Source organism: Oncorhynchus mykiss, chromosome Y, assembly GCF_013265735.2.
Source record: "Oncorhynchus mykiss isolate Arlee chromosome Y, USDA_OmykA_1.1, whole genome shotgun sequence".
NCBI classification, from domain to species: domain Eukaryota; kingdom Metazoa; phylum Chordata; class Actinopteri; order Salmoniformes; family Salmonidae; genus Oncorhynchus; species Oncorhynchus mykiss.
Window position 1 is genome coordinate 5,679,192 of NC_048593.1, and position 144,179 is coordinate 5,823,370.

The window sequence follows — 144,179 nt, forward strand, 5'->3', positions numbered from 1 at the left end:
TTGCGACCTGTACGCTCTCGTTGGCTGGCCCTCGCTTCATACTCGTCGCCAAACCCACTGGCTCCATGTCATCTACAAGACCCTGCTAGGTAAAGTCCCCCCTTATCTCAGCTCGCTGGTCGCCATAGCATCTCCCACCTGTAGCACACGCTCCAGCAGGTATATCTCTAGTCACCCCCAAAACCAATTATTTCTTTGGCCGCCTCTCCTTCCAGTTCTCTGCTGCCAATGACTGGAACGAACTACAAAAATCTCTGAAACTGGAAACACTTATCTCCCTCACTAGCTTTAAGCACCAACTGTCAGAGCAGCTCACAGATTACTGCATCCTGTACATAGCCCATCTATAATTTAGCCCAAACAACTACCTCTTTCCCAACTGTATTTAATTAATGAATTATGCTCATTTTTACCCCATTATTTTTATTTCTACTTTGCACATTCTTCCATTGCAAAACTACCATTCCAGTGTTTTACTTGCTATATTGTATTTACTTTGCCACCATGGCCTTTTTTGCCTTTACCTCCCTTCTCACCTCATTTGCTCACATTGTATATAGACTTGTTTATACTGTATTATTGACTGTATGTTTGTTTTACTCCATGTGTAACTCTGTGTCGTTGTATCTGTCGAACTGCTTTGCTTTATCTTGGCCAGGTCGCAATTGTAAATGAGAACTTGTTCTCAACTTGCCTACCTGGTTAAATAAAGGTAAAATAAAAAAATAAAATAACAATTGACTGTTTAAAATATTCTGATGGATACGCATTGTTTTCATGACTTCATTATGTCCATTTGTTTATGTTTTCTCACTTTTGAAAAGTCACTGTGCATTTGCAATATGGTTCAATGGGCAGGTACCATCACGAATTTGTCATGCTATAAAAATTCTGCAGGAATGTGAAATTGACTGGCCCGATGAACTCGGGATGGCTGGGCAGTGATTCTGGTTCATCTCAATCGCTCGTTAGGGTTGATTTCAGAATGTCACTTTGGTGATGGTACCTCACTGTTTAAACATATTGCAAATGGACAAGAGTCAAGTGGACAAGAGTCCATCAGTCAATTAGATATCATTCTGACACCAAACCCACTTTTTCCAACTCGTTTAGTAGCCAACTATTACATAATTCAGAGCTGGCCCAAAATTCACAACGCCTTCGGTTCAAACCATATAAAAACCATAAAACACGTAGTTACGTTCTAGCTGCGGGTCCATTTCTTATGTTATGTGTAGGCCTAGCTGAGGCGACCCCGAATCCCAAGTGTCGGCTCGATAGGTCATTTGGTGTCCGAGCAAAACCCTAATTGGTGCTGAATTGGTCCACTTTTTTCCATGACTTGCTACGGGGTCCTTGAATGAGCTATCGGACAGAAACGTTGGGGCCTGTCTATATGGGCCACCTAACTCACCACGCACTATCGACCTGAGGTCTAGAACAGGTTTCTGAACTCTAGGTCTGACGGTTCTTTAAAAGTTCCAACAAGGAATGCTTGTCTAGCGTTGGCTGTAACGCATATTTTGAAAATCTGAGATGACAGTGTTGTTAACAAAAGGCTAAGCTTCTGTTTGAATATATTTTATTCATTTCATTTGCGATTTTCATGAATAGGAAAAGTTTCTAGTGGTATTTATGTCCGCTGCGTTATGCTAATGCATTTGAGGCTATGATTACGCTCCCGGATACGGGTTTGCTAGTCGCAAAAGCTTAAACGATTCCATCAGATCAGGCCTCATCTGAGTGGAATGACCTCAGACACAGAACTCTTTTTTTTCACATCCCGCGGTCAACCGTACTGTAATCTCTGTGAGTATGTGGGCCAGATATTTGCAGATTTCGGCATTGGAAGTAAAGTGACTTCGGTACAATTCGACGAAGCGTTGCCACATTGAACTTTAACCAAGGGTCGGTTACAGACCGGGGAACTGTGGCTGACCATATGTGTCACTCTCTGGAAACGCAGGCACGGTACTACCGGTACCATAGTTTGCCTCATAACGCCAGCCGGGCGCAGTCACTAATTGAGGGACAAATCAATCCATGATTCACTGATAAATAAAGAACATTTATTTAAAATTCACCCTTGTCTTTGTGTGTCATTTGGTCACAGTTGAGAATGTATGGAGGCCTGGGGATCTGAATAACCAGGGTGTTATGGGTTACCAGGTGCACAGAGCTGAAGTGACAGGCCAATATAGAGGGCAGGCAGGCAGGGTAGAGAGAGTAAGCCCAGAGGCATGGATATATGGAGCTCCCTTGGTAACCAGTTCAATCACCAGGTACACATGCTGCACTTAGTGCAATGAGAGAGAAGTATGAATCTGTCATTGAATTACATTGGGTTACCAGGTGACCTTGGTGAGGGGTGTGGGGCCCCCCTATGGGGTCTCCCTAACCCGTGTATGGACACCCAGTCCAGCTCTGGTGGCACCAGGAGCCGCCGCCCCCCCCCCCCCCCCCCATCGTCAACTGGTAACCCGTTCAATCACCATTTGCACAGAAAACATAGTGCAATTTCTGAGATGTGGGAACTTTTTTTGAAACCTTCCATAAAACACTCAGGCCGGCCCCCATTGATAAACGGCCGTAGTGGGGTGCTCCCATAGCGGGCATGAAGATTAGGAACACCGGTAAATGCATTGAGAACCGTTTTTCAGTTTAGGTTACCAGTTGCCGAAATCCAATCACCCGGTGCTTATGTCAACAATTAGGCCTGTCCGGTGATGACACACTCAGTAGCAGGTGGACCAGACAGGTACCGGCGCAAAATCAGAAACCTGGTTTTTGACAACAGGAGTTCCATGTCCAAGAGAGACGGGAGCGGTGCCAAACTGCTCAGCCCGGATAGAAAATGAGAAACGGACACTTGAGGGATGTGAGCTCCTCTGAACCATGGTACTTTGGACCTTTTCCGCCGGTGACCGATTTGGTGGTTTAACAAGCCCCACGTCTAGACCAACGTCTAGCGCCATGGCGGATAAGATAACAAAAGCTCAGGTTGCCCAGCCCGGCGGTGATACAATCTTCGGAAAAATCATTCGCAATGAGATTCCTGCAAAAATATTATTTGAAAATCGGCGCCCGATTTGTCTTAACTTATGATCCATGTTTCCCAGCTTGGTGGTGGGAGGATATTGAGCCCCCGCTTGGTTCACGGTGCGTCTCCATGGTTCTCCTCTGTTGTCCAGACAGTTTAATTTCCTCTGACCGATTTGCATTTGTTTTCCACCTGGGAGGGCCCCTATCGGCTGGTGTTCTGATGGACGGTTCCTCCCGCCCCATGTGGATTGGCCTCTATCAGGGGAGCCCCTTTTGGAGACGGTTGACCCCTATTTCGAAACGCTCCAGCCGCGCACCGTTCGTGCGAGATCCAGCCGACCCAGTGGCCCTACATTGGTGTTCCGGTGCGGGGAGTGACACACCCAGGCTGCGATGCATGTGGTGGTCATCCCGTAATGCATCGGCGCCAGAGACACATATTCTCAAACCCTGTCTTTAAAGTGGACCTACCCGGCTGACCCAAGTGGTCTGGCCAAGGTTGTGGTTCTTGTTTCCCGGTTGATGGCGTTCCAAATGGACCCTCCAGCTAGACAAGAGACCTCTCGAGCGGCGCCCGGCACCTGTGGCTTTGGCCATGGGCAGTTCAGGGCCTCCCGCTGGGCGCACGGTGGATTGCACCAGGGCCTCCTCCCCTCACATTAGTTTGTAGCCCAAAGATTGTACAAACAGAAGTTGGCACAGACGTTCTGACGAGTCCCCTGACACTTGTGGAGGATGTAGAGAAAAATCGAGTATACCACCCTGTTCGTGAGGGTCTCCCCTTTCCAGAGAGTGGTCATACGAATTTGTAGGTCAAACTGTACAGAAGCTAGAGACGTTGTGAGAAGACCGATCATAGGTATGACTCATGGTTTGACAAACACCGCTCTAGGTCCACCATCTTCCACTGCAGATATGGAGGTGTAACATTAAACAACGCCAACTAGGTTGGACTGGGAGAGAGCAAAATGTGCCTAAGAAAATACCAAGAACAATTCAACTGTAAGTAAGGAGCCAGTACAAAATGGATGTCTTTGTATAATGGACTTCAGAAAGTTCTGCATAAAATGTGTTAATCTTTTGCCTAATTAAGCCCATTGTTTTACAAACCTCGGATTGGTCAAAGCAATTGATTAGTCATCATTGGGATTGAAAATCATCGTGACAGAACGCCAAGAGTGTGCAAAGGGTGGCTTCTTTGAAGAATATCAAAATATTTTGATTTGTTTAAGACATACGTGTTATTTCATACTCGATGTCATCACTATTATACACTGCAGAAAATATTTTTACTGACACCCTGGAATGAGTCGGTGTGTTCAAACTTTGCCTGGTACTGTAAATATAGTAGATCTAGCCTGTAGAAGCTGATGGGATCCTCTTTTAAAGTCAAGCCATCAGGCTGTTCTCCCGCAATTGCATAGGTTATAGAGCTCATTAAGCGATTTTGATTTTCAAATTACATTTGCATTGATGACAGAGTGATTAGAGGGACAATAGAGTGCTGAGTACCAGGCAGTTAGCAAGTGCGGTAGACTACTAATGACCATCACCAGCATCAGAGCTTGGAGAAGCCTAATTACTAAATGGTCACGTGGAATTTGACTACCTTCAATTCTTGTAACTGCCGGTAATAGTGTCCTACTCCTTCCTCCATTTCCCAGAAATGGACTGGTTCAGATATATTGTTCAGCATATCACACCAACAATAAAGTAAGTAAATCAACAGTTTAATCTCTGGATTTCTTCATGTATTTAAATGGGATGTGAATCAGTTCCTGTAGTACAGTAAAGACAAATGTCCATCTTTTCAACGACTCCATTCCAATGCCCTTCATCTAAAATTAGACAAAAAACATTAACATCCAGAATCAGCTGCAAAGAATGAACATTTAGTGAATGAGTATGTACAAACACACACCTTGGAACAGTTGCTAGCAGTTGATAGCAGTGCCTGGTGGAGTGTCCGTACCCTGGATCTTCTGTCCAGTAGTGGTCACACACCAACAGTAACCTACCAGAAATAGACATGTTACAGTAAAATGGGTAAATATTGTATGTGTAACATTCAACTGAATTAAATGTGTATGTGCGTCCGTGTTAACCTGTAGAGCCCGAACATTGCTTAGGGGTGTATCGTCCAGCGGCGTCGCACATGGGGATGTAGGCTCCAATTGGGCCATGTGTGGCAGCATATCTAGCACGCTCACAGGGGGTCATGGGTCGTATCGTAGCATCTGGACACAAGTAACATGCATTGTAATGTGGATATAACATTGCAGCACATGCATGCCGTAATCTTCTGTTGCGTCCCATATGTGCCCTGGTCAGAAGTAGTTTATATACGGAATAGGGTTCCATTTCAGATGTAACCTAGGTACTTCCTGGCTAAATATTGAAATTCTGCTCCTTGTTTAAAAGTCCTGTGCAGCCAAAATTCAGTTTCTGTCATTTGAAAACAGCTGATGAAACCAAGACTGAAAGTGGGGGTAAATTGTAGCAGTGTTATTTTCTGATAGTTGGTAGACAATCCAATCATACAGCCAGTTGAATTATCAAACCATTCATATCAGAATACCGCAGTCCAGCATCTAGACACCAATATACATTTCTGGAACTAGATTATTAGAGAATTTGGCCAGTAACACAAAAGGTTCCTAGTTTTAATCCCTGAGATGACAAGTTAAAATATCTGTCCATGTGCCCTTGAGCAAGACAAACCTCTCTCCAGTGTCAGTTGATAATGGCTGGCCAAGGGACAACTCGTTTTGAAACGAAACATTAATACATACGTGTGTGTAGAGGACAGATCAACACCCACTAATGTTTTTATTAACATTTTGGGAGTAAGTGTGAGGTACATCACTCTTACCTCCCAGAGCAAAAGCTGTGCTGACAAGCAGAATGATGGTTAATGTCACCATGGTGAGAGAGATTAGTTGAGCATTTTAAAACATTTGGAATGGCTGTGGGTACTAGAGGAGAGGTTAAGGAAACCCTGTGTTAAGTACAAAACTTATGCAACAATTGCTAAACCCAGTCCTGAGGACCTCAAGAACCGAGTATTGGCAACACGGCGCTACAATTCTTCCGCCAAAATTCAGGTATCTAATCTATTGTATGTGGTTGAAGAGCCTGGCACACAGGAAAATCTATCCTTCCCAAATGGCTCCTCATTCCTGTTGTAGTGAACCAGCTTTGACAAAGGCCCACAGTGCACTAGATAGGGAAGGGGGAGCATCCTAGAGCGAGTCATAGACTACCTCTTTACTGCAAAGGTAACTATTAGTCTATGCTCTTAAATTCAGGGGGTCACTCCACAAAATGGCACCCTATAATAGTGCACTACATTTGACCAGGGTCACATAAAATTAAGTTGCCATTTGAGATGCAGATAGTCTATTAAATAATGACACAATCTCACCTTCTGCACTCTTCCAAGGGATTGACTGGGTGTCTCTGTTGTCTGTGAGTTATGGTCTACTTTTTCCACCTCTCCTTTTAAAGGACCTGTCACAGGTGTGACTAGTTGCCTCATTAACCCAACGAGAGTTGCCGATGTCGGCCATTAGCCAGTGGTGTAAAGTACTAAAGTAAAAATATTTGAAAGTACTAATAAAGTAGTTTTATTGGGGGTGTCCTTACTATTTATATGTTTGACAACTTTCACTTAACTACATTCCCAAAGATTATATTTAATTTGAAATATAATTTAATTTTGATACTTCAAGATATTTGTTGAAACTTTCAGACCTTTTCTCAATAAATATTTTACTGGGTGACTTTCACTTTTACTTGAGTCATTTTCTCTGAAGAAATCTTCACAGGCAGGGAAGAGAGTAGTAGAGGAAGATGGGTCCAGTTTCGAGGGATCCTGATAGGCTCCCGTGAGTATGACGAGGCCAATAGAGAGTGACAGGAATACGATGTGTTTCAGCAAGGTTGGTTTCTTAGCATTCATAGCCATGTTTATCAACTGTACTGCAGAAATAGAACATAAATCACAGAAAATAGATGTTGTTGTTGTAGCTGCAGAGAACTCCTTGGGTTATGAGATTTTACTGCAAAAGAGTTACAAGGTGTGATGAACGATAGTGTCTCGTTCTCCCAGGCTGCCGGCCTGCTGCAGGACAAAGCCCACGCAGTAGGACTCAGCCAACCTCATAGTATGATTATTCATGTAATGCTTTTGTTATGAAATGATATTTTTATTTTGAAAATGATCTTCCCCAAACTTGAAACTCATGCGCTGCATGTTCATGCCAGTTAGGCTCTACACCCATTGTAAAAAGGTTATTTGGTCACTTCAGTTGTAATTCAAATGCAGCCAGGTGGTTAAACGGCATAGTTTTATTCATTTATATCCACTAGATGGCACTGTCCCTTTAAGAGATTCATGAATAAGGTGTGCAAGCAGTTATGGGATTGTGTGGAAGAGTAAGCAATTACACTGGAGAGCTACTGAAATACATCGTGGGTCCAACGTTCCTTTGGATTGACATGGGGATGTTAGCTTCTTGCTAGCTGAATACCAGTGCTCTCAGAGACATGTTGTGGAGTTAATCATTACATTATTTAAAGCTGCTGTGTGGGTGACGATCTACTGTTCCATGTGGGGTTAGGGTGTCACGTGGGCAGTGTGTTTAAAGCAGAGACACTACTCAGATTGATTTTATGCACTTTAATACAGATTCATTTAACTTGATTGTGATTTGGACTGAATTTAACTTCATGGTGACTTCCTCTTGTGGTGATTTCCCTCCGACATTATTCAATTTTAACTGTAAGCTTCGACAGTATGAACAACCCCAAATCATTTTTGGGTCCTGTGCTGGGTTGACTTTCGCCAGTCTACACAAACCTTATCAAAACATATAGGCCTATGGGCTAGGCTACATGAGGTGTCGCACTATAATTTGAAAAAGTTGCCAAAAAAAAGGTCTGCATTGTTTCTTGCCTTCGACTGGGCATCATTCACAAGTGATGGGCTAATATTGTCACCCATCAGACTATTCTTGATTTAATCTTGTCTTTACATGTACTAAATAATATGTGAAATTTGTTTTGATTTAGAATGGACAATTATCATGCACCTGACTTGAAACAGGCAGGGGTAAAAAAAGAATTTAATCTATGCACTTAAATAGCGAATGGAGGACGCTAATAATCGTGAATCACACTTACTCGTTAATTTTCATGACAGCCAGGCAGGCTGTACACCTTTTGTAAATATAAGCAATGTGCTTAATATTAGGAAAGTTGAGAAATACAGTACCAGTCAAAAGTTGACACATCTACTCATTCAAGAGTTTTTCTGCATTTTTACTATTTCCTACATTGTAGAATAAAACAACAAATCAAAACTATGAAATAGCTCCTATAAAATAGGAGAGAGACTCTTCAGAATCACACTCTCCAACAGAAGATGATAACTTCTCCATCACCTCAGTCTTATACAAGACAAGAACCTGGCTGGCAATCGCTTTTGTGGTGTCAAGGAGGACTTGGTCTTGCAAATACTTTTTGAGAGCCAAGAGAGGTTTTGGGGTCTCACTTTGTCCTTTGTGTTCATTCATAGATGAGGGGGTTATTAAAAGTGGTTTACAAGAAATGGAGTCCGATGTGTCAGCCTCACCATTACTGGAATGACCGACGTCCAGGCACAAAGTTGGAACCATTGTGAAAGAATCTTTTGTGCTCTCCACAAATGTACTTGTGAGATCCCCTTTTTCTGGACAGGTAAGAATCCTCTTCAGCGTATCGTAGTAAAAGCCAACAGTGTAAGACCAGATCTTACTCTGATGGTTTTCAAGAAGGATCTGCTCACCCTGTGCAGGAGAGCAGGATGCCCTGATAGACTGGGTAAGATTGTCCATGTCTGAAACAAAGGTACTTACCAACTCAGAGGCCTCAGGGTCAATCATAAGGTCTCTGATCTCACCTATCCTAGGAGTTGGACAAGATGATGTAGTGCCAGAACAACATGATGTACAACCCCTGAATCTTTTAACGATCTCCCGGATCGATTCAGTGGCCTTGGTCTGAAACTCCTCAGTGAGTAGTCTGTCCATACTTTGTGTTGACAGATGAAGACTAGATTTGGCACCTTTGATATTGAGGTTGCTCTCTCCTTGTTTTAGCATCTCCTCAGAACTTTTAGAAGATTCAAGCATCTTCATATGGTCAGCAACAACACAAAGCAGTTCCCTCTTGTCGGGGTCATTTTCCTCCTTATTGCTGAAGTTCAAAACAGTGCCACTGAGGGCTGTCATCACCTGTCCTGTTAAATGTGTCATATCCACCTCAACACCATCCTCTCTGAGAACAACATTCTGCTCAACACTCTTCCCGTTAATATACATCTGAAGTATGTTGGAAATGCCAGACACCATCTCCTTAACCACCTTGGTGCTGGAGACACCACCACTGGCAAAAATGACAGGGGACATTCTCCCAGAGATGGGAGTTCTGATGGCCACAGAGATTATGGAATTGACCTTCTTTAACACTTCTCCAACAATAACCCGGGATAGACTTTGAGTGTCTACCTGGCCCTCTCTTTGTATACAGAGGACATTGTTCAGCGACTCTTTGAAGGAATCCTGGACACCAGTGAGGAGACTGTCCTCAGTGATCCCAAAAAAGTCCCAGAGTGGCTCAGATGATTTAGACTCACCATCTCCCTGAGTATTTGGCAACACTGTCTGAGACCTTTGAGAATACAAAGCAAACAATACAGCATTCCATATTCGAAAGTCGATACTGTAGTCACATTAATACATAATTCAGTAATCAATTAAATTGGTCATTAAGGGTAAACTCTTACACAGATAACAAAACATATTTTCACAAAATGGGTTATGAATAGTTAGGTGAAACCAGTTTCTTTAGGAATGACTGAAGATACCCATTACGAGAGGAGCTTGATTTTGCCGTGCAAGACCTTGAGGATTTGCTGCTGCCTCTCTTGCGAACCTTCAGGTTTGTGCTAGAGGATCTCTCTGATTCTGTCAGAGACTTGCCGGATACTGGAGACACATGGCTGTATGTCCGTACAAAACGGAAAATTGCAGGGATGATGACCTTCAGGATGGCCTCAGATACAAACCGCACAATCTCCAGGCACATCTCTGCAAGCAGTGCCCTCATCACATGTAGGACCGAAACAGTGTAGGTAGATTACTCATAGCCGGGCTCTGAAACCAAGCTCCTCGAAGAGATACCAACCATCTTACATATGTTCATGAGAATCATGAAAGTGGCATACATTGGAAATCATGAAAAGCAGTAGGCTACTAAAAAGCTCTTTGAATGTAACTGTTTGTGATAGTGTGGATGATACTGTAGATAGATAAAAGGCTTGTATCTAATATACTTGAAACATCTATTCATATATTTATGAATCATTTTCAAGGTTAAGGGACTTACAGGGTAGTGGGATCGATGCCCGCATTCCCCAAAAACAACTTTTTCTGTGGATCCAAGAAAGCTCCAGTTCACACTTCATGCACCCTTGTCGTACGACAACCTACTGTCATGTAACAATGACAAGCAACTTTCCTGTAACACTGATGTCAAAATGTCAGATGAAAAAGCAAGACATTACTTACTTTCAGAGGAGCAGCGTAGCACACACCATTGAGGCCCACAAACAAAGCTGTGTATAGTTTCCTTGAAGCCAGAGCATAAAGAAAGAACAACCTTTAGATCTTCAGTCTAACGCAGTCCCAACTGAGCTATTTCGGCAATTCACTAAACTTAATTCTGTGGCACCCTTTACAATTCACAAGCATGTGACTCACAATTTTGACACTCAAAATGGACATCATAGCAATTACAGGGATTGAACCCATTACCTTGGAGTTATTAGCACCACACTCTAACCAACTAAGCATGCTATAGGTAGTGGGATCGATGCCCACATTCCCCAAAAATACATTTTTTTGTGGATACAAGAAAGCTCCAGTTCAAACTTCATGCACCCTTTTTGTACGACAACCTACTGTCATGTAACAATGACAAGCAACTTTCCTGTAACACTGATGTCAAAATGTCAAATGAAAGATTAAGACATTACTTACTTTCAGAGGAGCAGCGTAGCACAAACCATTGAGGCCCACAAACAAAGCTGTGTATAGTTTCCTTGAAGCCAGAGCATAAAGAAAGAACAACCTTTAGATCTTCAGTCTAACGCAGTCCCAACTGAGCTATTTCGGCAATTCACTAAACTTAATTCTGTGGCACCCTTTACAATTCACAAGCATGTGACTCACAATTTTGACACTCAAAATGGACATCATAGCCAGTACAGGGATCGAACCCATGACCTTGGCGTTATTAGCATCACACTCTAACAAACTGAGCTAACCGGCCGCTGGCTACAGAGCACAATTGTTGAGATACACCGAGCCTCTGCAAGTGCTGGAGCGCAAACTAACAAGTCCACCAACAGCATAGTCTGACAAGACTGGACACTCTTGATTGCTCCTTGTGGCAATTCCAAACAGCTGGGGAATTTGATCAATTGGTATTGTGTTTGCTTAGCATGCTATAGGTAGTGGGATCGATGCCCGCATTCCCCAAAAATACATTTTTTGTGGATACAAGAAAGCTCCAGTTCACACTTCATGCAGCCTTCTCGTACGACAACCTACTGTCATGTAACAATGAAAAGCAACTTTCCTGTAACACTGATGTCAAAATGTCAGATGAAAAAGCAAGACATTACTTACTTTCAGAGGAGCAGCGTAGCACACACCATTGAGGCCCACAAACAAAGCTGTGTATAGTTTCCTTGAAGCCAGAGCATAAAGAAAGAACAACCTTTAGATCTTCAGTCTAACGCAGTCCCAACTGAGCTATTTCGGCAATTCACTAAACTTAATTCTGTGGCACCCTTTACAATTCACAAGCATGTGACTCACAATTGACACTCAAAATGGACATCATAGCCAGTACGGGTTCGAACCCATGACCTTGGCGTTATTAGCACCACACTCTAACAAACTGAGCTAACCGGCCGCTGGCTACAGAGCACAATTGTTGAGATGCACCGAGCCTCTGCAAGTGCTGGAGCATAAACTAACAAGTCCACCAACAGCATAGCCTGACAAGACTGGACACTCTTGGTTGCTCCTTGTGGCAATTCCAAACAGCTGGGGCATTTGATCAATTGGTATTATGTTTGCTTAGCATGCTGTCAGTAGTGGGATCGATGCCCGCATTCCCCAAAAACAACTTTTTTTGTGGATCCAAGAAAGCTCCAGTTCACACTTCCAGTTCCTTGAAGACAGAGCATAAAGAAAGAACAACCTTTAGATCTTCAGTCTAACGCAGTCCCAACTGAGCTATTTCGGCAATTCACTAAACTTAATTCTGTGGCACCCTTTACAATTCACAAGCATGTGACTCACAATTTTGACACTCAAAATGGACATCATAGCCAGTACGGGGGTCGAACCCATGACCTTGGAGTTACTAGCACCACACTCTAACCAACTTAGCATGCTATAGGTAGTGGGGTCGATGCCCACATTCCCCAAAAATACATTTCTTTGTGGATCCAAGAAAGCTCCAGTTCACACTTCATGCAGCCTTGTCGTACGACAACCTACTGTCATGTAACAATGACAAGCAACTTTCCTGAAACACTGATGTCAAAATGTCAGATGAAAAAGCAAGACATTACTTACTTTCAGAGGAGCAACGAAGCGCACACGATTGAGGACCACAAACAAAGCTGTGGGCAGTTTCCTGGAAGCCAAAGCAAAGCATGAAGAAAGAACAACCAATGCCGAAACCTAGGATCGGAACACGGACCTTTAGATCTTCAGTCTAACGTTCTCCCAACTTAATCATTTCGGGAAGCCACTGAAATAAACTTAGTGGCACCCTTGACGATGCACACGCATGTGATTTTCAATATTGATACTCAAAATGTACCTCATGGCCAGTACGGGGATCGAAACTCACACCATTGGCGTAATTAGCACAACGCTCTAACCAACTGAGCTAACCATCCGCTGGCTGTGGAGTACAATTGTTGAGATGCACCGAGCCTCTGCAAGTGCTGGCGCGGAAACTAACAAGTCCACCAACAGCATAGCCTGACAAGAATGAACACTCTTGGTTGCTCCTTGTGGCTAATTCTATCGGCTGAGGAATTAGCTAAAATGGTAGAGTGCTTGCTTAGCATGCAAGAGGAAGTGGGATCGATCCCTGCATTCGCCATAAAAACACTTTGATTTTGTGGATCCAAGAAAGCTCCAGTTCACACTTCATGCAGCCGTGTCTTACGACAACCTACTGTCATGTAACAATGACAAGCAACTTTCATGTAACACTAATGTCACAATGTCAGATGAAAAAGGGAGACATTACTTAATTTCAGAGGAGCAGCGTAGCACACGTCATTGAGGCCCACAAACAAAGCTGTGGCAGTTTCTTTGAAGCCGAAGCAGTGCAAAAAGAAAGAACAACAACTAATGCCGACACCCGGGATCAAACCAGGGACATTAAGTCATTCCGTCTTACTCTGTCCCAACTGAGATATTTCTGCAAGAAGCTGAACTTATTTCTGTGGCACTCTTGACGAAACACATGCATGTGAGTCACAATTTGACACTTAAAATGTACCTCATAGCCAGTACAGGGATCAAACACATCACCTTGGAGTTATTAGCACCACTCTCTAACCAACTGAGCTAACCAGCCACTGGCTATGAAGCACAATTGTTGAGATGCACCGAGCCTCTGCAAGTGCTGGCGCGGAAACTAACAAGTCCACCAACAGCATAGCCTGACAAGACTGGACACTCTTGGATGCTCCTTGTAGCCATTCATACCGGCTGGGGAATTAGCTCAAGTGGTAGAGTGCTTGCTTAGCATGCGAGAGGTAGTGGGATCGATGCACGCGTTCTCCAAAAACACTTTGTTTTTGTGGATCCAAAAAAGCTCCAGTTCACTCTTCATGCAGCCTTGTCGTACGACAACCTACTGTCATGTAACAATGACAAGCAACTTTCATGTAACACTGATGTCACAATGTCAGATGAAAAAGAAAGACATTACTTACTTTCAGAGGAGCAGCGTAGCACACATCATTGATGCCCACAAACAAAGCTGTGGCAGTTTCCTTGAACGCCCCGCTAGACCGTAGCTTGCTCGGTCTGAGCACAGCGTGACAAAAGTACGCCCATAATGAAGCCTGGCGCTAAATTGCAGGTGCTGTTGGGTGACAATGGGAGAACAGTTAGGGTTAGAAACACAATTCGACCCCAGGAACATTCCTGAGGTCCTCCCGATCTGTGCAAGCCTAACCGTGACAAATTGTCAGGAGTGGGTTTCAAACCATGCCTATAGGGGAGTCTGTGACCTGAATGACCTAATGGTTATTTTCAATGCAATCAAGTTTTCTTTTTCTTTTAGGGTTTGACAAGGTTTCTTACATATGACCTGTGGCTTGACTTTAGATGTGGCCAGTTCGATTACCCTGCAGACTATAAGAGTGTCTTCAGAATATGGCCATTTTGACATGAATTTAAAAATGCCTCAGATAGGACCAAAAAAGTGTCTGGAGCTATCCGTCAGGGTAAGAGTGACAACAGGTTTCCACATGTCAAAATGGGGGAAATCTTAGCAAATGGCTTAATGGTTATTCATGAGAATCATGTTGTTGTATTGTTGAGTGTATCATGGGATCTCACCTGAAATCTGTGGCTTGACTACAAACCTGTAACCTATGCTACTGTGGCCTATAGAGCTAGAAGGCTGGATAACCAGGTGTGTAAAGGTGTGAAGTGGGATAGATGGCCTGCAGTCCTATCCCAAATGGACAACTAATCCCTATGTACTTGTGGAGATCTGAGAGGATGCGATTGGTATAAGAAACACGACTAAACTTCCACCTCCAGAGGGGTCAAAAAAATTAATTCCCGTTGTCGGCAGGATTCAAACCTGCACTGGAAGATCCTAATGGATTTCCAGTCCATCGCCTTAATCACTCAGCCACGACAACGTTGGCAGAAGAAAACATGCTTGTTAGGAGTGAATGGGCCACCAGGCAAAGCCTACAACTGAAATATAATGCAGTAACTGATTATAATGCAGTACCTCATTATAATGCAATAACATGAAATGTTCCCCTCATTCATTTGTTATTAACTAGAGCTTTTTTCTTATTTTCCTTGATCTTTGCTCAGCTCCAGAAGGTTTGCATTTGAGAGTGTTTATTATACATTTTATTTCACTGTGTGAAGTTGTTATTTCATCATCTTATTACTGCTAAGCAGCATGCGTCCTGAGACTGTCAGAAGTGGGATTTGAACACAAGCCTCCATGGGAGACTGCAACCTGAACGCAGCGCCTAATACCGCTCGGCCATCCTGACTAGGTATCAGGTTAAAGAGTATGGGGTAAAAGTAGAAATAGGCAATGCCTACTAAAATCACCACAGAGACCAGTAAATTTATGCACGATACTGACTTGCACTTTCAATAGTAATTTGTTTTTATCAATTAAAAACTCCAGTCATTGATTTAACCTCAATATGGCCTTCAATGGGAAAAGAGTAGAAAATCGTAATTGAATGAACGCTAAACTGGCCTCAGAATATGGCCGTTCTGATATAAATGATACAATTCCTCAGATAAGACCGAAAAAGTGTCTGTAAATATCAGCAACCATCAGGGTAAGAGTGACAACAGGTCCACATGGGGCAAATACTAACAAATGGCTTAATGGGTATTTTCAACGCAATCGTGTTATTATTTATTTTTAGGGATTAACAAGGCAGCTCACCTGTGGCTTGACATTAGATGCGGCGACTTCGATTACCCTATAGACGATATTTTTGTTCTTCCCGCCAATACAATCCACTGACAACGACCGACGAGTTGTGCGTTCCGAGATGCTTTTTGTTATTTGCCTGTTTGTGGCCCGCATGTGAAATTACGCGATTCTTGCAATTCTCTTTAAGCCTCTCATCAACTAGCTGTTTTCGCAGAATATTAAAAATACGATAGTTATTCTCTACTCATATTATCTAGGTGTCATTTACATACCTTAAGGGAACATTTTGACATTTCGTGTATGGTTAGTGAGAAAGTCCATATTGCAAATGTACTGTCCCTTACTAGACGTCCGAAAACGTTTGTAAAATTCGCGGTCGGAGTCGGGCCGTGCGGTAGGGCCGGACCTACCGGGAAGTCATCGAATGAACTTTGTCGGACATTCGGTTTCCGTTTTATAAAATAAACAAGTTTTGGACCATTTTTCCGCTATCCCGGAAATTCCCACAAGAGGGCATAAGGAATCATATGGCAATTTGGCAAAACATCACGAATCACGACGGGGCAACTTGGTGAGCGTAGGTTTGGCATAATGGGCAGTTGGCCCCGAACAAGATGGCGTCTAGGCCTCAACGGTTTTTGAGTTATGGCCATTTTTCTGGGATTAAAGGTCCAAAATGGAAATAGAGAAATTATTTTTCTACTTCAGGTCAAAGTCAAGGAGCCTCCGGTGTCAATAAAAAAAGAACCAGCCATTTATCTATCATCATTTAAGAGAAACGGAACAATGACAAATTGGTGATGTTCACAAATAGGCGTTTTTTTCCCCAACGGTTACAGATCCAGTTGCAGGGTGTTCATACAAATCTTTTTAAAGTGTGCTGCGGAGCTCTGCGAGATTTCTGTGATTTTCTATGATTTTCTGAAATAACACACACATACTAAACCCTCCGTAAATAACTCCCCAATCAGGATATGAGTTTATTTATAGCTTCCTGTGCCAACCAGAAGTGCCTTAAATGGTGTCATAGTGGCTGTTTCCAAGGGTTAAAAAGGTCAGATCTTTTCAAAACTTCATATGTGTGATTAGGCAACCCCCATAAACTGTAAGTCAGTCATTTCTCCCAACAGATGTCAAAGAAAAGCTCTCACACACACACACACAGAAAGGATGGAGTGACAAAGTGCAGTGCTTAAAGACACAGAGAGCAGGCAATGGCATTACCATAATCCCTAGGCCGTGCCGAGTTCAACGAGATATCCCGCTTGACCGTAGCTCGCTCGGTCTAGGCGCAGCGACCATTAGAATAGTAGGCCCAAAATGAAGCCTGCCCCACAATGTCATTTGCTTTTGGGTGACAGTGGGAGAACCGTTAGGGTGAGAATAAAAATTCCACCACAGGAATGTTCCTAAGGTCCTCCCGATCTGTGCAAGCCTAACCTTGACCATGTGACATTAACCCTTAACAGTAAAACAGGGTTTTTTGATCTCACAGATTACAGTGACATCTCTCCCCATAGGAATACATTGCCTGCACCCCTAAATTCAACCTGAGGCCTATGTGGGTTATGAATGCCGTATGAACCTGTCTTCGGTACCAGTCCATCAGGCCACTATGAGGTCTACCTGTGTTGATTCTAAGCTTCCTGGACCAACCGGAAGTGGTTCAAATCACCCTAAAAGTGTATATCCATACCCTGCCTGCAGTTTGATAGACATAGTGCATTCAACCCTGTGTAAATCAGTCAATTCTTAACGTAAAGACTTAAAACTCAGGATTCTGTAAAAGCATACCCCAATGAGGATATGTGTTGACTTATAGCTTCCTGTGCCAACCGGAAGTGCCATAATTGGTGTCTCAGGGGCTGTTTCGAAGGGTTAAAAAAGTCAGATCTGTCCAAAACTTCATATATGTGATTAGGCAACCCCTATGAACTGTAAATCAGTCATTTTTCCCCAAAAAATTCAAAGGAAAAATTAATCACACTAAAACACAACTTGGAAGGAGGGACGTATTGGGGTGCGTAGAGACAGACAGTGGCTACAATAGTTATTTTTGTTCGAGCTAAAAAAGAACCGTCAGACCTAGAGTTCCGAAACTTTAGAATCTTGTTCTAGACCTCATGTCGATGGTGCGTGGTGAGTTAGGTGGTTCTAGAAGGTTCTCGGACCGAGAAACAGCCTCGTACATTTGCAATACCTTCAATTCATTTTTGCATCACGAAAATGACGACATTTAGAAATGTCCCAGAGTCGCAAGACTAGGTGCATTGTGAACGTCTCGGCCCATATAGACAGACCCCAACGTTTCTGTCCGATAGCTCATTCAAGGACCCCATAGCAAGTCATGGAAAATAGTGGATTTTCATCTCCAATTAGGGTTTTTCTCGGACACCAAATGACCTATCGAGCCGAAACTTGGGATTCGGGGTCGCCTCAGCTAGGCCAACACATAACATAAGAAATGGACCCGCAGCTAGAACGTAACTACGTGTTTTATGTTTTTTTTATGGTTTGAACCGAAGGCGTTGTGAATTTTGGGCCAGCTCTGACGTATGTAATAGTTGGCTACTAAACGAGTTGGAAAAAGTGGGTTTGGTGTCAGTTTGTATCAGTTTGGTGTCATAATGATATCTAATTGACTGATGGACTCTTGTCCACTTGACTCTTGTCCATTTGCAATATGTTTAAACAGTGAGGTACCATCACCAAAAGCGACATTCTGAAATCTACCCTAACGAGCGATTGAGATGAACCAGAATAACTGCAAAGCCATCCCGAGTTCATCGGGCCAGTCAATTTCACATTCCTGCAGGATTTTTATAGCATGACAAATTCGTGATGGTACCTGCCCATTAAAACATATTGCAAATGCACAGTGACTTTGAAAAAGTAAGTAAACATAAACAAATGGACATAATGAAATCACCATTTTTTTATTTTTCGGTTACCAGTTGCACAACAATGCATGTGCATTTGCAATATGATTCTATAGTGAAAAACATCACCAAAGTGACATTCTGAAATCAACCCTAACGAACAATTTAGATGAACCAGAATCACTGCATTGCCATCCCGAGTTCATCGGGCCAGTCAATTTCACATTCCTGCAGGATTTTTATAGCATGACAAATTCGTGATGGTAAATGCCCATTGAAACATATTGCAAATGCACGTGCATTTGCAATATGATTCTATAGTGAAAAAACATCACCAAATGGACATGATGAAATCAACACAACGAGTGATGGAAATGAACAACTATCACTGCCCGGCCATCCCGAGTTCATCAGTTCAGTCAATTTTGGCCCCCCCAAAAATTGACTTTTGACTTTGACTTTTGACTTCCTATGAAATCATATTGCAAATGGACAAAACATATGCCTTATGCACAAGTAAAAAAAAAAATATGATAATACAAGTTGACAAAGGTATAGTTTGAGCAAAGTATAGTTTGAATTTTGAGCATGACAAATTCGTGATGGTACCTGCCCATTAAAACATATTGCAAATGCACAGTGACTTTGAAAAAGTAAGAAAACATAAACAAATGGACATGATGAAATCACAATTTTTTTATTTTTGGGTTACCAGTTGCACAACAATGCACGTGCATTTGCAATATGATTCTATAGTGAAAAAACATCACCAAATGGACATTCTGAAATCAACACTAACGAGCGATTGAGATGAACCAGAATCACTGCCCAGCCATCGCGAATTCATCTGGCCAGTCCATTTCACCTTCCTGCAGGATTTTTATAGCATGACAAATTCGTGATGGTAAATGCCCATTGAAACATATTGCAAATGCACGTGCATTTGCAATATGATTCTATAGTGAAAAAACATCACCAAATGGACATGATGAAATCAACACAACGAGTGATGGAAATGAACAACTATCACTGCCCGGCCATCCCGAGTTCATCAGTTCAGTCAATTTTGGCCCCCCAAAAAATTGACTTTTGACTTTGACTTTTGACTTCCTATGAAATCATTTTGCAAATGGACAAAACATGTGCCTTATGCACAAGTAAAAAAATAAAAATTATGATAATACAAGTTGACAAAAGTATAGTTTGAGCAAAGTATAGTTTGAATTTTGATCATGCCAAATTTGTGATGGTACATGCCCATTGAACCATATTGCAAATGCACAGTGACTTTGCAAAAGTAAGAAAACATAAACAAATCGACATAATGAAATCACCATATTTTTATTTTTGGGTTACCAGTTGCACAACAATGCACGCGCATTTGCAATATGATTCAATGGTGAAAAAAACATCACCAAATGGACATGATGAAATCAACACAACGAGTGATGGAAATGAACAACTATCACTGCCCGGCCATCCCGAGTTCATCAGTTCAGTCAATTTTGGCCCCCCAAAAAATTGACCTTTGACTTTGACTTTTGACTTCCTATGAAATCATATTGCAAATGGACAAATCATGTTCCTTATGTACAAGTAAAAAAATAAATTATGATAATAACATTTTACAAAAGTATATTCATACAGTTCTTACATTTGATTAATTGTCTTAAAATCGAAACAATTTCGGAAAACGGTCCAGAAAGCACTTTTTTTAGTTTTTAAAGTTTAAAAAAAAAAATCACATTTTCAAATGGACAAAACATATGCCTTATGCACAAGTAAAAAAAAATAAAAAAATAATGATAATAAAATACGAATAAAGTATGTTGATACAGTTCTTATACGTGTGTAATTGACACAAAATTCGAAAGAATTTTGAAAAACGGTCCAGAAAGCACTTTTTTAAGGGTGTGTGAAGTTTTTTATAAAATGTTGACATTTTTGACTTTTGACTTTTGACTTCCTATGAAATCATATTGCAAATGGACAAAACATATGCCTTATGTGCATGTAATTAAAAAAAAAATGTATGATAACAAAATTGGACAAAAGTATATTCATACAGTTCTTACACATGTGTCATTGACAAAAAAATCGAAAGAATTTCGAAAAACGGTCCAGAAAGCACTTTTTTAAGGGGTGATACGTTTTTGACAAAAAAATCATTTTTTCAAAATTTTGCTTTTGGATGTTGACTTGGGTTGCATTTCCAATATGAAAAACCCAGGTGGAGCGCACTCGCCCCCTGTTGGATTTTTGAAGTGTTACAACTGGCAATTGCCATATGGCATTTGCAATATACTTTGCATGAATCAACGCCACATCGGGTGGTATTGGACATCGTGTATATGGTTTGTCCAATGCCAATATGTTGCCATTCATTTTTGTCCATTTCAGGGGGGTATTCCCTGAAATCTGTGGCTTGACTACAAACCTATAACCTATGCTACTGTGGCCTATAGAGCTAGAAGGCTGGATAACCAGGTGTGTAAAGGTGTGAAGTGGGATAGATGGCCTGCAGTCCTATCCCAAATGGACAACTAATCCCTATGTACTTGTGGAGATCTGAGAGGATGCGATTGGTATAAGAAACACGACTAAACTTCCACCACCGGAGGGGTCAAAAAAATGCATTTTCGTTGTCGGCAGGATTCGAACCTGCGCAGGAAGATCCTAATTGATTTCTAGTCCATCGCCTTAACCACTCGGCCACGACAACGTTGACAGAAGAAAACAGGCTTGTTAGGAGTGAATGGGCCAAAAGGCATAGCCTACAGAAAGTGACAATTTAACAACTGAAAGATAATGCAGTAACTCATTATAATGCAATAACACAAAATGTTACCCTCATTCATTCGTTATTAAGTACAGCTGTTTTCTTATTTAACCTTGATCTTCGCTCACCTCCAGAAGGTCTGCATTTGAGAGTGTTTATTATGAATTGTTATTTCACTGTGTGAAGTTGTCATTTCATCATTCTTATTATTACTGCTAAGCAGCATGACTCCTGAGAGGCACTAAACAACTGTCAGAAGTGGGATTTGAACCCATGCCTCCATGGGAGACTGCGAACTGAACTTGCACTTTCAATAGTAATTTGTTTTTATCAATTAAAAAGTCCAGTCATTGATTCAACCTCAACATGGCCTTCAATGGGAAAGAGTAGTAAATCGTCATTGAATGAGCGCTAAACTGGCCTCAGAATATGGCCATTCTGATATAAATGATACAATTCCTCAGATAAGACCGAAAAAGTGTCTGGAAATATCAGCAACCATCAGGGTAAGAGTGACAACAGGTCCACATGGGGGAAATCTTAACAAATGGCTTAATGGGTCATTTCAATGCAATCGTGATATTATTTATTTTTAGGGTTTAACAAGGCAGCTCACCTGTGACTTGACATTAGATGCGGCGACTTCGATTACCCTATAGACAATATTTTTGTTCTTCCCGCCAATACAATCCACTGACAACGACCGACGAGTTGTGCGTTCCGAGATGCTTTTTGTTATTTGCCTGTTTGTGGCCCGCATGTGAAATTACGCGATTCTTGCAATTCTCTTTAAGCCTCTCATCAACTAGCTGTTTTCGCAGAATATAAAAAATACGATAGTTATTCTCTACTCATATTAACTAGGTGTCATTTACATTACCTTAAGTCATTTATTTTTCAACTGGATTTTACAAAGGTGCATGACATGCAGGCGCTAAAAAGTTGTCAGGAGTGGGTTTCAAACCATGCCTATAGGGGAGTCTGCGTTCTGAATGACTTAATGGTTATTTTCAATGCAATCATGTTTTTTATTTTTCTTTTAAAGTTTAACAAGGTTTCTCACCTGTTACCTGTGGCTTGACTTTAGATGTGGCCAGTTCGATTACCCTGCAGACTATAAGAGTGTCTTCAGAATATGGCCATTTTGACATGAATTTAAAAATGCCTCAGATAGGACCAAAAAAGTGTCTGGAGCTTCCCGTCAGGGTAAGAGTGACAACAGGTTTCCACATTTCAAAATGGGGGAAATCTTAGCAAATGGCTTAATGGTTATTCATGAGAATCATGTTGTTGTATTGTTGAGTGTATCATGGGATCTCACCTGAAATCTGTGGCTTGACTACAAACCTGTAACCTATGCTACTGTGGCCTATAGAGCTAGAAGGCTGGATAACCAGGTGTGTAAAGGTGTGAAGTGGGATAGATGGCCTGCACTCCTATCCCAAATGGACAACTAATCCCTATGTACTTGTGGAGATCTGAGAGGATGCGATTGGTATAAGAAACACGACTAAACTTCCACCTCCGGAGGGGTCAAGAAAATGGATTTTCGTTGTACGCAGGATTCGAACCAGCGCAGAAAGATCCTAATGGATTTCTAGTCCATCGCCTTAACCACTCGGCAACGACAACGTTGACAGAAGAAAACAGGCTTGTTAGGAGTGAATGGGCCAAAAGGCATAGCCTACAGAAAGTGATAATTTAACAACTGAAAGATAATGCAGTAACTCATTATAATACAATAACACAAAATGTTACCCTCATTCATTCGTTATTAAGTACAGCTGTTTTCTTATTTAACCTTGATCTTCGCTCACCTCCAGAAGGTCTGCATTTGAGAGTGTTCATTATGAATTGTTATTTCACTGTGTGAAGTTGTCATTTCATCATTCTTATTATTACTGCTAAGCAGCATGACTCCTGATAGGCACTAAACAACTGTCAGAAGTGGGATTTGAACCCACGCCTACATCGGCGACTGCGACCTGAACGCAGCGCCTTAGACCACTCGGCCATCCTGACTACAGCACAGCAACTGGGAATCGGGTTAAAGAGTATGCGGTAAAAGTAAAAATATGGACAACGCTCTAAAATCACCACAGAGACCAGTACAATTATGCACGATACTGACTTGCACTTTCAATAGTCATTTGTTTTTATCAATTAAAAAGTCCAGTCATTGATTTAACCTCAATATGGCCTTCAATGGGAAAGAGTAGTAAATCGTCATTGAATGAGCGCTAAACTGGCCTCAGAATATGGCCATTCTGATATAAATGATAAAATTCCTCAGATAAGACCGAAAAAGTGTCTGGAAATATCAGCAACAATCAGGGTAAGAGTGACAACATGTCCACATGGGGGAAATCTTAACAAATGGCTTAATGGGTCATTTCAACGCAATCGTGTTATTATTTATTTTTAGGGTTTAACAAGGCTGCTCACCTGTGACTTGACATTAGATGCGGCGACTTCGATTACCCTGCAGACGATATTTTTGTTCTTCCCGCCAATACAATCCACTGACAACGACCGACGAGTTGTGCGTTCCGAGATACTTTTTGTTATTTGCCTGTTTGTGGCCCGCATCTGATATTGCGCGATTCTTGCAATTCTCTTTAAGCCTCTCATCAACTAGCTGTTTTCGCAGAATATTAAAAATACGATAGTTATTCTCTACTCATATTAACTAGGTGTCATTTACAATCTAAATGGACCAAAAAGAGACAATAGAACAAACTTTCAATGGCAATGTGAGAAAATGATGGGAACTAGTCTGGCCCTAAATCAGATTAATTGTGTTTTTTTTAAGTAGGCCAGGGTGGGATCAGCCAGCGGCGGCTTCCCACATGCGGGATTGATTTGCAGTCTGGAAGCGGAGGGGTGAACATCTCCTGCTCTGACTGCAGCTGGAAGGGACTGCTGCGCGAGGACTAGGCCGCCTGTTAGTGCTTTGATAAGGCGGAGCTTTACCTAGCATAGACTTACAGATGACCTGGAGCCAGTGGTTCTGGCGACGAATATGTAGCGAGGGCCAGCCGACTAGAGCATACAGGTCGCAGTGGCCCTATCAAGACAATTTACCTTTTCTTTACACTGTTGTGATGAAAGTACATTTCCATAATATCAGCTATCTACCATAAACGTTGAACAGGGATTGAACCCATGTGCTCCAGTTAACAAAAACAGATGACTTTGCACATCTATTTCATTCTTAGAATGTCAACATTGTGGAAAGTGGGAGTTGTGCAAAAGCTAATTTAACAAGTGAATACTCCCCAAGTTGGGGAATACTGTAGGACAGCAAAAATGTGAAGTGGCTCTATCGAAGAGATACTTCCCCTTAATATAATAGTTGTGTTCAAATATTGATACAACATGACTTTTTTACAAAGTCCCCCAATGAATGAAAATTTCCAAGGAATGTGAAGTCTTTTCTATAGAGGCACGGATGGGATTTGAACCCATGATCTTCGGTTTACGAGACCGACGCCTTACCACTTGGCCACCATGCCACCCTATGCTATATATATACATCAACATTCTGGAAAGTAGTAGTTGTGCAAATGTGATTTTGACACACAAACTCAGTGGAGAAAGGACCTCATACATATATAGCATGCACTCCCCCTCTGAGCTTCCATCCCATTTCATTTGCAGATAAAACGCAATATCAATACAATGTACTTTATATATACACCACTCCATTGAAACTACAATGAAATGATAGCAGCAATTCTTAAAACAGGTACGGACAGGGATCGAAAACATGAACTTCAGTTTTTGAAAATTATGCCATAAAAGTTGGCAACCATGCCACTTCTGTTCTATAAATGTACTAACAGGGATTGAAAACATGTTCTTCAGATTACAAGACCAAATGATTTAGCACATCTCTGTTTCCTGCTTAGAATTTCAACATTCTGGAAAGTAGAAGTTGGGTCTTTGCAAAAAAAAACATGGAGAAGCTGAGGATTGAACCCAGGACCTCATACATGCAAAGCATGCGCTCTACCACTAAGCTACAACCCCTTTCTTAGGAAAAAAAAAATGGTTTCTTATTTTTTTAAATTTCTCCTTTATTATACCAGGTAAGCCAGTTAAGAACAAGTTCTCATACACAACTGCGACCTGGCCAAGATAAAGCAAAGCAGTGCAACACAAACAACAACACAGAGTTACACAAGGAACAAACAAGCGCACAGTCAATAACAAAATAGAAGGGGACATTTTTTAAAAAGGCAATTAATAGGCCATAGTAGCAAAGTAATCACAATTTAGCAAATGAACACTGGAGTGATAGATGAGCAGATGATGATGTGCAAGTAGAAATACTGGTGTGCAAAAGTGCAGAAAGTAAATAAAAACAATATGGCGATGAGGTAGGTAGATTGGGTGGGCTATTTACAGATGGGCAATGTACAGCTGCAGCGATCGGTTAGCTGCTCAGATAGCTGATGTTTAAAGTTAGCAGTGTTGCCAACTCCTCAGTAAGGAAAGTAGCTATTGGCTGTCCTAAAAGACGCTAGAAGTCGCTACATGACGTCATCACCTAATTTGCATAATTGGCCATGATCATGTAATTGTGATGGACGCTGTTGGAGAGAGGAATAACTCCGTGGGAGAGACAAGAAGTGAGTAAAAAACACCCTAAATATGTTTAGAACTACAAATTAACTTTCTTCTGTCGATTCTTCTTTTTTTTATGTCACAATTCCAACCCTCCTCCTTTATCCGGGCTTGGGACCAACAAAAGTGACCCAAAAGAGACACTCTGGCGGAGCAACTTAGTTTTTAATTGTATTTTTAATTGTATTTTTTTGTTTTTCAGTTTAGTTTTCTTAATTTGGTTTGGTTTTTAACCTTATGGTCCACTTAGGAGCCTACAACAAGTCACAGTAAAACATTAACATTTTAACCATAACATTTAAAATAAAAAAAAATCTATACAAGTCTACATTAACAATATAAATGGACCAAAAAGAGACAATAGAAAAAACTTTCAATGGCAATGTGAGAAAATGATGGGAACTAGTCTGGCCCTAATTCAGATTAATTGTGTTTTTTTTAAGTAGGCCAGGGCGGGATCAGCCAGCGGCGGCTTCCCACATGCGGGATTGATTTGCAGTCTGGAAGCGGAGGGGTGAACATCTCCTGCTCTGACTGCAGCTGGAAGGGACTGCTGCGCGTGGACTAGGCCGCCTGTTAGTGCTTTGATAAGGCGGAGCTTTACCTAGCATAGACTTACAGATGACCTGGAGCCAGTGGTTCTGGCGACGAATATGTAGCGAGGGCCAGCCGACTAGAGCATACAGGTCGCAGTGGCCCTATCAAGACAATTTACCTTTTCTTTACACTGTTGTGATGAAAGTAAATTTCCATAATATCAGCTATCTACCATAAACGTCGAACAGGGATTGAACCCATGTGCTCCAGTTAACAAAAACAGATGACTTTGCACATCTATTTCATTCTTAGAATGTCAACATTGTGGAAAGTGGGAGTTGTGCAAAAGCTAATTTAACAAGTGAATACTCTCACAAGACAAGTTGGGGAATACTGTAGGACAGCAAACATGTGAAGTGGCTCTATCGTAGAGATACTTCCCCTTAATATAATAGTTGTGTTCAAATATTGATACAACATGACTTTTCTACAAAGTCCCCCAATGAATGAAAATTTCCAGGGAAATTGAAGTCTTTTCTATAGAGGCGCGGATGGGATTTGAACCCATGATCTTCGGTTTACGAGACCGACGCCTTACCACTTGGCCACCATGCCACCCTATGCTATATATATACATCAACATTCTGGAAAGTAGTAGTTGTGCAAATGTGATTTTGACACACAAACTCAGTGGAGAAAGGACCTCATATATATATAGCATGCACTCCCCCTCTGAGCTTCCATCCCATTTCATTTGCAGATAAAACGCAATATCAATACAATGTACTTTATATATACACCACTCCATTGAAACTACAATGAAATGATAGCAGCAATTCTTAAAACAGGTACGGACAGGGATCGAAAACATGAACTTCAGTTTTTGAAAATGATGCCATAAAAGTTGGCAACCATGCCACTTCTGTTCTATAAATGTACTAACAGGGATTGAAAACATGTTCTTCAGATTACAAGACCAAATGATTTAGCACATCTCTGTTTCCTGCTTAGAATTTCAACATTCTGGAAAGTAGAAGTTGGGTCTTTGCAAAAAAAAACATGGAGAAGCTGAGGATTGAACCCAGGACCTCATACATGCAAAGCATGCGCTCTACCACTAAGCTACAACCCCTTTCTTAGGAAAAAAAAAAATGGTTTCTTATTTTTTTAAATTTCTCCTTTATTATATCAGGTAAGCCAGTTAAGAACAAGTTCTCATACACAACTGCGACCTGGCCAAGATAAAGCAAAGCAGTGCAACACAAACAACAACACAGAGTTACACAAGGAACAAACAAGCGCACAGTCAATAACAAAAAAGAAGGGGACATTTTTTAAAAAGGCAATAAATAGGCCTTAGTAGCGAAGTAATCACATTTTAGCAAATGAACACTGGAGTGATAGATGAGCAGATGATGATGTGCAAGTAGAAATACTGGTGTGCAAAAGTGCAGAAAGTAAATAAAAACAACATGGCGATGAGGTAGGTAGATTGGGTGGGCTATTTACAGATGGGCAATGTACAGCTGCAGCGATCGGTTAGCTGCTCAGATAGCTGATGTTTAAAGTTAGCAGTGTTGCCAACTCCTCAGTAAGGAAAGTAGCTATTGGCTGTCCTAAAAGACGCTAGAAGTCGCTACATGACGTCATCACCTAATTTGCATAATTGGCCATGATCATGTAATTGTGATGGACGCTGTTGGAGAGAGGAATAACTCCGTGGGAGAGACAAGAAGTGAGTAAAAAAACACCCTAAATATGTTTAGAACTACAAATTAACTTTCTTCTGTCGATTCTTCTTTTTTTTAATGTCACAATTCCAACCCTCCTCCTTTATCCGGGCTTGGGACCAACAAAAGTGACCCAAAAGAGACACTCTGGCGGAGCAACTTAGTTTTTAATTGTATTTTTAATTGTATTTTTTTGTTTTTCAGTTTAGTTTTCTTAATTTGGTTTGGTTTTTAACCTTATGGTCCACTTAGGAGCCTACAACAAGTCACAGTAAAACATTAACATTTTAACCATAACATTTAAAATAAAAAAAAATCTATACAAGTCTACATTAACAATATAAATGGACCAAAAAGAGACAATAGAAAAAACTTTCAATGGCAATGTGAGAAAATGATGGGAACTAGTCTGGCCCTAATTCAGATTAATTGTGTTTTTTTTAAGTAGGCCAGGGCGGGATCAGCCAGCGGCGGCTTCCCACATGCGGGATTGATTTGCAGTCTGGAAGCGGAGGGGTGAACATCTCCTGCTCTGACTGCAGCTGGAAGGGACTGCTGCGCGAGGACTAGGCCGCCTGTTAGTGCTTTGATAAGGCGGAGCTTTACCTAGCATAGACTTACAGATGACCTGGAGCCAGTGGTTCTGGCGACGAATATGTAGCGAGGGCCAGCCGACTAGAGCATACAGGTCGCAGTGGCCCTATCAAGACAATTGACCTTTTCTTTACACTGTTGTGATGAAAGTAAATTTCCATAATATCAGCTATCTACCATAAACGTCGAACAGGGATTGAACCCATGTGCTCCAGTTAACAAAAACAGATGACTTTGCACATCTATTTCATTCTTAGAATGTCAACATTGTGGAAAGTGGGAGTTGTGCAAAAGCTAATTTAACAAGTGAATACTCTCACAAGACAAGTTGGGGAATACTGTAGGACAGCAAATATGTAAAGTGGCTCTATCGTAGAGATACTTCCCCTTAATATAATAGTTGTGTTCAAATATTGATACAACATGACTTTTCTACAAAGTCCCCCAATGAATGAAAATTTCCAAGGAAATTGAAGTCTTTTCTATAGAGGCGCGGATGGGATTTGAACCCATGATCTTCGGTTTACAAGCCCGACGCCTTACCACTTGGCCACCATGCCACCCTATGCTATATATATACATCAACATTCTGGAAAGTAGTAGTTGTGCAAATGTGATTTTGACACACAAACTCAGAGGAGAAAGGACCTCATATATAGCATGCACTCCCATCTGAGCTTCCATCCCATTTCATTTGCAGATAAAACGCAATATCAATACAATGTACTTTATATATACACCACTCCATTGAAACTACAATGAAATGATAGCAGCAATTCTTAAAACAGGTACGGACAGGGATCGAAAACATGAACTTCAGTTTTTGAAAATGATGCCATAAAAGTTGGCAACCATGCCACTTCTGTTCTATAAATGTACTAACAGGGATTGAAAACATGTTCTTCAGATTACAAGACCAAATGATTTAGCACATCTCTGTTTCCTGCTTAGAATTTCAACATTCTGGAAAGTAGAAGTTGGGTCTTTGCAAAAAAAAACACGGAGAAGCTGAGGATTGAACCCAGGACCTCATACATGCAAAGCATGCGCTCTACCACTAAGCTACAACCCCTTTCTTAGGAAAAAAAAAAATGGTTTCTTATTTTTTTTAATTTCTCCTTTATTATACCAGGTAAGCCAGTTAAGAACAAGTTCTCATACACAACTGCGACCTGGCCAAGATAAAGCAAAGCAGTGCAACACAAACAACAACACAGAGTTACACAAGGAACAAACAAGCGCACAGTCAATAACAAAATAGAAGGGGACATTTTTTAAAAAGGCAATAAATAGGCCATAGTAGAGAAGTAATCACATTTTAGCAAATGAACACTGGAGTGATAGATGAGCAGATGATGATGTGCAAGTAGAAATACTGGTGTGCAAAAGTGCAGAAAGTAAATAAAAACAACATGGCGATGAGGTAGGTAGATTGGGTGGGCTATTTACAGATGGGCAATGTACAGCTGCAGCGATCGGTTAGCTGCTCAGATAGCTGATGTTTAAAGTTAGCAGTGTTGCCAACTCCTCAGTAAGGAAAGTAGCTATTGGCTGTCCTAAAAGACGCTAGAAGTCGCTACATGACGTCATCACCTAATTTGCATAATTGACCATGATCATGTAATTGTGATGGACGCTGTTGGAGAGAGGAATAACTCCGTGGGAGAGACAAGAAGTGAGTAAAAAACACCCTAAATATGTTTAGAACTACAAATTAACTTTCTTCTGTCGATTCTTCTTTTTTTTTATGTCACAATTCCAACCCTCCTCCTTCATCCGGGCTTGGGACCAACAAAAGTGACCCAAAAGAGACACTCTGGCGGAGCAACTTAGTTTTTAATTGTATTTTTAATTGTATTTTTTTGTTTTTCAGTTTAGTTTTCTTAATTTGGTTTGGTTTTTAACCTTATGGTCCACTTAGGAGCCTACAACAAGTCACAGTAAAACATTAACATTTTAACCATAACATTTAAAATAAAAAAAAATCTATACAAGTCTACATTAACAATCTAAATGGACCAAAAAGAGACAATAGAAAAAACTTTCAATGGCAATGTGAGAAAATGATGGGAACTAGTCTGGCCCTAATTCAGATTAATTGTGTTTTTTTTAAGTAGGCCAGGGCGGGATCAGCCAGCGGCGGCTTCTCACATGCGGGATTGATTTGCAGTCTGGAAGCGGAGGGGTGAACATCTCCTGCTCTGACTGCAGCTGGAAGGGACTGCTGCGCGTGGACTAGGCCGCCTGTTAGTGCTTTGATAAGGCGGAGCTTTACCTAGCATAGACTTACAGATGACCTGGAGCCAGTGGTTCTGGCGACGAATATGTAGCGAGGGCCAGCCGACTAGAGCATACAGGTCGCAGTGGCCCTATCAAGACAATTGACCTTTTCTTTACACTGTTGTGATGAAAGTAAATTTCCATAATATCAGCTATCTACCATAAACGTCGAACAGGGATTGAACCCATGTGCTCCAGTTAACAAAAACAGATGACTTTGCACATCTATTTCATTCTTAGAATGTCAACATTGTGGAAAGTGGGAGTTGTGCAAAAGCTAATTTAACAAGTGAATACTCTCACAAGACAAGTTGGGGAATACTGTAGGACAGCAAACATGTAAAGTGGCTCTATCCTAGAGATACTTCCCCTTAATATAATAGTTGTGTTCAAATTTTGATACAACATGACTTTTCTACAAAGTCCCCCAATGAATGAAAATTTCCAGGGAAATTGAAGTCTTTTCTATAGAGGCACGGATGGGATTTGAACCCATGATCTTCGGTTTACGAGACCGACGCCTTACCACTTGGCCACCATGCCACCCTATGCTTTATATATACATCAACATTCTGGAAAGTAGTAGTTGTGCAAATGTGAATTTGGCACACAAACTCAGAGGAGAAAGGACCTCATATATAGCATGCACTCCCCCTCTGAGCTTCCATCCCATTTCATTTGCAGATAAAACGCAATATCAATACAATGTACTTTATATATACACCACTCCATTGAAACTACAATGAAATGATAGCAGCAATTCTTAAAACAGGTACGGACAGGGATCGAAAACATGAACTTCAGTTTTTGAAAATGATGCCATAAAAGTTGGCAACCATGCCACTTCTGTTCTATAAATGTACTAACAGGGATTGAAAACATGTTCTTCAGATTACAAGACCAAATGATTTAGCACATCTCTGTTTCCTGCTTAGAATTTCAACATTCTGGAAAGTAGAAGTTGGGTCTTTGCAAAAAAAAACATGGAGAAGCTGAGGATTGAACCCAGGACCTCATACATGCAAAGCATGCGCTCCACCACTGAGCTACACCAACTTTCTTAGGAAAAAAAAAATGGTTTCTTATTTTTTTAAATTTCTCCTTTATTATACCAGGTAAGCCAGTTAAGAACAAGTTCTCATACACAACTGCAACCTGGCCAAGATAAAGCAAAGCAGTGCAACACAAACAACAACACAGAGTTACACATGGAACAAACAAGCGCACAGTCAATAACAAAAAAGAAGGGGAAATTTTTAAAAAAGGCAATAATAGGCCATAGTAGCGAAGTAATCACATTTTAGCAAATGAACACTGGAGTGATAGATGAGCAGATGATGATGTGCAAGTAGAAATACTGGTGTGCAAAAGTGCAGAAAGTAAATAAAAACAACATGGCGATGAGGTAGGTAGATTGGGTGGGCTATTTACAGATGGGCAATGTACAGCTGCAGCGATCGGTTAGCTGCTCAGATAGCTGATGTTTAAAGTTAGCAGTGTTGCCAACTCCTCAGTAAGGAAAGTAGCTATTGGCTGTCCTAAATGACGCTAGAAGTCGCTACATGACGTCATCACCTAATTTGCATAATTGACCATGATCATGTAATTGTGATGGACGCTGTTGGAGAGAGGAATAACTCCGTGGGAGAGACAAGAAGTGAGTAAAAAACACCCTAAATATGTTTAGAACTACAAATTAACTTTCTTCTGTCGATTCTTCTTTTTTTTTATGTCACAATTCCAACCCTCCTCCTTCATCCGGGCTTGGGACCAACAAAAGTGACCCAAAAGAGACACTCTGGCGGAGCAACTTAGTTTTTAATTGTATTTTTAATTGTATTTTTTTGTTTTTCAGTTTAGTTTTCTTAATTTGGTTTGGTTTTTAACCTTATGGTCCACTTAGGAGCCTACAACAAGTCACAGTAAAACATTAACATTTTAACCATAACATTTAAAATAAAAAAAAATCTATACAAGTCTACATTAACAATCTAAATGGACCAAAAAGAGACAATAGAAAAAACTTTCAATGGCAATGTGAGAAAATGATGGGAACTAGTCTGGCCCTAATTCAGATTAATTGTGTTTTTTTTAAGTAGGCCAGGGCGGGATCAGCCAGCGGCGGCTTCTCACATGCGGGATTGATTTGCAGTCTGGAAGCGGAGGGGTGAACATCTCCTGCTCTGACTGCAGCTGGAAGGGACTGCTGCGCGTGGACTAGGCCGCCTGTTAGTGCTTTGATAAGGCGGAGCTTTACCTAGCATAGACTTACAGATGACCTGGAGCCAGTGGTTCTGGCGACGAATATGTAGCGAGGGCCAGCCGACTAGAGCATACAGGTCGCAGTGGCCCTATCAAGACAATTGACCTTTTCTTTACACTGTTGTGATGAAAGTAAATTTCCATAATATCAGCTATCTACCATAAACGTCGAACAGGGATTGAACCCATGTGCTCCAGTTAACAAAAACAGATGACTTTGCACATCTATTTCATTCTTAGAATGTCAACATTGTGGAAAGTGGGAGTTGTGCAAAAGCTAATTTAACAAGTGAATACTCTCACAAGACAAGTTGGGGAATACTGTAGGACAGCAAACATGTAAAGTGGCTCTATCCTAGAGATACTTCCCCTTAATATAATAGTTGTGTTCAAATTTTGATACAACATGACTTTTCTACAAAGTCCCCCAATGAATGAAAATTTCCAGGGAAATTGAAGTCTTTTCTATAGAGGCACGGATGGGATTTGAACCCATGATCTTCGGTTTACGAGACCGACGCCTTACCACTTGGCCACCATGCCACCCTATGCTTTATATATACATCAACATTCTGGAAAGTAGTAGTTGTGCAAATGTGAATTTGGCACACAAACTCAGAGGAGAAAGGACCTCATATATAGCATGCACTCCCCCTCTGAGCTTCCATCCCATTTCATTTGCAGATAAAACGCAATATCAATACAATGTACTTTATATATACACCACTCCATTGAAACTACAATGAAATGATAGCAGCAATTCTTAAAACAGGTACGGACAGGGATCGAAAACATGAACTTCAGTTTTTGAAAATGATGCCATAAAAGTTGGCAACCATGCCACTTCTGTTCTATAAATGTACTAACAGGGATTGAAAACATGTTCTTCAGATTACAAGACCAAATGATTTAGCACATCTCTGTTTCCTGCTTAGAATTTCAACATTCTGGAAAGTAGAAGTTGGGTCTTTGCAAAAAAAAACATGGAGAAGCTGAGGATTGAACCCAGGACCTCATACATGCAAAGCATGCGCTCCACCACTGAGCTACACCAACTTTCTTAGGAAAAAAAAAATGGTTTCTTATTTTTTTAAATTTCTCCTTTATTATACCAGGTAAGCCAGTTAAGAACAAGTTCTCATACACAACTGCAACCTGGCCAAGATAAAGCAAAGCAGTGCAACACAAACAACAACACAGAGTTACACATGGAACAAACAAGCGCACAGTCAATAACAAAAAAGAAGGGGACATTTAAAAAAAAGGCAATAATAGGCCATAGTAGCGAAGTAATCACATTTTAGCAAATGAACACTGGAGTGATAGATGAGCAGATGATGATGTGCAAGTAGAAATACTGGTGTGCAAAAGTGCAGAAAGTAAATAAAAACAACATGGCGATGAGGTAGGTAGATTGGGTGGGCTATTTACAGATGGGCAATGTACAGCTGCAGCGATCGGTTAGCTGCTCAGATAGCTGATGTTTAAAGTTAGCAGTGTTGCCAACTCCTCAGTAAGGAAAGTAGCTATTGGCTGTCCTAAAATACGCTAGAAGTCGCTACATGACGTCATCACCTAATTTGCATAATTGGCCATGATCATGTAATTGTGATGGACGCTGTTGGAGAGAGGAATAACTCCGTGGGAGAGACAAGAAGTGAGTAAAAAACACCCTAAATATGTTTAGAACTACAAATTAACTTTCTTCTGTCGATTCTTCTTTTTTTTTATGTCACAATTCCAACCCTCCTCCTTTATCCGGGCTTGGGACCAACAAAAGTGACCCAAAAGAGACACTCTGGCGGAGCAACTTAGTTTTTAATTGTATTTTTAATTGTATTTTTTTGTTTTTCAGTTTAGTTTTCTTAATTTGGTTTGGTTTTTAACCTTATGGTCCACTTAGGAGCCTACAACAAGTCACAGTAAAACATTAACATTTTAACCATAACATTTAAAATTAAAAAAAATCTATACAAGTCTACATTAACAATCTAAATGGACCAAAAAGAGACAATAGAAAAAACTTTCAATGGCAATGTGAGAAAATGATGGGAACTAGTCTGGCCCTAATTCAGATTAATTGTGTTTTTTTTAAGTAGGCCAGGGCGGGATCAGCCAGCGGCGGCTTCTCACATGCGGGATTGATTTGCAGTCTGGAAGCGGAGGGGTGAACATTTCCTGCTCTGACTGCAGCTGGAAGGGACTGCTGCGCGTGGACTAGGCCGCCTGTTAGTGCTTTGATAAGGCGGAGCTTTACCTAGCATAGACTTACAGATGACCTGGAGCCAGTGGTTCTGGCGACGAATATGTAGCGAGGGCCAGCCGACTAGAGCATACAGGTCGCAGTGGCCCTATCAAGACAATTGACCTTTTCTTTACACTGTTGTGATGAAAGTAAATTTCCATAATATCAGCTATCTACCATAAACGTCGAACAGGGATTGAACCCATGTGCTCCAGTTAACAAAAACAGATGACTTTGCACATCTATTTCATTCTTAGAATGTCAACATTGTGGAAAGTGGGAGTTGTGCAAAAGCTAATTTAACAAGTGAATACTCTCACAAGACAAGTTGGGGAATACTGTAGGACAGCAAACATGTAAAGTGGCTCTATCCTAGAGATACTTCCCCTTAATATAATAGTTGTGTTCAAATATTGATACAACATGACTTTTCTACAAAGTCCCCCAATGAATGAAAATTTCCAGGGAAATTGAAGTCTTTTCTATAGAGGCACGGATGGGATTTGAACCCATGATCTTCGGTTTACGAGACCGACGCCTTACCACTTGGCCACCATGCCACCCTATGCTTTATATATACATCAACATTCTGGAAAGTAGTAGTTGTGCAAATGTGAATTTGGCACACAAACTCAGAGGAGAAAGGACCTCATATATAGCATGCACTCCCCCTCTGAGCTTCCTTCCCATTTCATTTGCAGATAAAACGCAATATCAATACAATGTACTTTATATATACACCACTCCATTGAAACTACAATGAAATGATAGCAGCAATTCTTAAAACAGGTACGGACAGGGATCGAAAACATGAACTTCAGTTTTTGAAAATGATGCCATAAAAGTTGGCAACCATGCCACTTCTGTTCTATAAATGTACTAACAGGGATTGAAAAAATGTTCTTCAGATTACAAGACCAAATGATTTAGCACATCTCTGTTTCCTGCTTAGAATTTCAACATTCTGGAAAGTAGAAGTTGGGTCTTTGCAAAAAAAAACATGGAGAAGCTGAGGATTGAACCCAGGACCTCATACATGCAAAGCATGCGCTCCACCACTGAGCTACACCAACTTTCTTAGGAAAAAAAAAATGGTTTCTTATTTTTTTAAATTTCTCCTTTATTATACCAGGTAAGCCAGTTAAGAACAAGTTCTCATACACAACTGCGACCTGGCCAAGATAAAGCAAAGCAGTGCAACACAAACAACAACACAGAGTTACACATGGAACAAACAAGCGCACAGTCAATAACAAAATAGAAGGGGACATTTTTAAAAAAGGCAATAATAGGCCATAGTAGCGAAGTAATCACATTTTAGCAAATGAACACTGGAGTGATAGATGAGCAGATGATGATGTGCAAGTAGAAATACTGGTGTGCAAAAGTGCAGAAAGTAAATAAAAACAACATGGTGATGAGGTAGGTAGATTGGGTGGGCTATTTACAGATGGGCAATGTACAGCTGCAGCGATCGGTTAGCTGCTCAGATAGCTGATGTTTAAAGTTAGCAGTGTTGCCAACTCCTCAGTAAGGAAAGTAGCTATTGGCTGTCCTAAAATACGCTAGAAGTCGCTACATGACGTCATCACCTAATTTGCATAATTGGCCATGATCATGTAATTGTGATGGACGCTGTTGGAGAGAGGAATAACTCCGTGGGAGAGACAAGAAGTGAGTAAAAAACACCCTAAATATGTTTAGAACTACAAATTAACTTTCTTCTGTCGATTCTTCTTTTTTTTTATGTCACAATTCCAACCCTCCTCCTTTATCCGGGCTTGGGACCAACAAAAGTGACCCAAAAGAGACACTCTGGCGGAGCAACTTAGTTTTTAATTGTATTTTTAATTGTATTTTTTTGTTTTTCAGTTTAGTTTTCTTAATTTGGTTTGGTTTTTAACCTTATGGTCCACTTAGGAGCCTACAACAAGTCACAGTAAAACATTAACATTTTAACCATAACATTTAAAATTAAAAAAAATCTATACAAGTCTACATTAACAATCTAAATGGACCAAAAAGAGACAATAGAAAAAACTTTCAATGGCAATGTGAGAAAATGATGGGAACTAGTCTGGCCCTAATTCAGATTAATTGTGTTTTTTTTAAGTAGGCCAGGGCGGGATCAGCCAGCGGCGGCTTCTCACATGCGGGATTGATTTGCAGTCTGGAAGCGGAGGGGTGAACATCTCCTGCTCTGACTGCAGCTGGAAAGGACTGCTGCGCGTGGACTAGGCCGCCTGTTAGTGCTTTGATAAGGCGGAGCTTTACCTAGCATAGACTTACAGATGACCTGGAGCCAGTGGTTCTGGCGACGAATATGTAGCGAGGGCCAGCCGACTAGAGCATACAGGTCGCAGTGGCCCTATCAAGACAATTGACCTTTTCTTTACACTGTTGTGATGAAAGTAAATTTCCATAATATCAGCTATCTACCATAAATGTCGAACAGGGATTGAACCCATGTGCTCCAGTTAACAAAAACAGATGACTTTGCACATCTATTTCATTCTTAGAATGTCAACATTGTGGAAAGTGGGAGTTGTGCAAAAGCTAATTTAACAAGTGAATACTCTCACAAGACAAGTTGGGGAATACTGTAGGACAGCAAACATGTAAAGTGGCTCTATCGTAGAGATACTTCCCCTTAATATAATAGTTGTGTTCAAATATTGATACAACATGACTTTTCTACAAAGTCCCCCAATGAATGAAAATTTCCAGGGAAATTGAAGTCTTTTCTATAGAGGCACGGATGGGATTTGAACCCATGATCTTCGGTTTACGAGACCGACGCCTTACCACTTGGCCACCATGCCACCCTATGCTTTATATATACATCAACATTCTGGAAAGTAGTAGTTGTGCAAATGTGAATTTGGCACACAAACTCAGAGGAGAAAGGACCTCATATATAGCATGCACTCCCCCTCTGAGCTTCCATCCCATTTCATTTGCAGATAAAACGCAATATCAATACAATGTACTTTATATATACACCACTCCATTGAAACTACAATGAAATGATAGCAGCAATTCTTAAAACAGGTACGGACAGGGATCGAAAACATGAACTTCAGTTTTTGAAAATGATGCCATAAAAGTTGGCAACCATGCCACTTCTGTTCTATAAATGTACTAACAGGGATTGAAAACATGTTCTTCAGATTACAAGACCAAATGATTTAGCACATCTCTGTTTCCTGCTTAGAATTTCAACATTCTGGAAAGTAGAAGTTGGGTCTTTGCAAAAAAAAACATGGAGAAGCTGAGGATTGAACCCAGGACCTCATACATGCAAAGCATGCGCTCCACCACTGAGCTACACCAACTTTCTTAGGAAAAAAAAAATGGTTTCTTATTTTTTTTAATTTCTCCTTTATTATACCAGGTAAGCCAGTTAAGAACAAGTTCTCATACACAACTGCGACCTGGCCAAGATAAAGCAAAGCAGTGCAACACAAACAACAACACAGAGTTACACATGGAACAAACAAGCGCACAGTCAATAACAAAATAGAAGGGGACATTTAAAAAAAAGGCAATAATAGGCCATAGTAGCGAAGTAATCACATTTTAGCAAATGAACACTGGAGTGATAGATGAGCAGATGATGATGTGCAAGTAGAAATACTGGTGTGCAAAAGTGCAGAAAGTAAATAAAAACAACATGGCGATGAGGTAGGTAGATTGGGTGGGCTATTTACAGATGGGCAATGTACAGCTGCAGCGATCGGTTAGCTGCTCAGATAGCTGATGTTTAAAGTTAGCAGTGTTGCCAACTCCTCAGTAAGGAAAGTAGCTATTGGCTGTCCTAAAAGACGCTAGAAGTCGCTACATGACGTCATCACCTAATTTGCATAATTGGCCATGATCATGTAATTGTGATGGACGCTGTTGGAGAGAGGAATAACTCCGTGGGAGAGACAAGAAGTGAGTAAAAAACACCCTAAATATGTTTAGAACTACAAATTAACTTTCTTCTGTCGATTCTTCTTTTTTTTTATGTCACAATTCCAACCCTCCTCCTTTATCCGGGCTTGGGACCAACAAAAGTGACCCAAAAGAGACACTCTGGCGGAGCAACTTAGTTTTTAATTGTATTTTTAATTGTATTTTTTTGTTTTTCAGTTTAGTTTTCTTAATTTGGTTTGGTTTTTAACCTTATGGTCCACTTAGGAGCCTACAACAAGTCACAGTAAAACATTAACATTTTAACCATAACATTTAAAATTAAAAAAAATCTATACAAGTCTACATTAACAATCTAAATGGACCAAAAAGAGACAATAGAAAAAACTTTCAATGGCAATGTGAGAAAATGATGGGAACTAGTCTGGCCCTAATTCAGATTAATTGTGTTTTTTTTAAGTAGGCCAGGGCGGGATCAGCCAGCGGCGGCTTCTCACATGCGGGATTGATTTGCAGTCTGGAAGCGGAGGGGTGAACATCTCCTAATCTGACTGCAGCTGGAAAGGACTGCTGCGCGTGGACTAGGCCGCCTGTTAGTGCTTTGATAAGGCGGAGCTTTACCTAGCATAGACTTACAGATGACCTGGAGCCAGTGGTTCTGGCGACGAATATGTAGCGAGGGCCAGCCGACTAGAGCATACAGGTCGCAGTGGCCCTATCAAGACAATTGACCTTTTCTTTACACTGTTGTGATGAAAGTAAATTTCCATAATATCAGCTATCTACCATAAACGTCGAACAGGGATTGAACCCATGTGCTCCAGTTAACAAAAACAGATGACTTTGCACATCTATTTCATTCTTAGAATGTCAACATTGTGGAAAGTGGGAGTTGTGCAAAAGCTAATTTAACAAGTGAATACTCTCACAAGACAAGTTGGGGAATACTGTAGGACAGCAAACATGTAAAGTGGCTCTATCCTAGAGATACTTCCCCTTAATATAATAGTTGTGTTCAAATATTGATACAACATGACTTTTCTACAAAGTCCCCCAATGAATGAAAATTTCCAAGGAAATTGAAGTCTTTTCTATAGAGGCACGGATGGGATTTGAACCCATGATCTTCGGTTTACGAGACCGACGCCTTACCACTTGGCCACCATGCCACCCTATGCTTTATATATACATCAACATTCTGGAAAGTAGTAGTTGTGCAAATGTGAATTTGGCACACAAACTCAGAGGAGAAAGGACCTCATATATAGCATGCACTCCCCCTCTGAGCTTCCATCCCATTTCATTTGCAGATAAAACGCAATATCAATACAATGTACTTTATATATACACCACTCCATTGAAACTACAATGAAATGATAGCAGCAATTCTTAAAACAGGTACGGACAGGGATCGAAAACATGAACTTCAGTTTTTGAAAATGATGCCATAAAAGTTGGCAACCATGCCACTTCTGTTCTATAAATGTACTAACAGGGATTGAAAACATGTTCTTCAGATTACAAGACCAAATGATTTAGCACATCTCTGTTTCCTGCTTAGAATTTCAACATTCTGGAAAGTAGAAGTTGGGTCTTTGCAAAAAAAAACATGGAGAAGCTGAGGATTGAACCCAGGACCTCATACATGCAAAGCATGCGCTCCACCACTGAGCTACACCAACTTTCTTAGGAAAAAAAAAATGGTTTCTTATTTTTTTAAATTTCTCCTTTATTATACCAGGTAAGCCAGTTAAGAACAAGTTCTCATACACAACTGCGACCTGGCCAAGATAAAGCAAAGCAGTGCAACACAAACAACAACACAGAGTTACACATGGAACAAACAAGCGCACAGTCAATAACAAAATAGAAGGGGACATTTAAAAAAAAGGCAATAATAGGCCATAGTAGCGAAGTAATCACATTTTAGCAAATGAACACTGGAGTGATAGATGAGCAGATGATGATGTGCAAGTAGAAATACTGGTGTGCAAAAGTGCAGAAAGTAAATAAAAACAACATGGCGATGAGGTAGGTAGATTGGGTGGGCTATTTACAGATGGGCAATGTACAGCTGCAGCGATCGGTTAGCTGCTCAGATAGCTGATGTTTAAAGTTAGCAGTGTTGCCAACTCCTCAGTAAGGAAAGTAGCTATTGGCTGTCCTAAAATACGCTAGAAGTCGCTACATGACGTCATCACCTAATTTGCATAATTGGCCATGATCATGTAATTGTGATGGACGCTGTTGGAGAGAGGAATAACTCCGTGGGAGAGACAAGAAGTGAGTAAAAAACACCCTAAATATGTTTAGAACTACAAATTAACTTTCTTCTGTCGATTCTTCTTTTTTTTTATGTCACAATTCCAACCCTCCTCCTTTATCCGGGCTTGGGACCAACAAAAGTGACCCAAAAGAGACACTCTGGCGGAGCAACTTAGTTTTTAATTGTATTTTTAATTGTATTTTTTTGTTTTTCAGTTTAGTTTTCTTAATTTGGTTTGGTTTTTAACCTTATGGTCCACTTAGGAGCCTACAACAAGTCACAGTAAAACATTAACATTTTAACCATAACATTTAAAATAAAAAAAAATCTATACAAGTCTACATTAACAATCTAAATGGACCAAAAAGAGACAATAGAAAAAACTTTCAATGGCAATGTGAGAAAATGATGGGAACTAGTCTGGCCCTAATTCAGATTAATTGTGTTTTTTTTAAGTAGGCCAGGGCGGGATCAGCCAGCGGCGGCTTCTCACATGCGGGATTGATTTGCAGTCTGGAAGCGGAGGGGTGAACATCTCCTAATCTGACTGCAGCTGGAAAGGACTGCTGCGCGTGGACTAGGCCGCCTGTTAGTGCTTTGATAAGGCGGAGCTTTACCTAGCATAGACTTACAGATGACCTGGAGCCAGTGGTTCTGGCGACGAATATGTAGCGAGGGCCAGCCGACTAGAGCATACAGGTCGCAGTGGCCCTATCAAGACAATTGACCTTTTCTTTACACTGTTGTGATGAAAGTAAATTTCCATAATATCAGCTATCTACCATAAACGTCGAACAGGGATTGAACCCATGTGCTCCAGTTAACAAAAACAGATGACTTTGCACATCTATTTCATTCTTAGAATGTCAACATTGTGGAAAGTGGGAGTTGTGCAAAAGCTAATTTAACAAGTGAATACTCTCACAAGACAAGTTGGGGAATACTGTAGGACAGCAAACATGTAAAGTGGCTCTATCCTAGAGATACTTCCCCTTAATATAATAGTTGTGTTCAAATATTGATACAACATGACTTTTCTACAAAGTCCCCCAATGAATGAAAATTTCCAGGGAAATTGAAGTCTTTTCTATAGAGGCACGGATGGGATTTGAACCCATGATCTTCGGTTTACGAGACCGACGCCTTACCACTTGGCCACCATGCCACCCTATGCTTTATATATACATCAACATTCTGGAAAGTAGTAGTTGTGCAAATGTGAATTTGGCACACAAACTCAGAGGAGAAAGGACCTCATATATAGCATGCACTCCCCCTCTGAGCTTCCATCCCATTTCATTTGCAGATAAAACGCAATATCAATACAATGTACTTTATATATACACCACTCCATTGAAACTACAATGAAATGATAGCAGCAATTCTTAAAACAGGTACGGACAGGGATCGAAAACATGAACTTCAGTTTTTGAAAATGATGCCATAAAAGTTGGCAACCATGCCACTTCTGTTCTATAAATGTACTAACAGGGATTGAAAACATGTTCTTCAGATTACAAGACCAAATGATTTAGCACATCTCTGTTTCCTGCTTAGAATTTCAACATTCTGGAAAGTAGAAGTTGGGTCTTTGCAAAAAAAAACATGGAGAAGCTGAGGATTGAACCCAGGACCTCATACATGCAAAGCATGCGCTCCACCACTGAGCTACACCAACTTTCTTAGGAAAAAAAAAATGGTTTCATATTTTTTTAAATTTCTCCTTTATTATACCAGGTAAGCCAGTTAAGAACAAGTTCTCATACACAACTGCGACCTGGCCAAGATAAAGCAAAGCAGTGCAACACAAACAACAACACAGAGTTACACATGGAACAAACAAGCGCACAGTCAATAACAAAATAGAAGGGGACATTTAAAAAAAAGGCAATAATAGGCCATAGTAGCGAAGTAATCACATTTTAGCAAATGAACACTGGAGTGATAGATGAGCAGATGATGATGTGCAAGTAGAAATACTGGTGTGCAAAAGTGCAGAAAGTAAATAAAAACAACATGGCGATGAGGTAGGTAGATTGGGTGGGCTATTTACAGATGGGCAATGTACAGCTGCAGCGATCGGTTAGCTGCTCAGATAGCTGATGTTTAAAGTTAGCAGTGTTGCCAACTCCTCAGTAAGGAAAGTAGCTATTGGCTGTCCTAAAATACGCTAGAAGTCGCTACATGACGTCATCACCTAATTTGCATAATTGGCCATGATCATGTAATTGTGATGGACGCTGTTGGAGAGAGGAATAACTCCGTGGGAGAGACAAGAAGTGAGTAAAAAACACCCTAAATATGTTTAGAACTACAAATTAACTTTCTTCTGTCGATTCTTCTTTTTTTTTATGTCACAATTCCAACCCTCCTCCTTTATCCGGGCTTGGGACCAACAAAAGTGACCCAAAAGAGACACTCTGGCGGAGCAACTTAGTTTTTAATTGTATTTTTAATTGTATTTTTTTGTTTTTCAGTTTAGTTTTCTTAATTTGGTTTGGTTTTTAACCTTATGGTCCACTTAGGAGCCTACAACAAGTCACAGTAAAACATTAACATTTTAACCATAACATTTAAAATTAAAAAAAATCTATACAAGTCTACATTAACAATCTAAATGGACCAAAAAGAGACAATAGAAAAAACTTTCAATGGCAATGTGAGAAAATGATGGGAACTAGTCTGGCCCTAATTCAGATTAATTGTGTTTTTTTTAAGTAGGCCAGGGCGGGATCAGCCAGCGGCGGCTTCTCACATGCGGGATTGATTTGCAGTCTGGAAGCGGAGGGGTGAACATCTCCTAATCTGACTGCAGCTGGAAAGGACTGCTGCGCGTGGACTAGGCCGCCTGTTAGTGCTTTGATAAGGCGGAGCTTTACCTAGCATAGACTTACAGATGACCTGGAGCCAGTGGTTCTGGCGACGAATATGTAGCGAGGGCCAGCCGACTAGAGCATACAGGTCGCAGTGGCCCTATCAAGACAATTGACCTTTTCTTTACACTGTTGTGATGAAAGTAAATTTCCATAATATCAGCTATCTACCATAAACGTCGAACAGGGATTGAACCCATGTGCTCCAGTTAACAAAAACAGATGACTTTGCACATCTATTTCATTCTTAGAATGTCAACATTGTGGAAAGTGGGAGTTGTGCAAAAGCTAATTTAACAAGTTAACAACAACTTTAACAAGACAAGTTGGGGAATACTGTAGGACAGCAAACATGTAAAGTGGCTCTATCCTAGAGATACTTCCCCTTAATATAATGACTTTTCTACAAAGTCCCCCAATGAATGAACATTTCCAGGGAAATTGAAGTATTTTCTATAGAGGCACGGATGGGATTTGAACCCATGATCTTCGGTTTACGAGACCGACGCCTTACCACTTGGCCACCATGCCACCCTATGCTTTATATATACATCAACATTCTGGAAAGTAGTAGTTGTGCAAATGTGAATTTGGCACACAAACTCAGAGGAGAAAGGACCTCATATATAGCATGCACTCCCCCTCTGAGCTTCCTTCCCATTTCATTTGCAGATAAAACGCAATATCAATACAATGTACTTTATATATACACCACTCCATTGAAACTACAATGAAATGATAGCAGCAATTCTTAAAACAGGTACGGACAGGGATCGAAAACATGAACTTCAGTTTTTGAAAATGATGCCATAAAAGTTGGCAAACATGCCACTTCTGTTGTATAAATGTACTAACAGGGATTGAAAACATGTTCTTCAGATTACAAGACCAAATGATTTAGCACATCTCTGTTTCCTGCTTAGAATTTCAACATTCTGGAAAGTAGAAGTTGGGTCTTTGCAAAAAAAAACATGGAGAAGCTGAGGATTGAACCCAGGACCTCATACATGCAAAGCATGCGCTCTACCACTGAGCTACACCCCCTTTCTTAGGAAAAAAAAAAATGGTTTCTTATTTTTTTAAATTTCTCCTTTATTATACCAGGTAAGCCAGTTAAGAACAAGTTCTCATACACAACTGCGACCTGGCCAAGATAAAGCAAAGCAGTGCAACACAAACAACAACACAGAGTTACACATGGAACAAACAAGCGCACAGTCAATAACAAAATAGAAGGGGACATTTTTAAAAAAGGCAATAATAGGCCATAGTAGCGAAGTAATCACATTTTAGCAAATGAACACTGGAGTGATAGATGAGCAGATGATGATGTGCAAGTAGAAATACTGGTGTGCAAAAGTGCAGAAAGTAAATAAAAACAACATGGCGATGAGGTAGGTAGATTAGGTGGGCTATTTACAGATGGGCAATGTACAGCTGCAGCGATCGGTTAGCTGCTCAGATAGCTGATGTTTAAAGTTAGCAGTGTTGCCAACTCCTCAGTAAGGAAAGTAGCTATTGGCTGTCCTAAAAGACGCTAGAAGTCGCTACATGACGTCATCACCTAATTTGCATAATTGGCCATGATCATGTAATTGTGATGGACGCTGTTGGAGAGAGGAATAACTCCGTGGGAGAGACAAGAAGTGAGTAAAAAACACCCTAAATATGTTTAGAACTACAAATTAACTTTCTTCTGTCGATTCTTCTTTTTTTTAATGTCACAATTCCAACCCTCCTCCTTTATCCGGGCTTGGGACCAACAAAAGTGACCCAAAAGAGACACTCTGGCGGAGCAACTTAGTTTTTAATTGTATTTTTTTGTTTTTCAGTTTAGTTTTCTTAATTTGGTTTGGTTTTTAACCTTATGGTCCACTTAGGAGCCTACAACAAGTCACAGTAAAACATTAACATTTTAACCATAACATTTAAAATTAAAAAAAATCTATACAAGTCTACATTAACAATCTAAATGGACCAAAACGAGACAATAGAAAAAACTTTCAATGGCAATGTGAGAAAATGATGGGAACTAGTCTGGCCCTAATTCAGATTAATTGTGTTTTTTTTAAGTAGGCCAGGGCGGGATCAGCCAGCGGCGGCTTCCCACATGCGGGATTGATTTGCAGTCTGGAAGCGGAGGGGTGAACATCTCCTGCTCTGACTGCAGCTGGAAGGGACTGCTGCGCGAGGACTAGGCCGCCTGTTAGTGCTTTGATAAGGCGGAGCTTTACCTAGCATAGACTTACAGATGACCTGGAGCCAGTGGTTCTGGCGACGAATATGTAGCGAGGGCCAGCCGACTAGAGCATACAGGTCGCAGTGGCCCTATCAAGACAATTGACCTTTTCTTTACACTGTTGTGATGAAAGTAAATTTCCATAATATCAGCTATCTACCATAAACGTCGAACAGGGATTGAACCCATGTGCTCCAGTTAACAAAAACAGATGACTTTGCACATCTATTTCATTCTTAGAATGTCAACATTGTGGAAAGTGGGAGTTGTGCAAAAGCCAGTAAAGCCAGTTAAGAACAAGTTCTCATACACAACTGCGACCTGGCCAAGATAAAGCAAAGCAGTGCAACACAAACAACAACACAGAGTTACACATGGAACAAACAAGCGCACAGTCAAAAACAAAATAGAAGGGGACATTTTTTAAAAAGGCAATAATAGGCCATAGTAGCGAAGTAATCACATTTTAGCAAATGAACACTGGAGTGATAGATGAGCAGATGATGATGTGCAAGTAGAAATACTGGTGTGCAAAAGTGCAGAAAGTAAATAAAAACAACATGGCGATGAGGTAGGTAGATTGGGTGGGCTATTTACAGATGGGCAATGTACAGCTGCAGCGATCGGTTAGCTGCTCAGATAGCTGATGTTTAAAGTTAGCAGTGTTGCCAACTCCTCAGTAAGGAACAAAGGCGGAGGTAGCGGTCCTGCTGCTGGGTTGTTGCCCTCCTACGGCCTCCACGTCTCCTGATGTACTGGCCTGTCTCCTGGTAGCGCCTCCATGCTCTGGACACTACGCTGACAGACACAGCAAACCTTCTTGCCACATCTCGCATTGATGTGCCATCCTGGATGAGCTGCACTACCTGAGCCACTTGTGTGGGTTGTAGACTCCGTCTCATGCTACCACTAGAGTGAAAGCACCGCCAGTATTCGAAAGTGACCAAAACATCAGCCAGGAAGGATAAGAACTGAGAAGTCCCCACCTGCAGAACCACTACTTTGTTGGGGGTGTCTTGCTAAATGCCTATAATTTCCACCTGTTGTCTATTCCATTTGCACAACAGCATGTGAAAATTGTCAATCAGTGTTGCTTCCTAAGTGGACAGTTTGATTTCACAGAAGTGGGATTGACTTGGAGTTACATTGTGTTGTTTAAGTGTTCCCTTTATTTTTTTGAGCAGTGTATTATACACATATATTTTATTTTAGACTTTACAAAAACATATTTTTGTGCGTTTTGGATTTCCAACATTTACTTACTGTACAGACAAGTATATTTTATACATATTTTTTTTTAACAATTAAAAAAAAAGTTTTTCATAGACAGAACAAACTATATTTAGATGCATTTTGATTTCCTAAATGTCAATATTTTTATTTTCTGTGTCACGTGTTTATGCCCATTTATGTACATCCTGTATATGTTACCCTTCCAATGAGCTTATCATATAAACTACAATACGAAAAGTATGGTTTACTTTACTTTAAATCATGTTAGCACAGGTAACAGCCGTTTACAGTCTTTCTTTAGTTTTTCATTCTTACTCTTCCCAATTCACTTCAACTATATTTCTTTATTTCCCATGGGCTTCACCAGAGTACCCCCTAGTGGCTGGAATACAACTGTATTAAGCCCCTTACATATTCACCCCCCTGTAAAACAAAATGTTGTCCCAGTTGCAGCCTAGTATCCAAACTGATATGCCATTTATAGTTTTAAAAAAACCCAGCGTTTATAATTTGAGATTCCTGGCTACTGTAGTGTTGTGGTTTCTTGCAGGTAACCTGCTGTTCCTGGCTGTGGTCAGCCATTTTGGGGCAAAGCTGCACCGGCCCAGGCTCACAGGCCTGCCACACTTCAACAACTGAAATACTGGTTAAACTTGTACTTTTAGAGGTACTCCAATGCGGAGGATAGTTTCACTTTAGAAATTAAGAAATTTATCCAGTTGTTGATTATTATCAGTTAACTTAGAACTAAAGTCTTGCGTAATTGGTCAGCTGCTTGATTATGTTTTGGGGCCATACATGTTAAGAGAAGGGATTAATTAAGAGATGCTATAACTTTGACATGGTAAGGTTGGACCCAGGTGCAGTGAAGAGACCAGATGATGAAGCAGTGGTTCCAACCAGTGTCTCCATCCCTCAAGGGCCCATTTAACAGCCAAGAGCTCCCGGTTGCCTACATCGTAGTTGCAGTCCGCTGGTGAGAACCGTTTGGAGAGAAAGACGCATGGGTGCAGTTCCTTGTCCTCCTCCTTCCACTGCGAAAGTACCGCACCAGCTCCGGTGTCCGAGGCATCCACCTCTACCACAAAGGGGCTAGTAGAATCAGGATGAACGAGGATGGGTCCGGAGGTGAAACGTCCCTTGAGCTCTATGAATGCCCTGTCAGTCTCGGGATTCCCGCAAAAACCTGCTTGAGTGAGGTGGGACAGGGAAGGGTTTTTGGAGAAGATCAGGATGTCGTCCAGGTAAACAAAGACGAACCGATCCAACAAATCCCTAAGAGTGTCATTGATCAATGCTTGATATGCATAAGTTATTTTCAACCATTAACTGGGGCCTTGTTGAGGCCTTATCTAAGTTAGTAATTGCTGATTGACAAAGTATTATTTTGATGTATGGAAAATATATGGTATGCAATTCCTATGTAGAGAAGGTTCTCTCTGGTAGTTGTTCAATATGACTTCAACTTTTACAGGGTACTCTTGTAAAATAAATGTTTCATCTCAGTGTGACTCTTAAACCCTGTTTAAAGATAAGTTCAATAAAAAAAAAACATCAACACAAACACAGGATATGGGGTACACATGGTATCACATCATGACATACTTGGCCCTACTGCACCTGCATTCCAGCACCATTCCAGCATCTGGAATTGACTCAACATGTTTGAGGTGGGTGATCAATACATGTGGGGGAAGAGGTGTCTGTCGAATGTATGATTCTGATATGTACAGGTAAGTTCATTGTGTGTGGGGGGCATCCATGTTTGTGTTCATACTCTGAGGTGCGTTTGAATATGAATGAGCAGCAGTGTTGTGATGTGTCCTATCCCGTCCTTGCAGAGGGATCTTCCTTGGCCTCATCACATGTCTCAGTGGCTCCTCCTTAGGAGGGAGGGGGACACCACCACGGGACAGCCCCCACACTCATCGCTAGAGATCGAACTTCAGACTCCCTCCAAAACCACTGAACCCCTCAACACACCGAAAGAGATTACGGTGCACACCCTTAGAGGGAGCCGGAACAGGATAACTCTCTCCAAACTCACAAAGACACAGAGGAGGAGGAACTATCCAACATCCAGGGAGAGAGAACGAGTAACCTCAGTCGAACACGGTCAGAAAGAGGAGGTGGAAGAGACATTAGATAGAGGAGGAGGATACCCCAGAGGCCATTCCTCCTGTTCATGTGAGCAAGAAAGAGCAGAAGGCTTCTGATCAGCCGAATGGCAGGCAGAGGGAGAGGTCATAGTGATTCACACCCACAGAGAGAAAGACAACCCACAACCTCTTGGTTGAGATGAACCACACAGAGGTAGAGGCAGAGGGCCTTCAGGGCTAGCCAGTCAGCCTGCCTGCTCTGATCCTCAAGTCAATTGTATTTAAATTCATGTTCATTAAAGATTTTTATTCAAGAATTGAAAAGTCCCATTTACTTAATGATCATATTTCACTGTCTTCAACCCTCAAGAACCAGGGTGAGTGTGGGTCACCCTTTTACTGGGTAAACACAACTTGCATATCGTCAAAAACTAGGCCGAAACGTTAATCTTTTAACCTTGCCTGAATAAAACAATGCATTTTTTTTATAGTGAGCAAGAGTTGGGCTTTTTCCTTTTCTATGATGATTAAAATGTTTGGTTGCACCTCAACTCAACGTTAGTTGAGCGCCCTCTGTTTTTTTTGTTGTCAAATAATACATATTTTTTTTAAATATACAAAGTAAATTATTAAAAGCATTAAAATAGGGATGTTTCCCACTTATTTACACAACCTACTCCACACTTGCAAAGTGAAAGTTTATAGAAAAGTTCTGAAATTAAGTAGTAAACAGAAGAAAAGCAGAATTGAGTCCAATTATAATGCGAATAATTTAATGGTCTATGGTTCAACCCATTTCTGAAGGTCTGATGAATAATTCATATTGTTCGTCCTATTCATTGTGGCAGGCGCAGCAGCACACTGCCCTCCAAAGCCTGCAAAAGAATCACCGGACTGCCCCTTTCCTAGCTCTGCATGGAACATCCAGTGTCACGTCCTTGGTGACGTGTGGGGTGACATCCGGGATGACCACAGCAACATCCTCTGGAAAGGGAAAAAAGAGGACCAGAATGTAAACAAATGCAAACCGTAGCTTCTAAACACTGGCCAGTTGAAAGGTTCTACTAAGATGTCATGACAAATGGCACCTGTCAGAGTGCTCTCTAAGTGTTACTCACCTGCTTGGATGTCAGCTGGCAGAGTGGCGAAGACGGCCAACGTGAGAGTCCTTTCTTCAGGTGTGACGTCCACAACCTCCAAGAGGGAAGAGATGGGCTCTGCCTCTGTATTAGGGGTGATGTCCACAACATTCAGGTGGGAAGAAGCCGGATCTGCCTCTGTGTTAGGGGTGATGTCTTGAACCTCCAGGTGGGAAGAAGCCAGGTCTGCCTCTGTGTTAGAGGTGATGTCCACAACTGTCAGGTGGGAAGAACCTGGGTCTGCCTCCGTGTTACTGGTGATGTCTACAACATTCAGTTGGAAAGAAGCCGGATCTGCCTCTGTGTTAGGGGTGATGTCTACAACCTTCAGTTGGGAAGAAGCCGGATCTGCCTCTGTCTTACGGGTGATGTCCACAACCTCCAGGTGGGAAGAATCCTGATCTGCCTCTCTGTTAAGGGTGATGTCCACAACCTCCAGGTGGGAAGAAGCCGGGTCTGTGTTATGGGTGACAACAACAATCCTGATGAGCTCTACTACTACAAGGCAGCAAGATGTCATCAGAACAGGCGTCTGTCAGAGTGCTCTCTATCATTGCCACTCACTTGCTTGGATGTCAGCTGGTAGTGTGGTGGAAACGGCCACCGCGAGAACAGGGGGAACTGGTAGGGTGGCTGCAGGGGGCTGGAAGCAGCTCTGCACCTCGTCCACCACAAAGGCACAGACAGAGCTCATATAAAAAGGGCTCTGCAGGTCATCGGTGGAGAAGGACTGACTGATTCTCCCAAGGATCGACTGCACAGAGTCAAAAGCAGCAGCCCGGGAGAAAGGGATGTGAGGGGAAGGGTCCATTAACATGCAGGATAGCTTCTCCACTACGGCCGCCACCATGCCCACGGCAATCCCGCTTATTAGGATTGGGTGCTCTGAATGGCCTTCCTCTGGCTGAAGCCACAGGGCCAGGAGGAGCCTGGGCACCACCTCCACCACCACCTGAGATGGGCTGAGCAGGTTGCTATGGGGCTCATTGGACTGCTCGCCCAGAATGCTCCTCACAGCTCTTTCCACGACGCTGTGGACCTTAGGATCGCTGAAATCAACAAAAAGGAGAAGACAAAGCTAAACGATGTGCAATGTGCTCACAGAGAACACTGTCTTCTGCTGTGCTAACTCGTTGTTGAAAGGCTAGTAAAGAGCTCACTAACTTGTAGTATGTCTCTAACTCTCATTCTATTACCAGCCGAGCGAGGTTGTTTCCTTCCTCCAGGGTTTCCTTCCACACCCTTCAAATAAAACACAGAGTAATTCAACTTTCCTGGCTTCTGATTTTGCTGTTGTTTATTTTACCCACACCTCCTGGAGTGCTGCTGTTGGCAGGGAATGGCAGTGAAGGTGAGTGCTGACGTGGTACTCACCTCTCCCTAAGGGATTTTTTGCCCTGAGACACCAGCCAGTTGCTCATGTGCTCCGTTGTGACATGGGGCGGGACCTTGCCTTGACTCTGGAGCAGCAGATCGTGGACCATGAGCTTCTTCTGCAAGATGAGGTAAGGTGTGAGACCGTGCCACGAAATACCATATCATGTGCTTTCAGAAGGGCCTCACGCAATATTTCACAACTGCTCATGCCTCACAATTTGCAAGTGATATTAAGAACTCTTATGATCACCTTCTCTAAACTGTCTTGAAATACAACTCTCTTTCTGTTGTTTATGTTTTTGTGGGATGAATCTTACCTGTTTATTGTAATATTTTCCTTCCAGCAGGCCTGCAGAGTCTGAAAATTAAGGCTGCTCCTACAGAATTCCTTTGAAGATAATGAAAATAATGATGCTTTGTTATGCACATTATGCACAGGCATTTACAGTATGCTAAAATTAATTTCTCCTAAGATTACCTTTGTGGGACCATAAGTGAACTCCGGAATGCACCAAACCCTATCCATGGTAAGATGAGGAAGAAATGCAGCGCTATAGATACACGGGATGCTCTAGAGATAACAGGAATTACTTAAAGTCGCGAATGATCAATGACTGTGGAGTCGTCCAATATGCTGCACTTAGAATTGAGTTGTAGGCGATGTTTGGCGCAAAATAGAATGTTTACATTCTATTGCCATGGAGAAATGGAATGTGTAAAACCTGTATGAATGGGTATGCTTCTATGTCTTTTATTCGTGAAAGATTAAACTCTTTATTATGTCATAATGTGTTTTTGAGGACGTGGGAGCCCGTCCCGATTCATAACGCGATTATCCAGGTGCATGTTGGTTAGACCTACTAATCCAACCTTGGTTTACAAGTTAAATACATTGTTTATATATGCCTATACAAATCTATCGACCACATCCATTTAAAGCAATGATTGTCAATTGAAAATGTAGTTGTTGTGTTCTCCTGTTGTGCGCCTTGAATGTCAGTCCCCTTAAACACATTATTCCAATATTTCCGAGCTCTGAATTGACACAATGAACACTTTTGCAAAGATAGTCGGTTAAAAATAAGAGTATGAATGACAATAAACGTATGACTTGGATTGTATGCATAATAGTGTAGTAACCAATATCGCTCAGCGTGGGAACTTTTGGTGTTGGAAAGTGTCCGTTATAAGTCTCCATGACACGTCTTCGTTGTCTTGTTGGTAATAGTAAAACTGCACGACAGTCCGCATTGTAATGGTCTAACAGGTGTTTTTCATTTTGTTTCTCACATTAAACAGACATTTGAGAACGGAATTGCTTACAGTTGTACCTACGACCTCAACACCCAATCTACTCACGCACAAATACTCACATTCAGACTCATCAGCTGTCCTTCTCTCCCCTTACCTTCTTTGGACTCTATTTTTTACATTTGTCAGAGGAAATCACAACTTTCGTGGGATTGCTTTGTGCACTGACTTTACTGAACTCTGGAGAAAACGAACATTGCCGCTGGGTGAGGACATCTGACAATGTGCTCTCCCGTCCATTAGACATTTTGTCTGCAGGAACTCGCTCTTTTTCACTCGGTCCACTCGTCCAAGTGGCAATGTATTTGTGGCATGATGTGAACAGTACGAATTTGTGTCACTACCAAGGTCTAATGGTTTTAAATGACTGTTTTGTATTGTCTGGAAACTCACTTGTAGAATTCGCTTGCGGTAGGTCTCTTAAAAAAAAGAAGCCGTACAATGTTATTAAACCGAGGTGCCTAGTTATTCTTCTTTTGTTGATATCAGGTAACGTGCAACCTAACCCTGGCCCTGATATACAATGTCTCCAAACCCCCTATGATTTTAAATCAAGATCTGGTTTTGGTATTGTTGATAATTTACTTACAGGAGAGTGAGACCAAATCATGGACGCTGGACAGAGTGGATTTCAGTTGTAACAAAAAGGCAGTTTATTGAGTCAAAATATATCTTGTCCTGCAGTTTTAATGTGCACGGACCTGATTCATATAACTCAAAATGGAGTTAGCTGAAAAAGGTCTTAGACAAAGGTTACAACAGTTTTTATACATAGAATAATGTAGGTGGAGTCTTGTCGTGGTGGTCTTCTGACTGGTCCCGAAGGGTTGGAGGCGGACCTGCTCCAGCCAGAGCAGGAGCCCCTATGGTGCACAGCAGAGCCTTCTGCTCTGGGCACCCGACCAGTAGAGGGGGGATGGAGTGTGTGTGTTTATGCAAGAAGGTATTTGTGTGTCAGGGGATCGTGAGGTAGGGACTGAAACTGGCAGTTTATGGCTGGGGGTAGGGTGCTTCCTGTTCGAACAGGGGTGCGTGCAATGACTTGAGTCAAGCGGATAAGTATTTTTCATTTAAATGTACGCAGCCTGTTGTCAAACATTGAAGGGGTTAGGATTTGGGCTAAATCAACTGATGCTGATGTAATTGTGCTTTCTGAAACCTGGCTCAGCAAGTCTGTTTTTGATAAATGTATAAGTGGTTACAATGTTTATCGCACTGATCAGGTTAAGAAATGTGGGGGTGTGGCTATTTATGTAAAAACCACATTCCCTGTAAGCGTGGCAAAGTCTGAAACTATATGTTAACAGTTGGAATTTCTTGCTTTGAATATTGAGGTTTCAAAGGGTCTCTCTATAACTGTGATTGGCTGTTATAGACCCCCCTGTGCTCTTGGTGATGCATTTTCTTCTTTGACTCACCTTATGTCTAAACTTCTTTACAGTGAAATTATCTTGATTGGTGATCTCAACTGGTGTTTGTTAAAGCCTGTGTCTGATGATTTAAAAATGTTTTGTAATTCTATGAATCTTACCCAATTGATTAACTCACCCACTCGCCCAAATCTTAAATGCCCAGATCAATCTTCCCTGATTGATTTGATATTGACAAATGTTCCACATAAATATTCTGCGGTTGGTGTTTTTTGTAATGATGTAAGTGACCATTGTGCTGTTGTTGTTGTTAGAAATACTAAGGTTCCTAAAACAAACCCACGTTTTATTCGTAAGAGAAATTTGAAGTGTTTTAATGAGCAGGCTTTCTGTCATGATTTGTTTTATTTTGACTGGAGCAGATTGAGTTTATCCCTGATGTGGAAACTGCTGGGAAATTCTTTCATGGTGGTTTTTTCCAAATAGTAAACAAACATGCCCCATTCCGCAGGTTCAGGGTTAAAGGGCGGGTTAATCCATGGTTTTCTTCTGAGCTGTCTTGTATTATTCACAACCGTAATCTAGCCTGGGCTAAAGTAAGGAAATCATGTTCTGATGCTGATTGGCTTATTTTTAGGCAGTTATGAAACAAGTGTTATTTTCTTCTCAGGAAGGCTAAATCTGAATATTTGATGTCTGTTACCACTGATAACCTGAATGACCCTGTCACGTCCTGACCTTAGTTCCTTTTTTTATGTCTCTATTTTAGTTTGGTCAGGGCATGAGTTGGGGTGGGCATTCTATGTTTTGTTCTGTGTGTTAGATTTCTATGTGTTTGGCCTGGTATGGTTCCCAATCAGAGGCAGCTGTCAATCGTTGTCTCTGATTGAGAACCATACTTAGGCAGCCTGTTTTCCCACTATGGGTTGTGGGTAGTTGTTTTCTGTTTTGTGTGTATTGCACCTTGCAGAACTGTTCGTTTGTTGTGTTGTTGTTTTTGTTCAAGTATTCGTATTTACTAAAAGTATTATGAATACTTACCACGCTGCACCTTGGTCCTCTTCTCCTTCTCCCGACGACAATCGTTACAGAACCTAGAATGTTTTGGGAGGTTATTAAGTCTATGTCTGGTAACAGTAATGTTAATTAATTACCGTCATGTTTTTTGAAGGACTCTGTTGCTGTATATGACAAAACTAAATAGTTTCAATGACTTACTTTGTATCATCTGGTGGGCTGTTTGATTCAGTGTCCTCTGTCTCTCTACAACCCTGTGTGGAAGAACCAGTGAGAGCGGGTCAAACTTTTAGCTTTTTGCCATTCTCAGTGCAGGTGGTACTTTAAGCCCTGAAATCCTTAAATCAGAGAAAGCCTGCAGGTCCTGATCTTTTGGATCCCTTCTTTTTAAATCTGGCAGCTGATTTCATAGCTGAACCACTTACATATCTGTTCAATCTAACCCTGGAATGTAATGAAATTCCAAAGATCTTGAAATCAGCATTTGTCCTACCACTTTTAAAAGGGAGAGATCCAACTATTTTAAATAATTATAGGCCAATCTCAAAGCTGTCACCCCTGGTGAAAATACTTGAAACCCTTGTGAGTGAACAGCTAAATTAGTTTTTATTTTCTAACTCTATTGTATTAATGTACCAATCGGGCTTCAGGAAGAAGCATAGCACAATTACAGCAGCCATGAAGGTTGTAAATTATACCACTGAAGCCCTTGACAAAAAACAGCACTGTGTCTGTCTCACTTTTTATTTATTTCTCTAAGGCTTTTGATACAGTTGATCATGCTATACTAAGGCAGAGATTGTCGAGTGTAGGTCTTTCAGAGCATGCAGTTGCATGGTTTGCTAACTATCTGTCTGATAGAACTCAGTGCTCTCAATTTGATGGGCTTATGTCTGTTAAATTGTCTGTCTTTAATGGTGTGCCCCAAGGCTCTTTTCCTGGTCCTCTCTTATTCACTATTTATATAAATGATTTAGACAAAAATGTCCAAAATGCACAACTTCATTTTTATGCTGATGATACTGTTATTTACTGTTGTGCCTCATCTCTTTCAAAAGCTTCCCAGAACTTGCAAACTGCTTTTTATACTGTTCAACATACCTTGTGTCAATTGAAGCTTATCCTCAATACTGACTAAACTAATGGTGTTTTCTAAAGCAAGAAATAGACCTCTGAACCTTTCAACTATTACTACCTGTCAGGGCAAGGAGATTGAAGTTGTAACCTCATACAAATAACTTGGAATTTTAATTGATGATGGCCTCTCTTTTAAATTGTTATTCAACAACTTGAAGCTGAAATTGGGATTTTATTTTAGGAATAAGGCCTGTTTTTCTGTTGAAGCCAGGAGGAGGCTAGTAATAAGCTACATTTATGCCTTTACTAGACTATGGGGATATTTTATATATGAATGCTTCCGCTCAGTGTTTGAGATCAATTGACACCCTTTACCATGGCACTGTGAGATTTATTTTAAACTGCAAAACCCTTACCCACCACTGCACTTTGTATAACAGGGTTGGCCGGCCTTCTCTAGTCACTCGTAGGCTCAGTCACTGGTATACTTTTATTTACATAGCCATTTTGGATTTACTACCTTTTTATTTGGGCATTTTTATTGTTCAGAAATGTGGTGGGTACTCTCTTCGTTCGCTGGACTTTATCCTGCTAACTGTTCCAAATGTCCAAACGGAATTTGGTAAAAGGGCTTTTATGTCCTCTGTGTCATCGTCTTGGAACGCCTTACAAAATACTTTTAAACTGGAAGAACCTGTCCCGATTGGTATTTTTAAATCACTGATGAATGATCTTGAGACTGATTCCCCGACCTGTCAATGTTTTTAATTTGCTGTTTTTGATTTTGTTATAATCTTGTGAATTATATGGTTTTTACTAGATTACTTGTAGTTTTTCATGTTGTTTGTCTGTAATTTTTGTAATGACTTGGTTGCTGCCTATCTTGGCCAGGACGCTCTTGAAAAAAAGATTTAAAATCTCAATGAGCCCTTCCTGGTTAAATAAAATAAATAATGCACAGACACACTAAAGCTCTACAGTGTAGTTTGAGTAGTCAGTTTCAATTATTTGCAGATGTATTCCCTATTATTTACAAATTGAAAGATGTAACATTTTAAATGAATGTGGCAGAACAGTTTAGCATAGAGTTCAGTCTTTTTTCCTCCTTGGCCTCGTTTTTCATTACATGGGATTTCCCCAGTGCCAACTTCACATGAGATGGCCGCTGTCTACTGTCATGTGGTGCTGGATGACAGATATCGCTTTGCCAATATCGCTGCTGTCCAAAGTCCTGAAATACACAATCTCTCCAGTTTTTTTTTTGCATTCCTTGTAGCGTGTATTTTACTGGAGTATGATCAGATTGCTTTGTTTAAACCAGAATGAAGATTTGGTCTGAGAAACTATGCCGATTATAGCATGATTGCTATTTTTTATACTTTTTAAATAAGGCAATGTTTATATGACCCCCTTTCAAAGAGTCGCTCATTAATCACTTTCTTGCAGATATACAGTGCCTTCAGAAAGTATACCCCTTAATTTATTCCTAATTTTGTTTTCTTACAGCCTGAATTCCAAATGGATTAAATTATAGTTTTTTATCATCTCACCCAGCTGCAGACAATACCCCATAATGACAAAGTGAAAATATGTTTTTAATTTTTTCTCAATTGTATTAAATTAAATACAGAAATATCTCATTTACAATATTCACACAGTATTCACATTTAAGTATTCACAATACATGTTAGAATAACCTTTGGCAGCGATTAAAGCTCTGAGTCTTTCTGGGTAAGTCTCCAAAAGCTTTGCACCCTTGGATTGTACCATATTTGCAATATCACAATATATACAGTACCAGTCAAAAGTCTGGACACACCTACTCATTTAAGGGTTTTTCTTTCTTTTTACAATTTTTTACATTTTAGAATAATAGTGAAGACATCAAAACTATGAAATAGCACAATTGTAATCATGTAGTAAGAAAAAAGTGTTAAACAAATCCAAATATAGATTCTTCGAAGTAGCCATCCTTTTCCTTGACCACTTTGCACACTCTTGGCATTCTCTCAACCCTTTTCATGGGGTAGTCACCTGGAATGTTTTTCAATTAACAGGTGTACCTTCTTAAAAGTTCATTTGTGGAATTTCATTCCTTCTTAAAGCGTTTGAGCCAATAGGTTGTGTTGAGACAACCCTATTTGGTAAAAGACCAAGTCCATATTATGCCAAGAATAGCTCAAATAAGCAAAGAGAAACAACAGTCCAACGTTACTTAAGACATGAATGTCAGTCAATATGGAACATTTCAAGAACTTTGAAAGTTTCTTCTAGTGCAGTCGCAAAAACCATGAAGTGCTATGATGAAACTAGCTCTCATGAGGAAGACCCAGAGTAACCTCTGCTGCAGAGGATAAGTTCAGTAGAGTTAACTGCACCTCAGATTGGAGCCCAAATAAATGTTTCACAGAGTTCAAGAAACACACATCTCAACATACACTGTTCAGAGGAGACTGCGTGAATCAGGCCTTCATGGTCAAATTGCTCCATTGAAACCACTACTAAAGGACGCACACCAATAATAAGAAGAGACTTGCTTGGGCGAAGAAACACGAGCAATGGACCTTAGACTGGTGGAAATCTGTACTTTGGTCTTATGAGTCAAAAGTTTTGCCTTTCAATGTGTGTGTAAAGAATCCAGGGTGTTTAGTTGTGTCACGACTTGTGCTGCTCACCAAGGAACGATGGGAGAGAGGGGGTTCTCCCACACCTCCATCAACTTCACCCCAACCAACACCACGACCCACACCGCTGTCCACTCCTCCGTCACCTGGACTTCAGGACCCTGGCTGCCAGCGTGGGATGGAATGAGAGGGCCCTGCAGGGACACCACCCTTACCCTCGACCAGCTGGATAACCTGTTGGCCACCCGCGGACGTCCAGATCGGGGTCCGTCCATTCCATTCCCCAGCACCTCCAATCCTACACTGTACTTTTGGTAATACTTTGTGAGTAGGCAACAAATACAATCATCTTAAATTGACATGTTGAATTTCTTTGCCATAGTAAATTGTATATTGCGCAAATTTCCCTAATGCGGACAGTGTGTGTTACTAACTTATACAAGCTTGCATTTTCACCCTATAAATCTTAGTGGAATTACACAAAATGTTAACCTCAAACAAAAGCATGGGATTTGTTGTCTACAGTGGCTACAGCAGAGAACTGGAAGGAAAGGCGGCCAAAGGAGGTGTTGGCTTTGGGGATGACCAGTGAGATATACCTGCTGGAGCGCGTACTACGGGAGATAAGGCGGAGCTTTACCTAGCATAGACTAAAAAGATGACCTGGAGCCAGTGGGTCTGGCGACGAATATGTAGCGAGAGCCAGCCGACTAGAGCATACAGGTCGTAGTGGCCATATCAATACAATTGAGCCTTTCTTTACACTGTTCTAATGAAAGTAAATTTCCATAATATCATCTAGCTTCCATAAACGTCGAACAAGGATTGAACCCATGTGCTTCAGTTTACAAAAACAGATGACTTAGCACATCTATTTCCTTCTTAAAATGTCAACATTCTGGAAAGTAGAGTTGTGCAAAAGCTAATTTCACAACTAAATATACTCATCAGAGAATTTGGGGATTAACTTCAGAGCGCATGCATTTCAAGTATTAGCTCTACCGTAGAGGCACATCCCCTTACTATATAATGGCAGGGTTGCCATTTTGAGAAAATGTTTTTTGTTTCAAAGTCCTCCAGTGAAAGAACCTTCCCATGGTACCAGCTATCTTTCAGTAAGGCAAAGATGGGATTTGAACCCATGATCTTCGGTTTACAAGACCGACGCCTTACCGCTTGGCCACCATGCCACTCTATGCTGCAAGATATTTATCAACATTCTGGAAAGTAGTAGTTGTGTAATGTGAATTTGGCACACAAATAACATCTCTGTTTCCTGTGAGAATTTTAACATTCTGAAAAGTAGGAGTTGTGTAATGTGAATTTGGCACACAAATACTCAGTGAACCTTGGGATTGAACCATGGACGTCATACTAAAATAGCATGCACTCCCCCTCTGAGCTTCGATCCCATTTTATTTGCAGATAAAATGCAATATTAATACAATGTACTTTTTATATACACCACTCCATTGAAGCTACAGTGAAATGATAGCAGCAATTCTAAATACAAGCAAGTATGGACATCTAACCCATGAACTTCAGTTTTTGAAAATGATGCAATTGAAGTTGGTGTAACAGTACTCGTCTTGCGTTGTGTACAATCAGTCATCGACACAGAACTCCAACATGTAGCACCAGTCATGTAGCTTTATTCGCTGGTTTGGTGCTTGTTCACTGGGCTAGTTACCAAAATAATACAATTACAATATACAATATAATATCTTTAACAATGTACCTGATAAGAACGACACAAAATTGCACGTCATGCAATGCACGTCTCACCCTCCAACTCTGCACTCACGCACTGTACAAAATATATGAACCCCCCACCAGACACAGTAAGTTGCTAGCTAATACTGGCGGGAATTCTCTACAACAAAATGCACAACAAATATTCTAAAAAAACGCTGCATCTTATGTGTGATGTTCGAATAACATTTACAAACAATTTGATATAAATTGTACATTTAAATCATCACTTGAGAGTGTAAAAATAACTTTTGATGTACAGTGCTTTGCAACCAACAACTTACCGCTGGTTTGGTGCTTGTTCACTGGGACGATTCTAACTGGAACATCCCCCCTCGTAAGCAAGCTTCGCAAACCAGCCAATAAGATGCCATGTTGAGTAGGTGAAGGCAAAACAAACTCAAACCAAAAACCCATTGGCTTAACAATAAAGTGGCAAGGGGAATCACCAATATAACCCTGTTACATTGGCAACCATGCCACTTCTGTTCCATAAATGTACGAACAGGGATTGAACGCACGTTCTTCAGATTACAAGAGCAAATTATTTAGCACATCTCTGTTTCCTGCTGAGAATTTCAACATTCTGGAAAGTAGGAGATGGGCCATTGCAAAAATTTCAATGGAGAAGCTGGGGATTGAACCCAGGACCTCATCCATGCGAAGCATGCACTCTCCCACTGAGCTACAACCCCTTTCTGGGAAATAAAAAAATGTTTCTTTTTTTTTTATTTCACCTATAATTAACCAGGTAAGCTAGTTGAGAACAAGTTCTCATACACAACTGCGACCTGGCCAAGATAAAGCAAAGCAGTGCAACACAAACAACAACACAGAGTTACACATGGAACAAACAAGCGCACAGTCAATAACAAAATAGAAGGGGACATTTTTTAAAAAGGCAATAATAGGCCATAGTAGCGAAGTAATCACATTTTAGCAAATGAACACTGGAGTGATAGATGAGCAGATGATGATGTGCAAGTAGAAATACTGGTGTGCAAAAGTGCAGAAAGTATATAAAAACAACATGGCGATGAGGTAGGTAGATTAGGTGGGCTATTTACAGATGGGCAATGTACAGCTGCAGCGATCGGTTAGCTGCTCAGATAGCTGATGTTTAAAGTTAGCAGTGTTGCCAACTCCTCAGTAAGGAAAGTAGCTATTGGCTGTCCTAAAAGACGCTAGAAGTCGCTACATGACGTCATCACCTAATTTGCATAATTGGCCATGATCATGTAATTGTGATGGACGCTGTTGGAGAGAGGAATAACTCCGTGGGAGAGACAAGAAGTGAGTAAAAAACACCCTAAATATGTTTAGAACTACAAATTAACTTTCTTCTGTCGATTCTTCTTTTTTTTTATGTCACAATTCCAACCCTCCTCCTTTATCCGGGCTTGGGACCAACAAAAGTGACCCAAAAGAGACACTCTGGCGGAGCAACTTAGTTTTTAATTGTATTTTTAAATGTATTTTTTTGTTTTTCAGTTTAGTTTTCTTAATTTGGTTTGGTTTTTAACCTTATGGTCCACTTAGGAGCCTACAACAAGTCACAGTAAAACATTAACATTTTAACCATAACATTTAAAATTTAAAAAAATCTATACAAGTCTACATTAACAATCTAAATGTACCAAAAAGAGACAATAGAAAAAACTTTCAATGGCAATGTGAGAAAATGATGGGAACTAGTCTGGCCCTAATTCAGATTAATTGTGTTTTTTTTAAGTAGGCCAGGGCGGGATCAGCCAGCGGCGGCTTCTCACATGCGGGATTGATTTGCAGTCTGGAAGCGGAGGGGTGAACATCTCCTGCTCTGACTGCAGCTGGAAGGGACTGCTGCGCGAGGACTAAGCCGCTTGTTAGTGCTTTGATAAGGCGGAGCTTTACCTAGCATAGACTTACAGATGACCTGGAGCCAGTGGTTCTGGCGACGAATATGTAGCGAGGGCCAGCCGACTAGAGCATACAGGTCGCAGTGGCCCTATCAAGACAATTGACCTTTTCTTTACACTGTTGTGATGAAAGTAAATTTCCATAATATCAGCTATCTACCATAAACGTCGAACAGGGATTGAACCCATGTGCTCCAGTTAACAAAAACAGATGACTTTGCACATCTATTTCATTCTTAGAATGTCAACATTGTGGAAAGTGGGAGTTGTGCAAAAGCTAATTTAACAAGTGAATACTCTCACAAGACAAGTTGGGGAATACTGTAGGACAGCAAACATGTAAAGTGGCTCTATCGTAGAGATACTTCCCCTTAATATAATAGTTGTGTTCAAATATTGATACAACATGACTTTTCTACAAAGTCCCCCAATGAATGAACATTTCCAGGGAAATTGAAGTCTTTTCTATAGAGGCACGGATGGGATTTGAACCCATGATCTTCGGTTTACGAGACCGACGCCTTACCACTTGGCCACCATGCCACCCTATGCTATATATATACATCAACATTCTGGAAAGTAGTAGTTGTGCAAATGTGAATTTGGCACACAAACTCAGAGGAGAAAGGACCTCATATATAGCATGCACTCCCCCTCTGAGCTTCCATCCCATTTCATTTGCAGATAAAACGCAATATCAATACAATGTACTTTATATATACACCACTCCATTGAAACTACAATGAAATGATAGCAGCAATTCTTAAAACAGGTACGGACAGGGATCGAAAACATGAACTTCAGTTTTTGAAAATGATGCCATAAAAGTTGGCAACCATGCCACTTCTGTTCTATAAATGTACTAACAGGGATTGAAAACATGTTCTTCAGATTACAAGACCAAATGATTTAGCACATCTCTGTTTCCTGCTTAGAATTTCAACATTCTGGAAAGTAGAAGTTGGGTCTTTGCAAAAAAAAACATGGAGAAGCTAAGGATTGAACCCAGGACCTCATACATGCAAAGCATGCGCTCTACCACTAAGCTTCAACCCCTTTCTTAGGAAAAAAAAAATGGTTTCTTATTTTTTTAAATTTCTCCTTTATTATACCAGGTAAGCCAGTTAAGAACAAGTTCTCATACACAACTGCGACCTGGCCAAGATAAAACAAAGCAGTGCAACACAAACAACAACACAGAGTTACACATGGAACAAACAAGCACACAGTCAATAACAAAATAGAAGGGGACATTTTTTAAAAAGGCAATAAATAGGCCATAGTAGCGAAGTAATCACATTTTAGCAAATGAACACTGGAGTGATAGATGAGCAGATGATGATGTGCAAGTAGAAATACTGGTGTGCAAAAGTGCAGAAAGTAAATAAAAACAACATGGCGATGAGGTAGGTAGATTGGGTGGGCTATTTACAGATGGGCAATGTACAGCTGCAGCGATCGGTTAGCTGCTCAGATAGCTGATGTTTAAAGTTAGCAGTGTTGCCAACTCCTCAGTAAGGAAAGTAGCTATTGGCTGTCCTAAAAGACGCTAGAAGTCGCTACATGACGTCATCACCTAATTTGCATAATTGGCCATGATCATGTAATTGTGATGGACGCTGTTGGAGAGAGGAATAACTCCGTGGGAGAGACAAGAAGTGAGTAAAAAACACCCTAAATATGTTTAGAACTACAAATTAACTTTCTTCTGTCGATTCTTCTTTTTTTTATGTCACAATTCCAACCCTCCTCCTTTATCCGGGCTTGGGACCAACAAAAGTGACCCAAAAGAGACACTCTGGCGGAGCAACTTAGTTTTTAATTGTATTTTTAATTGTATTTTTTTGTTTTTCAGTTTAGTTTTCTTAATTTGGTTTGGTTTTTAACCTTATGGTCCACTTAGGAGCCTACAACAAGTCACAGTAAAACATTAACATTTTAACCATAACATTTAAAATAAAAAAAAATCTATACAAGTCTACATTAACAATCTAAATGGACCAAAAAGAGACAATAGAACAAACTTTCAATGGCAATGTGAGAAAATGATGGGAACTAGTCTGGCCCTAATTCAGATTAATTGTGTTTTTTTTAAGTAGGCCAGGGCGGGATCAGCCAGCGGCGGCTTCCCACATGCGGGATTGATTTGCAGTCTGGAAGCGGAGGGGTGAACATCTCCTGCTCTGACTGCAGCTGGAAGGGACTGCTGCGCGAGGACTAGGCCGCCTATTAGTGCTTTGATAAGGCGGAGCTTTACCTAGCATAGACTTACAGATGACCTGGAGCCAGTGGTTCTGGCGACGAATATGTAGCGAGGGCCAGCCGACTAGAGCATACAGGTCGCAGTGGCCCTATCAAGACAATTGACCTTTTCTTTACACTGTTGTGATGAAAGTAAATTTCCATAATATCAGCTATCTACCATAAACGTCGAACAGGGATTGAACCCATGTGCTCCAGTTAACAAAAACAGATGACTTTGCCCATCTATTTCATTCTTAGAATGTCAACATTGTGGAAAGTGGGAGTTGTGCAAAAGCTAATTTAACAAGTGAATACTCTCACAAGACAAGTTGGGGAATACTGTAGGACAGCAAACATGTAAAGTGGCTCTATCGTAGAGATACTTCTCCTTAATATAATAGTTGTGTTCAAATATTGATACAACATGACTTTTCTACAAAGTCCCCCAATGAATGAAAATTTCCAAGGAAATTGAAGTCTTTTCTATAGAGGCACGGATGGGATTTGAACCCATGATCTTCGGTTTACGAGACCGACGCCTTACCACTTGGCCACCATGCCACCCTATGCTATATCTATACATCAACATTCTGGAAAGTAGTAGTTGTGCAAATGTGAATTTGGCACACAAACTCAGAGGAGAAAGGACCTCATATATAGCATGCACACCCCCTCTGAGCTTCCGTCCCATTTCATTTGCAGATAAAACGCAATATCAATACAATGTACTTTATATATACACCACTCCATTGAAACTACAATGAAATGATAGCAGCAATTCTTAAAACAGGTACGGACAGGGATCGAAAACATGAACTTCAGTTTTTGAAAATGATGCCATAAAAGTTGGCAACCATGCCACTTCTGTTCTATAAATGTACTAACAGGGATTGAAAACATGTTCTTCAGATTACAATACCAAATGATTTAGCACATCTCTGTTTCCTGCTTAGAATTTCAACATTCTGGAAAGTAGAAGTTGGGTCTTTGCAAAAAAAAACATGGAGAAGCTGAGGATTGAACCCAGGACCTCATACATGCAAAGCATGCGCTCTACCACTAAGCTACAACCCCTTTCTTAGGAAAAAAAAAATGGTTTCTTATTTTTTTAAATTTCTCCTTTATTATACCAGGTAAGCCAGTTAAGAACAAGTTCTCATACACAACTGCGACCTGGCCAAGATAAAACAAAGCAGTGCAACACAAACAACAACACAGAGTTACACATGGAACAAACAAGCGCACAGTCAATAACAAAATAGAAGGGGAATTTTTTTTAAAAGGCAATAATAGGCCATAGTAGCGAAGTAATCACATTTTAGCAAATGAACACTGGAGTGATAGATGAGCAGATGATGATGTGCAAGTAGAAATACTGGTGTGCAAAAGTGCAGAAAGTAAATAAAAACAACATGGCGATGAGGTAGGTAGATTGGGTGGGCTATTTACAGATGGGCAATGTACAGCTGCAGCGATCGGTTAGCTGCTCAGATAGCTGATGTTTAAAGTTAGCAGTGTTGCCAAATCCTCAGTAAGGAAAGTAGCTATTGGCTGTCCTAAAAGACGCTACATGACGTCATCACCTAATTTGCATAATTGGCCATGATCATGTAATTGTGATGGACGCTGTTGGAGAGAGGAATAACTCCGTGGGAGAGACAAGAAGTGAGTAAAAAACACCCTAAATATGTTTAGAACTACAAATTAACTTTCTTCTGTCGATTCTTCTTTTTTTTAATGTCACAATTCCAACCCTCCTCCTTTATCCGGGCTTGGGACCAACAAAAGTGACCCAAAAGAGACACTCTGGCGGAGCAACTTAGTTTTTAATTGTATTTTTAAATGTATTTTTTTGTTTTTCAGTTTAGTTTTCTTAATTTGGTTTGGTTTTTAACCTTATGGTCCACTTAGGAGCCTACAACAAGTCACAGTAAAACATTAACATTTTAACCATAACATTTAAAATTTAAAAAAATCTATACAAGTCTACATTAACAATCTAAATGTACCAAAAAGAGACAATAGAAAAAACTTTCAATGGCAATGTGAGAAAATGATGGGAACTAGTCTGGCCCTAATTCAGATTAATTGTGTTTTTTTTAAGTAGGCCAGGGCGGGATCAGCCAGCGGCGGCTTCTCACATGCGGGATTGATTTGCAGTCTGGAAGCGGAGGGGTGAACATCTCCTGCTCTGACTGCAGCTGGAAGGGACTGCTGCGCGAGGACTAAGCCGCTTGTTAGTGCTTTGATAAGGCGGAGCTTTACCTAGCATAGACTTACAGATGACCTGGAGCCAGTGGTTCTGGCGACGAATATGTAGCGAGGGCCAGCCGACTAGAGCATACAGGTCGCAGTGGCCCTATCAAGACAATTGACCTTTTCTTTACACTGTTGTGATGAAAGTAAATTTCCATAATATCAGCTATCTACCATAAACGTCGAACAGGGATTGAACCCATGTGCTCCAGTTAACAAAAACAGATGACTTTGCACATCTATTTCATTCTTAGAATGTCAACATTGTGGAAAGTGGGAGTTGTGCAAAAGCTAATTTAACAAGTGAATACTCTCACAAGACAAGTTGGGGAATACTGTAGGACAGCAAACATGTAAAGTGGCTCTATCGTAGAGATACTTCCCCTTAATATAATAGTTGTGTTCAAATATTGATACAACATGACTTTTCTACAAAGTCCCCCAATGAATGAACATTTCCAGGGAAATTGAAGTCTTTTCTATAGAGGCACGGATGGGATTTGAACCCATGATCTTCGGTTTACGAGACCGACGCCTTACCACTTGGCCACCATGCCCCCTATGCTATATCTATACATCAACATTCTGGAAAGTAGTAGTTGTGCAAATGTGAATTTGGCACACAAACTCAGAGGAGAAAGGACCTCATATATAGCATGCACTCCCCCTCTGAGCTTCCATCCCATTTCATTTGCAGATAAAACGCAATATCAATACAATGTACTTTATATATACACCACTCCATTGAAACTACAATGAAATGATAGCAGCAATTCTTAAAACAGGTACGGACAGGGATCGAAAACATGAACTTCAGTTTTTGAAAATGATGCCATAAAAGTTGGCAACCATGCCACTTCTGTTCTATAAATGTACTAACAGGGATTGAAAACATGTCCTTCAGATTACAATACCAAATGATTTAGCACATCTCTGTTTCCTGCTTAGAATTTCAACATTCTGGAAAGTAGAAGTTGGGTCTTTGCAAAAAAAAACATGGAGAAGCTGAGGATTGAACCCAGGACCTCATACATGCAAAGCATGCGCTCTACCACTAAGCTACAACCCCTTTCTTAGGAAAAAAAAAATGGTTTCTTATTTTTTTAAATTTCTCCTTTATTATACCAGGTAAGCCAGTTAAGAACAAGTTCTCATACACAACTGCGACCTGGCCAAGATAAAACAAAGCAGTGCAACACAAACAACAACACAGAGTTACACATGGAACAAACAAGCGCACAGTCAATAACAAAATAGAAGGGGAATTTTTTTTAAAAGGCAATAATAGGCCATAGTAGCGAAGTAATCACATTTTAGCAAATGAACACTGGAGTGATAGATGAGCAGATGATGATGTGCAAGTAGAAATACTGGTGTGCAAAAGTGCAGAAAGTAAATAAAAACAACATGGCGATGAGGTAGGTAGATTGGGTGGGCTATTTACAGATGGGCAATGTACAGCTGCAGCGATCGGTTAGCTGCTCAGATAGCTGATGTTTAAAGTTAGCAGTGTTGCCAACTCCTCAGTAAGGAAAGTAGCTATTGGCTGTCCTAAAAGACGCTAGAAGTCGCTACATGACGTCATCACCTAATTTGCATAATTGGCCATGATCATGTAATTGTGATGGACGCTGTTGGAGAGAGGAATAACTCCGTGGGAGAGACAAGAAGTGAGTAAAAAACACCCTAAATATGTTTAGAACTACAAATTAACTTTCTTCTGTCGATTCTTCTTTTTTTTAATGTCACAATTCCAACCCTCCTCCTTTATCCGGGCTTGGGACCAACAAAAGTGACCCAAAAGAGACACTCTGGCGGAGCAACTTAGTTTTTAATTGTATTTTTAATTGTATTTTTTTGTTTTTCAGTTTAGTTTTCTTAATTTGGTTTGGTTTTTAACCTTATGGTCCACTTAGGAGCCTACAACAAGTCACAGTAAAACATTAACATTTTAACCATAACATTTAAAATTTAAAAAAATCTATACAAGTCTACATTAACAATCTAAATGGACCAAAAAGAGACAATAGAAAAAACTTTCAATGGCAATGTGAGAAAATGATGGGAACTAGTCTGGCCCTAATTCAGATTAATTGTGTTTTTTTTAAGTAGGCCAGGGCGGGATCAGCCAGCGGCGGCTTCCCACATGCGGGATTGATTTGCAGTCTGGAAGCGGAGGGGTGAACATCTCCTGCTCTGACTGCAGCTGGAAGGGACTGCTGCGCGAGGACTAGGCCGCCTGTTAGTGCTTTGATAAGGCGGAGCTTTACCTAGCATAGACTTACAAATGACCTGGAGCCAGTGGTTCTGGCGACGAATATGTAGCGAGGGCCAGCCGACTAGAGCATACAGGTCGCAGTGGCCCTATCAAGACAATTTACCTTTTCTTTACACTGTTGTGATGAAAGTAAATTTCCATAATATCAGCTATCTACCATAAACGTCGAACAGGGATTGAACCCATGTGCTCCAGTTAACAAAAACAGATGACTTTGCACATCTATTTCATTCTTAGAATGTCAACATTGTGGAAAGTGGGAGTTGTGCAAAAGCTAATTTAACAAGTGAATACTCTCACAAGACAAGTTGGGGAATACTGTAGGACAGCAAACATGTAAAGTGGCTCTATCGTAGAGATACTTCCCCTTAATATAATAGTTGTGTTCAAATATTGATACAACATGACTTTTCTACAAAGTCCCCCAATGAATGAAAATTTCCAAGGAAATTGAAGTCTTTTCTATAGAGGCACGGATGGGATTTGAACCCATGATCTTCGGTTTACGAGACCGACGCCTTACCACTTGGCCACCATGCCCCCTATGCTATATCTATACATCAACATTCTGGAAAGTAGTAGTTGTGCAAATGTGAATTTGGCACACAAACTCAGAGGAGAAAGGACCTCATATATAGCATGCACTCCCCCTCTGAGCTTCCATCCCATTTCATTTGCAGATAAAACGCAATATCAATACAATGTACTTTATATATACACCACTCCATTGAAACTACAATGAAATGATAGCAGCAATTCTTAAAACAGGTACGGACAGGGATCGAAAACATGAACTTCAGTTTTTGAAAATGATGCCATAAAAGTTGGCAACCATGCCACTTCTGTTCTATAAATGTACTAACAGGGATTGAAAACATGTTCTTCAGATTACAATACCAAATGATTTAGCACATCTCTGTTTCCTGCTTAGAATTTCAACATTCTGGAAAGTAGAAGTTGGGTCTTTGCAAAAAAAAACATGGAGAAGCTGAGGATTGAACCCAGGACCTCATACATGCAAAGCATGCGCTCTACCACTAAGCTACAACCCCTTTCTTAGGAAAAAAAAAATGGTTTCTTATTTTTTAAAATTTCTCCTTTATTATACCAGGTAAGCCAGTTAAGAACAAGTTCTCATACACAACTGCGACCTGGCCAAGATAAAACAAAGCAGTGCAACACAAACAACAACACAGAGTTACACATGGAACAAACAAGCGCACAGTCAATAACAAAATAGAAGGGGAATTTTTTTTAAAAGGCAATAAATAATAGGCCATAGTAGCGAAGTAATCACATTTTAGCAAATGAACACTGGAGTGATAGATGAGCAGATGATGATGTGCAAGTAGAAATACTGGTGTGCAAAAGTGCAGAAAGTAAATAAAAACAACATGGCGATGAGGTAGGTAGATTGGGTGGGCTATTTACAGATGGGCAATGTACAGCTGCAGCGATCGGTTAGCTGCTCAGATAGCTGATGTTTAAAGTTAGCAGTGTTGCCAACTCCTCAGTAAGGAAAGTAGCTATTGGCTGTCCTAAAAGACGCTAGAAGTCGCTACATGACGTCATCACCTAATTTGCATAATTGGCCATGATCATGTAATTGTGATGGACGCTGTTGGAGAGAGGAATAACTCCGTGGGAGAGACAAGAAGTGAGTAAAAAACACCCTAAATATGTTTAGAACTACAAATGAACTTTCTTCTGTCGATTCTTCTTTTTTTTAATGTCACAATTCCAACCCTCCTCCTTTATCCGGGCTTGGGACCAACAAAAGTGACCCAAAAGAGACACTCTGGCGGAGCAACTTAGTTTTTAATTGTATTTTTAATTCTATTTTTTTGTTTTTCAGTTTAGTTTTCTTAATTTGGTTTGGTTTTTAACCTTATGGTCCACTTAGGAGCCTACAACAAGTCACAGTAAAACATTAACATTTTAACCATAACATTTAAAATAAAAAAAAATCTATACAAGTCTACATTAACAATCTAAATGGACCAAAAAGAGACAATAGAAAAAACTTTCAATGGCAATGTGAGAAAATGATGGGAACTAGTCTGGCCCTAATTCAGATTAATTGTGTTTTTTTTAAGTAGGATAGGGCGGGATCAGCCAGCGGCGGCTTCTCACATGCGGGATTGATTTGCAGTCTGGAAGCGGAGGGGTGAACATCTCCTGCTCTGACTGCAGCTGGAAGGGACTGCTGCGCGAGGACTAAGCCGCTTGTTAGTGCTTTGATAAGGCGGAGCTTTACCTAGCATAGACTTACAGATGACCTGGAGCCAGTGGTTCTGGCGACGAATATGTAGCGAGGGCCAGCCGACTAGAGCATACAGGTCGCAGTGGCCCTATCAAGACAATTGACCTTTTCTTTACACTGTTGTGATGAAAGTAAATTTCCATAATATCAGCTATCTACCATAAACGTCGAACAGGGATTGAACCCATGTGCTCCAGTTAACAAAAACAGATGACTTTGCACATCTATTTCATTCTTAGAATGTCAACATTGTGGAAAGTGGGAGTTGTGCAAAAGCTAATTTAACAAGTGAATACTCTCACAAGACAAGTTGGGGAATACTGTAGGACAGCAAACATGTAAAGTGGCTCTATCGTAGAGATACTTCCCCTTAATATAATAGTTGTGTTCAAATATTGATACAACATGACTTTTCTACAAAGTCCCCCAATGAATGAAAATTTCCAAGGAAATTGAAGTCTTTTCTATAGAGGCACGGATGGGATTTGAACCCATGATCTTCGGTTTACGAGACCGACGCCTTACCACTTGGCCACCATGCCCCCTATGCTATATCTATACATCAACATTCTGGAAAGTAGTAGTTGTGCAAATGTGAATTTGGCACACAAACTCAGAGGAGAAAGGACCTCATATATAGCATGCACTCCCCCTCTGAGCTTCCATCCCATTTCATTTGCAGATAAAACGCAATATCAATACAATGTACTTTATATATACACCACTCCATTGAAACTACAATGAAATGATAGCAGCAATTCTTAAAACAGGTACGGACAGGGATCGAAAACATGAACTTCAGTTTTTGAAAATGATGCCATAAAAGTTGGCAACCATGCCACTTCTGTTCTATAAATGTACTAACAGGGATTGAAAACATGTTCTTCAGATTACAATACCAAATGATTTAGCACATCTCTTTTTCCTGCTTAGAATTTCAACATTCTGGAAAGTAGAAGTTGGGTCTTTGCAAAAAAAAACATGGAGAAGCTGAGGATTGAACCCAGGACCTCATACATGCAAAGCATGCGCTCTACCACTAAGCTACAACCCCTTTCTTAGGAAAAAAAAAATGGTTTCTTATTTTTTTAAATTTCTCCTTTATTATACCAGGTAAGCCAGTTAAGAACAAGTTCTCATACACAACTGCGACCTGGCCAAGATAAAACAAAGCAGTGCAACACAAACAACAACACAGAGTTACACATGGAACAAACAAGCGCACAGTCAATAACAAAATAGAAGGGGAATTTTTTTTAAAAGGCAATAATAGGCCATAGTAGCGAAGTAATCACATTTTAGCAAATGAACACTGGAGTGATAGATGAGCAGATGATGATGTGCAAGTAGAAATACTGGTGTGCAAAAGTGCAGAAAGTAAATAAAAACAACATGGCGATGAGGTAGGTAGATTGGGTGGGCTATTTACAGATGGGCAATGTACAGCTGCAGCGATCGGTTAGCTGCTCAGATAGCTGATGTTTAAAGTTAGCAGTGTTGCCAAATCCTCAGTAAGGAAAGTAGCTATTGGCTGTCCTAAAAGACGCTAGAAGTCGCTACATGACGTCATCACCTAATTTGCATAATTGGCCATGATCATGTAATTGTGATGGACGCTGTTGGAGAGAGGAATAACTCCGTGGGAGAGACAAGAAGTGAGTAAAAAACACCCTAAATATGTTTAGAACTACAAATTAACTTTCTTCTGTCGATTCTTCTTTTTTTTAATGTCACAATTCCAACCCTCCTCCTTTATCCGGGCTTGGGACCAACAAAAGTGACCCAAAAGAGACACTCTGGCGGAGCAACTTAGTTTTTAATTGTATTTTTAATTGTATTTTTTTGTTTTTCAGTTTAGTTTTCTTAATTTGGTTTGGTTTTTAACCTTATGGTCCACTTAGGAGCCTACAACAAGTCACAGTAAAACATTAACATTTTAACCATAACATTTAAAATTAAAAAAAATCTATACAAGTCTACATTAACAATCTAAATGGACCAAAAAGAGACAATAGAAAAAACTTTCAATGGCAATGTGAGAAAATGATGGGAACTAGTCTGGCCCTAATTCAGATTAATTGTGTTTTTTTTAAGTAGGATAGGGCGGGATCAGCCAGCGGCGGCTTCTCACATGCGGGATTGATTTGCAGTCTGGAAGCGGAGGGGTGAACATCTCCTGCTCTGACTGCAGCTGGAAGGGACTGCTGCGCGAGGACTAAGCCGCTTGTTAGTGCTTTGATAAGGCGGAGCTTTACCTAGCATAGACTTACAGATGACCTGGAGCCAGTGGTTCTGGCGACGAATATGTAGCGAGGGCCAGCCGACTAGAGCATACAGGTCGCAGTGGCCCTATCAAGACAATTGACCTTTTCTTTACACTGTTGTGATGAAAGTAAATTTCCATAATATCAGCTATCTACCATAAACGTCGAACAGGGATTGAACCCATGTGCTCCAGTTAACAAAAACAGATGACTTTGCACATCTATTTCATTCTTAGAATGTCAACATTGTGGAAAGTGGGAGTTGTGCAAAAGCTAATTTAACAAGTGAATACTCTCACAAGACAAGTTGGGGAATACTGTAGGACAGCAAACATGTAAAGTGGCTCTATCGTAGAGATACTTCCCCTTAATATAATAGTTGTGTTCAAATATTGATACAACATGACTTTTCTACAAAGTCCACCAATGAATGAACATTTCCAGGGAAATTGAAGTCTTTTCTATAGAGGCACGGATGGGATTTGAACCCATGATCTTCGGTTTACGAGACCGATGCCTTACCACTTGGCCACCATGCCACCCTATGCTATATATATACATCAACATTCTGGAAAGTAGTAGTTGTGCAAATGTGATTTTGACACACAAACTCAGTGGAGAAAGGACCTCATACATATATAGCATGCACTCCCCCTCTGAGCTTCCATCCCATTTCATTTGCAGATAAAACGCAATATCAATACAATGTACTTTATATATACACCACTCCATTGAAACTACAATGAAATGATAGCAGCAATTCTTAAAACAGGTACGGACAGGGATCGAAAACATGAACTTCAGTTTTTGAAAATGATGCCATAAAAGTTGGCAACCATGCCACTTCTGTTCTATAAATGTACTAACAGGGATTGAAAACATGTTCTTCAGATTACAAGACCAAATGATTTAGCACATCTCTGTTTCCTGCTTAGAATTTCAACATTCTGGAAAGTAGAAGTTGGGTCTTTGCAAAAAAAAACATGGAGAAGCTAAGGATTGAACCCAGGACCTCATACATGCAAAGCATGCGCTCTACCACTAAGCTACAACCCCTTTCTTAGGAAAAAAAAAATGGTTTCTTATTTTTTTAAATTTCTCCTTTATTATACCAGGTAAGCCAGTTAAGAACAAGTTCTCATACACAACTGCGACCTGGCCAAGATAAAGCAAAGCAGTGCAACACAAACAACAACACAGAGTTACACATGGAACAAACAAGCGCACAGTCAAAAACAAAATAGAAGGGGACATTTTTTAAAAAGGCAATAATAGGCCATAGTAGCGAAGTAATCACATTTTAGCAAATGAACACTGGAGTGATAGATGAGCAGATGATGATGTGCAAGTAGAAATACTGGTGTGCAAAAGTGCAGAAAGTAAATAAAAACAACATGGCGATGAGGTAGGTAGATTGGGTGGGCTATTTACAGATGGGCAATGTACAGCTGCAGCGATCGGTTAGCTGCTCAGATAGCTGATGTTTAAAGTTAGCAGTGTTGCCAACTCCTCAGTAAGGAACAAAGGCGGAGGTAGCGGTCCTGCTGCTGGGTTGTTGCCCTCCTACGGCCTCCACGTCTCCTGATGTACTGGCCTGTCTCCTGGTAGCGCCTCCATGCTCTGGACACTACGCTGACAGACACAGCAAACCTTCTTGCCACATCTCGCATTGATGTGCCATCCTGGATGAGCTGCACTACCTGAGCCACTTGTGTGGGTTGTAGACTCCGTCTCATGCTACCACTAGAGTGAAAGCACCGCCAGTATTCGAAAGTGACCAAAACATCAGCCAGGAAGCATAAGAACTGAGAAGTCCCCACCTGCAGAACCACTACTTTATTGGGGGTGTCTTGCTAAATGCCTATAATTTCCACCTGTTGTCTATTCCATTTGCACAACAGCATGTGAAAATTGTCAATCAGTGTTGCTTCCTAAGTGGACAGTTTGATTTCACAGAAGTGGGATTGACTTGGAGTTACATTGTGTTGTTTAAGTGTTCCCTTTATTTTTTTGAGCAGTGTATTATACACATATATTTTATTTTAGACTTTACAAAAACATATTTTTGTGCGTTTTGGATTTCCAACATTTACTTACTGTACAGACAAGTATATTTTATACATATTTTTTTTTTAACAATTAAAAAAAAAGTTTTTCATAGACAGAACAAACTATATTTAGATGCATTTTGATTTCCTAAATGTCAATATTTTTATTTTCTGTGTCACGTGTTTATGCCCATTTATGTACATCCTGTATATGTTACCCTTCCAATGAGCTTATCATATAAACTACAATACGAAAAGTATGGTTTACTTTACTTTAAATCATGTTAGCACAGGTAACAGCCGTTTACAGTCTTTCTTTAGTTTTTCATTCTTACTCTTCCCAATTCACTTCAACTATATTTCTTTATTTCCCATGGGCTTCACCAGAGTACCCCCTAGTGGCTGGAATACAACTGTATTAAGCCCCTTACATATTCACCCCCCTGTAAAATGAAATGTTGTCCCAGTTGCAGCCTAGTATCCAAACTGATATGCCATTTATAGTTTTAAAAAAACCCAGCGTTTATAATTTGAGATTCCTGGCTACTGTAGTGTTGTGGTTTCTTGCAGGTAACCTGCTGTTCCTGGCTGTGGTCAGCCATTTTGGGGCAAAGCTGCACCGGCCCAGGCTCACAGGCCTGCCACACTTCAACAACTGAAATACTGGTTAAACTTGTACTTTTAGAGGTACTCCAATGCGGAGGATAGTTTCACTTTAGAAATTAAGAAATTTATCCAGTTGTTGATTATTATCAGTTAACTTAGAACTAAAGTCTTGCGTAATTGGTCAGCTGCTTGATTATGTTTTGGGGCCATACATGTTAAGAGAAGGGATTAATTAAGAGATGCTATAACTTTGACATGGTAAGGTTGGACCCAGGTGCAGTGAAGAGACCAGATGATGAAGCAGTGGTTCCAACCAGTGTCTCCATCCCTCAAGGGCCCATTTAACTGCCAAGAGCTCCCGGTTGCCTACATCGTAGTTGCAGTCCGCTGGCGAGAACCGTTTGGAGAGAAAGACGCATGGGTGCAGTTCCTTGTCCTCCTCCTTCCACTGCGAAAGTACCGCACCAGCTCCGGTGTCCGAGGCATCCACCTCTACCACAAAGGGGCTAGTAGAATCAGGATGAACGAGGATGGGTCCGGAGGTGAAACGTCCCTTGAGCTCTATGAATGCCCTGTCAGTCTCGGGATTCCCGCAAAAACCTGCTTGAGTGAGGTGGGACAGGGAAGGGTTTTTGGAGAAGATCAGGATGTCGTCCAGGTAAACAAAGACGAACCGATCCAACAAATCCCTAAGAGTGTCATTGATCAATGCTTGATATGCATAAGTTATTTTCAACCATTAACTGGGGCCTTGTTGAGGCCTTATCTAAGTTAGTAATTGCTGATTGACAAAGTATTATTTTGATGTATGGAAAATATATGGTATGCAATTCCTATGTAGAGAAGGTTCTCTCTGGTAGTTGTTCAATATGACTTCAACTTTTACAGGGTACTCTTGTAAAATAAATGTTTCATCTCAGTGTGACTCTTAAACCCTGTTTAAAGATAAGTTCAATAAAAAAAAAACATCAACACAAACACAGGATATGGGGTACACATGGTATCACATCATGACATACTTGGCCCTACTGCACCTGCATTCCAGCACCATTCCAGCATCTGGAATTGACTCAACATGTTTGAGGTGGGTGATCAATACATGTGGGGGAAGAGGTGTCTGTCGAATGTATGATTCTGATATGTACAGGTAAGTTCATTGTGTGTGGGGGGCATCCATGTTTGTGTCCATACTCTGAGGTGCGTTTGAATATGAATGAGCAGCAGTGTTGTGATGTGTCCTATCCCGTCCTTGCAGAGGGATCTTCCTTGGCCTCATCACATGTCTCAGTGGCTCCTCCTTAGGAGGGAGGGGGACACCACCACGGGACAGCCCCCACACTCATCGCTAGAGATCGAACTTCAGACTCCCTCCAAAACCACTGAACCCCTCAACACACCGAAAGAGATTACGGTGCACACCCTTAGAGGGAGCCGGAACAGGATAACTCTCTCCAAACTCACAAAGACACAGAGGAGGAGGAACTATCCAACATCCAGGGAGAGAGAACGAGTAACCTCAGTCGAACACGGTCAGAAAGAGGAGGTGGAAGAGACATTAGATAGAGGAGGAGGATACCCCAGAGGCCATTCCTCCTGTTCATGTGAGCAAGAAAGAGCAGAAGGCTTCTGATCAGCCGAATGGCAGGCAGAGGGAGAGGTCATAGTGATTCACACCCACAGAGAGAAAGACAACCCACAACCTCTTGGTTGAGATGAACCACACAGAGGTAGAGGCAGAGGGCCTTCAGGGCTAGCCAGTCAGCCTGCCTGCTCTGATCCTCAAGTCAATTGTATTTAAATTCATGTTCATTAAAGATTTTTATTCAAGAATTGAAAAGTCCCATTTACTTAATGATCATATTTCACTGTCTTCAACCCTCAAGAACCAGGGTGAGTGTGGGTCACCCTTTTACTGGGTAAACACAACTTGCATATCGTCAAAAACTAGGCCGAAACGTTAATCTTTTAACCTTGCCTGAATAAAACAATGCATTTTTTTTTATAGTGAGCAAGAGTTGGGCTTTTTCCTTTTCTATGATGATTAAAATGTTTGGTTGCACCTCAACTCAACGTTAGTTGAGTGCCCTCTGTTTTTTTTGTTGTCAAATAATACATATTTTTTTTAAATATACAAAGTAAATTATTAAAAGCATTAAAATAGGGATGTTTCCCACTTATTTACACAACCTACTCCACACTTGCAAAGTGAAAGTTTATAGAAAAGTTCTGAAATTAAGTAGTAAACAGAAGAAAAGCAGAATTGAGTCCAATTATAATGCGAATAATTTAATGGTCTATGGTTCAACCCATTTCTGAAGGTCTGATGAATAATTCATATTGTTCGTCCTATTCATTGTGGCAGGCGCAGCAGCACACTGCCCTCCAAAGCCTGCAAAAGAATCACCGGACTGCCCCTTTCCTAGCTCTGCATGGAACATCCAGTGTCACGTCCTTGGTGACGTGTGGGGTGACATCCGGGATGACCACAGCAACATCCTCTGGAAAGGGAAAAAAGAGGACCAGAATGTAAACAAATGCAAACCGTAGCTTCTAAACACTGGCCAGTTGAAAGGTTCTACTAAGATGTCATGACAAATGGCACCTGTCAGAGTGCTCTCTAAGTGTTACTCACCTGCTTGGATGTCAGCTGGCAGAGTGGCGAAAACGGCCAACGTGAGAGTCCTTTCTTCAGGTGTGACGTCCACAACCTCCAAGAGGGAAGAGATGGGCTCTGCCTCTGTATTAGGGGTGATGTCCACAACATTCAGGTGGGAAGAAGCCGGATCTGCCTCTGTGTTAGGGGTGATGTCTTGAACCTCCAGGTGGGAAGAAGCCAGGTCTGCCTCTGTGTTAGAGGTGATGTCCACAACTGTCAGGTGGGAAGAACCTGGGTCTGCCTCCGTGTTACTGGTGATGTCTACAACATTCAGTTGGAAAGAAGCCGGATCTGCCTCTGTGTTAGGGGTGATGTCTACAACCTTCAGTTGGGAAGAAGCCGGATCTGCCTCTGTCTTACGGGTGATGTCCACAACCTCCAGGTGGGAAGAATCCTGATCTGCCTCTCTGTTAGGGGTGATGTCCACAACCTCCAGGTGGGAAGAAGCCGGGTCTGTGTTATGGGTGACAACAACAATCCTGATGAGCTCTACTACTACAAGGCAGCAAGATGTCATCAGAACAGGCGTCTGTCAGAGTGCTCTCTATCATTGCCACTCACTTGCTTGGATGTCAGCTGGTAGTGTGGTGGAAACGGCCACCGCGAGAACAGGGGGAACTGGTAGGGTGGCTGCAGGGGGCTGGAAGCAGCTCTGCACCTCGTCCACCACAAAGGCACAGACAGAGCTCATATAAAAAGGGCTCTGCAGGTCATCGGTGGAGAAGGACTGACTGATTCTCCCAAGGATCGACTGCACAGAGTCAAAAGCAGCAGCCCGGGAGAAAGGGATGTGAGGGGAAGGGTCTTTTAACATGCAGGATAGCTTCTCCACTACGGCCGCCACCATGCCCACGGCAATCCCGCTTATTAGGATTGGGTGCTCTGAATGGCCTTCCTCTGGCTGAAGCCACAGGGCCAGGAGGAGCCTGGGCACCACCTCCACCACCACCTGAGATGGGCTGAGCAGGTTGCTATGGGGCTCATTGGACTGCTCGCCCAGAATGCTCCTCACAGCTCTTTCCACGACGCTGTGGACCTTAGGATCGCTGAAATCAACAAAAAGGAGAAGACAAAGCTAAACGATGTGCAATGTGCTCACAGAGAACACTGTCTTCTGCTGTGCTAACTCGTTGTTGAAAGGCTAGTAAAGAGCTCACTAACTTGTAGTATGTCTCTAACTCTCATTCTATTACCAGCCGAGCGAGGTTGTTTCCTTCCTCCAGGGTTTCCTTCCACACCCTTCAAATAAAACACAGAGTAATTCAACTTTCCTGGCTTCTGATTTTGCTGTTGTTTATTTTACCCACACCTCCTGGAGTGCTGCTGGTGGCAGGGAATGGCAGTGAAGGTGAGTGCTGACGTGGTACTCACCTCTCCCTAAGGGATTTTTTGCCCTGAGACACCAGCCAGTTGCTCATGTGCTCCGTTGTGACATGGGGCGGGACCTTGCCTTGACTCTGGAGCAGCAGATCGTGGACCATGAGCTTCTTCTGCAAGATGAGGTAAGGTGTGAGACCGTGCCACGAAATACCATATCATGTGCTTTCAGAAGGGCCTCACGCAATATTTCACAACTGCTCATGCCTCACAATTTGCAAGTGATATTAAGAACTCTTATGATCACCTTCTCTAAACTGTCTTGAAATACAACTCTCTTTCTGTTGTTTATGTTTTTGTGGGATGAATCTTACCTGTTTATTGTAATATTTTCCTTCCAGCAGGCCTGCAGAGTCTGAAAATTAAGGCTGCTCCTACAGAATTCCTTTGAAGATAATGAAAATAATGATGCTTTGTTATGCACATTATGCACAGGCATTTACAGTATGCTAAAATTAATTTCTCCTAAGATTACCTTTGTGGGACCATAAGTGAACTCCGGAATGCACCAAACCCTATCCATGGTAAGATGAGGAAGAAATGCAGCGCTATAGATACACGGGATGCTCTAGAGATAACAGGAATTACTTAAAGTCGCGAATGATCAATGACTGTGGAGTCGTCCAATATGCTGCACTTAGAATTGAGTTGTAGGCGATGTTTGGCGCAAAATAGAATGTTTACATTCTATTGCCATGGAGAAATGGAATGTGTAGAACCTGTATGAATGGGTATGCTTCTATGTCTTTTATTCGTGAAAGATTAAACTCTTTATTATGTCATAATGTGTTTTTGAGGACGTGGGAGCCCGTCCCGATTCATAACGCGATTATCCAGGTGCATGTTGGTTAGACCTACTAATCCAACCTTGGTTTACAAGTTAAATACATTGTTTATATATGCCTATACAAATCTATCGACCACATCCATTTAAAGCAATGATTGTCAATTGAAAATGTAGTTGTTGTGTTCTCCTGTTGTGCGCCTTGAATGTCAGTCCCCTTAAACACATTATTCCAATATTTCCGAGCTCTGAATTGACACAATGAACACTTTTGCAAAGATAGTCGGTTAAAAATAAGAGTATGAATGACAATAAACGTATGACTTGGATTGTATGCATAATAGTGTAGTAACCAATATCGCTCAGCGTGGGAACTTTTGGTGTTGGAAAGTGTCCGTTATAAGTCTCCATGACACGTCTTCGTTGTCTTGTTGGTAATAGTAAAACTGCACGACAGTCCGCATTGTAATGGTCTAACAGGTGTTTTTCATTTTGTTTCTCACATTAAACAGACATTTGAGAACGGAATTGCTTACAGTTGTACCTACGACCTCAACACCCAATCTACTCACGCACAAATACTCACATTCAGACTCATCAGCTGTCCTTCTCTCCCCTTACCTTCTTTGGACTCTATTTTTTACATTTGTCAGAGGAAATCACAACTTTCGTGGGATTGCTTTGTGCACTGACTTTACTGAACTCTGGAGAAAACGAACATTGCCGCTGGGTGAGGACATCTGACAATGTGCTCTCCCGTCCATTAGACATTTTGTCTGCAGGAACTCGCTCTTTTTCACTCGGTCCACTCGTCCAAGTGGCAATGTATTTGTGGCATGATGTGAACAGTACGAATTTGTGTCACTACCAAGGTCTAATGGTTTTAAATGACTGTTTTGTATTGTCTGGAAACTCACTTGTAGAATTCGCTTGAGGTAGGTCTCTTAAAAAAGAGAAGCCGTACAATGTTATTAAACCGAGGTGCCTAGTTATTCTTCTTTTGTTGATATCAGGTAACGTGCAACCTAACCCTGGCCCTGATATACAATGTCTCCAAACCCCCTATGATTTTAAATCAAGATCTGGTTTTGGTATTGTTGATAATTTACTTACAGGAGAGTGAGACCAAATCATGGACGCTGGACAGAGTGGATTTCAGTTGTAACAAAAAGGCAGTTTATTGAGTCAAAATATATCTTGTCCTGCAGTTTTAATGTGCACGGACCTGATTCATATAACTCAAAATGGAGTTAGCTGAAAAAGGTCTTAGACAAAGGTTACAACAGTTTTTATACATAGAATAATGTAGGTGGAGTCTTGTCGTGGTGGTCTTCTGACTGGTCCCGAAGGGTTGGAGGCGGACCTGCTCCAGCCAGAGCAGGAGCCCCTATGGTGCACAGCAGAGCCTTCTGCTCTGGGCACCCGACCAGTAGAGGGGGGATGGAGTGTGTGTGTTTATGCAAGAAGGTATTTGTGTGTCAGGGGATCGTGAGGTAGGGACTGAAACTGGCAGTTTATGGCTGGGGGTAGGGTGCTTCCTGTTCGAACAGGGGTGCGTGCAATGACTTGAGTCAAGCGGATAAGTATTTTTCATTTAAATGTACGCAGCCTGTTGTCAAACATTGAAGGGGTTAGGATTTGGGCTAAATCAACTGATGCTGATGTAATTGTGCTTTCTGAAACCTGGCTCAGCAAGTCTGTTTTTGATAAATGTATAAGTGGTTACAATGTTTATCGCACTGATCAGGTTAAGAAATGTGGGGGTGTGGCTATTTATGTAAAAACCACATTCCCTGTAAGCGTGGCAAAGTCTGAAACTATATGTTAACAGTTGGAATTTCTTGCTTTGAATATTGAGGTTTCAAAGGGTCTCTCTATAACTGTGATTGGCTGTTATAGACCCCCCTGTGCTCTTGGTGATGCATTTTCTTCTTTGACTCACCTTATGTCTAAACTTCTTTACAGTGAAATTATCTTGATTGGTGATCTCAACTGGTGTTTGTTAAAGCCTGTGTCTGATGATTTAAAAATGTTTTGTAATTCTATGAATCTTACCCAATTGATTAACTCACCCACTCGCCCAAATCTTAAATGCCCAGATCAATCTTCCCTGATTGATTTGATATTGACAAATGTTCCACATAAATATTCTGCGGTTGGTGTTTTTTGTAATGATGTAAGTGACCATTGTGCTGTTGTTGTTGTTAGAAATACTAAGGTTCCTAAAACAAACCCACGTTTTATTCGTAAGAGAAATTTGAAGTGTTTTAATGAGCAGGCTTTCTGTCATGATTTGTTTTATTTTGACTGGAGCAGATTGAGTTTATCCCTGATGTGGAAACTGCTGGGAAATTCTTTCATGGTGGTTTTTTCCAAATAGTAAACAAACATGCCCCATTCCGCAGGTTCAGGGTTAAAGGGCGGGTTAATCCATGGTTTTCTTCTGAGCTGTCTTGTATTATTCACAACCGTAATCTAGCCTGGGCTAAAGTAAGGAAATCATGTTCTGATGCTGATTGGCTTATTTTTAGGCAGTTATGAAACAAGTGTTATTTTCTTCTCAGGAAGGCTAAATCTGAATATTTGATGTCTGTTACCACTGATAACCTGAATGACCCTGTCACGTCCTGACCTTAGTTCCTTTTTTTATGTCTCTATTTTAGTTTGGTCAGGGCATGAGTTGGGGTGGGCATTCTATGTTTTGTTCTGTGTGTTAGATTTCTATGTGTTTGGCCTGGTATGGTTCCCAATCAGAGGCAGCTGTCAATCGTTGTCTCTGATTGAGAACCATACTTAGGCAGCCTGTTTTCCCACTATGGGTTGTGGGTAGTTGTTTTCTGTTTTGTGTGTATTGCACCTTGCAGAACTGTTCGTTTGTTGTGTTGTTGTTTTTGTTCAAGTATTCGTATTTACTAAAAGTATTATGAATACTTACCACGCTGCACCTTGGTCCTCTTCTCCTTCTCCCGACGACAATCGTTACAGAACCTAGAATGTTTTGGGAGGTTATTAAGTCTATGTCTGGTAACAGTAATGTTAATTAATTACCGTCATGTTTTTTGAAGGACTCTGTTGCTGTATATGACAAAACTAAATAGTTTCAATGACTTACTTTGTATCATCTGGTGGGCTGTTTGATTCAGTGTCCTCTGTCTCTCTACAACCCTGTGTGGAAGAACCAGTGAGAGCGGGTCAAACTTTTAGCTTTTTGCCATTCTCAGTGCAGGTGGTACTTTAAGCCCTGAAATCCTTAAATCAGAGAAAGCCTGCAGGTCCTGATCTTTTGGATCCCTTCTTTTTAAATCTGGCAGCTGATTTCATAGCTGAACCACTTACATATCTGTTCAATCTAACCCTGGAATGTAATGAAATTCCAAAGATCTGGAAATCAGCATTTGTCCTACCACTTTTAAAAGGGAGAGATCCAACTATTTTAAATAATTATAGGCCAATCTCAAAGCTGTCACCCCTGGTGAAAATACTTGAAACCCTTGTGAGTGAACAGCTAAATTAGTTTTTATTTTCTAACTCTATTGTATTAATGTACCAATCGGGCTTCAGGAAGAAGCATAGCACAATTACAGCAGCCATGAAGGTTGTAAATTATACCACTGAAGCCCTTGACAAAAAACAGCACTGTGTCTGTCTCACTTTTTATTTATTTCTCTAAGGCTTTTGATACAGTTGATCATGCTATACTAAGGCAGAGATTGTCGAGTGTAGGTCTTTCAGAGCATGCAGTTGCATGGTTTGCTAACTATCTGTCTGATAGAACTCAGTGATGGGCTTATGTCTGTTAAATTGTCTGTCTTTAATGGTGTGCCCCAAGGCTCTTTTCCTGGTCCTCTCTTATTCACTATTTATATAAATGATTTAGACAAAAATGTTCAAAATGCACAACTTCATTTTTATGCTGATGATACTGTTATTTACTGTTGTGCCTCATCTCTTTCAAAAGCTTCCCAGAACTTGCAAACTGCTTTTTATACTGTTCAACATACCTTGTGTCAATTGAAGCTTATCCTCAATACTGACTAAACTAATGGTGTTTTCTAAAGCAAGAAATAGACCTCTGAACCTTTCAACTATTACTACCTGTCAGGGCAAGGAGATTGAAGTTGTAACCTCATACAAATAACTTGGAATTTTAATTGATGATGGCCTCTCTTTTAAATTGTTATTCAACAACTTGAAGCTGAAATTGGGATTTTATTTTAGGAATAAGGCCTGTTTTTCTGTTGAAGCCAGGAGGAGGCTAGTAATAAGCTACATTTATGCCTTTACTAGACTATGGGGATATTTTATATATGAATGCTTCCGCTCAGTGTTTGAGATCAATTGACACCCTTTACCATGGCACTGTGAGATTTATTTTAAACTGCAAAACCCTTACCCACCACTGCACTTTGTATAACAGGGTTGGCTGGCCTTCTCTAGTCACTCGTAGGCTCAGTCACTGGTATACTTTTATTTACATAGCCATTTTGGATTTACTACCTTTTTATTTGGGCATTTTTATTGTTCAGAAATGTGGTGGGTACTCTCTTCGTTCGCTGGACTTTATCCTGCTAACTGTTCCAAATGTCCAAACGGAATTTGGTAAAAGGGCTTTTATGTCCTCTGTGTCATCGTCTTGGAACGCCTTACAAAATACTTTTAAACTGGAAGAACCTGTCCCGATTGGTATTTTTAAATCACTGATGAATGATCTTGAGACTGATTCCCCGACCTGTCAATGTTTTTAATTTGCTGTTTTTGATTTTGTTATAATCTTGTGAATTATATGGTTTTTACTAGATTACTTGTAGTTTTTCATGTTGTTTGTCTGTAATTTTTGTAATGACTTGGTTGCTGCCTATCTTGGCCAGGACGCTCTTGAAAAAAAGATTTAAAATCTCAATGAGCCCTTCCTGGTTAAATAAAATAAATAATGCACAGACACACTAAAGCTCTACAGTGTAGTTTGAGTAGTCAGTTTCAATTATTTGCAGATGTATTCCCTATTATTTACAAATTGAAAGATGTAACATTTTAAATGAATGTGGCAGAACAGTTTAGCATAGAGTTCAGTCTTTTTTCCTCCTTGGCCTCGTTTTTCATTACATGGGATTTCCCCAGTGCCAACTTCACATGAGATGGCCGCTGTCTACTGTCATGTGGTGCTGGATGACAGATATCGCTTTGCCAATATCGCTGCTGTCCATAGTCCTGAAATACACAATCTCTCCAGTTTTTTTTTGCATTCCTTGTAGCGTGTATTTTACTGGAGTATGATCAGATTGCTTTGTTTAAACCAGAATGAAGATTTGGTCTGAGAAACTATGCCGATTATAGCATGATTGCTATTTTTTATACTTTTTAAATAAGGCAATGTTTATATGACCCCCTTTCAAAGAGTCGCTCATTAATCACTTTCTTGCAGATATACAGTGCCTTCAGAAAGTATACCCCTTAATTTATTCCTAATTTTGTTTTCTTACAGCCTGAATTCCAAATGGATTAAATTATAGTTTTTTTATCATCTCACCCAGCTGCAGACAATACCCCATAATGACAAAGTGAAAATATGTTTTTAATTTTTTCTCAATTGTATTAAATTAAATACAGAAATATCTCATTTACAATATTCACACAGTATTCACATTTAAGTATTCACAATACATGTTAGAATAACCTTTGGCAGCGATTAAAGCTCTGAGTCTTTCTGGGTAAGTCTCCAAAAGCTTTGCACCCTTGGATTGTACCATATTTGCAATATCACAATATATACAGTACCAGTCAAAAGTCTGGACACACCTACTCATTTAAGGGTTTTTCTTTCTTTTTACAATTTTTTACATTTTAGAATAATAGTGAAGACATCAAAACTATGAAATAGCACAATTGTAATCATGTAGTAAGAAAAAAGTGTTAAACTAATCAAAATATAGATTCTTCGAAGTAGCCATCCTTTTCCTTGACCACTTTGCACACTCTTGGCATTCTCTCAACCCTTTTCATGGGGTAGTCACCTGGAATGTTTTTCAATTAACAGGTGTACCTTCTTAAAAGTTAATTTGTGGAATTTCATTCCTTCTTAAAGCGTTTGAGCCAATAGGTTTTGTTGAGACAACCCTATTTGGTAAAAGACCAAGTCCATATTATGCCAAGAATAGCTCAAATAAGCAAAGAGAAACAACAGTCCAACGTTACTTAAGACATGAATGTCAGTCAATATGGAACATTTCAAGAACTTTGAAAGTTTCTTCTAGTGCAGTCGCAAAAACCATGAAGTGCTATGATGAAACTAGCTCTCATGAGGAAGACCCAGAGTAACCTCTGCTGCAGAGGATAAGTTCAGTAGAGTTAACTGCACCTCAGATTGGAGCCCAAATAAATGTTTCACAGAGTTCAAGAAACACACATCTCAACATACACTGTTCAGAGGAGACTGCGTGAATCAGGCCTTCATGGTCGAATTGCTCCATTGAAACCACTACTAAAGGACGCACACCAATAATAAGAAGAGACTTGCTTGGGCGAAGAAACACGAGCAATGGACCTTAGACTGGTGGAAATCTGTACTTTGGTCTTATGATTCAAAAGTTTTGCCTTTCAATGTGTGTGTAAATAATCCAGGGTGTTTAGTTGTGTCACGACCTGTGCTGCTCACCAAGGAACGATGGGAGAGAGGGGGTTCTCCCACACCTCCATCAACTTCACCCCAACCAACACCACGACCCACACCGCTGTCCACTCCTCCGTCACCTGGACTTCAGGACCCTGGCTGCCAGCGTGGGATGGAATGAGAGGGCCCTGCAGGGACACCACCCTTACCCTCGACCAGCTGGATAACCTGTTGGCCACCCGCGGACGTCCAGATCGGGGTCCGTCCATTCCATTCCCCAGCACCTCCAATCCTACACTGTACTTTTGGTAATACTTTGTGAGTAGGCAACAAATACAATCATCTTAAATTGACATGTTGAATTTCTTTGCCATAGTAAATTGTATATTGCGCAAATTTCCCTAATGCGGACAGTGTGTGTTACTAACTTATACAAGCTTGCATTTTCACCCTATAAATCTTAGTGGAATTACACAAAATGTTAACCTCAAACAAAAGCATGGGATTTGTTCTCTACAGTGGCTACAGCAGAGAACTGGAAGGAAAGGCGGCCAAAGGAGGTGTTGGCTTTGGGGATGACCAGTGAGATATACCTGCTGGAGCGCGTACTACGGGAGATAAGGCGGAGCTTTACCTAGCATAGACTAAAAAGATGACCTGGAGCCAGTGGGTCTGGCGACGAATATGTAGCGAGAGCCAGCCGACTAGAGCATACAGGTCGTAGTGGCCATATCAATACAATTGAGCCTTTCTTTACACTGTTCTAATGAAAGTAAATTTCCATAATATCATCTAGCTTCCATAAACGTCGAACAAGGATTGAACCCATGTGCTTCAGTTTACAAAAACAGATGACTTAGCACATCTATTTCCTTCTTAAAATGTCAACATTCTGGAAAGTAGAGTTGTGCAAAAGCTAATTTCACAACTAAATATACTCATCAGAGAATTTGGGGATTAACTTCAGAGCGCATGCATTTCAAGTATTAGCTCTACCGTAGAGGCACATCCCCTTACTATATAATGGCAGGGTTGCCATTTTGAGAAAATGTTTTTTGTTTCAAAGTCCTCCAGTGAAAGAACCTTCCCATGGTACCAGCTATCTTTCAGTAAGGCAAAGATGGGATTTGAACCCATGATCTTTGGTTTACAAGACCGACGCCTTACCGCTTGGCCACCATGCCACTCTATGCTGCAAGATATTTATCAACATTCTGGAAAGTAGTAGTTGTGTAATGTGAATTTGGCACACAAATAACATCTCTGTTTCCTGTGAGAATTTTAACATTCTGAAAAGTAGGAGTTGTGTAATGTGAATTTGGCACACAAATACTCAGTGAACCTTGGGATTGAACCATGGACGTCATACTAAAATAGCATGCACTCCCCCTCTGAGCTTCGATCCCATTTTATTTGCAGATAAAATGCAATATTAATACAATGTACTTTTTATATACACCACTCCATTGAAGCTACAGTGAAATGATAGCAGCAATTCTAAATACAAGCAAGTATGGACATCTAACCCATGAACTTCAGTTTTTGAAAATGATGCAATTGAAGTTGGTGTAACAGTACTCGTCTTGCGTTGTGTACAATCAGTCATCGACACAGAACTCCAACATGTAGCACCAGTCATGTAGCTTTATTCGCTGGTTTGGTGCTTGTTCACTGGGCTAGTTACCAAAATAATACAATTACAATATACAATATAATATCTTTAACAATGTACCTGATAAGAACGACACAAAATTGCACGTCATGCAATGCACGTCTCACCCTCCAACTCTGCACTCACGCACTGTACAAAATATATGAACCCCCCACCAGACACAGTAAGTTGCTAGCTAATACTGGCGGGAATTCTCTACAACAAAATGCACAACAAATATTCTAAAAAAACGCTGCATCTTATGTGTGATGTTCGAATAACATTTACAAACAATTTGATATAAATTGTACATTTAAATCATCACTTGAGAGTGTAAAAATAACTTTTGATGTACAGTGCTTTGCAACCAACAACTTACCGCTGGTTTGGTGCTTGTTCACTGGGACGATTCTAACTGGAACATCCCCCCTCGTAAGCAAGCTTCGCAAACCAGCCAATAAGATGCCATGTTGAGTAGGTGAAGGCAAAACAAACTCAAACCAAAAACCCATTGGCTTAACAATAAAGTGGCAAGGGGAATCACCAATATAACCCTGTTACACTCCCCCCTACTGAATTCCACTTGCCAAGAAAAATAACAAAAAATACAAAACGGCACTGTGCAAATATACCAGATACAGAGACACTCAACATATGTACAGAATAATCCAGAGAAGAAAAAAATATATAAATATAAACTACCTAATAGAGAAAACTAAAAGGTAAAGCTGTGTATATCAAGGATGCAGACCCTGCTTTAAATCAGTCACTAAATATTCCAGTCATTAGACTATTCTCCTTGAGAATTAGAGTGAAAAGCGGTTGATCAAACCCCTTAGCCCTCATAGGTAAACATGCCTGTCACATGTTAAGTACACTCTGTGACTTTAAAACATCCAAGTAATAAAATAAACCACCATAAGAGACTTTATCATATCCGTCACATTACCATCCTGCAACCTCTAATCATGGTCACAATGATGTAAAAGCAAAACAAATAAAAGATGTCAATACCATTGCCCCTCTATTCACATATTTAACCTTCAAGAGCTAACTTTCTGCTGATTCATAATCTCAATCAGTCTTGACACTGGTTTAAATAGCCTTCCTGCCCTTGACCTAATATGACCCCGACTACCTTCAACTGTATAAGGGGTAACAGTGTTGTGTACTGTTGCAATAGTGTGTCCGTCAACACAGTCAGTACGTAACTGATCAGGTAAGGAATGGTCCGCGTTTGGTAGGTCAGTACAGATATCGTAAGCAGACTGGTCAATTAGCTCACTCACTACACTGTTACAGTCTCGGTCAGATTCTTGAAGACTCTCTGATCGAGGCAGACCTTCCAGCTGCAGTATATCATCCACGGAATCCAAAGGTGGAATATCCTGAGCATCCAAGGATCGCACATCACCCTCCAAGCTTGTGTCACCTGTTCCTTCAGAAGACAACTCTGACACCCACACTCTGGTTCTGTACTCAGCACCATCATCCACTGCAGTGTCCATGGCAGCTGAGACCACAAGGCTGTCATTCATGTCCTCAGACTCTGTTAATCCAGACATGTCTGTTCCATCCTCAACAGCAGCATGGGGAAGAGGAAGAAAGTTGACTGGCATTATCAGGTTGCAATGTACCGTCTTCTCCCGTCCAGTGGAGCTGTTCTGAATCTTAAAAGTGTGACTGTCAGCATTCAATCCAGTGACAAGGTAGACAGTATCCTCCCAACGGTCAGCGAGCTTCCGCTTTCCCCGCTCCCCCTTGTTAGCCAGCAATACTCGATCCCCAATCTCCACTGGTGCTCCTCTGACTCTTCTGTCATAAAGGTCAGCATGCCTCTTCAACTGCTTCGCTGCAGATGCCTGTGCTGCATTCATGGCTTCTTTCAGATCTCTCCTCAAAGACTGAACAAACTGGTCATAGTCGACAACTTCTGGGTTCTCTATGACAGAGCCAAAGACTATGTCAACAGGCAGTCTTGGCGTCCTCCCAAACATTAGCAGGAAAGGGGCAAAGCCTGTGGTCTCGTGGATTGTACAATTGTATGCAAACGTAAGGGACTTCAGCGCCTGAGGCCATCTGTGCTTTGCTCTCGTTGGCAGGGCCCGGATCATATTTCCCAAAGTCCTATTCATCCTTTCGCAGGACCCGTTCCCCATCGGATGGTACGGCGTGGTGTGAGACTTCTGAACGCCTGCAACACTCAACAGTTCGTCTATTAAAGCGCTCTCAAAGTTGGCTCCCTGGTCTGAGTGTATACGTCGAGGCATCCCATAGACACAGAAATAGTTGTTCCACAACTGATGAGCTACTGACTTAGCAGACTGGTTCGGACACAAGAAGGCATGAGCCAATTTGGTAAAGTGGTCAGTAACAACGAGCACATCCAAGGATTTGTTTGAAGAATCTTCTGCAGACCAGAAGTCTATGCACACTAGTTCAAGAGGCTCAGTTGTTATTATGCTCTCAAGAGGAGCTCTTGCTTCCGGATCAGGAGTCTTGCTCACCACGCATCTCCTGCAGCACTTCACATAAGCTTTTACCTCCCTCTCCAGGCCATGCCAGAATAACCTCTGTCTTGTCAGGTAGACTGTTCTCTGTTGGCCCTGGTGGCCCGCTTCATCATGGACACCCTTCAACACCATTGCTTTCATGGAGGCTGGAACCACATACAGATACATTTTCCTCTTTGTAACCACATTCTTCGAAACACGATACAGTACACCCATCTTCATGGTCAACTTGTCCCAACTTCTGAGAAGACACAAAACCTCAACACTCTCATGGGCACGCTCTCTCCGGGATGGTCTTCTCCCCCTCTCCACAAAGAAGATGACTTTGCTGATCACGTTGTCATCACGCTGCTTACTCATCAGTAGGTCGTGTGGCAGAACATTGACATCGGTCTGCTCTGATGGCATAACAGCCTGTGGGAGCTGTGGCAACAGCAGTGCATGTGAGCCCACTTCCCCCACCCAGCACCTGTGTGAATGAAGAACAGCTGCAACTTCATGTCTTGATAAAGCACCAGATGGGGGGTCAACAGTAGCCTGACAGCTAATGACCACTTCGTTGGAGTCAGAGGCTTTGTCAAAGGGGTGGCTGGACCAGCGAAACACATCTTGCACTCTGTCTGGGCGCACAGCGTCGGCTTCAGCTAGTAAGGTCTCGTACGGTACCCTTGTCAGGCGATGGAGTGCACTGGGTCGTACGAAGGGCTCTCTGCTCAAAGCATCTGCAACAACATTTATTTTTCCAGGGATGTACTTGATGTCAAACTCGTACGGTGCCAGCTTGGCGACCCATCTCTGTTCACAAGCATCAAGCTTTGCTTTGGTCAGAATGTATGTCAAGGGATTATTATCCGTCCATACCGTGAACTGCTTTCCCCGTAGCCAGTGGTGGAACTTGTCACAGATAGCCCATTTCATGGCAAAGAACTCGAGCCTGTGCGCAGGATACCTTGACTGTGCATAACTGAGGGACTTGCTCGCGAAGGCTATAGGTCTCGCTGTAGTTCCCGGTTCCTGCACCTGAGATAGCACAGCACCTAAGCCATTGCTGGATGCATCCACCGAGAGTAGAAATGGTTTTTCGAAGTTGGGGTGGGCCAACAAAACCTGGTCCAGTAAGGCTTGCTTTAGCTGGAATAAGGCCTGTCTGCATTCTGTTGTCCAGTCGGCAGCCGTCAACTTCCTGACAGGTGAGCTTCGCTTCTTTTTCCAGCGTGGAGCCTTGTGTCCAGTAGTCAATCCAAAGAGAGGCTTTGCAATGGTCAAGCAATCTTCAATGAACTGTTGATAATACACCACCATCCCAAGGAATGACCTCAATTTCTTCTGAGATGGAATGTCAGTGCCATCTTTCATCAGATCAGCTTCTGTTACTCCTGTAATGGCCCTCACCTTCTCAGGGTCTGTAGCTACACCATCCGCACTAATGATATGCCCCAGAAACTTCACAGACCTCTGCAGAAAGTTACATTTTTTTGGCGCCAACTTCAGGTTGTGAGCCTTGAGACGCTCAAAAACCATTTCCAGGCACTGTATAGCCAGATCTTCAGTGGGCGCATAGACCAAGACATCGTCAAGGTAACACAGCAGGCTAAGAAAGTTCTGATCCCCAAAGATGTTTAGCATCATCCTCATAAAGGTTGCCGGACTATTACATAACCCCTGTGGCATTCGATTGTATTCGTACAATCCAAATGGCGACGTAAAAGCTGTGAATCTCCGGTCATCCTCATGCACTTCCACATTGTAGTAGCCAGAGGTGAGGTCCATTGTCGAGAAAAAGGCATTTCCACCTAACGCAGCCAGCGCGTCAGCCTGGTGAGGGAGTGGGTGGGCGTCTTTGATGGTGCGAGCATTGAGCAAACGAAAATCAGTACAGAGTCTCAGGTCTCCAGACTTCTTCCATACAAGGACAAGGGGAGAGGCGAACTCACTACTTGACTTCCTTATGATATCACGTTCTTCCATCTCATTCAATGCTTGTTTGACCTTCTCATAATTATTTGGTGAAAGGCGTCGGTAGGGCATCCGAAAGGGTTTCTCATCACTCAGTTGAATGCGGTGAAGACATCCGGAAGCTTTTCCACAATCCAACTTGTGCCTGGAAAAAATAGACTGGTACTCAGCTATGAGCTGGATGAGTTTCTTCTTACCAGCAGGAGACGCTTGACAGGAGGAGACATCAATATCAGTCAAACCTAAGTCACGTAAGACCTCAGGATCGCTTGAACTGTCAGGTCCGTCAGTATCGTGAAGTTGGCTGGAACCGTCAGTCAGTGTCAAGTCATCTTGGCAGTCAGTGAGTATATCAGCCATTCTCTGCACTTGCTGCTGGAAAGCTGCTGATGAATCATCATTCACACACGAACAGTCAAAGTCCTCTAGAGCCATGCAAGGAAAGACATCGGCTAAAGTGGCGTTACGTCTCAATGTCACTGTCTTCTGAGAAGGGTTTATCACTCTAACAGGGAGCCACCCATCCCCCCGCAATAGAGCTACTGTCCTCCCTACCAGTATTGACCTTGGTGTTGACCTTGAACTGCTGGGCTCAATGACAACAGCACTGCCAGCTGATAGATTCTGAGTGTTTCGTAGTCTGCCCCAGACTAAGTGCTCCTGCATAGGCTCTAGAGTCACAGCCCCTTTTAGTCTCACAGTTCCAACTTTGTCAGGTACTTCACTGTCTCTCCACATTAGCCATTAGCCATCATATCGATTAGCTTGCTCTCCTCACCCCCGTCACACACAGGAGTATAAACCCTCTTCCAGAGATCACCATCCGTCTTCAGGTGGCGAATCAAGTGCTTTAGGAGATTGCTGCCCAAGATGAGGTCATCACTCTGGCCTTCCACCACCAGTGTAGGCACAGCAACTCTACATCCGTACACCTCCATCTCCAGCTCACATACTCCCAAAGGCCTCGTCTTCAACCCACCACAACCAACCAAGACTACCTCTGTAGGACTCAATGATGGACTTTTCAACACTCCTGCATGCAACAGCTCAGGTAAGACCCTAGAGCTCAAGGTACAAGCCATGGATCCACTGTCAAGCATAGCTCTCACTTCTACTTCTCCTCCTATTAACACCTTGGCATAGAATAAATCATCATACGGGGTAAGTCTCTGTGTGTTCTGCATTATGATACTCTTCTCAGTCTCCATTTCGTCACAAACACTTTTATATACAGACTCCAAATCAACAGCTCTCACTGATGGGGACTCTACAAAAGGCCCAACACTCTCCCCTTCTACATGCAGGCCTACTAGTTTTCCGGAAGCTGAGCAGTGATTACTGTAGGGACTCCACCAGCTGTGCTCAGAGCTGTGGCCTTGGGGCACTGAGAGCGTGCGTGGCCAGCTACATCTCAGAACGGCGAAGTTCTGAGATGGAAATCCAGTGAAGGATGATCTGATCCAGAAGAACGGTCACGGCACCACTGTAACAGTACTCGTCTTGCGTTGTGTACAATCAGTCATCGACACGGAACTCCAACATGTAGCACCAGTCATGTAGCTTTATTCGCTGGTTTGGTGCTTGTTCACTGGGCTAGTTACCAAAATAATACAATTACAATATACAATATAATATCTTTAACAATGTACCTGATAAGAACGACACAAAATTGCACGTCATGCAATGCACGTCTCACCCTCCAACTCTGCACTCACGCACTGTACAAAATATATGAACCCCCCACCAGACACAGTAAGTTGCTAGCTAATACTGGCAGGAATTCTCTACAACAAAATGCACAACAAATATTCTAAAAAAACGCTGCATCTTATGTGTGATGTTCGAATAACATTTACAAACAATTTGATATAAATTGTACATTTAAATCATCACTTGAGAGTGTAAAAATAACTTTTGATGTACAGTGCTTTGCAACCAACAACTTACCGCTGGTTTGGTGCTTGTTCACTGGGACGATTCTAACTGGAACATCCCCCCTCGTAAGCAAGCTTCGCAAACCAGCCAATAAGATGCCATGTTGAGTAGGTGAAGGCAAAACAAACTCAAACCAAAAACCCATTGGCTTAACAATAAAGTGGCAAGGGGAATCACCAATATAACCCTGTTACACTCCCCCCTACTGAATTCCACTTGCCAAGAAAAATAACAAAAAATACAAAACGGCACTGTGCAAATATACCAGATACAGAGACACTCAACATATGTACAGAATAATCCAGAGAAGAAAAAAATATATAAATATAAACTACCTAATAGAGCTGTGTATATCAAGGATGCAGACCCTGCTTTAAATCAGTCACTAAATATTCCAGTCATTAGACTATTCTCCTTGAGAATTAGAGTGAAAAGCGGTTGATCAAACCCCTTAGCCCTCATAGGTAAACATGCCTGTCACATGTTAAGTACACTCTGTGACTTTAAAACATCCAAGTAATAAAATAAACCACCATAAGAGACTTTATCATATCCGTCACATTACCATCCTGCAACCTCTAATCATGGTCACAATGATGTAAAAGCAAAACAAATAAAAGATGTCAATACCATTGCCCCTCTATTCACATATTTAACCTTCAAGAGCTAACTTTCTGCTGATTCATAATCTCAATCAGTCTTGACACTGGTTTAAATAGCCTTCCTGCCCTTGACCTAATATGACCCCGACTACCTTCAACTGTATAAGGGGTAACAGTGTTGTGTACTGTTGCAATAGTGTGTCCGTCAACACAGTCAGTACGTAACTGATCAGGTAAGGAATGGTCCGCGTTTGGTAGGTCAGTACAGATATCGTAAGCAGACTGGTCAATTAGCTCACTCACTACACTGTTACAGTCTCGGTCAGATTCTTGAAGACTCTCTGATCGAGGCAGACCTTCCAGCCGCAGTATATCATCCACGGAATCCAAAGGTGGAATATCCTGAGCATCCAAGGATCGCACATCACCCTCCAAGCTTGTGTCACCTGTTCCTTCAGAAGACAACTCTGACACCCACACTCTGGTTCTGTACTCAGCACCATCATCCACTGCAGTGTCCATGGCAGCTGAGACCACAAGGCTGTCATTCATGTCCTCAGACTCTGTTAATCCAGACATGTCTGTTCCATCCTCAACAGCAGCATGGGGAAGAGGAAGAAAGTTGACTGGCATTATCAGGTTGCAATGTACCGTCTTCTCCCGTCCAGTGGAGCTGTTCTGAATCTTAAAAGTGTGACTGTCAGCATTCAATCCAGTGACAAGGTAGACAGTATCCTCCCAACGGTCAGCGAGCTTCCGCTTTCCCCGCTCCCCCTTGTTAGCCAGCAATACTCGATCCCCAATCTCCACTGGTGCTCCTCTGACTCTTCTGTCATAAAGGTCAGCATGCCTCTTCAACTGCTTCGCTGCAGATGCCTGTGCTGCATTCATGGCTTCTTTCAGATCTCTCCTCAAAGACTGAACAAACTGGTCATAGTCGACAACTTCTGGGTTCTCTATGACAGAGCCAAAGACTATGTCAACAGGCAGTCTTGGCGTCCTCCCAAACATTAGCAGGAAAGGGGCAAAGCCTGTGGTCTCGTGGATTGTACAATTGTATGCAAACGTAAGGGACTTCAGCGCCTGAGGCCATCTGTGCTTTGCTCTCGTTGGCAGGGCCCGGATCATATTTCCCAAAGTCCTATTCATCCTTTCGCAGGACCCGTTCCCCATCGGATGGTACGGCGTGGTGTGAGACTTCTGAACGCCTGCAACACTCAACAGTTCGTCTATTAAAGCGCTCTCAAAGTTGGCTCCCTGGTCTGAGTGTATACGTCGAGGCATCCCATAGACACAGAAATAGTTGTTCCACAACTGATGAGCTACTGACTTAGCAGACTGGTTCGGACACAAGAAGGCATGAGCCAATTTGGTAAAGTGGTCAGTAACAACGAGCACATCCAAGGATTTGTTTGAAGAATCTTCTGCAGACCAGAAGTCTATGCACACTAGTTCAAGAGGCTCAGTTGTTATTATGCTCTCAAGAGGAGCTCTTGCTTCCGGATCAGGAGTCTTGCTCACCACGCATCTCCTGCAGCACTTCACATAAGCTTTTACCTCCCTCTCCAGGCCATGCCAGAATAACCTCTGTCTTGTCAGGTAGACTGTTCTCTGTTGGCCCTGGTGGCCCGCTTCATCATGGACACCCTTCAACACCATTGCTTTCATGGAGGCTGGAACCACATACAGATACATTTTCCTCTTTGTAACCACATTCTTCGAAACACGATACAGTACACCCATCTTCATGGTCAACTTGTCCCAACTTCTGAGAAGACACAAAACCTCAACACTCTCATGGGCACGCTCTCTCCGGGATGGTCTTCTCCCCCTCTCCACAAAGAAGATGACTTTGCTGATCACGTTGTCATCACGCTGCTTACTCATCAGTAGGTCGTGTGGCAGAACATTGACATCGGTCTGCTCTGATGGCATAACAGCCTGTGGGAGCTGTGGCAACAGCAGTGCATGTGAGCCCACTTCCCCCACCCAGCACCTGTGTGAATGAAGAACAGCTGCAACTTCATGTCTTGATAAAGCACCAGATGGGGGGTCAACAGTAGCCTGACAGCTAATGACCACTTCGTTGGAGTCAGAGGCTTTGTCAAAGGGGTGGCTGGACCAGCGAAACACATCTTGCACTCTGTCTGGGCGCACAGCGTCGGCTTCAGCTAGTAAGGTCTCGTACGGTACCCTTGTCAGGCGATGGAGTGCACTGGGTCGTACGAAGGGCTCTCTGCTCAAAGCATCTGCAACAACATTTATTTTTCCAGGGATGTACTTGATGTCAAACTCGTACGGTGCCAGCTTGGCGACCCATCTCTGTTCACAAGCATCAAGCTTTGCTTTGGTCAGAATGTATGTCAAGGGATTATTATCCGTCCATACCGTGAACTGCTTTCCCCGTAGCCAGTGGTGGAACTTGTCACAGATAGCCCATTTCATGGCAAAGAACTCGAGCCTGTGCGCAGGATACCTTGACTGTGCATAACTGAGGGACTTGCTCGCGAAGGCTATAGGTCTCGCTGTAGTTCCCGGTTCCTGCACCTGAGATAGCACAGCACCTAAGCCATTGCTGGATGCATCCACCGAGAGTAGAAATGGTTTTTCGAAGTTGGGGTGGGCCAACAAAACCTGGTCCAGTAAGGCTTGCTTTAGCTGGAATAAGGCCTGTCTGCATTCTGTTGTCCAGTCGGCAGCCGTCAACTTCCTGACAGGTGAGCTTCGCTTCTTTTTCCAGCGTGGAGCCTTGTGTCCAGTAGTCAATCCAAAGAGAGGCTTTGCAATGGTCAAGCAATCTTCAATGAACTGTTGATAATACACCACCATCCCAAGGAATGACCTCAATTTCTTCTGAGATGGAATGTCAGTGCCATCTTTCATCAGATCAGCTTCTGTTACTCCTGTAATGGCCCTCACCTTCTCAGGGTCTGTAGCTACACCATCCGCACTAATGATATGCCCCAGAAACTTCACAGACCTCTGCAGAAAGTTACATTTTTTTGGCGCCAACTTCAGGTTGTGAGCCTTGAGACGCTCAAAAACCATTTCCAGGCACTGTATAGCCAGATCTTCAGTGGGCGCATAGACCAAGACATCGTCAAGGTAACACAGCAGGCTAAGAAAGTTCTGATCCCCAAAGATGTTTAGCATCATCCTCATAAAGGTTGCCGGACTATTACATAACCCCTGTGGCATTCGATTGTATTCGTACAATCCAAATGGCGACGTAAAAGCTGTGAATCTCCGGTCATCCTCATGCACTTCCACATTGTAGTAGCCAGAGGTGAGGTCCATTGTCGAGAAAAAGGCATTTCCACCTAACGCAGCCAGCGCGTCAGCCTGGTGAGGGAGTGGGTGGGCGTCTTTGATGGTGCGAGCATTGAGCAAACGAAAATCAGTACAGAGTCTCAGGTCTCCAGACTTCTTCCATACAAGGACAAGGGGAGAGGCGAACTCACTACTTGACTTCCTTATGATATCACGTTCTTCCATCTCATTCAATGCTTGTTTGACCTTCTCATAATTATTTGGTGAAAGGCGTCGGTAGGGCATCCGAAAGGGTTTCTCATCACTCAGTTGAATGCGGTGAAGACATCCGGAAGCTTTTCCACAATCCAACTTGTGCCTGGAAAAAATAGACTGGTACTCAGCTATGAGCTGGATGAGTTTCTTCTTACCAGCAGGAGACGCTTGACAGGAGGAGACATCAATATCAGTCAAACCTAAGTCACGTAAGACCTCAGGATCGCTTGAACTGTCAGGTCCGTCAGTATCGTGAAGTTGGCTGGAACCGTCAGTCAGTGTCAAGTCATCTTGGCAGTCAGTGAGTATATCAGCCATTCTCTGCACTTGCTGCTGGAAAGCTGCTGATGAATCATCATTCACACACGAACAGTCAAAGTCCTCTAGAGCCATGCAAGGAAAGACATCGGCTAAAGTGGCGTTACGTCTCAATGTCACTGTCTTCTGAGAAGGGTTTATCACTCTAACAGGGAGCCACCCATCCCCCCGCAATAGAGCTACTGTCCTCCCTACCAGTATTGACCTTGGTGTTGACCTTGAACTGCTGGGCTCAATGACAACAGCACTGCCAGCTGATAGATTCTGAGTGTTTCGTAGTCTGCCCCAGACTAAGTGCTCCTGCATAGGCTCTAGAGTCACAGCCCCTTTTAGTCTCACAGTTCCAACTTTGTCAGGTACTTCACTGTCTCTCCACATTAGCCATTAGCCATCATATCGATTAGCTTGCTCTCCTCACCCCCGTCACACACAGGAGTATAAACCCTCTTCCAGAGATCACCATCCGTCTTCAGGTGGCGAATCAAGTGCTTTAGGAGATTGCTGCCCAAGATGAGGTCATCACTCTGGCCTTCCACCACCAGTGTAGGCACAGCAACTCTACATCCGTACACCTCCATCTCCAGCTCACATACTCCCAAAGGCCTCGTCTTCAACCCACCACAACCAACCAAGACTACCTCTGTAGGACTCAATGATGGACTTTTCAACACTCCTGCATGCAACAGCTCAGGTAAGACCCTAGAGCTCAAGGTACAAGCCATGGATCCACTGTCAAGCATAGCTCTCACTTCTACTTCTCCTCCTATTAACACCTTGGCATAGAATAAATCATCATACGGGGTAAGTCTCTGTGTGTTCTGCATTATGATACTCTTCTCAGTCTCCATTTCGTCACAAACACTTTTATATACAGACTCCAAATCAACAGCTCTCACTGATGGGGACTCTACAAAAGGCCCAACACTCTCCCCTTCTACATGCAGGCCTACTAGTTTTCCGGAAGCTGAGCAGTGATTACTGTAGGGACTCCACCAGCTGTGCTCAGAGCTGTGGCCTTGGGGCACTGAGAGCGTGCGTGGCCAGCTACATCTCAGAACGGCGAAGTTCTGAGATGGAAATCCAGTGAAGGATGATCTGATCCAGAAGAACGGTCACGGCACCACTGTAACAGTACTCGTCTTGCGTTGTGTACAATCAGTCATCGACACGGAACTCCAACATGTAGCACCAGTCATGTAGCTTTATTCGCTGGTTTGGTGCTTGTTCACTGGGCTAGTTACCAAAATAATACAATTACAATATACAATATAATATCTTTAACAATGTACCTGATAAGAACGACACAAAATTGCACGTCATGCAATGCACGTCTCACCCTCCAACTCTGCACTCACACACTGTACAAAATATATGAACCCCCCACCAGACACAGTAAGTTGCTAGCTAATACTGGCGGGAATTCTCTACAACAAAATGCACAACAAATATTCTAAAAAAACGCTGCATCTTATGTGTGATGTTCGAATAACATTTACAAACAATTTGATATAAATTGTACATTTAAATCATCACTTGAGAGTGTAAAAATAACTTTTGATGTACAGTGCTTTGCAACCAACAACTTACCGCTGGTTTGGTGCTTGTTCACTGGGACGATTCTAACTGGAACATCCCCCCTCGTAAGCAAGCTACGCAAACCAGCCAATAAGATGCCATGTTGAGTAGGTGAAGGCATAACAAACTCAAACCAAAAACCCATTGGCTTAACAATAAAGTGGCAAGGGGAATCACCAATATAACCCTGTTACATTGGCAACCATGCCACTTCTGTTCCATAAATGTACGAACAGGGATTGAACGCACGTTCTTCAGATTACAAGAGCAAATTATTTAGCACATCTCTGTTTCCTGCTGAGAATTTCAACATTCTGGAAAGTAGGAGATGGGCCATTGCAAAAATTTCAATGGAGAAGCTGGGGATTGAACCCAGGACCTCATCCATGCGAAGCATGCACTCTACCACTGAGCTACATCCCCTTTCTGGGAAATAAAAAAATGTTTCTTTTTTTTTTATTTCACCTATAATTAACCAGGTAAGCTAGTTGAGAACAAGTTTTCATATTCAACTGCGACCTGGCCAAGATAAAGCAAAGCAGCGCAACACAAACAACAACACAGAGTTACAGATGGAATAAACAAGCGTACAGTCAATAACACAATAGAAGAAAAAAAAGAAAGTCTATATACAGTGCGTGCAAATGGAGGTAAGGCAATAAATAGGCCATAGTAGCAAAGTATTTACAATTTAGCAAATTAACACTGGAGTGATAGATGAGCAGATGATGATGTATCTGAATGAGGAAAGCTAGTGATTTTTAACAAGTACAAGGATACTCTTTCCTTCAATCTTGCGATGCCGAATCAGACATAATATTTCTCAGGTCTTGGGAAATTGCAAACATGTACGAATTAGCTGAGCTAATGAAATTAAACGACCCTATTTGACATCATACAGACTTTGCTATGCAACAGTAGACATCAAAGTTGTGAACCTGTCCGAATGAGGAAAGCTAGTGATATTTAACAAGTAAGAAGATACCTTTTCCCTCAATCTTGCGATGCAGAATCAGACACAATAATTCTCAGGCCTTGCAATATTAGATTATTAAAGATGAATAAAATGTCTTAGCCTTTCAAAGCAACAAGACCAATGTCTTATTTCGGGAAATTGCAAACATGTTCAAATTAGCTGAGCTAATGAAATTAAACAACCACGAAGGGACTCGAACCCTCAATCTTGTAATTCGAAGTCAGATCCCTTATCCATTAGGACACGCAGTCTATGTGATACAACCCTATTTGACATTATACAGACTTTGCTATGCAACCATAGACATCAAAATTGTGAACCTGTCCGAATGAGGAAAGTTAGTGATTTTTAACAAGTACAAAGATACTCTTTCCTTCAATCTTTCGATGCAGATTCCGACACAATAATTCTCAGGCCTTGCAGTCTTAGATTATTAAAGTTGAACAACAATGTCCAAGCTTTTCAAAGCAACAAGACCAATGGCTTATTTTGGGAAATTGCAAACATGTACGAATTAGCTGAGCTAATGAAATTAAACGACCCTATTTGACATCATACAGACTTTGCTATGCAACAGTAGACATCAAAGTTGTGAACCTGTCCGAATGAGGAAAGCTAGTGATATTTAACAAGTAAGAATATACCTTTTCCCTCAATCTTGCGATGCAGAATCAGACACAATAATTCTCAGGCCTTGCGATATTAGATTATTAAAGATTAATAACAGTGTCTTAGCATTTCAAAGCAACAAGAACAATGCCTTGTTTCGGGAAATTGCAAACATGTCCATATTAGCAGATTTAATTAAATTAAACGACCACAAAAATGCCTCAAAACCTCAATTTTCTGTTTCGAAGAAAGACGCCTTATCCACGAGGCAACACCTTCTACTCCATATTCTCCGATATGACATCAAACAGACGTTGCTTTGCAACAACAGACATCAAAATTGTGAACCTATCCGAATGAGGAAAGCTAGTGATATTTTACAAGTACGAAAAGACTAGGTCCCGCAATCTTGCGATGCCGAATCAAACATAATATTTCTCAGGTCTTGCAGTCTTAGATTATTAAAGTTGAACAACAATGTCCAAGCTTTTCAAAGCAACAAGACCAATGGCTTATTTCGGGAAATTGCAAACATGTACGAATTAGCTGAGCTAATGAAATTAAACGACCCTATTTGACATCATACAGACTTTGCTATGCAACAGTAGACATCAAAGTTGTGAACCTGTCAGAATGAGGAAAGCTAGTGATATTTAACAAGTAAGAAGATACCTTTTCCCTCAATCTTGCGATGCAGAATCAGACACAATAATTCTCAGGCCTTGCAATATTAGATTATTAAAGATTAATAACAGTGTCTTAGCATTTCAAAGCAACAAGACCAATGCCTTATTTCGGGAAATTGCAAACATGTTCAAATTAGCTGAGGTAATGAAATTAAACAACCACGAAGGGACTCAAGCCCTTAACCTTCTGATTTGAAGTCAGACGCCTTATCCATTAGGCCACGCAGTCTATGTAATACAACCCTATTTGACATTATACAGACTTTGCTATGCAACCATAGACATAAAAATTGTGAACCTGTCCGAATGAGGAAAGCTAGTGATTTTTAACAAGTACAAAGATACTCTTTCCTTCAATCTTTCGATGCAGATTCAGACACAATAATTATCAGGCCTTGCAGTCTTAGATTATTAAAGTTGAACAACAATGTCCAAGCTTTTCAAAGCAACAAGACCAATGGCTTATTTAGGGAAATTGCAAACATGTACGAATTAGCTGAGCTAATGAAATTAAACGACCCTATTTGACATCATACAGACTTTGCTATGCAACAGTAGACATCAAAGTTGTGAACCTGTCAGAATGAGGAAAGCTAGTGATATTTAACAAGTAAGAAGAGACCTTTTCCCTCAATCTTGCGATGCCGAATCAGACACATTATTTCTCAGGCCTTGCAATATTAGATTATTAAAGATGAATAACAATGTCTTAGCATTTCAAAGCAACAAGACCTTAATTCGGGAAATTGCAAACATGTTCAAATTAGCTGAACTAATGAAATTAAACAACCACGAAGGGACTCGAACCCTCAATCTTCTGATTTGAGGTCAGACGCCTTATCAACAACAGACATCAAAGTTGTGAACCTGTCCGAACGAGGAAAGCTAATGATATTTAACAAGTACAAAGATACTCTTTCCTTCAATTTGTGATGCAGATTCAGACATAATAATTCTCAGGCCTTGCAGTCTTAGATTATTAAAGTTGAATAACAATGTCTTAGCTTTTCAAAGCAACAAGAACAATGCCTTATTTCGGGAAATTGCAAACATGTCCATATTAGCTGATTTAATTAAATTAAACGACCACGAAAATGCCTCAAAATCTAAATTTTCTGTTTCGAAGTTAGACGCCTTATCCACGAGGTACACCTTCTACTCCATATTCTCCGATATGACATCAAACAGACAAAGCCAAAGCAGAGCATAAAGAAAGAACAACTACTAATGCTGAAACCCTGGATCGAATCAGGGTCCTTGAGATCTTCAGTCAAACGCTCTCCCAACTGAGTTATTTCTGCAAATCACTACACTTAATTCTTTGGCACCCTTAACGATATACACGCATGTGACTCATAATTTTGACACTCAAAATGTACCTCATGACCAGTACGGAGATCTAACCCATGAAATTGGCGTTATTAGCACCACTCTCTAACCAACTGTGCCAACCGGCCGCTGGCTATGGAGCACAATTGTTGAGATGCACCGAGCTTCTGCAAGTGCTGGCTCGTAAAATAACAAGTCCACCAACAGCATAGCTTGACAAGACTGGACACAAACCTACTGGCTGGGGAATTAGCTCAAATGGTAGAGGGCTCGCTTAGAATGCGATGAGGTAGTGGGATCAATGCCCACAAAGCTGTTGGCAGTTTCCTTGAATTCCCCATTAGACCGTAGCTTGCTCGGTCTGAGCTCAGCGACTATGAAAAAAGTATGCCCATAATGAAGCCTAGCCCTAAATTGCAGGTGCTTTTGGGTGACAATGGGAGAACAGTTAGGGTTAGAAGCACAGTTCGCCCTCAGAAACATTCCTGATGTCCTCCCGATCTGTGCAAGGCTAACCGTGACCGTGTGGCATTAACCCTTAATAGTTAAAATAAGGTGTTTACATCAAACAGTTTTCAATTACTTCTTTCCCCATAGGAATACGTTGCCTGCTCCCCTAAATTCAACCTGAAGCCGATGTGGGTTATGAATGTTATATGAACCTGTCTTCGATGACAATCCATCAGGCCACTATGAGGTCTACCTGGTCTACCCAACCATCAGTTTGTGATAAATTGTACATTCAACCCTGTGTAAATCGGTCAGTTTTTCACGTAAACACTTAAAACTCAGGATTCTGTAAAAGCATACCCCAATCAGGATATGTGTTTACTTACATGCTGTTACTTACATGGCCTTAAAATGGTGTCATAGGGGCTGTTTCCACTTGGTTAAAAATGTCAGATATTTTCTAAACGTCATATGTGTGATTAGGTAACCCCATGAACTGTAAATCAGTCATTTCTCCCATAAAATGTCCAATAAAAACTCACACACACACACAGCTAGGACGGAGGGACACAGTGTGGTGCGTAGAGACAGACAGAGCCTACAATAGTTACCTTTGTCCGAACTAAAACCGTCAGACCTAGAGTTCTGAAACATTAGAAACCTGTTCTAGAGCTCAAGTCGATAGTGCACGGTGAGTTATGTGGCTCTAGAAGGATCTCGGACCTAGAAACAGCCTCGTTCATTTGTAATAACTTCAATTAATTTGGACCATTATGAAAATGACATTTAGAAAAAATAGATTTTCAGCACCAATTAAGGTCGTTGCTCGGGCACCGAATGACCTATCGAGCCGAACCTCGGGATTCGGGGTCGCCTCACATAGGCTTACACATAATGTCAGAACTGGACCCGCAGCTAGAATGTAACTACGTGTTTTACGTTTTTATTATGTTTTAAACTGAAGGCGCTGTGAATTTTGGGCCTGCTCTGAAATATGTGATAGTTGGCTTCTAAACGAGTTGGAAAAAGTGGGTTTGGTGTCAGATGGTATCAGTTTGGTGTCAGAATGACATCTAATTGACTGATGGACACTGACTTGCTAGTTGACTTTTGTACATTTGCAATATGTTTAAACAGTGAGGGACCATCACCAAAAGGACACTCTGAAATCAACACTAAAAATGGCATCACCATAGTCTCCAGACCGTGCCGAGTTCAACGAGACGCCCCGCTTGACCGTAGCTCGCTCTGAGTAAAGCAACCTTGAAAAAAGCAGGCTCAAAATTAAGCCTGGCCCTAAATTTCAGGGGCTTTTGGGGGACAGCGGCGGAACCGTTAGGTTTAGAAGGACAATTCAACCACAGGAATGTTCCTATGGTCCTCCCAATCTGTGCAAGCATATCCTTAACCCTGTGGCATTAACCCTTAAGAGTAAAAACAGGGTTTTTTAATCTTACAAATAGCAATGACATCTCTCTCCATAGGATTACATTGCCTGCTCCCCTAAATTCAACCTGAAGCCTATGTGGGTTAATAATGCCTTATGAACCTGTCTTCGATGACAATCCATCAAGCCACAATGAGGTCAACCTGTGTCGATTCTAAGCTTCCTGGAGCAACCGGAAGTGGTTAAAATCACCCTAAAAGTGTTTTGCCATAACCAACATGCAGTTTGTGAGAAATTGTGCATTCAACCATGTGTAGATCCTTCAGTTCTTAACGTAAAGACTTTAAACTCAGGACTCTGTAAAAGCATACCCTAATGAGGATATGTGTTTACTTTAAGCATCCTGTGCCAACCAGAAGTGCCTTTAAATGGGGTCAAAGTGTCTGTTTCGAAGGGTTAAAAAGGTCAGATCTTTTCAAAACTTCATATGTGTGATTAGGCAACACTCATGAACTGTAAATCAGTCATTTTTCCCAACAGATGTCAAAGAAAAGCTCTCTCACACACACACACACACACACACACAGAAAGGATGGAGTGACAAAGTGCAGTGCTTAAAGACACACAGAGCCTTCAATGGCATTACCATAATCTCTAGGCTGTGCCGAGTACAAGGAGATGCCCAACTTGACCGTAGCTCGCTCGGTCTAGTCGCAGCGACCGTGAAAAAAGTAGGCCCAAAATGAAGCCTGGCCCTAAATTTCATTTGCTTTTGGGTGACAGTGAGAGAATCGTTAGGGTGAGAAGCACAATTCGACCTCAGGTACATTCCTGAGGTCCTCCCGATCTGTGCAAGCCTAACCTTGACCGTGTGACATCAAACAGTGTGCATTGACTTCTCTCCCTGTAGGAATACATTGCCTGCACCCCTAAATTCAACCTGAAGCCTTTGTAGGTTATTAATACCTTATGAACCTGACTTTGATAACAATCCATAACAAACCAACCAAAATCATTTATTCTCAAACCAGTTACGAAAAAATAGACTTATTTTTAAATCGTTTATCTTTGTTGTTCCATAAAAAGTATCTGTGAGGGGAAAAATTGTGTGTATAAGCTAACATCCAAGCTAAAATTGCCTGCTTATGGAATTTGGCCCACTTTACTGAGATTTTATCAATATCAAAATTACACTGAAGCAAAAATTCGAAACCACCAACAGAGTCAAATAAATACTTAGGGAAGACATTCCAAATACTGTTATGCTTCTTAACATACTTCAGAATCCAATGTATTTGAAAAGTATTATTTAGAGTATTGAAATTGTAATGGGTGCATGTTGGTGGCAGGGAAGTCAGGCGCAGGAGAACGAACTTGGTATAAACAGAGTCGTTCAACAAGTGCTCACAAAAAACTCCAAAACCAAAATAAAAAAAATGAGTACAAAACCCCTTGCGCACCAACACATAACTAGCACAAACATACAATCAAATAATCTCCGACAAGGACATGAGGGGAAACAGAGGGTTAAATACACAACATGTAATTGATGGGATTGGTCCCAGGTGTGAAGGTAGACAAAACCAATGGATCAGTGATGGCTAGAAGGTCGGTGACGTTGACTGCCGAACACCGCCCGAATAAGGAGAGGGACCGACTTGTAAAATGTAAAGAATCTTATGGGCACGCTCTCTCCGGGATGGTCTTCTCCCCCTCTCCACAAAGAAGATGACTTTGCTGATCACGTTGTCATCACGCTGCTTACTCATCAGTAGGTCGTGTGGCAGAACATTGACATCGGTCTGCTCTGATGGCATAACAGCCTGTGGGAGCTGTGGCAACAGCAGTGCATGTGAGCCCACTTCCCCCACCCAGCACCTGTGTGAATGAAGAACAGCTGCAACTTCATGTCTTGATAAAGCACCAGATGGGGGGTCAACAGTAGCCTGACAGCTAATGACCACTTCGTTGGAGTCAGAGGCTTTGTCAAAGGGGTGGCTGGACCAGCGAAACACATCTTGCACTCTGTCTGGGCGCACAGCGTCGGCTTCAGCTAGTAAGGTCTCGTACGGTACCCTTGTCAGGCGATGGAGTGCACTGGGTCGTACGAAGGGCTCTCTGCTCAAAGCATCTGCAACAACATTTATTTTTCCAGGGATGTACTTGATGTCAAACTCGTACGGTGCCAGCTTGGCGACCCATCTCTGTTCACAAGCATCAAGCTTTGCTTTGGTCAGAATGTATGTCAAGGGATTATTATCCGTCCATACCGTGAACTGCTTTCCCCGTAGCCAGTGGTGGAACTTGTCACAGATAGCCCATTTCATGGCAAAGAACTCGAGCCTGTGCGCAGGATACCTTGACTGTGCATAACTGAGGGACTTGCTCGCGAAGGCTATAGGTCTCGCTGTAGTTCCCGGTTCCTGCACCTGAGATAGCACAGCACCTAAGCCATTGCTGGATGCATCCACCGAGAGTAGAAATGGTTTTTCGAAGTTGGGGTGGGCCAACAAAACCTGGTCCAGTAAGGCTTGCTTTAGCTGGAATAAGGCCTGTCTGCATTCTGTTGTCCAGTCGGCAGCCGTCAACTTCCTGACAGGTGAGCTTCGCTTCTTTTTCCAGCGTGGAGCCTTGTGTCCAGTAGTCAATCCAAAGAGAGGCTTTGCAATGGTCAAGCAATCTTCAATGAACTGTTGATAATACACCACCATCCCAAGGAATGACCTCAATTTCTTCTGAGATGGAATGTCAGTGCCATCTTTCATCAGATCAGCTTCTGTTACTCCTGTAATGGCCCTCACCTTCTCAGGGTCTGTAGCTACACCATCCGCACTAATGATATGCCCCAGAAACTTCACAGACCTCTGCAGAAAGTTACATTTTTTTGGCGCCAACTTCAGGTTGTGAGCCTTGAGACGCTCAAAAACCATTTCCAGGCACTGTATAGCCAGATCTTCAGTGGGCGCATAGACCAAGACATCGTCAAGGTAACACAGCAGGCTAAGAAAGTTCTGATCCCCAAAGATGTTTAGCATCATCCTCATAAAGGTTGCCGGACTATTACATAACCCCTGTGGCATTCGATTGTATTCGTACAATCCAAATGGCGACGTAAAAGCTGTGAATCTCCGGTCATCCTCATGCACTTCCACATTGTAGTAGCCAGAGGTGAGGTCCATTGTCGAGAAAAAGGCATTTCCACCTAACGCAGCCAGCGCGTCAGCCTGGTGAGGGAGTGGGTGGGCGTCTTTGATGGTGCGAGCATTGAGCAAACGAAAATCAGTACAGAGTCTCAGGTCTCCAGACTTCTTCCATACAAGGACAAGGGGAGAGGCGAACTCACTACTTGACTTCCTTATGATATCACGTTCTTCCATCTCATTCAATGCTTGTTTGACCTTCTCATAATTATTTGGTGAAAGGCGTCGGTAGGGCATCCGAAAGGGTTTCTCATCACTCAGTTGAATGCGGTGAAGACATCCGGAAGCTTTTCCACAATCCAACTTGTGCCTGGAAAAAATAGACTGGTACTCAGCTATGAGCTGGATGAGTTTCTTCTTACCAGCAGGAGACGCTTGACAGGAGGAGACATCAATATCAGTCAAACCTAAGTCACGTAAGACCTCAGGATCGCTTGAACTGTCAGGTCCGTCAGTATCGTGAAGTTGGCTGGAACCGTCAGTCAGTGTCAAGTCATCTTGGCAGTCAGTGAGTATATCAGCCATTCTCTGCACTTGCTGCTGGAAAGCTGCTGATGAATCATCATTCACACACGAACAGTCAAAGTCCTCTAGAGCCATGCAAGGAAAGACATCGGCTAAAGTGGCGTTACGTCTCAATGTCACTGTCTTCTGAGAAGGGTTTATCACTCTAACAGGGAGCCACCCATCCCCCCGCAATAGAGCTACTGTCCTCCCTACCAGTATTGACCTTGGTGTTGACCTTGAACTGCTGGGCTCAATGACAACAGCACTGCCAGCTGATAGATTCTGAGTGTTTCGTAGTCTGCCCCAGACTAAGTGCTCCTGCATAGGCTCTAGAGTCACAGCCCCTTTTAGTCTCACAGTTCCAACTTTGTCAGGTACTTCACTGTCTCTCCACATTAGCCATTAGCCATCATATCGATTAGCTTGCTCTCCTCACCCCCGTCACACACAGGAGTATAAACCCTCTTCCAGAGATCACCATCCGTCTTCAGGTGGCGAATCAAGTGCTTTAGGAGATTGCTGCCCAAGATGAGGTCATCACTCTGGCCTTCCACCACCAGTGTAGGCACAGCAACTCTACATCCGTACACCTCCATCTCCAGCTCACATACTCCCAAAGGCCTCGTCTTCAACCCACCACAACCAACCAAGACTACCTCTGTAGGACTCAATGATGGACTTTTCAACACTCCTGCATGCAACAGCTCAGGTAAGACCCTAGAGCTCAAGGTACAAGCCATGGATCCACTGTCAAGCATAGCTCTCACTTCTACTTCTCCTCCTATTAACACCTTGGCATAGAATAAATCATCATACGGGGTAAGTCTCTGTGTGTTCTGCATTATGATACTCTTCTCAGTCTCCATTTCGTCACAAACACTTTTATATACAGACTCCAAATCAACAGCTCTCACTGATGGGGACTCTACAAAAGGCCCAACACTCTCCCCTTCTACATGCAGGCCTACTAGTTTTCCGGAAGCTGAGCAGTGATTACTGTAGGGACTCCACCAGCTGTGCTCAGAGCTGTGGCCTTGGGGCACTGAGAGCGTGCGTGGCCAGCTACATCTCAGAACGGCGAAGTTCTGAGATGGAAATCCAGTGAAGGATGATCTGATCCAGAAGAACGGTCACGGCACCACTGTAACAGTACTCGTCTTGCGTTGTGTACAATCAGTCATCGACACGGAACTCCAACATGTAGCACCAGTCATGTAGCTTTATTCGCTGGTTTGGTGCTTGTTCACTGGGCTAGTTACCAAAATAATACAATTACAATATACAATATAATATCTTTAACAATGTACCTGATAAGAACGACACAAAATTGCACGTCATGCAATGCACGTCTCACCCTCCAACTCTGCACTCACGCACTGTACAAAATATATGAACCCCCCACCAGACACAGTAAGTTGCTAGCTAATACTGGCGGGAATTCTCTACAACAAAATGCACAACAAATATTCTAAAAAAACGCTGCATCTTATGTGTGATGTTCGAATAACATTTACAAACAATTTGATATAAATTGTACATTTAAATCATCACTTGAGAGTGTAAAAATAACTTTTGATGTACAGTGCTTTGCAACCAACAACTTACCGCTGGTTTGGTGCTTGTTCACTGGGACGATTCTAACTGGAACATCCCCCCTCGTAAGCAAGCTACGCAAACCAGCCAATAAGATGCCATGTTGAGTAGGTGAAGGCATAACAAACTCAAACCAAAAACCCATTGGCTTAACAATAAAGTGGCAAGGGGAATCACCAATATAACCCTGTTACATTGGCAACCATGCCACTTCTGTTCCATAAATGTACGAACAGGGATTGAACGCACGTTCTTCAGATTACAAGAGCAAATTATTTAGCACATCTCTGTTTCCTGCTGAGAATTTCAACATTCTGGAAAGTAGGAGATGGGCCATTGCAAAAATTTCAATGGAGAAGCTGGGGATTGAACCCAGGACCTCATCCATGCGAAGCATGCACTCTACCACTGAGCTACATCCCCTTTCTGGGAAATAAAAAAATGTTTTTTTTTTATTTTTTTATTTCACCTATAATTAACCAGGTAAGCTAGTTGAGAACAAGTTTTCATATTCAACTGCGACCTGGCCAAGATAAAGCAAAGCAGCGCAACACAAACAACAACACAGAGTTACAGATGGAATAAACAAGCGTACAGTCAATAACACAATAGAAGAAAAAAAAGAAAGTCTATATACAGTGCGTGCAAATGGAGGTAAGGCAATAAATAGGCCATAGTAGCAAAGTATTTACAATTTAGCAAATTAACACTGGAGTGATAGATGAGCAGATGATGATGTATCTGAATGAGGAAAGCTAGTGATTTTTAACAAGTACAAGGATACTCTTTCCTTCAATCTTGCGATGCCGAATCAGACATAATATTTCTCAGGTCTTGGGAAATTGCAAACATGTACGAATTAGCTGAGCTAATGAAATTAAACGACCCTATTTGACATCATACAGACTTTGCTATGCAACAGTAGACATCAAAGTTGTGAACCTGTCCGAATGAGGAAAGCTAGTGATATTTAACAAGTAAGAAGATACCTTTTCCCTCAATCTTGCGATGCAGAATCAGACACAATAATTCTCAGGCCTTGCAATATTAGATTATTAAAGATGAATAAAATGTCTTAGCCTTTCAAAGCAACAAGACCAATGTCTTATTTCGGGAAATTGCAAACATGTTCAAATTAGCTGAGCTAATGAAATTAAACAACCACGAAGGGACTCGAACCCTCAATCTTGTAATTCGAAGTCAGATCCCTTATCCATTAGGACACGCAGTCTATGTGATACAACCCTATTTGACATTATACAGACTTTGCTATGCAACCATAGACATCAAAATTGTGAACCTGTCCGAATGAGGAAAGTTAGTGATTTTTAACAAGTACAAAGATACTCTTTCCTTCAATCTTTCGATGCAGATTCCGACACAATAATTCTCAGGCCTTGCAGTCTTAGATTATTAAAGTTGAACAACAATGTCCAAGCTTTTCAAAGCAACAAGACCAATGGCTTATTTTGGGAAATTGCAAACATGTACGAATTAGCTGAGCTAATGAAATTAAACGACCCTATTTGACATCATACAGACTTTGCTATGCAACAGTAGACATCAAAGTTGTGAACCTGTCCGAATGAGGAAAGCTAGTGATATTTAACAAGTAAGAATATACCTTTTCCCTCAATCTTGCGATGCAGAATCAGACACAATAATTCTCAGGCCTTGCGATATTAGATTATTAAAGATTAATAACAGTGTCTTAGCATTTCAAAGCAACAAGAACAATGCCTTGTTTCGGGAAATTGCAAACATGTCCATATTAGCAGATTTAATTAAATTAAACGACCACAAAAATGCCTCAAAACCTCAATTTTCTGTTTCGAAGAAAGACGCCTTATCCACGAGGCAACACCTTCTACTCCATATTCTCCGATATGACATCAAACAGACGTTGCTTTGCAACAACAGACATCAAAATTGTGAACCTATCCGAATGAGGAAAGCTAGTGATATTTTACAAGTACGAAAAGACTAGGTCCCGCAATCTTGCGATGCCGAATCAAACATAATATTTCTCAGGTCTTGCAGTCTTAGATTATTAAAGTTGAACAACAATGTCCAAGCTTTTCAAAGCAACAAGACCAATGGCTTATTTCGGGAAATTGCAAACATGTACGAATTAGCTGAGCTAATGAAATTAAACGACCCTATTTGACATCATACAGACTTTGCTATGCAACAGTAGACATCAAAGTTGTGAACCTGTCAGAATGAGGAAAGCTAGTGATATTTAACAAGTAAGAAGATACCTTTTCCCTCAATCTTGCGATGCAGAATCAGACACAATAATTCTCAGGCCTTGCAATATTAGATTATTAAAGATTAATAACAGTGTCTTAGCATTTCAAAGCAACAAGACCAATGCCTTATTTCGGGAAATTGCAAACATGTTCAAATTAGCTGAGGTAATGAAATTAAACAACCACGAAGGGACTCAAGCCCTTAACCTTCTGATTTGAAGTCAGACGCCTTATCCATTAGGCCACGCAGTCTATGTAATACAACCCTATTTGACATTATACAGACTTTGCTATGCAACCATAGACATAAAAATTGTGAACCTGTCCGAATGAGGAAAGCTAGTGATTTTTAACAAGTACAAAGATACTCTTTCCTTCAATCTTTCGATGCAGATTCAGACACAATAATTATCAGGCCTTGCAGTCTTAGATTATTAAAGTTGAACAACAATGTCCAAGCTTTTCAAAGCAACAAGACCAATGGCTTATTTAGGGAAATTGCAAACATGTACGAATTAGCTGAGCTAATGAAATTAAACGACCCTATTTGACATCATACAGACTTTGCTATGCAACAGTAGACATCAAAGTTGTGAACCTGTCCGAATGAGGAAAGCTAGTGATATTTAACAAGTAAGAATATACCTTTTCCCTCAATCTTGCGATGCAGAATCAGACACAATAATTCTCAGGCCTTGCGATATTAGATTATTAAAGATTAATAACAGTGTCTTAGCATTTCAAAGCAACAAGAACAATGCCTTGTTTCGGGAAATTGCAAACATGTCCATATTAGCAGATTTAATTAAATTAAACGACCACAAAAATGCCTCAAAACCTCAATTTTCTGTTTCGAAGAAAGACGCCTTATCCACGAGGCAACACCTTCTACTCCATATTCTCCGATATGACATCAAACAGACGTTGCTTTGCAACAACAGACATCAAAATTGTGAACCTATCCGAATGAGGAAAGCTAGTGATATTTTACAAGTACGAAAAGACTAGGTCCCGCAATCTTGCGATGCCGAATCAAACATAATATTTCTCAGGTCTTGCAGTCTTAGATTATTAAAGTTGAACAACAATGTCCAAGCTTTTCAAAGCAACAAGACCAATGGCTTATTTCGGGAAATTGCAAACATGTACGAATTAGCTGAGCTAATGAAATTAAACGACCCTATTTGACATCATACAGACTTTGCTATGCAACAGTAGACATCAAAGTTGTGAACCTGTCAGAATGAGGAAAGCTAGTGATATTTAACAAGTAAGAAGATACCTTTTCCCTCAATCTTGCGATGCAGAATCAGACACAATAATTCTCAGGCCTTGCAATATTAGATTATTAAAGATTAATAACAGTGTCTTAGCATTTCAAAGCAACAAGACCAATGCCTTATTTCGGGAAATTGCAAACATGTTCAAATTAGCTGAGGTAATGAAATTAAACAACCACGAAGGGACTCAAGCCCTTAACCTTCTGATTTGAAGTCAGACGCCTTATCCATTAGGCCACGCAGTCTATGTAATACAACCCTATTTGACATTATACAGACTTTGCTATGCAACCATAGACATAAAAATTGTGAACCTGTCCGAATGAGGAAAGCTAGTGATTTTTAACAAGTACAAAGATACTCTTTCCTTCAATCTTTCGATGCAGATTCAGACACAATAATTATCAGGCCTTGCAGTCTTAGATTATTAAAGTTGAACAACAATGTCCAAGCTTTTCAAAGCAACAAGACCAATGGCTTATTTAGGGAAATTGCAAACATGTACGAATTAGCTGAGCTAATGAAATTAAACGACCCTATTTGACATCATACAGACTTTGCTATGCAACAGTAGACATCAAAGTTGTGAACCTGTCAGAATGAGGAAAGCTAGTGATATTTAACAAGTAAGAAGAGACCTTTTCCCTCAATCTTGCGATGCCGAATCAGACACATTATTTCTCAGGCCTTGCAATATTAGATTATTAAAGATGAATAACAATGTCTTAGCATTTCAAAGCAACAAGACCTTAATTCGGGAAATTGCAAACATGTTCAAATTAGCTGAACTAATGAAATTAAACAACCACGAAGGGACTCGAACCCTCAATCTTCTGATTTGAGGTCAGACGCCTTATCAACAACAGACATCAAAGTTGTGAACCTGTCCGAACGAGGAAAGCTAATGATATTTAACAAGTACAAAGATACTCTTTCCTTCAATTTGTGATGCAGATTCAGACATAATAATTATCAGGCCTTGCAGTCTTAGATTATTAAAGTTGAATAACAATGTCTTAGCTTTTCAAAGCAACAAGAACAATGCCTTATTTCGGGAAATTGCAAACATGTCCATATTAGCTGATTTAATTAAATTAAACGACCACGAAAATGCCTCAAAATCTAAATTTTCTGTTTCGAAGTTAGACGCCTTATCCACGAGGTACACCTTCTACTCCATATTCTCCGATATGACATCAAACAGACAAAGCCAAAGCAGAGCATAAAGAAAGAACAACTACTAATGCTGAAACCCTGGATCGAATCAGGGTCCTTGAGATCTTCAGTCAAACGCTCTCCCAACTGAGTTATTTCTGCAAATCACTACACTTAATTCTTTGGCACCCTTAACGATATACACGCATGTGACTCATAATTTTGACACTCAAAATGTACCTCATGACCAGTACGGAGATCTAACCCATGAAATTGGCGTTATTAGCACCACTCTCTAACCAACTGTGCCAACCGGCCGCTGGCTATGGAGCACAATTGTTGAGATGCACCGAGCTTCTGCAAGTGCTGGCTCGTAAAATAACAAGTCCACCAACAGCATAGCTTGACAAGACTGGACACAAACCTACTGGCTGGGGAATTAGCTCAAATGGTAGAGGGCTTGCTTAGAATGCGATGAGGTAGTGGGATCAATGCCCACAAAGCTGTTGGCAGTTTCCTTGAATTCCCCATTAGACCGTAGCTTGCTCGGTCTGAGCTCAGCGACTATGAAAAAAGTATGCCCATAATGAAGCCTAGCCCTAAATTGCAGGTGCTTTTGGGTGACAATGGGAGAACAGTTAGGGTTAGAAGCACAGTTCGCCCTCAGAAACATTCCTGATGTCCTCCCGATCTGTGCAAGGCTAACCGTGACCGTGTGGCATTAACCCTTAATAGTTAAAATAAGGTGTTTACATCAAACAGTTTTCAATGACTTCTTTCCCCATAGGAATACGTTGCCTGCTCCCCTAAATTCAACCTGAAGCCGATGTGGGTTATGAATGTTATATGAACCTGTCTTCGATGACAATCCATCAGGCCACTATGAGGTCTACCTGGTCTACCCAACCATCAGTTTGTGATAAATTGTACATTCAACCCTGTGTAAATCGGTCAGTTTTTCACGTAAACACTTAAAACTCAGGATTCTGTAAAAGCATACCCCAATCAGGATATGTGTTTACTTACATGCTGTTACTTACATGGCCTTAAAATGGTGTCATAGGGGCTGTTTCCACTTGGTTAAAAATGTCAGATATTTTCTAAACGTCATATGTGTGATTAGGTAACCCCATGAACTGTAAATCAGTCATTTCTCCCATAAAATGTCCAATAAAAACTCACACACACACACAGCTAGGACGGAGGGACACAGTGTGGTGCGTAGAGACAGACAGAGCCTACAATAGTTACCTTTGTCCGAACTAAAACCGTCAGACCTAGAGTTCTGAAACATTAGAAACCTGTTCTAGAGCTCAAGTCGATAGTGCACGGTGAGTTATGTGGCTCTAGAAGGATCTCGGACCTAGAAACAGCCTCGTTCATTTGTAATAACTTCAATTCATTTGGACCATTATGAAAATGACATTTAGAAAAAATAGATTTTCAGCACCAATTAAGGTCGTTGCTCGGGCACCGAATGACCTATCGAGCCGAACCTCGGGATTCGGGGTCGCCTCACATAGGCTTACACATAATGTCAGAACTGGACCCGCAGCTAGAATGTAACTACGTGTTTTACGTTTTTATTATGTTTTAAACTGAAGGCGCTGTGAATTTTGGGCCTGCTCTGAAATATGTGATAGTTGGCTTCTAAACGAGTTGGAAAAAGTGGGTTTGGTGTCAGATGGTATCAGTTTGGTGTCAGAATGACATCTAATTGACTGATGGACACTGACTTGCTAGTTGACTTTTGTACATTTGCAATATGTTTAAACAGTGAGGGACCATCACCAAAAGGACACTCTGAAATCAACACTAAAAATGGCATCACCATAGTCTCCAGACCGTGCCGAGTTCAACGAGACGCCCCGCTTGACCGTAGCTCGCTCTGAGTAAAGCAACCTTGAAAAAAGCAGGCTCAAAATTAAGCCTGGCCCTAAATTTCAGGGGCTTTTGGGGGACAGCGGCGGAACCGTTAGGTTTAGAAGGACAATTCAACCACAGGAATGTTCCTATGGTCCTCCCAATCTGTGCAAGCATATCCTTAACCCTGTGGCATTAACCCTTAAGAGTAAAAACAGGGTTTTTTAATCTTACAAATAGCAATGACATCTCTCTCCATAGGATTACATTGCCTGCTCCCCTAAATTCAACCTGAAGCCTATGTGGGTTAATAATGCCTTATGAACCTGTCTTCGATGACAATCCATCAAGCCACAATGAGGTCAACCTGTGTCGATTCTAAGCTTCCTGGAGCAACCGGAAGTGGTTAAAATCACCCTAAAAGTGTTTTGCCATAACCAACATGCAGTTTGTGAGAAATTGTGCATTCAACCATGTGTAGATCCTTCAGTTCTTAACGTAAAGACTTTAAACTCAGGACTCTGTAAAAGCATACCCTAATGAGGATATGTGTTTACTTTAAGCATCCTGTGCCAACCAGAAGTGCCTTTAAATGGGGTCAAAGTGTCTGTTTCGAAGGGTTAAAAAGGTCAGATCTTTTCAAAACTTCATATGTGTGATTAGGCAACACTCATGAACTGTAAATCAGTCATTTTTCCCAACAGATGTCAAAGAAAAGCTCTCTCACACACACACACACACACACACACAGAAAGGATGGAGTGACAAAGTGCGGTGCTTAAAGACACACAGAGCCTTCAATGGCATTACCATAATCTCTAGGCTGTGCCGAGTACAAGGAGATGCCCAACTTGACCGTAGCTCGCTCGGTCTAGTCGCAGCGACCGTGAAAAAAGTAGGCCCAAAATGAAGCCTGGCCCTAAATTTCATTTGCTTTTGGGTGACAGTGAGAGAATCGTTAGGGTGAGAAGCACAATTCGACCTCAGGTACATTCCTGAGGTCCTCCCGATCTGTGCAAGCCTAACCTTGACCGTGTGACATCAAACAGTGTGCATTGACTTCTCTCCCTGTAGGAATACATTGCCTGCACCCCTAAATTCAACCTGAAGCCTTTGTAGGTTATTAATACCTTATGAACCTGACTTTGATAACAATCCATAACAAACCAACCAAAATCATTTATTCTCAAACCAGTTACGAAAAAATAGACTTATTTTTAAATCGTTTATCTTTGTTGTTCCATAAAAAGTATCTGTGAGGGGAAAAATTGTGTGTATAAGCTAACATCCAAGCTAAAATTGCCTGCTTATGGAATTTGGCCCACTTTACTGAGATTTTATCAATATCAAAATTACACTGAAGCAAAAATTCGAAACCACCAACAGAGTCAAATAAATACTTAGGGAAGACATTCCAAATACTGTTATGCTTCTTAACATACTTCAGAATCCAATGTATTTGAAAAGTATTATTTAGAGTATTGAAATTGTAATGGGTGCATGTTGGTGGCAGGGAAGTCAGGCGCAGGAGAACGAACTTGGTATAAACAGAGTCGTTCAACAAGTGCTCACAAAAAACTCCAAAACCAAAATAAAAAAAATGAGTACAAAACCCCTTGCGCACCAACACATAACTAGCACAAACATACAATCAAATAATCTCCGACAAGGACATGAGGGGAAACAGAGGGTTAAATACACAACATGTAATTGATGGGATTGGTCCCAGGTGTGAAGGTAGACAAAACCAATGGATCAGTGATGGCTAGAAGGTCGGTGACGTTGACTGCCGAACACCGCCCGAATAAGGAGAGGGACCGACTTGTAAAATGTAAAGAATCTTATCTAAGGCCTTTACAATTTTAGGGGGTAAGTCAAGTGATAATGAGACATAAACCGATCTGGATAACCCTTCAGCTTTGGATAATAAAACCCGACCATATAACGACCATATTTTCGAACGTGTGTTGCCAAGAGACATCTAACCAACGTTCTATGGAACGTTTTCTGTGCGAAAACAACAACTTCAGTTTGCTGCTTGACAACAAACTTGTTTGATTTTTGAGACCTGAGAACAATCGACTGGAAAATGCCTGGGTGCTTTTCAAGACTGGCGGAGAGAGTGCGTGGACGTCGGCGGCGGAGGTTGTTCAAATTCATTTGTGGCTTGTTTTTCTTGTCTTTTTCTGTTTTGCAGGGTTTGTGATCGTCAACAGGTGGACAGCGACAGCGACTTCGAAGAGGGTATGTGGAATTTACAACTCTTCTTTTACTACATTTAACAATGTCATTATAATTTGCGAAATGTTGTGTATTTCTATCATTCAGACTTGGCAAAAATGCTAGTGCTAGAGATGATGTAGCTAGCTAGCTTGCTAGCTAACATTGACTCTAGTAAATGTTGCTAAGCAATCAACTTTTGCTACCTAGCTAGCTAGTATTAGCAATTTTGCTACGTTCTATGTCCTAACAATAGTTTATTTTATATTCCAATGTTCCTCATTTTAGAAACAACTGTCCTGGATGAGGTCGTTGGATGTGCCATTGGATGATGTGCCAGATGTTCCACAACTGTCAGTCCTCCTTGATGTCCAGAATGCTGCTATCATCCTTGAGGATGTGCCAGATGTGCAGACTATCCTTGAGGTACACTTTTCTGAAAGTTTGGGGTTTTATGTTTGAAAAATATCCCAGATATTCAAGTTGTGTCTCTTTAACATGAAACACATCTCTTGTCTGCTTTCTGCTTTAGGAGGCCACTGGCAATTGGCAGTTGATTCCGATTAGGTTCAGCCCCCTGTACTGTGGGCCTGTTGTGATCAGGGTAAGAGACCCCCCCCCCCACCCACACACACAGTCACATCACGCTTACAATGTTTACTGTTTCCAACATGAATGTATTGTAATGTGCAGAACAATGCCGGTCCGGTGGTTAAAGCTTGGAGAACTTTCTAGTTCATCAGCCCCATCATCACCTACATGCGTGGGGGATCCCAGGTATGTGTCATTGAAACTAGCTAATCCTAATCTACATTGTCAGTCATTTGATCTTGGTGGATATGTGTCACAGCAATTGCTGGAGTGGTTTTGTTGATGTTGTCTTGTTGTTTATCTCAACAGCAGGTGGTGGTGAGGATGCACCACGTGAGTAGGGTGAGAGGCCTGGAGACTCAACTGGTGTGGGCCATCTCCAAGGAGACAGCCTGGCTTAGTCTAGAGGGCATCCCCTACTGTGCCACCAAAGTGCAGTCCATCACTTGGATCCAGGTAAGACGTAAATACTACTGAAATAGTATTAGATTTTTCTTCACTTATTCCATTTGGCCTTAACATGTATTCTCTCTCTGTCAGCGTGTGGCTGGCAGGGTGACCCACTATCGTCTCACCTCCGCCATGAGACGTCTGTGGACGTGACGCTTGGCTGCTACCAGGTAAATAAACAATTTCCTATGTATATAGACTAGACATTACTGGGCATTTTTACATTAGATTTGGTGTGTTTTCTAATAACGTGTGTGTGGTAAACAGGTGTGTTGTGTGTGTTTTGAGCAGCAGACTGACGTCTCAGTTGTGTACGCCACTCTCCACATGGGGCTGGTCGGGCTTCTCTCCTCTTCAGCGTGGTCGGAGGCTGCCTCCTTCTCTATGCCCACCACTCAGCAGTTCACTGACCCAGAGCCTGAGGGCCACAATTGCTATGAGGTCAGACGCTACACACACATACTATTGACTAGGAGCATTAAGATCCTTCCATTGACCGATTGTTTGTTATGTCATTGCACTGGTCACTGATTTTGAATGCTTGTTTTGTTGTCGTAGGGCTGGGAGGAGGACCTGCTGCCTGAGGAGAGGGAGGTTCCTCTGCTAAAGTGAGTACCTCTAAATGTCTGTGTAGTCTGGGCTTGTTAAATGCTGAAGTATTGTGGTCATAATGCTGTTATTCCCCATTGACTCTAATGGTTGACATGCTCCATTCCCTCCCTTTCACAGCCTCTACCTTACCACCAAGAGAGTGGAGGACATCGCCCTGAGGCTCGTCTCCCTGCGCCAGGCCTTCACTGTGAGTGGACCCACTTTTATTTTTCTCTCTGTGACTTCTTGTTCGATCTCCAAGAGGAAGATGTCTCACCCTAACTCTTCCCTAGACCCTGCTTGGTTCCACCCTGAGCAGGAACCATCTGTTTTTGGCGGGAAAGGTCCTCCTGGGCGCCCTGGTTCAGGCCAACCACATGGTAACTCACTAACTCATTCTCTTTCAAGGGAAAGAGAGCGTCCCTGAGGGGAAATGTGTTCTTTTCACTAAGATGCTCTTTTCTTTGTCATAGGACGAGGCCAAGTTCATCCGTACCTATAACGACTTTGTGGACTACCTGAGTGACCCCTCCAAGCGGAATAACATTGAGAGGGAGCTGGCTGAGGCAAAGGTGAGTTCATTAACTCTTTCAAGTCTCACTGAGTTCTTCCACATACATGTCTTTTATACATCACAGTAGCTGATCTATATGAAATCATTCTTATTTTCTCCAAATGTGTTTTCTTGTCCTAGATCCATCATGTGAAAATGATAGATGTCCTCTTTGAGCTGGTGCTGTTTGGGATGATGACAGCTCAGAAGTCCCTGATGGTGGTAAGTAGCATCTCACTGGTACATGTTTTGATCTCTATTAGCAGTTTCACTTAAATTCCTCATCTCTTCTATTCTCTCCTCCTTTCTCCTCCTTTGTTTCCTTTAGCACCCTGGTGGGTTCGTGGAGCGTCTGTACGCTCTCCTGTACTCCTTCCTGCCCACTGCTGCCAACATGGAGCCAGAGGCTGACAGATACATTGAGCAGTAGCAGGTAAGAGTCAAGAGGTTACTTCCATATTCTTAGTGTACTTCCTTTTGACTTCCTTATTCATTGTTAACCAGGTTCCAATGCCATTTGAAGGGGAGTATTTCTAATTGTCTCTCTCCTCTAGAAAAAGCTTGTAACTCAGAGACATTTTCTATGTTCTCTTCAGGGCGGGCTGATGGCTCTGCTAGATGACATGTTTGGCCAGCAGCTGGCCTGGTACTTTAACCCAGAGTCTCTGGTCACTGAGCTCTCCAGCCTCCTGGAGTACCACTTGGAGAACCTCATGGCCAGCATGTAGTCCTACTGCAGGGACCATACTCCTTTCTCCTTCTCTCTCTCTCTTTTGAAGGAATTGAGGACTTGAAGTGCTTTGTTGAACCCTGATTAGTTAACACCCATTAATTTAATGTATTCTCTTGTTTTCTCTCCCCACAGGATTCTTGTGACACTTTGCCACCCAACAGGGATCTAGACACCAATGTACTACATTACTTTGCACTGAATTTGACATTTTTAAAAGAAAATAAGTATTTTCATCTATTTGATTTTATGACCATTTCCTCTTCCTAGAGGTATAATGCTAATATTAGATTATTACATGAACAATGATGCTTTATTATCGGCATATGGAAATAAAAAACAAGGTTTATTTGATTTACAGATACTACAGGCCCACACTTTATATGGTTTTGTACTGTGGTTTGTGATACTGTACTATTTAAAAACATGTATGATGACATACACTGAACGCACAATAGATTAGGAGCATCTTCCTAATATTGAGTTGCACATCCTTTTCCCCTCAGAACAGCCTCATTTTGTCTGGGCATGGACTCTACAAGCTGCCATAAGCGTTCCACAAGGAAGCTGGCCCATGTTGTGTCAAGTTGGCTGGACATCCTTTGGGTGGTGGACCATTCTTGAGACACATGGGAAACTGTTGAGCATAAAAAAAACAGCAGTGTTGCAGTTCTTGACACACTTAACCCGGTGCGCCTGGCACCTACTACCATACCCCGTTCAAAGGCAGTTAAATATTTTCTCTTGTCGAATCACCCTCTGAATGACACATACAACCCATGTGTCAATTCTCTCAAGGTTTTAAAATCTTTCTTTAACTCCCCTTCATCTACTCTGACTGAAGTGGATTCAACAAACACATCAATAAGGGGTCATAGCTTTAACTTGGTCAGTCTATGTCATGGAAAGAGCAGGTGTCATCGATGTTTTGTATTATCAGTGTGTGTAGTAACCTGGTACAGTACAAAGTATACCACTAGAGGGGATAATTGCTTCAGTCTTGAATGCTACTTCTCACTATCCCTACTCTACATTAACAGTCACCCAAGTTACAATGGCAATCTTAGTTTTTTATATTTGTCATTAATGTCTGAACCATTTACCATCTTTCTCACTGAAACCAGTAATGTTAACGTTCATGTGAGATAGGGTGTAGTAGCGCATACTGACCACTAGTTGGATCATAGTGTGGGTGGGGGAGTTTTTTTTTTTTTTTTTTTTTTTTTCACCTTTATTTAACCAGGTAGGCTAGTTGAGAACAAGTTCTCATTTGCAACTGCGACCTGGCCAAGATAAGGCATAGCAGTGTGAACAGACAACACAGAGTTACACATGGAGTAAACAATTAACAAGTCAATAACACAGTAGAAAAAAGGGGAGTCTATATATACATTGTGTGCAAAAGGCATGAGAAGGTAGGCAAATAATTACAATTATGCAGATTAACACTGGAGTGATAAATTATCAGATGGTTATGTACAGGTAGAGATATTGGTGTGCAAAAGAGCAGAAAAATAAATAAATAAAAACAGTATGGGGATGAGGTAGGTGAAAATGGGTGGGCTATTTACCAATAGACTATGTACAGCTGCAGCGATCGGTTAGCTGCTCAGATAGCAGATGTTTGAAGTTGGTGAGGGAGATAAAAGTCTCCAACTTCAGCGATTTTTGCAATTCGTTCCAGTCACAGGCAGCAGAGAACTGGAACGAAAGGCGGCCAAATGAGGTGTTGGCTTTAGGGATGATCAGTGAGATACACCTGCTGGAGCGCGTGCTACGGATGGGTGTTGCCATCGTAACCAGTGAACTGAGATAAGGCGGAGCTTTACCTAGCATGGACTTGTAGATGACCTGGAGCCAGTGGGTCTGGCGACGAATATGTAGCGAGGGCCAGCCGACTAGAGCATACAAGTCGCAGTGGTGGGTGGTATAAGGTGCTTTAGTGACAAAACGGATGGCACTGTGATGAACTGCATCCAGTTTGCTGAGTAGAGTGTTGGAAGCAATTTTGTAGATGACATCGCCGAAGTCGAGGATCGGTAGGATAGTCAGTTTTACTAGGGTAAGTTTGGCGGCGTGAGTGAACGAGGCTTTGTTGCGGAATAGAAAGCCGACTCTTGATTTGATTTTCGATTGGAGATGTTTGATATGGGTCTGGAAGGAGAGTTTAGAGTCTAGCCAGACACCTAGGTACTTATAGATGTCCACATATTCAAGGTCGGAACCATCCAGGGTGGTGATGCTGGTCAGGCGTGCGGGTGCAGGCAGCGAACGGTTGAAAAGCATGCATTTGGTTTTACTAGTGTTTAAGAGCAGTTGGAGGCCACGGAAGGAGTGCTGTATGGCATTGAAGCTCGTTTGGAGGTTAGATAGCACAGTGTCCAAGGACGGGCCGGAAGTATATAGAATGGTGTCGTCTGCGTAGAGGTGGATCAGGGAATCGCCCGCAGCATGAGAAACATCATTGATATATACAGAGAAAAGAGTCGGCCCGAGAATTGAACCCTGTGGCACCCCCATAGAGACTGCCAGAGGACCGGACAGCATGCCCTCCGATTTGACACACTGAACTCTGTCTGCAAAGTAATTGGTGAACCAGGCAAGGCAGTCATCCGAAAAACCGAGGCTACTGAGTCTGCCGATAAGAATACGGTGATTGACAGAGTCGAAAGCCTTGGCAAGGTCTATGAAGACGGCTGCACAGTACTGTCTTTTATCGATGGCGGTTATGATATCGTTTAGTACCTTGAGCGTGGCTGAGGTACACCCGTGACCGGTTCGGAAACCAGATTGCACAGCGGAGAAGGTACGGTGGGATTCAAGATGGTCAGTGACCTGTTTGTTGACTTGGCTTTCGAAGACCTTAGATAGGCAGGGCAGGATGGATATAGGTCTGTAACAGTTTGGGTCCAGGGTGTCGCCCCCTTTGAAGAGGGGGATGACTGCGGCAGCTTTCCAATCCTTGGGGATCTCAGACGATATGAAAGAGAGGTTGAACAGGCTGGTAATAGGGGTTGCGACAATGGCGGCGGATAGTTTCAGGAATAGAGGGTCCAGATTGTCAAGCCCAGCTGATTTGTACGGGTCCAGGTTTTGCAGCTCTTTCAGAACATCTGCTATCTGGATTTGGGTAAAGGAGAACCTGGAGAGGCTTGAGCGAGTAGCTGCGGGGGGGGGGGGGGGGGGGGGGAGCTGTTGGCCGAGGTTGGAGTAGCCAGGCGGAAGGCATGGCCAGCCGTTGAGAAATGCTTGTTGAAGTTTTCGATAATCATGGATTTATCGGTGGTGATCGTGTTACCTAGCCTCAGTGCAGTGGGCAGCTGGGAGGAGGTGCTCTTGTTCTCCATGGACTTCACAGTGTCCCAGAACTTTTTGGAGTTGGAGCTACAGGATGCAAACTTCTGCCTGAAGAAGTTGGCTTTAGCTTTCCTGACTGACTGTGTGTATTGGTTCCTGACTTCCCTGAACAGTTGCATATCGCGGGGACTATTCGATGTTAGTGCAGTCCGCCACAGGATGTTTTTGTGCTGGTCGAGGGCAGTCAGGTCTGGAGTGAACCAGGGGCTATATCTGTTCTTAGTTCTGCATTTTTTGAACGGAGCATGCTTATCTAAAATGGTGAGGAAGTTACTTTTAAAGAAAGACCAGGCATCCTCAACTGACGGGATGAGGTCAATGTCCTTCCAGGATACCCGGGCCAGGTCGATTAGAAAGGCCTGCTCACAGAAGTGTTTTAGGGAGCGTTTGACAGTGATGAGGGGTGGTCGTTTGACTGCGGCTCCGTAGCGGATACAGGCAATGAGGCAGTGATCGCTGAGATCCTGGTTGAAGACAGCGGAGGTGTATTTGGAGGGCCAGTTGGTCAGGATGACGTCAATGAGGGTGCCCTTGTTTACAGAGTTAGGGTTGTACCTGGTGGGTTCCTTGATGATTTGAGTGAGATTGAGGGCATCTAGCTTAGATTGTAGGACTGCCGGGGTGTTAAGCATATCCCAGTTTAGGTCACCTAACAGAACAAACTCTGAAGCTAGATGGAGGGCGATCAATTCACAAATGGTGTCCAGGGCACAGCTGGGAGCTGAGGGGGGTCGGTAGCAGGCGGCAACAGTGAGAGACTTATTTCTGGAGAGAGTAATTTTCAAAATTAGTAGTTCGAACTGTTTGGGTATGGACCTGGAAAGTATGACATTACTTTGCAGGCTATCTCTGCAGTAGACTGCAACTCCTCCCCCTTTGGCAGTTCTATCTTGACGGAAGATGTTATAGTTGGGTATGGAAATCTCAGAATTTTTGGTGGCCTTCCTGAGCCAGGATTCAGACACGGCAAGGACGTCAGGGTTAGCAGAGTGTGCTAGAGCAGTGAGTAAGACAAACTTAGGGAGGAGGCTTCTGATGTTGACATGCATGAAACCAAGGCTTTTTCGATCACAGAAGTCAACAAATGAGGGTGCCTGGGGACATGCAGGGCCTGGGTTTACCTCCACATCACCCGCGGAACAGAGAAGGAGTAGTATGAGGGTGCGGCTGAAGGCTATCAAAACTGGTCGCCTAGGGCGTTGGGGACAGAGAATAAGAGGAGCAGGTTTCTGGGCATGGTAGAATATATTCAGGGCATAATGCGCAAACAGGGGTATGGTGGGGTGCGGGTACAGCGGAGGTAAGCCCAGGCACTGGGTGATGATGAGAGAGGTTGTATCTCTGGACATGCTGGTTGTAATGGGTGAGGTCACCGCATGTGTGGGGGGTGGGACAAAGGAGGTATCAGGGGTATAAAGAGTGGAACTAGGGGCTCCATTGTAAACTAAAACAATGATAACTAACCTGCACAACAGTATACAAGGCATATTGACATTTGAGAGAGACATACAGCGAGGCATACAGTAATCACAGGTGTTGAATTGGGAGAGCTAGCTAAAACAGTAGGTGAGACAACAACAGCTAATCAGCTAGCACAACAACAGCAGGTAGAATGGCGATTGATTAGGCAGAGAGGGTCGGATTAACTACACACAGAGCCTAAGTGCGGCTGGGGCCGACAGATAAAACATAAACAAGCAGAATGGATTACCGTGATTAATGGACAGTTCCTGCAGGAACAGAGGGTAGAGGCATTCTCCATCACAATAGAAGGCAGAGTAACCCGTAGGAGCCAATACCCAGTCCTAATGGAGAGAAATACCATAGAAATCGAATGACAAGATTAGATGAATGACTAGAATAGACTCTTTCAATGAGAAATACATGATAAAGAATAGAAAGAACATACTCTACAATGCACATCTTACACAAATGCCTTGCTTCCATAAAAATACTAACTGTGTGTTACAGCAAATAAGGTGGTACAATGTTAGCTCATGATTATCTATTCAGTACAATGAGTAGTTAAGAGAGATAGAATCTCACCTTCCAGCCTTGTTCACTGAATCTGTCACACCCTGACCATAGTTTACTTTGTATATTTCTATGTTTTGGTTGGTCAGGGTGTGATCTGAGTGGGCATTCTATGTTACAGGTCTAGTTTGTCCAGTTCTATGTTCGGCCTGATATGGTTCTCAATCAGAGGCAGGTGTTCGTCATTGTCTCTGATTGGGAACCATATTTAGGTAGCCTGGGTTTCACTGTGTGTTTGTGGGTGATTGTTCCTGTCTATGTGTTTTCACCAGATAGGGCTGTTTAGGTTTTCGTTACGTTCTTTATTTTGTAGTGTTTGTATTGATTCGTGTTTTACGTTTGTTTATTAAAACATGGATCGCAATCTACACGCTGCATTTTGGTCCGATCCTTGTTCTACCTCTTCATCAGAGGAGGAGATAGAAGAAAACCGTTACAGAATCACCCACCACCAACGGACCAAGCAGCGTGTCAACAGGCAGCAACAGCAGCGAAAAGAGGAGATACGTAGTAAGGATTTCTGGACATGGGAGGAAATCCTCGACGGGAGAGGACCCTGGGCTTAACCAGGGGAGTGTAGCCGCCCAAAGGTGCAGCGGGAGAAGAAACAACAGGAGCAGCCCAAAGAGGAGTACAGTATGGAGTATACGACTTGGGAGGAAATAGACAGGTGGGCGGTCGACCCAGGGAGAGTGCCGGAGCCCGCCTGGGATTCGATGGAGCAGTGCGCGGAAGGTTATCAGAGAATGGAGTTGGCGAAGCAGGCACGGCGGCGCGGAAGGAAGCCCGAGAGGCAGCCCCAAAAATGTCTTGGGGGGGGGGCTAACAGGGAGTATGGCTACGCCAGGTAGGAGACCTGCGCAAACTCCCTGTGCTTACCGGGGGGCTAGAGAGACTGGACAGGCACCGTGTTATGCAGTGGTGCGCACGGTGTCGGCCGGGCTAGATTGAGCGTCGAGCCTAATGCCATGAAGCCGGCTCTACGCAGCTGGTCCCCAGTGCGTTTCCTTGGGCCGGCTTACATGGCACCAGCCTTGCGCTCGGTGTCTCCGGTTCGCCTGCATAGCCCAGTGCGGGCTATTCCACCTCGCCGCACTGGCAGGGCGACCGTGAGCATTCAACCAGGTAAGGTTGGGCAGGCTCGGTGCTCAAGAGCTCCAGTGCGCCTGCACGGTCCGGTCTTTCCAGTACCACCTCCACACCCCAGCCCTCCGGTAGCAGCTCCCCGCACCAGGCTTCCTGTGCGTGTCCTTGGCCCAGTACCACCAGTGCCAGCACCACGCATCAGGCCTACAGTGCGCCTCGCCTGTCCAGCGCTGCTGGAGCCTTCCTCCTCTCCAGCGCTGTCGGAGTCTCCCGCCTGTTTAGCGCTGTCGGAGCTTTCCGCCTCTACAGTGCTGCCGGAGTCTCCCGCCTGTTCAGAACTGCCAGTCTGCAAGGAGCTGCCAGTCTGCAAGAAGCTGCCAGTCTGCAAGGAGCTGCCAGTCTGCAAGGAGCTGCCAGTCTGCATAGAGCTGCCAGTCTGCATAGAGCTGCCAGTCTGCATAGAGCTGCCAGTCTGCATAGAGCTGCCAGTCAGCATAGAGCTGCCAGTCTGCAAGGAGCTGCCAGTCTGCAAGGAGCCGCCAGAGCTGCCAGTCTGCAGGATGCCGCCAAAGCTGCCAGTCTGCAAGGAGCCGCCAGAGCTGCCAGTCTGCAAGGAGCCGCCAGAGCTGCCAGTCTGCAAGGAGCCACCAGAGCTGCCAGTCTGCAAGGAGCCGCCAGAGCCGCCAGTCAGCATGGAGAAGCCAGAGCTGCCAGTCAGCATGGAGCAGCCAGGGCCGCCAGTCAGCATGGAGCAGCCGGAGCAGCCAGTCAGCATGGAGCAGCCGGAGCAGCCAGTCAACATGGAGCAGCCAGAGCTGCCAGTCAGCATGGAGCAGCCAGTCAGCATGGAGCAGCCAGAGCTGCCAGTCAGCATGGAGCAGCCAGTCAGCATGGAGCAGCCAGAGCAGCCAGTCAGCATGGAGCTTCCAGATCTGCCAGTCGACCAGACTCTTCCAGATCTGCCAGTCGACCAGACTCTTCCAGATCTGCCAGTCGACCAGACTCTTCCAGATCTGCCAGTCGACCAGACTCTTCCAGATCTGCCAGTCGACCAGACTCTTCCAGATCTGCCAGTCGACCAGACTCTGCCAGAACTGCCAGTCGACCAGGATCCGCCAGTCGGCCAGGATCTGCCAGATCTGCCAGTCAGCCAGGCTCTGCCAGTCAGCCAGGATCTGCTAGATCCAACTACCTGCCTGGGCTTCCTCTCAGTGCTGAGCTTCCTCTCAGCGCTGAGCTACCTCTGTCCCGAGCTGCCCTTCTGTCCCGAGCTGTCCCTCTGTCCCGAGCTGCCCCTCTGTCCCGAGCAGTCATTAAGGAGGGTAACCTATCTAGGGACGCTAAGGAGGTGGACTAAGACTATTATGGAGTGGGGTCCACGTCCAGCGCCAGAGCCGCCACCGCGGACAGATGCCCACCCAGACCCTCCCCTATAGGTTCAGGTTTTGCGGCCGGAGTCCACACCTTGGGGGGGGGGGGGGGGGGGGGGGGGGTACTGTCACACCCTGACCATAGTTTACTTTGTATATTTCTATGTTTTGGTTGGTCAGGGTGTGATCTGAGTGGGCATTCTATGTTACATGTCTAGTTTGTCCAGTTCTATGTCCGGCCTGATATGGTTCTCAATCAGAGGCAGGTGTTCGTCATTGTCTCTGATTGGGAACCATATTTAGGTAGCCTGGGTTTCACTGTGTGTTTGTGGGTGATTGTTCCTGTCTATGTGTTTTCACCAGATAGGGCTGTTTAGGTTTTCGTTACGTTCTTTATTTTGTAGTGTTTGTATTGATTCGTGTTTTACGTTTGTTTATTAAAACATGGATCGCAATCTACACGCTGCATTTTGGTCCGATCCTTGTTCTACCTCTTCATCAGAGGAGGAGATAGAAGAAAACCGTTACAGAATCTCACATTTCATTCATGTCTCTTACAAGCCTGACGCCCACTGTTGGCATGGCTGTGATCTGAAAGGGGCCAAAAAATATGTTATGAACCAAGAAATACTAATGTACACTTTGGATCCATTGGATTTGAAATTAAATGTAAATGCAACTTAAGAAATGTTGTAATTGGGATGAATTAACCCTTGAAACTGTGTATAAAACAAGTTGAACTACAAGACGAAAAACCAGTGTTTTCCCCTGACCTTGTATGTATACTGGGCAAGGGCAGGTCATATTTGGGCTTCTTCTTATGGGGGTTGGGTTTCAGGGCGCCTGGGGGGCGACGGGGCCTGGCTGGCCCTGAAGAAGTTGGTTTAGATGAGTACTTGAAGGCTTATATTGGAATGTTGGATGATGATTTCGGGAGAAATCATGGAAAAGGGACCAGACCACTTTTTTTGTTAGTTAACCTAAACAAATCACCACCCTCTATAGAATAACAACAGTGACAACAGTTGACTGCTATTTAAGTAATAGTTTGACTGCCAAATCCATGTATTGGTGTGTGGCCATTGACTTTTATAGAGAGACCGCCCCAAATTTTCTGTGCCATTTCCTGGGCATTTCATTAACTCCACGTTCTAATTTCTGCGCATCCCAGCGCTTGGAAAAATCAATGGTACAAGACCTAAGATATTGATCTTTTAGGAGGTGCGTAATGGGCTGCAGGGAAGTCAGGCGTAGGAGAGCAGAACTGGTTTATAACCGGAGCAGTTTAATGAGGAGAAAACCAACAGCACCCAGAACAACAAAATAAGGGTTGAAATAACCCATCGCAAACCAGTCTGAAGTGCACATACACTTTACAACAAACAATTCCACACAGAGACATGGGGGGAACAGAGGGTTATATACACGTCAAGCAATGAGGAAATGTAAACCAGGTGTGTGGGAAAACAAGACAAAACAAATGGAAAATGAAAGGTGGATCGGCGATTGCTAGAAGACCGGTGAAGTCTACCGCCGAACGATGCCTGAACAAGGAGAGGAACCGACTTCGGGGGAAGTCGTGACAGTACCCCCCCCCCCCCCCCCCCTCCCTTGACGCGGGGCTCCAGCAGCGCACCGACACCGACCTCGGGGAGCTGACCAGCCACCACCAGCCTGAAGTGACACACATGATTGAGGGGTCAATACGGTAATCGGGTGGGAGCTGTAACCTGTAACACACCTCGTTCAGTCTCCTCAGGACATTAAACGGCCCCACAAACCGCGGACCCAGCTTTCGGCAGGGCAGGCGGAGGGGCAGGTTTTGGGTCGAGAGCCAGACCCGGTCTAGTAATGAGGGAATGTAAACCAGGTGTGTGGGAAAACAAGACAAAACAAATGGAAAATGAAAGGTGGATCGGCGATGGCTAGAAGACCGGTGATGTCGACCGATCTTGTCATCGTGATGTCTATAAACTTTTAGACTAACATCACCAATCTGAGGTTAACATTTTGTGTAATTCCACTTAGATTTATAGGGTGAAAATGCAAGCTTGTGTGAGGTAGTAACACACACTGTCCGCATTAGGGAAATTTGAGCAATATACAATTTACTATGGCAAAGAAATTCAACATGTCAATTTAAGATGATTGTATTTGTTGCCTACTCACAAAGTATTACCAAAAGTACAGTGTAGGATCGGAGGTACTGGGGGATGGAATGGACGGACCCCGATCCGGACGTCCGCGGGTGGCCAACAGGTTATCCAGCTGGTCGAGGGTAAGGGTGGTGTCCCTGCTGGCCAGCTCCCGACGAATGTCCCCACATAGACTACACCGGTAATGGTCGATCAGGGCCCTCTCATTCCATCCCACGCTGGCAGCCAGGATCCTGAAGTCCAGGTGACGGAGGGGTGGACAGTGGTGTGGGTTGTGGTGTTGGTTGGGGTGAAGTTGATGGAGGTGTGGGAAAACCCCCTCTCTCCCATCGTTCCATGGTGAGCAGCACGCGATCCATGGCTGTGCCAAGATGTTGGAGCATAGTCGCGTGCTGCTGGACGCGTTCTTCTACTGGTACAGGAGGACTGAGTGCACCTGCTGATTCCATATTTTTGGTGCGTGATTCTGTCAAGTGTCAGTGTGCAGAGGTGAGCACGGAGTCAGGCTCAGGACACAGAACTGAGTAAAATAATGTAGTTTACTCGAAAAATAAACAATCATAAATTCCACGCGGGGAAAAACACACAATGACACAGAAGACTAACACTCAACAAGGAACAATCACGCACAAAACATCATGGGAACCAGAGGGTTAAATAGGGAAATCATTATAACGTAATGGAACCAGGTGTGTACAATCAAGACAAAACAAATGGAACAATAAACGTAGATCGGTGGCAGCTAGAAAGCAACCGCCGAACGCCGCCGGAACAAGGAGAGGCACCAACTTCGGCGGAAGTCGTGACACAACTAAACACCCTGGATTCTTTACACACACATTGAAAGGCAACAATTGCAAATTTGGACTCATCACACCAAAGTACAGAATTCCACCAGTCTAAGGTCCATTGCTCGTGTTTCTTGGCCCAAGCAAGTCTCTTCTTATTTTTGGTGTCTGTCCTTTAGTTGTGGTTTCAATGGAGCAATTCGACTATGAAGGCCTGATTCACGCATTCTCCTCTGAACAGTGCATGTTGAGTTGTGTGTTTCTTGAACTCTGTGAAGCATTTATTTGGGCTCCAATCTGAGGTGCAGTTAACTCTACTAAACTTATCCTCTGCAGCAGACGTTACTCTGGGGTCTTCCTCATGAGAGCCAGATTCATCATAACGCTTCATGGTTTTTGCGACTGCACTAGAAGAATCTTTCAAAGTTCTTGAAATGTTCCTTATTGACTGACCTTCATGTCTTAGGTAACAATGGACTGTTGTTTCTCTTTGCTTATTTGAGACTTGGTCTTTTACCAAATAGGGATATCTTCTGTAAACCATCCCTACCTTGTCTCAACACAACCTATTGGCTCAAACGCTTTAAGAAGGAAAGAAATTCCACAAGAGACCTACCGCAAGTGAATTCTACAAGTGAGTTTCCAGACAATACAAAACAGTCATTTAAAACCATTAGACCTTGGTAGTGACACAAATTCGTACTGTTCACATCATGCCACAAATACATCGGCACTTGGACGAGTGGACCGAGTGAAAAAGAGCTAGTTCCTGCAGACAAAATGTCTAATGGTCGGGAGAGCACATTGTCAGATGTCCTCACCCAGCAGCAATGTTCGTTTTCTCCAGAGTTCAGTAAAGTCAGTGCAAGGTGCAATATACACAAAATGGTAATTTTCTCTGACAAATGTAAAAAAATAGACACCAAAGAATGTAAGGGGAGAGAAGGACAGCTGTATGTATGAGTCTGAATGTGAGTATTTGTGCGTAAGTAGATTGGGTGTTGAGGTCGTAGGTACAACTGTAAGCAATTCCGTTCTCAAATGTCTGTTTAATGTGAGAAGCAAAATGAAAAACACCTGTTAGACCATTACAGTGCGGACTGTCATGCATTTTTACTATTACCAACAAGACAACGAAGTGATACGTGTCATGGAGACTTATAACGAACACTTTCCAACACCAAAAGTTCCCGCGCTGAGCGATACTATTTACTACACTATTATGCATACAATCCAAATCATACGTTTATTGTCATTCATACTCTTATTTTTAACCGAATATCTTTGCAAAGGTGTTCCTTGTGTCAATTCAGAGCTTGGAAATATTGTAATAATGTGCTTAAGAGGATAACAGGAGAACACAACAACCACATTTTCAATTGACAATCATTGCTTTAAATGGATGTGGTCGATAGATTTGTATAGGTGTAGCAGTGTGATGTTGTTCCCCTAGATTATGCACCAAGTTGCACACAAGGACCAATTCAAATAGGCCAGGTCAAGAGGGGATGTTAATAATTTGATAATAATAATAATTCAGTGTATTTTTTTTATTGAATTACAGCTGCATAGCTAATGTTTTTCTTTGGTGTAAAAACACTTTTTCATATCAATATTGTACATACATGTGATTGTATATTTTGGTTTGGTCCATCGCGGGTTATCTGTATTTCCATACCCCCTTATTGTTCTCTTTTGCCTGACCTTCGTCTTGCAAGGTATGTTGTCCTTGGCTCCGAAATTGTTCAATATAAAACCGTGGTAATGTTACACAACGTACTGTTATGCTATCATAAATTTGTTACAATGTGGATAATATAAAGATGTATGTTAACAAGGTTCACAAAGCTCGCTAACTAGGGTATCTATTGTAACTTGTGAGTACTTGGTACAGTGTTTGTGTGTGTGTCCATGTGCTTGCGCAGGTGCCTGAGAGCTAGGACTGCGCCAAGGGTTAACATAATGTGTGTTGTCTCTTCGTGTGCAGGGCAAATAAAAAATAATTAAACGAGCAGACCTCCAGTTGTGGCAACGTCCTAATTAAAAGTACACAATGCAGAACGAACCACGCTACATAGGCATATATAAACAATGTATTTAACTTGTAAACCAAGGTTGGATTAGCTGGTCTAAACAACATGATAATCGCGTCATGAATCGGGATGGGCTCCTACATCCTCATATACACATTATGACATAATAAAGAGTTGAATCTTTCACGAAATAAAGACAAAGAAGTATACCCATTTATACAGGTTCTACACATTCTATTTCTCCATGGCAATAGAATGTAAACATTCTATTTTGCCCCAAACATCGCCTACAACTCCATTCTAAGTGCAGCATATTGGACGACTCCACAGTCATTGATCATTCGCGACTTTAAGTCATTCCTGTTATCTCTAGAGCATCCCGTATATCTATAGCGCTGCATTTCTTCCTCATCTTACCATGGATAGGGTTTGGTGCATTCCGGAGTTCACTTATGGTCCCACAAAGGTAATCTTAGGAGAAATTAATTTTAGCATACTGTAAATGCCTGTGCATAATGTGCATAACAAAGCATCATTATTTTCATGATCTTCAAAGGAATTCTGTAGAAGCAGTCTTTATTTTCAGACTCTGCAGGCCTGCTGGGAGGAAACATATTACAATAAACAGGTTAAACAGATTCATCCCACAAAAACATAAACAACAGAAAGAGAGTTGTATTTCAAGACAGTTTAGAGAAGGTGGTCATAAGAGTTCTTAATATCACTTGCAAATTGTGAGGCATGAGCAGTTGTGAAATTTTGCGAGAGGCCCTTCTGAAAGCACATGATATGGTATTTCGTGGCACGGCCTCACACCTTACCTCATCTTGCAGAAGAAGCTCATGGTCCACTATCTGCTGCTCCAGAGTCAAGGCCAGGTCCCCCCACCACGGAGCACATGAGCAACTGGCTGGTGTCTCAGGGCAAAAAATCCCTTAGGGAGAGGTGAGTACCACGTCAGCACTCACCTTTACTGCCATTCCCTGCCACCAGCAGCACTCCAGGAGGTGTGGATAAAATAAACAACAGAAAAATCAGAAGCCAGGAAAGTTGAACTGCTCTGTGTTTTATTTGAAGGGTGTGGAAGGAAACCCTGGAGGAGGGAAACGACCTTGCTCGGCTGGTAAGAGAATGAGAGTTAGAGACATACTACAAGTTAGTGAGCTCTTTACTAGCCTTTCAACAACGAGTTAGCACAGCAGAATAGATCTGTTGTGAAATTACACTAATGGGACTTCCTGTTTCATACTGCAGGCCTGGGAAGTAAACACTTGCCTAAAAATGATGGACATAGAGCACGAGGCTTTCTGCAAGCTCCGCCGCTCCATGCACCCCACCTCGCCAGCTGACATGTGAGTTCCATGTACTGCCCTGCATATGACTTGATCCATTTATCTACACATCTGGAACTACGCAGAAACAGACTAAGACAGTGTTCTCTGTGAGCACATTGCACATCGTTTAGCGTTGTCTTCTCCTTTTTGTTGATTTCAGCGATCCTAAGTTCCACAGCATCGTGGAGAGAGCTGTGAGGAGCATTCTGGGCGAGCAGTCCAATGAGCCCAGTAGCAACCTGCTCAGCCCATCTCAGGTGGTGGTGGAGATGGTGCCCATGCTCCTCCTGTCCCTGTGGCTTCAGCCAGAGGAAGGCCATTCAGAGCACCCAATCCTAATAAGTGGGATGGCCGTGGGCATGGTGGCGGCCGTAGTGGAGAAGCTCTCCTGCATATTAAAGGACCCTTCCCCTCACATCCCTTTCTCCCGGGCTTCTGCTTTTGACTCTGTGCGGTCGATCCTCAGGAGAATCAGTCAGTCTTTCTGAACGGATGACCTCCAGAGCCCTTTTTATATGAGCTCTGTCTGTGCCTTTGTGGCGGACGAGGTGCAGAGCTGCTTCCAGCCCCCTGCAGCCACCCTACCAGTCCCCCCTGTCCTCGGGGTGGCCGTTTCAACCACACTACCAGCTGACATCCAAGCAGGTGAGTAGCACTGATAGAGAGCACTCTGACAGATGCATGTTCTGATGACCACTTTGTTCCTTGTAGTAGTAGAGCTCATCAGGAATGTTGTTGTCACCCATAACACAGACCCGGCTTCTTCCCACCTCGAGGTTGTAGACATCACCCCTAACACAGAGGCAGATCAGGCTTCTTTCCACCTGGAGGTTGTGGACATCACCCGTAAGACAGAGGCAGACCCGGCATCTTCCCACCTGGAGGTTGAGGACATCACCACTAACACAGAGGCAGACCCGGCATCTTCTAGCCTGGAGGTTGTGGACATCACCAGTAACACAGAGGCAGATCAGGCTTCTTCCCACCTGGATTTTGTGGACATCACCAGTAACACAGAGGCAGATCCGGCTTCTTCCCACCTGAATGTTGTGGACATCGCCTCTAATACAGAGGCAGATCCGGCTTCTTCCCACCTGAATGTTGTGGACATAACCCCTAATACAGAGGCAGAGCCCATCTCTTCCCTCTTGGAGGTTGTGGACGTCACACCTGAAGAAAGGACTCTCACGATGGCCGTCTCCGCCACTCTGCCAGCTGACATCCAAGCAGGTGAGTAACACTTAGAGAGCACTCTGACAGGTGCCGTTTGTCATGACATCTTAGCAGAACCTTTCAACTGGCCAGTGTTAAGAAGCTACGGTTTGCATTTGTTTACATCCTGATCCTCTTTTTTCCCTTTCCAGAGGATGTTGCTGTGGTCATCCCGGATGTCACCCCACACGTCACCAAGGACGTGACACTGGATGTTCCATGCAGAGCTAGGAAAGGGGCAGTCCGGTGATTATTTTGCAGGCTTTGGAGGGCAGTGTGCTGCTGCGCCTGCCACAAGGAAGAGGAGGAACAATATTAATTATTCATCAGACCTTCAGAAATGGGTTGAACCATAGACCATTAAATTATTAAATTATAATTGGACTCAATTCTGCTTTTCTTCTGTTTACTACTTCATTTCAGAAAATGTCTATAAACTTTCACTTTGCAAGTGTGGAGTAGGTTGTGTAAATAAGTGGAAAACATCACAATTTAATGCTTTTAATAATTAAGTTGTACATTTAAAAACAAAGGTATTATTTGACAACAAAAAAACAGAGGGCACTTGAGGTGCAACCAGAAATTTGAATCATCATAGAATAGGAAAAAGCCCAACTCTTGCTCACTATAAAAAATGCATTGTTTTATTCAAAGGTTAAAAGATTAACGTTTCCTGTCTATGATGATATACAAGTTGTGTTTGCCCAGTAAAAGGGTGACCCAGACTCACCCTGGTTCTTGAGGGTTGAAGACAGTGAAAAATTATCATTAAGTATCACAACACTGCTGCTCATTCATATTCAAACGCACTTCAGAGTACGGACACAAACATGGATGCCCCCCACACGCAATGAACTTACCTGTACATATCAGAATCATACATCCGACAGACACCTCTTCCCCCACATGTATTGATCACCCACCTCAAACATGTTGAGTCAATTCCAGATGCTGGAATGGTGCTGGAATGCAGGTGCAGTAGGGCCAAGTATGTCATGATGTGATACCATGTGTACCCCATATCCTGTGTTTGTGTTGATGTTTTTTTTTTATTGAACTTATCTTTAAACAGGGTTTAAGAGTCACACTGAGATTAAACATTTATTTTACAAGAGTACCCTGTAAAAGTTGAAGTCATATTGAACAACTACCAGAGAGAACCTTCTCTACATAGGAAATGCATACCATATATTTTCCATACATCTAAATAATACTTTATTGTCAATCAGCAATTACTAACTTAGAGAAGGCCTCAACAAGGCCCCAGTTAATGGTTGAAAATAACTTATGCCTTTCAAGCATTGATCAATGACACTCTTAGGGATTTGTTGGATCGGTTCGTCTTTGTTTACCTCGACGACATCCTGATCTTCTCCAAAAACCCTTCCCTGTCCCAACTCACTCAAGCAGGTTTTTGCAGGAATCCCGAGACTGACAGGGCATTCATAGAGCTCAAGGGACGTTTCACCTCCGGACCCATGCTCATTCATCCTGATACTACTCGTCCCTTTGTGGTAGAGGTGGACGCCTCGGACACCGGAGATGGTGCGGTACTTTCACAGTGGAAAGAGGAGGACAAGGAACTGCACCCATGCTCCTTTCTCTCTAAACGGTTCTCGCCAGCGGAATGCAACTACAATATAGGTAACCGGGAGCTCTTGGCAGTTAAGTGGGCCCTTGAGGGGTGGAGACACTGGTTGGAACCACTGCTTCAACTTCTGGTCTCTTCTCTGCACCTGGGTCCAACCTTACCACGTCACAGTTATAGCATCTCTTTATCCCTTCTCTTAACATGTATGGCCCCAAAACATAATCAAGCAGCTGACCAATTACGCAAGACTTTAGTTCTAAATTAACTGAGATTAATCAACAACTGGATACATTTCTTGATTTCTAAAGTGAAACTATCCTCCGCATTGGAGTACCTCTACAAGTACAAGTTAAACCAGTATTTCAGTTGTTTTACTGTCCCATGAAGAAGTGTGGCAGGCCTGTGAGGAAGGATCCTACAGCCATGAGGAAACAGCCCATAGCAATGAGCCTGGGCCGGTGCAGCTTCGCCCCAAAATGGCTGACCACAGCCAGGAACAGCAGGTTACCTGCAAGAAACCACAACACTACAGTAGCCAGGAATCTCAAATTATAAACGCTGGGTTTTTTTTTACTATAAATGGCATATCAGTTTGGATACTAGGCTACAACTGGGACAACATTTCGTTTTGCAGGGGGGTGTATATGTAAGGGGCTTAATACAGTTGTATTCCAGCCACTAGGGGGTACTCTGGTGAAGCCCATTTGAAATAAAGAAATATAGTTGAAGTGAATTGGGAAGAGTAAGAATGAAAAACTAAAGAAAGACTGTAAACGGCTGTTACCTGTGCTAACATGATTTAAAGTGAAGTAAACCGTACTTTTCGCGTTGTAGTTTATATGATAAGCTCATTGGAAGGGTAACATAGCAAATCCAGATAGCAGATGTTCTGAAAGAGCTGCAAAACCTGGACCCGTACAAATCAGCTGGGCTTGACAATCTGGACCCTCTATTCCTGAAACTATCCGCCGCCATTGTCGCAACCCCTATTACCAGCCTGTTCAACCTCTCTTTCATATCGTCTGAGATCCCCAAGGATTGGAAAGTTGCCGCAGTCATCCCCCTCTTCAAAGGGGGCGACACCCTGGACCCAAAATGTTACAGACCTATATCCATCGTGCCCTGCCTATCTAAGGTCTTCGAAAGCCAAGTCAACAAACAGGTCACTGACCATCTCGAATCCCACCGTACCTTCTCCGCTGTGCAATCTGGTTTCCGAGCCGGTCACGGGTGTACCTCAGCCACGCTCAAGGTACTAAACGATATCATAACCGCCATCGATAAAAGACAGTACTGTGCAGCCGTCTTCATAGAACTTGCCAAGGCTTTCGACTCTGTCAATCACCGTATTCTTATCGGCAGACTCAGTAGCCTCGGTTTCT

General features: G+C 42.2%; 1 protein-coding gene, 1 long non-coding RNA gene and 31 other non-coding genes across 33 annotated transcripts; 1 reads left to right on the forward strand and 32 right to left on the reverse strand.

Moving 5' to 3' along the window:
* Positions 1-4,755: 4,755 nt before the first annotated feature.
* Positions 4,756-5,968, reverse strand: LOC118945330 (equistatin-like). Its single transcript, XM_036968112.1, has 4 exons — positions 5,915-5,968; positions 5,148-5,279; positions 4,964-5,056; positions 4,756-4,880 (listed from the first exon to the last, which is right to left on the reverse strand). The coding sequence occupies exons 1-3, from the start codon at positions 5,964-5,966 to the stop codon at positions 4,977-4,979; spliced, it is 264 nt and encodes an 87-aa protein (XP_036824007.1). The 5' UTR covers positions 5,967-5,968; the 3' UTR covers positions 4,756-4,880; positions 4,964-4,976.
* A 9,008-nt stretch (positions 5,969-14,976) lies between these two features.
* Positions 14,977-15,058, reverse strand: trnas-gga. The gene has a single exon. It is a non-coding gene; the product is annotated as a tRNA-Ser (tRNA).
* A 9,874-nt stretch (positions 15,059-24,932) lies between these two features.
* Positions 24,933-25,004, reverse strand: trnat-cgu. Its single transcript has one exon. It is a non-coding gene; the product is annotated as a tRNA-Thr (tRNA).
* A 445-nt stretch (positions 25,005-25,449) lies between these two features.
* Positions 25,450-25,521, reverse strand: trnaa-ugc. Its single transcript has one exon. It is a non-coding gene; the product is annotated as a tRNA-Ala (tRNA).
* Positions 25,522-27,198: 1,677 nt separating this feature from the next.
* On the reverse strand, positions 27,199-27,270 carry trnat-cgu. The gene has a single exon. It is a non-coding gene; the product is annotated as a tRNA-Thr (tRNA).
* Positions 27,271-27,715: 445 nt separating this feature from the next.
* On the reverse strand, positions 27,716-27,787 carry trnaa-ugc. The gene has a single exon. It is a non-coding gene; the product is annotated as a tRNA-Ala (tRNA).
* A 1,680-nt stretch (positions 27,788-29,467) lies between these two features.
* Positions 29,468-29,539, reverse strand: trnat-ugu. Its single transcript has one exon. It is a non-coding gene; the product is annotated as a tRNA-Thr (tRNA).
* Positions 29,540-29,979: 440 nt separating this feature from the next.
* trnaa-ugc lies at positions 29,980-30,051 on the reverse strand. Its single transcript has one exon. It is a non-coding gene; the product is annotated as a tRNA-Ala (tRNA).
* A 1,679-nt stretch (positions 30,052-31,730) lies between these two features.
* trnat-cgu lies at positions 31,731-31,802 on the reverse strand. The gene has a single exon. It is a non-coding gene; the product is annotated as a tRNA-Thr (tRNA).
* Positions 31,803-33,992: 2,190 nt separating this feature from the next.
* On the reverse strand, positions 33,993-34,064 carry trnat-cgu. The gene has a single exon. It is a non-coding gene; the product is annotated as a tRNA-Thr (tRNA).
* A 2,190-nt stretch (positions 34,065-36,254) lies between these two features.
* Positions 36,255-36,326, reverse strand: trnat-cgu. The gene has a single exon. It is a non-coding gene; the product is annotated as a tRNA-Thr (tRNA).
* A 2,190-nt stretch (positions 36,327-38,516) lies between these two features.
* Positions 38,517-38,588, reverse strand: trnat-cgu. Its single transcript has one exon. It is a non-coding gene; the product is annotated as a tRNA-Thr (tRNA).
* Positions 38,589-40,778: 2,190 nt separating this feature from the next.
* On the reverse strand, positions 40,779-40,850 carry trnat-cgu. Its single transcript has one exon. It is a non-coding gene; the product is annotated as a tRNA-Thr (tRNA).
* Positions 40,851-43,040: 2,190 nt separating this feature from the next.
* trnat-cgu lies at positions 43,041-43,112 on the reverse strand. Its single transcript has one exon. It is a non-coding gene; the product is annotated as a tRNA-Thr (tRNA).
* A 2,167-nt stretch (positions 43,113-45,279) lies between these two features.
* On the reverse strand, positions 45,280-45,351 carry trnat-cgu. Its single transcript has one exon. It is a non-coding gene; the product is annotated as a tRNA-Thr (tRNA).
* Positions 45,352-45,792: 441 nt separating this feature from the next.
* On the reverse strand, positions 45,793-45,864 carry trnaa-ugc. The gene has a single exon. It is a non-coding gene; the product is annotated as a tRNA-Ala (tRNA).
* Positions 45,865-61,424: 15,560 nt separating this feature from the next.
* Positions 61,425-61,496, reverse strand: trnat-ugu. Its single transcript has one exon. It is a non-coding gene; the product is annotated as a tRNA-Thr (tRNA).
* Positions 61,497-62,681: 1,185 nt separating this feature from the next.
* Positions 62,682-62,753, reverse strand: trnaa-cgc. The gene has a single exon. It is a non-coding gene; the product is annotated as a tRNA-Ala (tRNA).
* Positions 62,754-64,427: 1,674 nt separating this feature from the next.
* trnat-cgu lies at positions 64,428-64,499 on the reverse strand. Its single transcript has one exon. It is a non-coding gene; the product is annotated as a tRNA-Thr (tRNA).
* A 2,190-nt stretch (positions 64,500-66,689) lies between these two features.
* On the reverse strand, positions 66,690-66,761 carry trnat-cgu. The gene has a single exon. It is a non-coding gene; the product is annotated as a tRNA-Thr (tRNA).
* A 441-nt stretch (positions 66,762-67,202) lies between these two features.
* trnaa-ugc lies at positions 67,203-67,274 on the reverse strand. Its single transcript has one exon. It is a non-coding gene; the product is annotated as a tRNA-Ala (tRNA).
* A 1,667-nt stretch (positions 67,275-68,941) lies between these two features.
* Positions 68,942-69,013, reverse strand: trnat-cgu. The gene has a single exon. It is a non-coding gene; the product is annotated as a tRNA-Thr (tRNA).
* Positions 69,014-69,453: 440 nt separating this feature from the next.
* Positions 69,454-69,525, reverse strand: trnaa-ugc. The gene has a single exon. It is a non-coding gene; the product is annotated as a tRNA-Ala (tRNA).
* Positions 69,526-71,202: 1,677 nt separating this feature from the next.
* trnat-ugu lies at positions 71,203-71,274 on the reverse strand. Its single transcript has one exon. It is a non-coding gene; the product is annotated as a tRNA-Thr (tRNA).
* A 440-nt stretch (positions 71,275-71,714) lies between these two features.
* Positions 71,715-71,786, reverse strand: trnaa-ugc. The gene has a single exon. It is a non-coding gene; the product is annotated as a tRNA-Ala (tRNA).
* Positions 71,787-73,467: 1,681 nt separating this feature from the next.
* trnat-cgu lies at positions 73,468-73,539 on the reverse strand. Its single transcript has one exon. It is a non-coding gene; the product is annotated as a tRNA-Thr (tRNA).
* Positions 73,540-73,979: 440 nt separating this feature from the next.
* On the reverse strand, positions 73,980-74,051 carry trnaa-ugc. The gene has a single exon. It is a non-coding gene; the product is annotated as a tRNA-Ala (tRNA).
* Positions 74,052-75,728: 1,677 nt separating this feature from the next.
* On the reverse strand, positions 75,729-75,800 carry trnat-cgu. The gene has a single exon. It is a non-coding gene; the product is annotated as a tRNA-Thr (tRNA).
* Positions 75,801-76,245: 445 nt separating this feature from the next.
* On the reverse strand, positions 76,246-76,317 carry trnaa-ugc. Its single transcript has one exon. It is a non-coding gene; the product is annotated as a tRNA-Ala (tRNA).
* Positions 76,318-90,451: 14,134 nt separating this feature from the next.
* Positions 90,452-90,523, reverse strand: trnat-ugu. Its single transcript has one exon. It is a non-coding gene; the product is annotated as a tRNA-Thr (tRNA).
* A 13,242-nt stretch (positions 90,524-103,765) lies between these two features.
* On the reverse strand, positions 103,766-103,837 carry trnaa-cgc. Its single transcript has one exon. It is a non-coding gene; the product is annotated as a tRNA-Ala (tRNA).
* A 10,665-nt stretch (positions 103,838-114,502) lies between these two features.
* On the reverse strand, positions 114,503-114,574 carry trnaa-cgc. The gene has a single exon. It is a non-coding gene; the product is annotated as a tRNA-Ala (tRNA).
* A 9,924-nt stretch (positions 114,575-124,498) lies between these two features.
* LOC110511724 lies at positions 124,499-125,081 on the forward strand. The gene is made up of 3 exons (XR_002471784.2): positions 124,499-124,570; positions 124,692-124,761; positions 125,027-125,081. It is a non-coding gene; the product is annotated as an uncharacterized LOC110511724 (long non-coding RNA).
* The last annotated feature ends 19,098 nt before the right edge of the window (positions 125,082-144,179 follow it).

Excerpts from the sequence above, each read along its gene's own strand:
- LOC118945330 (XM_036968112.1), bottom strand. The coding sequence starts at position 5,966 with ATGGTGACATTAACCATCATTCTGCTTGTCAGCACAGCTTTTGCTCTG. Across the intron at positions 5,280-5,914 it reads CACAGCTTTTGCTCTGGGAG|ATGCTACGATACGACCCATG; the intron begins GTAAGAGTGATG and ends ACTTGTGTCCAG. Across the intron at positions 5,057-5,147 it reads GCAATGTTCGGGCTCTACAG|GTTACTGTTGGTGTGTGACC; the intron begins GTTAACACGGAC and ends TATTTCTGGTAG.